General features: G+C 36.1%; 6 protein-coding genes across 6 annotated transcripts; 3 read left to right on the top strand and 3 right to left on the bottom strand.

Moving 5' to 3' along the window:
* The first annotated feature begins 27858 nt into the window (after window positions 1-27858).
* On the top strand, window positions 27859-28173 carry LOC132010647 (keratin-associated protein 6-5-like). Its single transcript, XM_059388390.1, has one exon. It carries the CDS (start codon window positions 27859-27861, stop codon window positions 28171-28173), a length of 315 nt encoding a protein of 104 aa, XP_059244373.1.
* A 9754-nt stretch (window positions 28174-37927) lies between these two features.
* On the bottom strand, window positions 37928-38074 carry LOC132010309 (keratin-associated protein 20-2-like). Its single transcript, XM_059388207.1, has one exon. The coding sequence runs from the start codon at window positions 38072-38074 to the stop codon at window positions 37928-37930; it is 147 nt and encodes a 48-aa protein (XP_059244190.1).
* A 934-nt stretch (window positions 38075-39008) lies between these two features.
* Window positions 39009-43766, top strand: LOC132010646 (keratin-associated protein 6-1-like). Its single transcript, XM_059388389.1, has 2 exons — window positions 39009-39064; window positions 43478-43766. Exons 1-2 carry the CDS (start codon window positions 39009-39011, stop codon window positions 43764-43766), a joined length of 345 nt encoding a protein of 114 aa, XP_059244372.1.
* Window positions 43767-50827: 7061 nt separating this feature from the next.
* On the bottom strand, window positions 50828-51268 carry LOC132010645 (keratin-associated protein 6-1-like). Its single transcript, XM_059388388.1, has one exon. It carries the CDS (start codon window positions 51266-51268, stop codon window positions 50828-50830), a length of 441 nt encoding a protein of 146 aa, XP_059244371.1.
* A 23418-nt stretch (window positions 51269-74686) lies between these two features.
* LOC132010643 (keratin-associated protein 6-3-like) lies at window positions 74687-87908 on the bottom strand. The gene is made up of 2 exons (XM_059388387.1): window positions 87718-87908; window positions 74687-74981 (listed from the first exon to the last, which is right to left on the bottom strand). Exons 1-2 carry the CDS (start codon window positions 87906-87908, stop codon window positions 74687-74689), a joined length of 486 nt encoding a protein of 161 aa, XP_059244370.1.
* Window positions 87909-138702: 50794 nt separating this feature from the next.
* Window positions 138703-138894, top strand: LOC132010308 (keratin-associated protein 19-6-like). The gene has a single exon (XM_059388206.1). It carries the CDS (start codon window positions 138703-138705, stop codon window positions 138892-138894), a length of 192 nt encoding a protein of 63 aa, XP_059244189.1.
* The last annotated feature ends 5285 nt before the right edge of the window (window positions 138895-144179 follow it).

The following is a 144179-nucleotide window of genomic DNA, read 5'->3' as shown; positions in this document are numbered from 1 at the left end:
AATGATGATGAGTAATTGACTAACTGCAAGTACATTTCCATTCTATTATAAAGACACCTCTTATTTCATTGATATTTACATTAATTTTTAATGTTTGTGTTTGAGTGTATATGTGAAGTTGACCATTTACCTACACAACTTGGCATTTGTCTTGTATTCTTTTCCATTAAAGCATGATGGCTCCATATTCAGAGAGTCTATTTCCTATGGCATTTTATGCATTCATCTGTCACAGTGTGATCAAATGTCACTGATGTAGTTAAGAGAAATGAGGAGGCTTAGTCCACTGGTTCTGGTGGAGCTGTGTTCTGTTTTGTCTTTCTTCCTTCCCAATGCTAGGTCCCTAGGGCTTCTTTTATTTATTATATATTGGTGGAGAGCTTCAGAAAGCTAACACAGGTTAGCTGAATAGTGGTGGGGGATACATGCATTATGGAATAGGTGCTGTTATGCTTGGGAATCAACTGGGTGTAGTTCTTGATGCATAAAGAAAAAGAATTCCTTGTCTATAGGAGACCATGTTCTATGTTTTCATTTTTAAATGCACATTTGATTTTCATAACTGAGCTGGGTTTTTTTAAACCAACATTAACTGGATCCAAGTATGAACCATAAAGGGAACTGGTATGTATCCAACTGGCTGAAAACTACTGAAACATTGTATGCATACAGTATCACTTGAGAAAGGTAAAATATATGAACATATAAGTGAATTAGTGATGTTTTTCCAATTATGTATAAAAAAGTAATTTTCTCTATTTTAGTAGGCAATTTTAAGCACACAGTTGTCTAATTATTTCATCAGAAACACCAGAGGATTTGATATCGTACACTTGTCTTCCAGGTACTTCTGAACATAGGTTAAGGATGGTGAAGTACAAACCCACTACTTTGTATTCTTATGAAATTCATATTCCCCTCTGACCTTAACATGAGAAGAGTGTGAATTGGGTAAAATAGAATCATTGAGGACCTGGAGAGAATAAATGTGTACCCATCTGAACAGCCATGCATTTTCACATGCTATTAATTTTTAAAGTAAGCTCTTAATTTGATAGCATTTTAAAGGCAGCATAAAAAATTGACAGAAGATTGTCAGCCTTATTTATTCAATAATTTATTTTCCATTTATTCATTAAAAAAAAAAAACCTTAGAGACAAAAACAAAACTCAAATCTGTCAAACTTCTGGGCTTTGTCTTGGGTGCTGGAACCACATGGATTCTATAAATGGCTTTGTTTTCTTAGGGTTACTTGATTTTTCTCTCAAAACATAGGCTGTGGTATTTTTAATTTAATTTTTGGTTAATTTATTTTTTTAAAAGATTTTATTTATTTGACACAGAGAGAAAGATCACAAGTAGGCAGAACAGCAGGCAGAGAGAGAGAGGGGAAAGCAGGCTCCCTGCTGAGCAGAGAGCCAGATGCGGGGCTCAATCCCAGGACCTTGAGACCATGACCTGAGCCAAAGGCAGAGGCTTAACCCACTGACACACCCAGGCGACTCAAGGCTGTGGTATTTTTAGAAAGCCAAGAAAATTCCATTATATGAGATGGATACATAGATTAAAATATTTTATCTACTGAGAAAAATGAGAAAAGACTTTAAATTATCTATAATAAACCATAAATGTCATTTAATCTTATGATCCAGTTTTAAAAATTAATCATTACCTATTTGAAATTTCTAAAGAGTTGCTTGTCCATGTATATTATTCTTAAGGAATAATATTTGTGACACATAACATGTTGATATTTCATATTGATAAAATGACTATGCTTTTTTCAATCATTTGGGGAAAAGTTTATAGTTTCAAACAAAGATCAAAATCATACAAATTGTTAGGTCCACATAAGTCTTCAATACAGTGATGTTGAAATTCCATTCTACTAATTTTTTTTTTTCTGATAAGGTCTAGTGGAAAGTTGTATTTAATCTAAAAATAAATTTTAATATCTTCAAAACAGAAATTAGAAATATGAAATTCAAAATCACCATTCCATGAAAGCACTGATTTAATTTCTTTTGCCTGATGTGCTGATGTGGTAATGGGGTGGCACTTTCTAGAAATTCTTGAAAACAAATATGATATACACATCTGCTCTGTGGGCTACTATGAGATGTGGGATATGGAGGATCACTTAAAGGACATGAAATGGAAAATCCAAGTACAACCACCAGGAACCACAGGGTGGTGTGTAGTATGAGGTATAAGGAAATAATCAAAGACAGAAGTGTGTAGAATATGATGATTGGAAATAGGAGTGTCATTTGGAGAGGGATTTTTATCCGTTAATTAAAAACCACATACAGGCTTATGTTTAAATATAATAAGGTGGTTGCAGTGATTACAGCTTTATCAAAAACAAATTTCATTTCGAAATAATTTATTCTTAGGCTTTAATTTTTTAGCATATTCAGATAGGTGATAGATGATGTTGCTATCACAAAAATACACACTCATGTGCATGCAACAGATGTAACAAAAGTAATGTAAAAAAGGCATTATTTTCAATACAGGAGTTTTTACTGAAAATTGAAATAAATGTTTCACAGGAAGAATGTTGAACTAAATGTATGCAGAGAAGTAATTGTAATGCAGTAACAGGAGAAGAAGTTTCTTTTGTAAAGCAAGACATGCCAGATTATTTTATTCAACTGAACTGATGGAGGTAGAATTGCAACTATCTCTCCTTCCCAAGTATTCTAGAATGAGAGAATCACTACTTCTAAAAGAAAAGGACTCAGAAAGTGGATTCAGGAAATGCAAGAAGAGAGTCCTGGAGTACCTCCTGAGGTTTTTCAGTAACATCCCTAGGACCAGTATCTGCTACAGGATGATGGGCAGCAGCAGTCGTAACCATGTGTGCCAGAGCCTCAGCCAGAGCTACCGCCTAGGACACCAGGATAGTTGCCGGAGTAGCTCCTGGTGGCAGGAATGAAAGGTTCCATTGATAATCAGAGTAGGCGCCCCTAGTGGAAATGTCTACCATTTTCCCAGGGCTTTAATTTAACTTCAGTGGTGGGTAAGGACAAACCACAGAAAGTGTGGAACTCAAAATTCACACTATTTCAAGCCATAAAAATTCCTTAAGCTCATGCCTTTTCTTTTAGGCAAAGAGAATCTCAAGGGCTAGATTTTTTTTTTTTTCTTTCAGGTCAGAATTCTCACAATTAAACCATATGAGTCTAATAATTAATAATAGCTATATTTTCAAATCTTTATCAAACTAGTGAAATTTCTTTGACCAGATTTTATGGACTTTCTAAAGAATGATGATTTCTCACGTGAGTTTAGAGTTTCATAGGCATATATTTTAACTAAAGTAAAAATTCTGTCAGTTGCCTGTGTATTTTTTTGTATGATTCCTCTCCCCTGGGAGAATATTCCTTCAACTGAATAGATGGACAAAATGTATGTTCAAACACCCTTGTAAAAGCACCAGTATTTTAATATGTAATTATGTTACTTTTTATTGTTTCTGGAAAATTTTACAATTTTGTTATGAAGTGAAACACTGAAAAAAAGTGAAACATTGATATATATACATACATATATATACATATATATACTTTTTTCTATCAAGTATTAAAAGGATGTGGAGCAATTGGAATCTCTGTAAACTCTTGATAGGAATGAAAAGCAGTACAGTCACTATGGAAAAAAAGAATGGTAATTCTTTGGTAATTTAAAAACAGAGCTATTATATAATCCAGCAGTTTGACTTCTGGGCATACATCCAGGTATATATCCAAAATGATTGAAATCAGGGTCTCAAGAGATATCTTCACTTACTTTCAATGCAACATTATTCCAATAGTTGAGATATGGAAACAACCTGAATGTTCTTTTGATGGATGAATAGATTAAAAAATGTGGTAGTACATATAATGGAATATTATTTAGCCTTAAAAAGAAGGTAATTCTGTCATTGTGACAACATAGATGACCTGGAAGACATTTTGATAAGTCAAATATGTCAGTCACAGAAGGATATAGTGCATGGTTCTTCTTATGTGAGACATTTATAATAGTCAAATTCATAGGAACAAGAGTAGAATGGTGGTAGACAAAGATTATGGGGAGGAGGAAATGGGGTATAAAGTTTCAATTATGCAAGATAAGTTCTGGAGAACTCTACAGAAATGTGGTTAGTCACACTGTATTGTGCACTCAAAATTTTGCTAAGAGTGTAGTTCTTATGTTAAGTGCTCTCACCTCAATCACAACAACAACAAAAAAAACAAAACCTAAAAGAGCAGGAAGAAGCTTTTGGAGGTGATAGATATGTCTTTGACCTTGATTGTGATGATGGTTTTATGGGTGTAATAATACTCCAAAAATGATTACTATGTATACTTCAATATGTGCAAGTTTTGTGTGTGTATAAATTACACCTCAGTCAAACTGTTACAGAGACTGGGAAGAATGGGGGGATTTTTTGCTTTTCTCCGTTACAGTGTCAAATTTGTTTCAATATAGTGCTCCTCCCATCTGTCCAAGTAGAGGTCCGGAGACTTCTCTACCCATTCACCTCTGACTTCCATTCATCTTAACAGTTGCCCTGGGATGGTGGGGGGGGGGGCTCTGGAGTAAAGTGTCCTCCCAAAACAACCGCGTGTCAGCATAGGGGACACATGACGACTTGCAGGACTTCTGGATTCTATTCTGAAGGCAACTGGAAGGGTATGTATGATGCAGACAGAGAACATGTCTTAGTCATGAAAGAGCTAAATTCTCTCTTAGGAGAGGCTCTGAACCAGGTAAGGCTTTAAGATGAATGTTTGAATTTAGTATTTGAGGTGCTTGTTACTGACACTGGCCAGAAGAAAGAAACAAAAGAGTTTGGTTTGAAAAAAGCTAACCCCGGAAGACACAGTGATGTTGACTGAAATCTAGCTCTATGCAATGATATTCAAATAGAATCTCTCTTGACAAGTAGTGTAGATAAACATGGCTGAAAATAAATTTAAATCATTACATATTAATCAGTTACCTTACTCTTATTTTAAGAGTTGGTTTTGGTCTTCCCTACCTAAGTATTGAGAGTGATTTGTAATATTCATTGTCCTCAGTCTCTTAGTCATAATATAGCTGAGTGAGGGACAGAGAATGTCCCTGTTTTCTTATGATAAAACTATGTTCCATTCTGAGTACTCCACTGAGAACCCATAAAGAGACAATCGATACTTTCTGGGAAAAATAGCATTATCAGTGCATCAAGACCCTGGAGATAGTTTATATCCCTACTTTCTCATTTTCTGCTAAAATAGAATGTAAAATTCCAGGGAAACATTTTTCAACATTATTCATTATTTTTAATTTATTTATTAAAAATATTTATTAGGGACATAATATGTGCCAGCAACTCTCCTCTCCACAAGGCTAGGATTCTTTATTAGTGATATTGTGTGAAATATCTTTTTATTATTCATTACTTGAGTATGTATCAGTTTTACGGGGCCATTGAGAAATGTCCACCATCCCAGAAGGAAAATTGGAAGAGAATACCTTGAGTGGCTCAGTTGCTAAGAAAATGAACTAGAACTTCTTAAAATATAACGTAATATAATATAAAGTATACACATTGCCTAAAAGTCCTTCGAATAATAATACATTTTTGAAATATCTAGAGTGCCTTCAGCCGTGTGTGTCGATATCTGAGAGTACTGTCTGGATGTTCAGAAACATTGTTCTTCATTGGAGTCTTGGGAGATTCCTTTTCCCCATTTGCTTGGGGAAGAAAGCTAGAATAATTGAGAAAAGTTTTGTCTTCTTCAAATTAGAAGTTGGAAGAACAAGGTTAATATCCCTAATGCAAATGCAAGGTGATCTAGTTTGCTGAAATGTTGTTTACCAAGAAGGGAGGCAGATGGCTTTTTGTGATAGATCTCTAAAATGAGAACAGAACCACCAGGTATGCAGATCTGTCTTTTATTCTTTTGCTGTTGAACTCAGAGGAATAGGAAGAAGTAGCAGGGGCAGAATAAAGCACTAACACATATCCAAAGACACCTATCTGAGTGATATGACCTAACTGGTGTTTTAGAAAAACAGCCAAAGACATCATGATACCTCTAGCACATGTTAATAGAAAATGGTGCTATTATTGTATGAAATGGCATTTAACTTGTTTATGTATGAACAGTAGTGCTGCCTATAGATATATATGAAAGCAAAGTTTTTATAGGATGTTGTTATAAAGGACTGATGGCCAAATCCTTATTTTTCAAAAAATGATTATTTCAGAATAAAGACAAAGTCAGGGTCCAAAGGTGGTTCCCCATAGAGTTATACAAATCAATATAAATAAAGTGCAATAATACTGAATATGGAAAAAAATTTTTAATGAACTCAACATCTTGCATTATGAAATATATAGATCAAAAATAGAAAAGATAGAGGTTCCTGGGTGGCTAAGTTGTTTAAGCGTCTGCCTTCCAGCTCAGGTCATGATCCGGGGTGCTGGGACCAAGCCTACACTGTGGTTCCTGCTTAGCAGGGAGTCTGCTTCTCCCTCTGCCTCTGACCCTCTCCCTCTCATGCTCATGCTCTCTCTCTCTCTCTCTCAAATAAATAAATAAATAAAATCTTTACAAAAATAGAAAAGTTTTTAACACAATATCAAAAATAAAACTTCTCTGTAGTATTTGACACATTCCTAGCTATTTTCATCACTTGAGAGGTACATCAGATCTGAACTTTGTGCTTTCCAGGTTTTCACGGATGGGCTTGTCACAGTTTGTATAGAATGTAATAATAGAATTACTCTTGTGGAAAACCATGGAAGCAGGGTCAGGAAATCACAGGTGAAGGAGTCCAGTAGACTGAACTGCTCTGTATGTACCTCAGTAGAATCCATAGGCCCCTGTGTGCCCCAGCAAGATGGGCAGCCTCAGTCATGCCCACATCCACTCTCCCCACAGCCAGAGCCAGAGCCACAGGGCAAGCAGCCATACTGGTTGCTATAATAGTGCATGGAGAAGAGGTTTCCATAGTGGAGCAGGAAACTATTTTCCTCCATTTGAATGTCAGCATCTGCATATGGAATTTTACACAACTTCTGTGGTGTATGAGGCAGTATGACCTCATATTTCAGGTGAAGTTTAATAAGAAAGCTTCATAAAAAAATTTGTGTCAACAATGACAAGGAGATGTCCTTATAGCAAATATTATTAACTATTTTTCTTGGAATCCAATACACATCAGGTATTTTAGAGATCTTCTCACTCTGGTTTTATTATTAAAGCCTATACTCAGATTCCTTGAAATGTTGATATCCAAGCCCTTGGAGCCAGTTTTCCTCCTTTTTTTTTTTTCCTCTCTCAAAATAGTAATTTCTATGGCATATTTAGACATACAATTAAGGGACAGGTTATGTCTATTTGAGTGAGGAAGTGATTCCTTTCTGTCAGGCAAATAACTCCTCACACCAAATGTTTTCTACTACTACTAATGACGAACCAGCTATATTTACATGAAAGTGCTAATGTAAAGCTGCATTTTTGTTCATCCTGAGAGTTTTATCTCTTTGTGAACCATGACTTTCTATGGGAATACACCATTATATTATGCAATGAAGCATTTATTTAGAAATTCAAATATTCTTTCTGAGTGTCCTCGCTCCTCCACCTTTTGGGTTCTCATATATTCAAATTAGCTTTAAAGTCATCATTTCATTTCTCAAGGAATGTTTTCTTGAAATAGTGGCAGAAGAAACATGGGATATGGATTTCTCATATCTGCTTCTACGTTCAGTCTGTTGTGGTGTATATTCATGGGCTTATTAGGTTGGAATAGGCAAATATATATATATATATTTATATTTATATTATGAAAATAGTTTGGGGCTTATGAATCTCTTGAGAAGGTCTTTGTGGGATCGGGGAGGGAGACAAACCATAGGAGACTCTTAATTTCAGGAAATAAACTGAGGGTTGCTGGTGGGTGCGGGTTAGGGAAAGGGTGGCTGGGTGATGGACATTGGGGAGGGTATGTGTTATGGTGTATGCTATGAATTGCATAGATTGATGATTCAGATACCTGTACCCCTGAAGAAAATAATACATTATATGTTAATAAAATTTAAAAAAAAAAGAAAAAGAAAAGTGTCTTTGGATCCTGCTGGTGTCAACAGACCACAATTTGATAAGCCCTAGTCTAGACCAGTGTTCTTCAAACTTTCAAGAAAGAAAGCTAGACCAGTAACTATTTGGAACCTGATTCCAAAATTTAAATATGACTATTTAATTATTATCTATTTTATGCATCAATTACTGACAAGTAATAATTGATTATAAAATAAATTATTTATACCAATAAGAACTCACATTATGATAGATTATGCTTTCACATGCTGAAAAATTTTTAGGATTTTTTTTCATATAGAGATTTGAAGTTTTGGTTCTTTATCCAATATATTATAATTATTAGAAAAAATGTATTTATTATATTCACCAAATCTTTTTTTTTAAATTTTTGAATCAATCTGAATCCCACTATCTTGTTATATAATTTATTTTTGAAATTTAATTAATAAACATATATCCTCTTTAATTTCAACAGTTTGTTTTGACAAATTATTTTGAGAGGCCTTGTTTTTATATAAATAGGGGCAAAACCCACTTAAACTCTTCATTTGGGAAAAGTTTAAAAACATTAGAATATTCTATTTTCACATTTTAATGTTACATAGATATCAGTGCCTTACAGATGGTACATCTATATAAAACTCAGTAATGTGGGGTGCCCGGGTGGCTCAGTCTGTTAAATGTCTGCCTTCAGCTCAGGTCATGATCTTGGGGTCCTGTATCAGCCTCACATGGGGCTCCCAGCTCAGCAGGGAGCCTGCTTCTCCCTTCCTCTCTGCCCCTTCCACCCCAACTGTGCCCTCTCTCTCTCAAATAAATAAATAAAATCTTTAAAAACAATAACTCATAGCATGACCATGGAAACAATCTCAAATAATCATTTACAAAATGCTCTCTTCCCAACACAGCAGCATGCCTGGCATTCTTTATACACTGAGTGTTGAAGGAATGAAAGGCTGAATGAACATTTGAAATGGACTTCATAATCAAAATGATTTCATGTGAAGAGATTTCCTAAAGACAACTAGGTTCTCAGGGCTGGTACAGGATTCCCTATTTCCTATTCCAGGCTGGATATGAATTCTATGGGAATGACATCAGGCATCTGAGAAGCTTTCTTGTGAAGCTACCAGAAAGCAGACGCCTGGAAAACTCACAGAAGCATCACTTAAAATGTGGGTGTGTTCATCTGTGTTCTGGGAAACCAAGGGCAGACAGCCAGCCCCGTACAGCTATCAGAATTCAGGTGTGTTTTGAACTATCTGGCCTGCGAATTAAAGAGAAGCCAAATTTACTGAGGAAAAAACAATTAGCTGTGTCACATAGACACTCAGCTTTAAATAGTATGGAGAATATGTAGAGGGACATAAAAAAGAAAAAGGAAAAAGAAAAAACAAATGGAGGAAAGTAGCATCACTCCCTTGGGAGAGTAGCTACACACACATTTTTATCTTTTAATCATCCGTAGGCAAAAATGACAGTGACAATAAATAAATGTGGAAGCACATCATCTTTGCAAAAAGATTAAATTTATTGAAAGAAGTAGTTATAGACCAAGGAGAAATTTCTGTTGCATTTTATTTTTTTTATTATTTTTTTTAATATAATTTTTTATTTTTTATAAACATATATTTTTATCCCCAGGGGTACAGGTCTGTGAATCACCAGGTTTACACACTTCACAGCACTCACCAAAGCACATACCCTCCCCAATGTCCATAATCCCACCCCCTTCTCCCAAACCCCCTCCCCCCAGCAACCCTCAGTTTTTTTTGTGAGATTAAGAGTCACTTATGGTTTGTCTCCCTCCCAATCCCATCTTGTTTCATTGATTCTTCTCCTACCCACTTAAGCCCCCATGTTGCATCACCACTTCCTCATATCAGGGAGATCATATGATAGTTGTCTTTCTCTGCTTGACTTATTTCGCTAAGCATGATATGTTCTAGTTCCATCCATGTTGTCGCAAATGGCAAGATTTCATTTCTTTTGATGGCTGCATAGTATTCCATTGTGTATATATACCACATCTTCTTGATCCATTCATCTGTTGATGGACATCTAGGTTCTTTCCATAGTTTGGCTATTGTGGACATTGCTGCTATAAACATTCGGGTGCACGTGTCCCTTTGGATCACTACGTTTGTATCTTTAGGGTAAATACCCAATAGTGCAATTGCTGGGTCATAGGGCAGTTCTATTTTCAACATTTTGAGGAACCTCCATGCTGTTTTCCAGAGAGGTTGCACCAGCTTGCATTCCCACCAACAGTGTAGGAGGGTTCCCCTTTCTCCGCATCCTTGCCAGCATCTGTCATTTCCTGACTTGTTGATTTTAGCCATTCTGACTGGTGGGAGGTGATATCGCATTGTGGTTTTGATTTGTATTTCCCTGATGCCGAGTGATATGGAGCACTTTTTCATGTGTCTGTTGGCCATCTGGATGTCTTCTTTGCAGAAATGTCTGCTCATGTCCTCTGCCCATTTCTTGATTGGATTATTTGTTCTTTGGGTGTTGAGTTTGCTAAGTTCTTTATAGATTCTGGACACTAGTCCTTTATCTGATATGTCGTTTGCAAATATCTTCTCCCATTCTGTCAGTTGTCTTTTGATTTTGTTAACTGTTTCCTTTGCTGTGCAAAAGCTTTTGATCTTGATGAAATCCCAATAGTTCATTTTTGCCCTTGCTTCCCTTGCCTTTTGCGTTGTTCCTAGGAAGATGTTGCTGTGGCAGAGGTCGAAGAGGTTGCTGCCTGTGTTCTCCTCAAGGATTTTGATGGATTCCTTTCGCACATTGAGGTCCTTCATCCATTTGGAGTCTATTTTTGTGTGTGGTGTAAGGAAATGGTCCAATTTCATTTTTCTGCATGTGGCTGTCCAATTTTCCCAGCACCATTTATTGAAGAGGCTGTCTTTTTTCCATTGGACATTCTTTCTTGCTTTGTCTAAGATTAGTTGACCATAGAGTTGAGCCTGAACAGACCCATAACCAGTAAGGAGATTGAAACAGTCATTAAAAATCTCCAAACAAACAAAAGCCCAGGGCCAGACGGCTTCCCGGGGGAATTCTGTTGCATTTTAAAAGATATTCTTTATGATCTTGCGCAAAGGAACCAGAGAAAAACGACATGTGAACTTCTTTCATACTAGCCTAGATTTAGATTTTTGCTATTTTGCAGAGATGGGATGAAATAAACAAGACCAGCAGCAGAATCCATATTTTGTGGGAGGACAAATCTGGTGGGTCTAGTCATTCTAGAATTTTCCAGTAGAATCCATATGACCCATATCTTCCCTAGCAAGATGGGTGGCAGCAGCCATATCTGTAGCCTCCATACCCATGGTAGCCAGAGTCATAGGCATAGCTGTAGCCACGGCCAAGCCCACCATAGCCTTAGCCCCCATAGCAGTTGCTGTACTAGGTCGTGGTGTGAGGAAGGATGGTGCAGAAGAGGAAGATACTTACCTGAGTTTGAATATCACTATCTTCATAAGGTCTTTTATATAGCCTTAGTAGTAGGTGTGGGAAGTCATGGGCAATGCTGCCCCTTATTACAAATTATTTTGCATTACCTATGAACAACACCAACAGCAAAACTCTCATAGATCTCTCATTTCATTAATGATAGAGAGGGCTTAATAGCCACAACTACTCTGCTGTTGTGTCAAGATTTTCATGGTCAGATCATGTGCATTGAATGACAGAGCTCTGATTGGATTTTCTCACTGGGGTCTCAAATTTAAAGTTTGTAATGAAATTCTATGAAATCACAGAAATTGATTCTAATTGTTTTGGGCGTATTAGTAATGTCAAATTCATCTGCCCATTGAAGTTAAAAAAGTTACTCTTGTTTAGCTTTGAAAGATAGAAGTGCTAAGGGGTAAGTTTTATTTAAGTTATGAGATATACAACATTGTCCAATATTTCTTTTAAAGATAAAACAATTTATTTTATTTTAAATACATAATTCAGATAACATTTTATTTTATTTTATTTTATTTGAGAAAGAGAGAACAGAGAGAGAGAGAAAGAGCATGAGTGGGGGAGGGGCAAAAGGGAGAGAGAAAGAGACTCCCACCTGAGCTGGGAGCCCAATGCAGGGCTCCATCCCAGGATCCCAAGATCATGATCTGAGCTGAAGGCAGATGCTTAACCACCTGAGCCTCCCAGGCACCCTTCAGGTAACACTTTATCAGAAAAAAACTTTACAAGTGTACAAATATGCTTTCTTTTCATATTTTACCAAATTCTATCTTGAGTCACCATTTCCACTAGATGGCAAAACATTTATTCTTGTCCCTTCCAGGTAAATAACAAAGTCCAATGACATACTAGTCTTCAGAATGAAAGCTCAATTGACTTAAAGGATTCACCACTCCTCCTTCTCCTGAGGTGGACTCCAGTGTGTAGGCGGATGCTATTGATTGGAAGGGAGTACTTTCATCTCTCCTGCCAGACATGTGTGGCTGCCAGTCCCATTGCCATTAGCCAAAAAACTCCTCTGGTCAATGTATTCCCCGTCATTCAGTGCATGGCTCTACAGCCATCAAGGTTTTTCCTTGTGCTTGGGAAAATAATGAGTCTGAGCTCAAAGCCATCTGGGCAGGCACCAATTGTTATATTCTCTACCCACATGTGTTATGTTGTTGGGTCACTCATGGGGCTTGTTCCTTTTCAGGAAAATTAGAGTGTGATGTTCTCTACTTTCAGATGCCTAGCCATAAACTAGGGTTTCTTTTTCCTTCAGCTGCAGTGATCCAGGACCCCTAAATGAGAACTTAACCATGTCTGAGTTCTCCTGTTCAACACATCCCCTCTCCACTAAAGCTTATATCCAGGGAAACGGGATGAAATAAGTAATAATAATAGCGAAGATTATTCTATTACCTACTATGTGCCAGACACTGTTGAGACACGCAAGCTAATTTGATCTTTGAAATTGTCTTGTGGGATAGGTGTTATTATTACTCTCTCATTTGCAGACAGAGCAACTGAGGCACACTGTTACAGTGGTTAGTAATCTACAAGTGATGGAAGGAATATTTGAACTTGGAGAGCTGATTTTAGAAATTCTATTCATATCTATTGTGCTCTACTGACTCCTATCAAGTCATCTCATTGAAAACATAAGTTTAGAGGACTGTTTTGTTTAATTATTGAGTTAAGCTTTGAGCTGTATTGCATTAAAAAAAAGAAAAACCAACAACCAGCCATTAGTATGTTTCTCATAGTCCAAGCTATTTTTACCAAGACTTCATTGTTAGTTGGTGAAAATCTATTAGTGTCATGAAAGACAACTCTGCTGGTATTATTATTTTAAATGAAGAAATGCCTACATTCAACTATGAGTCAAAACACAAATATTACAAATATGTTGAATTTTAAAGAAAGCTCTTTCATGAAAACACAATTGTATAAAGGAAATAAAAGCTCATGTCCATCTTCAGGCTATAGATTCAGAATATGAATTTAAAACCATAGAAAAAACCAATGGTTAAAAATAGAGTCATAAAAGGAAATGTTAATGTAAATGAAAAAGAAAAGCCCAGTTTTCTCAGGCTTGGTGTTCCAGAATTTGAAACTACTGGTTTTTTTGTCAACAGTCTCATGAAATTGAGTGATACCTTTTGGCTTTTCCTAGTTAGCCACTAAATCTCTGAAGGAAAAAAATGAGTTTGGAACAGAAAAGAAGAAATGGAGAATCTCAAGTGAAGGCTGATTATTATGACTTATTGAATGCTGGCCAAAAGAAGGCTGGTTGTTTGGTTGTTTGGAGGTCAGAATGTCTACCACAAATGCTATTTCTTGTCATGAAGACGGGTTACAAATTGCCAACTTGAAGATCTTACATAAACAGAGTTTTGAAGCTGGGACAACTGATTCTTACTAATGACTCACAAATGATTCAATGTAGTAAAACAATAGCAAATGTTATTGCCCCCAAAGCCATACCCTAAAACCAGGAGTCAACAAGTTACTCACAGAGGTCTCGCAACCAATGGGTTGACTTTTGTGGTGGATCCCACCCACATCAAGGGTATATAAAAGGTCTCTGCAGGGGAATTGTCCACACTGAAGTGACACTTCTTCTCTCCTCCTCTACCCAAGGACAACCTCAATAACCAACACCATGTGTGGCAGCTACTACGGAGGCTGTGGCTATGGACGCTGTGGCTATGGAGGCTGTGGCTACGGAGGCTGTGGCTACGGAGGCTGTGGCTATGGAGGCTGTGGCTACGGAGGCTGTGGTTACAGAGGTTATGGCTATGGAGGCTGTGGCTATGGAGGTCTGGGCTGTGGCTATGGCTCCAGTTATGGCTGTGGCTTCCGCACCCTGGGCTGTGGCTCTGGCTGTGGCTACGGATATCGCTCCAACTCTCTCTGTGGTTATGGATGTGGCTCTGGCTCCGGCTCCGGCTTTGGCTGCTACTAATTGAGGTCACCATGGGAGACTCTCACCCTCCACACCTGGACATGGGATTCATCAGTTCTGAGCCCCACAGCTTCTGAGCCTTTTCCCTTGGGTGATGATATCCTGCATGATGAAAGTCTATCATGGTCTGTTGTTGCCTACAACCCAACCTACAGATACCCTGACTTTATGCAGGAAGTGGGAGATGGTGAAATTCACCTGTGACACCCACAGTTCTGCTTTCGTCAGGATGATGGTGTCAGAGCAACTGCCTTGATGATATTCATGCTGGAGCCTGTTTCTGTGTTGACCCAATAAACTTGTTCAATCCAAACAGCAACCCTGGTTTTATATCAGTCATTTGATGCCTAGGATTAACATTTTTTTGTTTGTTTCTGTTTTCAAGAAAGCTAATGATTGCTACATTTGGGAGATATTTTTCTCTCATTATTTTTAGGTCAGTTGTCTTGGAAAAGTACTTTTTTTCTTATAAACTTCAGTTTCTTCCTCCTCTGATACTGAGGGAATAATGTCTTATGCTTGGTGACTATTAATACTAAATCAAGAATTACTTATATGTTAGGTTAAGCATTGCCTGACATATAATACATGATAAAGAAAAAATGAATTTCCCTAAACTTCCTTATTCATGTTCCTTAAAATAAATGAACATTGTTGCTATATAATTCTCTTCTCTTGTTTTTCCTTTTTTTTTTTTTTTTAAATATTTATTTATTTATTTGATAGAGAGCAGGAGAGAGAGAGAAAGAGAGCATGAGCAGGGGGGAGGGCTGGATGGAGAAGCAGGCTCCCACTGAGGAGAAAACCCGATAAGGGACTTGATCCTGGGACCCTAGGATCATGACCTGAGCTGAAGGCAGATGCTTAACTGAACAACCACTCAGACATCTTATCCTTCTCTTCTTTTAATCTTCCATTTTAAAGGTATCATTTGAAAATAGACATGCAGGGTGCCTGGATGGCTCAGTGGTTTAAACCTCTGCCTTCGGCTCAGGTCATGATCTCTGGGTCCTGGGATCGAGCCCCACATCGGGCTTTCTGCTCAGCAGGGAGCCTGCTTCCCCCGTCTCTCTGCCTGCCTCTCTGCCTACTTGTGATTTCTCTCTCTGTCAAATAAATAAATAAAATCTTAAAAAAAAAATAGACATGCACTTCAAAGGTATGAAATACATAACCTAATGAATAGTTCAATTATCTTTTACATCCCAAGCTGGTGATAAATTATAAAACTGTTTGGCATGCATGGTGGGCCATAATATTTAGATAACTGTATTTCAGATATAGTCTGAGAAGTTTCAGGGTCTCATGAGATTTCAGTTCAAGATATTGGATGGGGCTGTGGTCATGCCTGAGGCTTACTGGGGAAGGATTCACTTTCAGACTCAAGTTGTTGTTGGCAGATCTCAGTTCACTGCATTTGAGGGAATGTAAGGCCCATTTTCTTTCTGATTTCTGGCAAGAGGCCCTGGCAGGCTTTCTGCTGAAGTGACCCTTAGCTGCAAAATCTCGCCCACAGTTCTTGGCTAAGTAAATTCCCAACATGGTTGCTTGTTTTCTCAGAGCCAGCAAGGAAGAAGAAGGACTCCAGAAAGATGAATGCTATGATCTTATGTGACATAATCACACACAACCATTTCCATTTGCCATATGTTATTGGTTATAAAGCAAATCACAGATTTCCTTCACACTCACAAGAGCATTTGCATCAGGAGGTAGGAGTCAAGGGGGCATGTGGAGAGTTTGCCTACCACAGACTCAATGTTATTCATCCATCATAGGAATTAGCAAATTGTCTTTCATTTTCACAGCTCTTCAACAGCTTAGGTAATATTAGCACCATCTTGTCCTCTAATTTGGTAGCATTCTGAGAGATGACGTGGATCTTAATTTTTAGGTGAATTATTTTGTTAATGATTTTATTACTTCCAAGGAAATAGAACTGTTTTTGATTTCTGAATCTAATGGTATTCATTTTAGTAATACATATTTTCCAAGGAAATTATCTATTTCTTACGGGTTTTCAAATTTATATGCATAGAGATCTGAAAAGTTGTCTCATATGATAGTTTAAAATTTCTTCTATTTTAATGTTCCCTCTTATTTATTTTTTTATATGGTTTCTGTCTCTTTTTTTTTCCTCGTCAGTTAGCAAGTTCTGTTAATTATTTCATTTGGTTCATTATTTAAATAATCTCTTTTTTTCTGATTCTCTGCTGCATTAACATCTGATTTACTATTTATTATTTCTCTCTTTGTGTTTTCTTTATTTTTTCTCAAAGTTTGTGTGATAAAATACAATATTATGAAATATTAATTTATTCCCTTTCATTTTTACTAATTAAATTGTTTGTGCTATGAATTTTTCTCTAAGAACTGCTTTAAATATTTCTCATAGATGCTATTATGGTCCATTTTTATTATTATTAATTATTTAAAAAACTGCAAATTCATTTGTCTGACCTCTCTCACACAAGAACTTTTTAGTGGAATGTTTTTTATTTTCCAAGTTTTTTTTAAATTTTTAAAAATTTTTTCAGCATAACAGTATTCATTATTTTTGCACCACACCCAGTGCTCCATGCAATCCGTGCCCTCTCCAATACCCACCACCTGGTTCCCCCAACCTCCCACCCCCCACCCCTTCAAAACCTTTTATTTATTTTCCGAGTTAAAGGGTGTTTTTGATTTTGTTTTTTATCACTGTTTAATTTTGTTTTTAAAGGGATTTTTGTTCTTTGTTTTTGTTATCAGTTATTAGTTTTGAAGTCTGACATCAGAGAGTATTTTTTTTACTAGTTTCTACTTTACAAAACTTACACTTTCTGTGTGACAAAACATATGGTCAATTTTTGTGGATGTTCTGTGGGAGCTGAGAAGAAGGTTCATTTTCTATTATTAGAGAAAAAGTTAACATATAACGATAAAAGCTACCTTATTCATAATATTGTTATATTGATAATATTGAAAATATTTTACCTTTTCCACTTCATTTGTCTTGTTCTGAAAGTGCTATTTTAAAGTCCCCCATTATTAGTGTGTTTCTATGTATGTTTTGGTCTCATATAACTGTGTCCTCACAAAGGAGGTGTGCATGCTATTTGGTGTATACATGTCATAGCTAAAGGTTTTTGGCCTGAATTCTATTTGGTTGATGTCAGGTTTATATATTTTCTTGTGACATTTTGCACAGATACCTTTGTATATGTTTTTATTTTATTTCATTTATTTTTTTGTTATTCTGAATCAATTTTGTTTAGGTATATATACAGCATATACTGATGTTTTCCTTCAGGAGTCAAATTCAGAATGTTTTATTTACTAGATAAATGAAGTCAATTTATATGTATTGATGAGACTGATATGTTTCAAAACTCAATACTCTTAAATAAATTTAAAAAATGGCATTGGAGGGCACCTGGGTGGCTCATTGGCTTAAGCCTCTGCCTTCGGCTCAGGTCATGATCTTAGGGTCCTTGGATCGAGCTTCACATCAGGCTCTCTGCTCAGCAAGAAGCCTGCTTCCCCCTCTCTCTCTGCCTGCCTCTCTGCCTACTTGTGACCTCTCTCTGTCAAATAAATAAATAAAAATCTTTTAAAAAATGGTATTGTAATGGTTTGTAGTTTTCCTAGTGGTTACTTGGGTATCTATAACAAATTTAATGTGCTAAGTTTTCTCTTTTCTTATTCCACATTTTATTATGTGATATACTAGCTATTTCATATTCTTAACTTCCACTGTTGCCTATGGAACAGCAGCTTAAGTTATTTTTATCTCTCCATCTCCTCCTACTCCCTTGTCTTTTACCTTGTTTATTACTACTTTGTCATCACAACATATTTATATATTATTAATCCTCAAATAAAATCCCTGTGTTTGATTTGGTTATATATTACACTAAATATGTATCACACACACACACACACACACACACACACAGTCACCTATATGTATATAGACACACTTATCTCTAAATCTATATGTCTCCAACATTTTGCTGCTCAGTATAGCCTTTTGGGTGCAGAATTTCCTAATTTAGTCTATGCTGAAAACTGTTGTTCTAATACATTGTTACATGAAAGACAGCTTTATTAGATATAAAGTCTTTACTTAATACTAGCTTTTATTAGTTAGTCTTTAAATGTTCTCTCTTTCACCCGTCTTTGAATGTAGTTTTTGAAAAGTCTGATTAACAGCTTAATACTTTATCCTTTGTAAATTATTTGATTGCTGAAAAGCCTTGAGTAAGCCTTCTTTATCATTGAAATATAATATTTTAATAACATATATCTTATAATTAATAATTTTAAATTCATATTTTGTTATCATTAGGCCCTGTCACTGAGTATTTTTTGATCATATAAAATAAACACTAGAATATATCATAATTAAATATTTGAAAAGCAAAGGCAATGAACAAATTCTTGAAAGTAGCCAGAGAGACACAACAGATTATCTATGGAATAACAGCAATTTGAATGACAGTTGCTTTGTCATCTGAATGGAGTAATAAAATATGGCATAGCAGTTTTCAAATGGTGAAAGAGAAGAACTGTCATCCATGTATTTTACATCTTGCAAAACTATCTTTCAAGAATGAAGGGGAAATAAAAATATCCTCAGAAGGAAAAAAATAATTTACCATTAGCAAATTTACATTTAAAGATTGACTCGAAAAAGTTCTCTGAACAGAAAAGAAATGCTAAAGTAAGAGATCTTGAAACATCACAAAGGCACAATAAAAAAAAAAAACAGGAATATAAATACCTACAATACATTAACTTCCTCCTCATGAGTTTTAGAAATCATATTTAGTATTTGAAATAAATATTATAACACTATAATCAGGGCAATAATAGTAAAAGCAGACATGATAAGGGGATCTAAATCAAAGTAAATGCCCAAGACTTCACTTGTGGCCATAAATATTGATGCCAGTACACTGTTATAAATTGCATATGCATATTATATTACCCAGAGGAAACATTATAAAAGCTATGCAAATATATGCACTCAAAAATACCATAAATAAATTAAGAAGCAATGCTATAAAATGTTCAAAAAACATAGAAAGGCAAGAAAAATAAGCAGAGTAACAGGAACTAGAAGAAACAAATAGAAAACAAATAATAAAATGACAGACTTAAATGCTAGCATATCAGTAATTACATTGAATGTGCATGGTCTAAATACATCAGTTAAAGACAGAGATTGGAAAAGTGGATTGCAAAATCCAACATAACCTACCTATTTTGTTTACAAGAAACTCACTTCAAATTCATTGACATAAATAGGCTGCAAGTAAATGGATGGAAAAAGTTATGTCATGTAATCATTAATAAATTAAAGCAGGAGGTGGCCATATTAACACCAGATAAAATAGACCTGGGACCAAAGAAAATTACTAGAGACAAAGAGACATATTACATATGGTATAAGGATTAATCCACCAGGAATAAATAACAATTCTAAGTGAGTACCAAACAATAGAGTTTCAAAATATATGAATTAAAAGAAATAGAATTGAAAATAGAAGTAGAAAAATTTACAATTATACTTGGGTATTTTCAACTTACCTTCTGAGAAACTAATAGATCTAGTATGCAGAAAACAACTTGGAGACAGATGATCTGAGCAACATAATCAGCCAAAAGAGTTTTTCATATTATAGAATTCTTTACCCAGCAATGAGAATATATATATTTTTAATAAAAGTATGTATATACTTTGAGGCCAGTCTTTAAGGTTTTCCCTACACCTAGGAGGGTTCCTTTTACCTGTCTTTCCCCTGGTTCTCTGAGAAAACCAGCTGGCTTATGGTTTAGCTTATTGCTATCACAGAGCAACAAAGTTCCTCTTAATTACTTATCCTCAAAATCTCTGCTGTTTTCAAGCATATGCTTAAGTTTGAATTTCCTACACACTATTCTAAACAAACTAGTTCATTTGAGAAAAGGTTCAGAACTCTCTGTTTTTATGGCTTGCCTCTTGCTTTGTGCAAAATATCTGAGCAACAACTCCAGAACTGGGGATAGGAACAGTTGCTTGCTTACTATCTCATAAAGACACATCTGCATTACTAGCAATCACTGGGCTTGGGCAGTAGCCTCTTGTTTTTTAGGCTTGATGCCCTTGTGATGAAATCTCCTTCTTATGAGTGACATGGGGTGATGGAAAGTCAGATAGGGCCTCAAGATTATTAGCCTGTTGGGTGATGGGTAGAGTTTGGCACTACAAATGGGAACTGGGTAGACGAAGGGAAACACATAACTCTTGGCCATTTTCACTTGGAATTTAGCCACTGCAACATACGACAAGAGAGCATGAGATATTCTAATGGCCGACCCAGATAGGAGAGATAATGTAGCCTTTGACAAAGGGAGGGGGTACTGTTTTTGTGGCTTCCTCTGTCCAGAGTTGAGCTTCTGCCACATTAACTGGGAGGAAAGAGGATAGAAGAAGCAGATTGTGGCCTAAGTAGATCAAGACTCTCACTAAATCTTGATTAAGCTTATTTTCCTGAATGAATGTTTCTACATTCATTTGTTTCTACATTTGTTTTGTTTCCTTAGGGCAATTTCCAAAGACTTGAATTTTTTTAAGTATGTAATATATTTGGAAAAGGCCTGATATCTGATGGACACTTTTTTAAGTATGGTCACAGTTTCTACATGGCTTCCACTCTGATCTTTTTGACCACTCTAACACAGGGCCCTCTGTTGACCTGCCTTTTAACACTCTTATCCACTATGGCAGGACCAAAGCCAAAGTTCCATTCTATTAGAAAAGGAACTTACTTAGTGTCTCTCCTTCCAGTTTTGCTGCCTATCAATGTTTGGAGATGTTAGGGTGACACAGCACCATATGTTGCCTGTTTTCATTTGATGGAGGATAAACAGATAAACTTATACTCTTTCTTCCTTTGGATACCTTAAAAAAAATCCATTTTGTTGCTGGTTAAGAGTTTAGCCAACTTCATATTTTAATAGCCATTCAGAAGGTAATTTGGTATGGATCTTAAATTAATTGTAGAAGCCCCTAATTCTAACAGTAGTCACTTAAAGTTTAGAAGATAATGTTGCCTTATACTTTATCATTATTGATGTCATTATTAACACTTAATAAGTAGAATTAATAAGGAAACGTTATTATGAACATCTTTACTGAACATGAACCAAGCTGGAAGGATCAAGGTTACTTTCTCCAGCTTATAGTTTGGATCAGACTTGTGTTTTGTGGATTTGGTCTACCTCAGCCTCTGCTTTGCTATGAATGTTAGAAGGTCATGGGCTTGAAGGCAGGCAAATATCAACCTCTGTGATAAATTTAGTGAAGCAGACTTAAATTCAGTCATCTCTCTGTGCCAACATAGAATCACATGCAGAATCACATAAAATCAACATGGGAATCACAGGCAGAATAGCTACCTATGTGGCCACCATACATTGATGGAGTTTGATGATATATTTTGTCAGTGAGTAAAAAGAAACAGCTATAATATATGATTTAGGGGAAAACACTTACAGCTGCCTGGAGCCACACATTCAACAGCTGAGTATCAGGGAAAAAATGAAATTGGATGAAGTGTTAAGAAAGGGGGTACTGTTCCTACAAATGATTTTAGTCAAACACTGGCTGTACTGAAGATGAGGCTTTGATAAGACCAAGTTATATTACAGTAGCTTTTGGGTCTGCTCATGAAAACACATTTTGCAAAAGTGCTGTTGAATATAGCTGTCAGTCAGACCTAACACCTCCATATCATCAACTGTAGATAGCTGAAGGGTGACCAAACTCTTCCTCTGTCTTTTACGCATACACAGACACATACACATTTTTGCAACAGACATTATATACAGATATATATCCATGTATAATGTATATAATATGTATGCTGTGCTATATAATATAGTATGTATAATACATATGATGTGCATTTGTATTATAAAATGACTTTCAATGAAAAGTGAATTTAGGGGCACCTGGGTGGCTCAGTGGGTTAAGCTGCTGCCTTAGGCTCAGGGATCCGTGTCCTGGGATCAAGTCCCGCATCTGGCTCTCTGCTCAGCGGGGATCCTGCTTCCTCCTCTCTCTCTGCCTGCCTCTCTGCCTGCTTGTAATCTCTGTCTGTCAAATAAATAGATAAAATCTTTAAAAAAAATGAATTTAGACATTTTCCCAAATGGAAATGGTTAAGGTTGCTTATATTTAATCATGTACTAATAAAACAATGTTGAAGCTTTTGTTTTCAATTGTTGGAAACTCCAGATAATTGATCAAGGAAGTTCTGATGTGGTATTGTAGGCTAAGATTTGGTTGTCATTGTTTGAACAGCCCATAATATTGTTACTATAAATAATGGAGTAGATATATGTGGTGTCTCACAGGATAATGATCTAAAGAGATCAACAATCTAGAATTTCTTAGAAGAAACCAGAAGACCAGAATCTTCCATGCCAGCATGGATGGTAAGAGGTATATCCATAGCCACCATAGCCACATCTCAGGCTTCCACGGCCATACCTCAGGCCACCATAGTAGTTGTCATAGAAGCTCATGGGTGAGAAGAAGGCTCAGAAGAACAGAGTCAGTTTTTAAAGTTTAAAGTTTATAATCTACACAGGACCTTATAAACCAACTGAGTGGAATGTGGGGCAAACCACAGGCACTGCTGGATTCATCTTTCAAGCTAATTGGCATTAAAACCATCTCAAGAATTTCTCATAACTAATATATCCAAGACAACTTTGGTATGTGTCAGGAGGCCTGTAATGAAATCATGTGCCTTTGATGAGAGATTCTTCTACTTTGGTGACTTGTTTATTCCAGATTCCCAATTTAGTCTGTGTTACTGCTACCATAACATCATGTAACTCATGCAAATTCTACCTGTTGAAAATTCTAGTTTTATTTAATACTATTCTTCTTGCACCTGCATATTTGCTGCCTTGAGGAAAAAAGGGCAGTTTCAAAGGAAAGAGAAAGATGGAAAGAATGTGGGACAGGAGATATGGTGCCAGGATTCACCTGTAAACACTGAATGACTACGTGTTTTATCTTTTTTGGGGGGAGCAATGTTATTAACTTTGGTTTATACTTCACAGTTACATGTGTCCATAATTTTATAAATGACCCCCAAACCATGGCAGAGACCTTGAAGTTTGACCCCATTAACCCTAAATATATAGAAAAGGAGGGACTTACTTCACTAGAAATTTGAGTTTTAACGGATTCCAGAAACTCTCAAATGATTTATTGACGTCATGTTCCACTGGATATGTTGCACCGAAAAAGACACATCTCTTTTGGTATTCTTGCTCCAAATGTAAAACCTCAATCTAGATGTGATAAAATTTCAGACAAACTCAAACTGGGGAATATTCTACAAAACACACAACCCTTTCGAATTGTTAAGGCCACGAAGGCCAAGGAAAGACAGAGACTAAAAAGGTCTTACAACTAAATGCAGTGTGAATTAGATTATGGAACAGAAAAAAGACATGAATGGAAAAAATGATGAAATAAAATCTATAGTTAAGAATATCATATAAAGGTAATTTCTTTGACTTGATAAATATACTATGGTTATGAAAGATATTAACATTAGGGAACATTAAGTGTATATAAAAATGTTCTGTACTATTTTGGAACTTTCTATAGGTCTAAAGTTATTAAAAATATGATGTTTAAAGAAAATATAAAAATACTCTTTCATTTCATTGATTTGATCATTTTCTAATTCACTTATCAAACTTTATTCACTCCACGCCTAGTGTGGTGCCTCATGAGGGGCTTGATACAATGACCCTGACCTGAGACTCTGACCTGAGCAGAAATCAAGAGTTGGATGACTACCAAACTGAGCTACCCAGGCACCCCAATACCAGGCACTTTTATGAGCACTGGGACAGAGCAATGGGTAGGACAGACAAGGACACTATTGTGATGGAGCTTATGTTCTAAATTAAGCAGAGAAAGGAAAATTCAAGACAGACAAAGATTGAGTGAATTAGATAATTTCTAATTGCAATGGGCCTGTGTAAATAATAAATCACAATGAGCAAAGGAAAACTTGGAGAGTTATTGGTGAAGGATTACTTCAGACCGAGTGATCAGGGAAAGCCTCACTAAGAGAACAAAGAGAGAAGGATGAGCCATTCTCGCTATTACCTCAGGAGCTCAAGGCAGAGCCTTTCAGTTGGAAACAAGCAGGCCCATCTGAAGAGCTGAGAAGCCACTGTGATCTATATATTGTAATGTAGAGAAACAGGGTTACCAGATGAGCTCATAGATGTAGTCAGGGCTGTGACATGCAGGGTCATATCAGCTGTGTTTTCTAAGCTTCGGGTTGCCAGATGCAGCAAACAAATACTGAAATTCAAATTTAATTGCATGTCTGGTACATACCCCCATCCTAATGTGGGCAGACATTGAAGGATTACAGTCAGGGAGGGTCATGATCTGATCTGTGCCAGGCATGCTTTGAGACCTAGAAGAAAAAAATGAAAAAGTTTGAGTAATTTAAAGAAACATCAACTTAATTTTGTTTTGTTAAATTTGATGATTAATCTATGGAGATACACATATATATATAACATTTATATATTAAGATTGGAAGTATATGAAATATTATATATGAGATATATATCATATATATAATAAGACTGGAAATATAAATTGAAATGGAGAGGAGAATGTATCCAAAGTGATTCATCTAACAGGAGTCCAGGTGGAGACTAGAGACCATAGGTGGGGTAAACAGCTGGTGAGGCATTCTCACAGTTGAGGGTAAAATCTGAGGAGAAAAGAGAAAGGACACTTAGAAGGAGAAGCCACTGAGGTTGGAATTCAACCAACTGTGCATGGAAGGATGAAGGTAAAAGTTGGAGAGATTTTCAGGAATGAGAGAGAAACTGGTGAATCTGAATGCTGCTGAGAGGCTGACTAAAATACTTGACCTCTAGATTTGGTGGGAGTGAGGTCCTGATGATCTCTGTCAGAGGGGTCTCAGGAGAGTAGTGGAGATGAAAGACCAAAACACAGGAACAGAGAGATAAAGGATTCTTAGAATACTGCTGTGGAAATACACTTGTGAAGTTCTGTTGTGAAGCAGAATACAGAAATGGCGATTATGCCGAAGAGTGTGAAGAATGAAAGAAAACTTGTTTAATTTTTGGTTATGGAATATATTTGAGAATTGAGTATACTTAGAACAGCACACCTACCAGAAAAGATAGGGGAAAAAAGAATGGCATGCCGTGCGAAGCTCTCATTTTTTTTTTTATTGTTATTTATTTATTTATTTATTTATTGAATTTTTTATTTTTTATAAACATATATTTTTATCCCCAGGGGTACAGGTCTGTGAATCACCAGGTTTACACACTTCACAGCACTCACCAAAGCACATACCCTCCCCAATGTCCATAATCCCACCCCCTTCTCCCAAACCCCCTCCCCCCAGCAACCCTCAGTTTTTTTTGTGAAATTAAGAGTCACTTATGGTTTGTCTCCCTCCCAATCCCATCTTGTTTCATTGATTCTTCTCCTACCCCTTTTTTTATGATCAAGGAGAACAACTTAATTCTTCAGAAGAAACAGATTAAGAATCTAGGGAGAAAAAAACTCTAACAAACGTTATTAGATACATCGTTTGCACAAAATACAATGTATTAGATATTCTTTTAAATAAAATACAGAAGACCCCAGATTAATTATAGTTCTTTTAATTACCTGATATAATTCAGGTTTACCAAATTTAGGCAATGATCTAAGAAAATAAATATTGTTGTAGAAGAATAAAAATCATGCTATTTCAACTAGTGTTGGCTAAAAACTTATTGTTTACTAGGCTCTGAACTGTGAGAATTGAGTCTATTGTGATTTTTCTGTATGGAAAATTTGAACATGACGTCAAATCATGGTGAGGATGTCCTCTGCCTTTAATATCTCGATCCAACAGGTAGTGACTAAATTTTTGCAATAGTGTGGTACTTTACAAAACATATCTACCATGAAACACACATGGAAAGCACATTCAAAGACATATGACCACTGAGTAGGAGAATGTGTTGATGGAACCATTAAATGAAATTCTCTTCTGTTTCATTAAGATGCTATTTTCTTTTGACTTATTTGAAATAGTTACCATGTAAGATGAATTGCATTATTTGAAAAACCTGTGTCCTTATTCTGAACATCTCCAGAGAGAGTAGATTAAAATGCAGAGGGTGTCTAACTTCTTAACCCATCTTCCCTGGGATATAAACAGCATCAATTCCTTTCTATAAACCCTGCTAAGGTTACTTGAAGAAATACATATCTTGCCTGAGAACTGTAATTAAATATCAGAAATCTGTGTGGCTGTATAGATAATGCTGTCTTCCCACATGCATTTTCTTAAAGACACAGAAGTCTATTTTTAAACTGTAACATAAAACTACTCCCGCTTTTCTTGGGCTATCCTGTTGGGTGAGCTATCACACTGATTGGAGTAATTCAAGGGTTATGCAAGAGAGCTTAGCTTGTCGGGTCACAAAGCATACTGATTTGAAGTTTAGAGAAATAAAATAATTCTCTTATTGTTAACAAAAATATGTGAGGCTAAGTTACTTCGAATATTGACTAATCACTGCATATACAATTAGGACAAAAAATATAAAAATTGGATTCCACAGAATAATTTGTATTCGCTTGTCCTTCAGTAGAAGTTGGACATAAGTGAGAATAAAACTCATTCGTATAAACAGGAAAGTAGAAGATACTTTGTTCAGGCCTGTTTCCCTTGATTTTAGTGAGTTAAAATATTATCAACATCATAAGCCTGAAAGATACATTATGCTTTCAATAGAGAAAAAGGAATTAATTCCTTGAAGAAATTAATTATTTGGATCAAGAGAGAAGAAAGACTCACGAATAGAAAGAAATGTTATTTTTTGTGAAATGCTATGCAATAATATTATTATTTGGGGACCAAGACCCTCACAAATGAATTCTTTTTTGAAATAAGGATGATTATAGGTAGTTAAAATGAAGGTCTAATTTGGGGCAGGACTGTGTAGAGTGTATGAGTGTCTCCCCTCATTCAAGCCCTAAACTGGATAAAAAGTCCAAACAAAGTAAATCACCTTAATACCTCTGAAGCTTTATCTTATGGTTGAGGAACAACAAATTAATGCAATTAATTGTGAAATTAGCCAATGACATGACACGTGTTATGGTGACACCCACTCTGGGAACATATAAAAGATCTCTGCAGAGAGAAATGTCCATACCACAGTGAAGTAACACTTCTCCTCTCCTCATCTACCCAACAACAACCTCAGCAACCAACACGATGTGTGGCAGCTACTATGGAGGCTGTGGCTATGGACGCTGTGGCTATGGAGCCTGTGGCTACGGAGGCTGTGGCTATGGAGGCTGTGGCTACGGAGGCCTGGGCTGTGGCTATGGCTCCAGCTATGGCTGTGGCTTCCGCAGACTGGGCTGTGGCTATGGCTGTGGCTCTGGCTGTGGCTATGGCTATGGGTCCCGCTCCCTCTGTGGCTGTGGCTATGGCTGTGGCTCTGGCTGTGGCTGTGGCTATGGCTCCCGCTCCCTCTGTGGCTATGGATGTGGCTCTGGCTGCAGCTCTGGTTTTGGCTGCTACTAACTGAGGTCACCGTGGGAGACTCTCACCTTCCACACCTGGACATGGGATTCAACAGTTCTGACACTTTATGAGCCTCATGGTTGGGGGCTGATTATCCTGTATCACTGTTGTTAGACATGACTTTTTCTGAAGACTTGAACTCTGGTGCTTTCTTCGTCTGAACTATATTTCCTTCCTCTCCTCGTTATAACTCATGAAAAGTACAAGAATGTGAAAATTATCCTGTGAGCTCCTGTCAGGTGTCTCATCTGGGTGATGTTGTCATGGATCCTGTCTTTTGATTTTCATACAGATTATTTTTCTCCATTTTTCTAATAAACTTCTTCAATCTGACATAAAAATATTGGTTCTCTTTTCATTTAATATTCATAGCTAGGCTTTAAGCTTTTAAAAAATTATTTGTATAAAAGGAAACAATTGCCTTCTTTAGGGGTTATCTTCTTTTTATATTTCTTTTTTTTCTTTTTTTTTTGGTAAGATTTTATTTATTTATTTGACAGAGAGAGAGAGATATCACAAGTAGGCAGAGAGGTAGGGGGAAGCAGGCTCCCTGCTGAGCAGAGAGCTCAATGTGGGCTCAATCCCAGGACCCTGAGATCATAACCTGAGCTGAAGGCAGAGGCTTAACCCACTGAGCCACCCAGATGCCCCTTTTTATTATATTTCTAATTCAGTTGCTCCACCAAATCCTTGATTTGTGGCATCAAGAAAGTACCCATCTTTGCAGCTATCATTTTCTACTCTCTTTAAGCTGTAATAATGTGTGATGCTGGGTTATTGTTAAGATAAACGAGATAGCATTTGCCAATTTAGTTAAGCATTGCCTGGAAACACTATATATTCCAAGTGCTTTTGCATCAAAATCTCTATCTATTGAAATTTCTTATAAGATATGAGTGTTAGAAGGAAAAATAAAACAAGATAAAAACAGGGAGGCAGGCAAACCATAAGAGACTCTTTACTATAGGAAATAAACTGGCGGTTGCTGGAGGGAAGGTAAGTGGGATCGGATCGATTAAATGGGTGATGGGCATTAAGGAGGGACTGGTGATGAGCTCAGGGTGTTATATGCAAATGATGAATCATTAAATTCTACCCCTGAAGCTAATGCTACACTATATATTAAGTAATTTGAATCTAAATAAAATCAGTTTTCAGGGGCGCCTGGGTGGCTCAGTGGGTTAAAGCCTCTGTCTTCGGCTCAGGTCGTGCTCCCAGGGTCCTGGGATGGAGCCCTGCATCAGGCTCTCTGCTCAGCTGGGAGCCTGCTTCCTCCTCTCTCTCTGCCTGTTTCTCTGTCTGTCAAATAAATAAATAAAATCTTAAAAATAGAACAAAATAAAATCATGTTAAAAAAATAAATAAAATCATTTTTTTTCAAGTATTCTATTTATTCATTTGAAAGAGAGAGAGAAGGAGAGCATGAGTTGGGAAGAGGGAGAGGGAAAAGCAGGCTCCCTGCCGAGCAGGGAACCTGATGTGAGATTCTGCCCAGGACCCTGGGATAGTACACTACCTGAGCCAAAGGCAGATGTTTAACCTACTGAGCCACCCAGGTTCCCCTAAATAAAATCTTGAAAGAAAAAACAACAGATAGGAGTGTTGATGCATGATTCTGGTTTTCTCATCTTTGGTTTGGGCATATGTAAGCAAGAAGTGTTTCTTACATTTGTTCGGCTCATGAGGTAAAGTGGATCAAACCACACCCAACCTCTTTCCACCTAACAAGTCTTGCTATGATTTAATAAATGATTTTTAAAAGATGATGCCAACTCTAACACCCATTACTTGTTTATGTTTAAAGCTGTTTGGTGGCATCCTCCATACTTGTTTGTCCTGAATCATTTCTTCCCTGTCCAGCGTGTGGTTTCACAGTTGTAGCTGCAGTTGCTTGCTTCTTCCACTTGTGACCGTGTGTGCACATGCACATGTATGTGTGAGATTCATGCCTGTAAACTTATCAATTATTTTTTTCTCAAAATGTGATTTTTTTCGATCTTGGACATGAATGAGTCCAAGTGTTGTATTTAAGGTGATGGATAGTCCCCAATTCACAGGGCAGGTTGTCAGGTTCAATTTCAAAATTGTTTCCCTCTTGAGAAGGAATTAAGATCCCTGGAAATATCAAACCCCCAAAGAGAGCATATTTTCCTCCATGTACACCTGTGGGAGGACTTGTCTTTCCTCTTTACTTTATTTGAAGCTTAGAATTTTTCTTTAATATTAAGTAGAAGTTAGATGATCTATGCTTGTACATCTAAAGAAATAGTGGGTTTTACAACTATTTTGGCTTGCTTGGTAAGTCATAACAGTTGGACACAAGTGATGCCTTAGATGTAGGGTCACAAGCCAAGACTCTTTTTGGTTATGGTTTTCCATGATTTCCCCCCAATATATCCTTTAATGTCACCCAGAATTGATTAATATTCTTACCAGCTCTACCACATTGAAATTGACATTAAATGTTACCATTATCATCCCCAAATAAACATCCATTTTTTGTACTCACATTGGATGGTCCACTTCTTAAAGTCTTCAAATTATGTAGATCTCTAATTGCAGTTGAAATACATAGACATCTTTTACATTCTACCCTATTCCTTATTTGTGTCTCTCTTTTTTACAGTGGCAAACCTCTACCTCAACATCATTGTGTTCACCCTATCCAATATCAAACACAAAATACTTCCTAAATTACCACCCTAAATCTTAAAACATAGGTCTTCCTTTCACTGGCTCATGACATTTGACAAATTGTGGACTCTCTTGGAAATTGGTGTTCTTATAAAAATGTTAGGTATAATGATAGAAGCAGCCTTCTTGAGAAGGCTGAGAATATTCATATCAAGTAAATGTAACTTTTTACTATTTCATTTATGGTTTATTTTCTGATTCTTTGCATATTAAAGAGTTATTTTTTGTCATACTTGTTCTATGCTGCTTATGTAATTCATATTCCAAAGCTCTGTGTAATAATATGTATTTATAATCTAAATAATAATAAGTAACATTTTTTGGCTGTTTATCATAGGGCAATCACTTGCCAAGTCCTTTATGCACATTATCCTACATAAGCCCCAGCACAACTTTACAATGTATTAAAATTACCCTGTTTTATAGCTGAATAAAAAAGGAATGAGTTAATTTTCTCTCTGGCAGTTTTAATGTGGTAAAGAGATGTCTCATAATTACCTCTTTGTTGTCTCTGTGCATGAGAATATAAAACATTGTTGGTTTTTCCTGCCTAGATAATTACAAGGACTTTATTCCCCCCACTAAATGCAAAAGAATCTCCTGGTATAAATTTAGTTACTAGTACCATTTATTATTGACTAATATAAAATTAATATATTGATGATCAAGTTTATTTTTAACTCCTTTTCCCCATGACTTTCTTCCTTCATCCTTTACTTTCTACCTGCCAGTTAAATTATGACATTATAATGCTCCTTTGTGAGACATCTAGAATCTTTGGCGTACGTGACTTTCTCTACTCGGCACAATTGTTGTCTTGGCCTAAGTGCTTTTGCTCCAAATTTTAGGGAAGCCTGTCAGTCCCTCTCCCTATCTCAGCTTATGTTAGATTTTCTATCTTCAGTATAGGCTGCACATTTCTCATGAAATATATATATTTCTCCTTTTTAGATTTGCTATTTGCTTGTATGGTTGTAATAGCATTATCCATCCCATCTCTCTTAAACATTATGAATTTTAGAATTTTAAAAAATCTGTTAAAGTGTTCTCCCTTCTTTTGCAATAGTGCTATTTTGATGGATGAGCTCATTCTGAAACCTTAGATAAATTCTTTGATTTTTGATAACATGTTTTTTTTTTCCCCCAAATGGTTTTATCCTTTAGAAGAATAATCTACATACCCAGTACTTAGGCTTAGTACATGTTCCATCAGAATTTATGTGTGTTCATATACAAATCTTTCATACACAGACAACTATAAAGGAAGATGTTTAGATTTTTAATTTTATTTAGCTTATTTACAATAGTTACTATTCTTTTTTAAAAAAAAGATTTATTTATTTTAGAGAGAGTGAGAAAGAGCATGGGGAGAAGTAAAGAGGGAGGAAGAGAGACTCTCAAGCTGGCTCAACATGGAGCCCCAAGAGGGGCTTGATCCCATGACCCTGTAACCATGACCTGACCCCAAATCAAGGTCAGATTCCTAACCAACCGAGCTGCCCAGGCACCCCAGCAATATCTATTACCTTTAAGGAAGACCTTATGGTGCAGGCAAGTGGAGGTAATCATTTCTAACACTGTACATTCTATTGCTATGTTTATTGTGAGGCTGTGTTACTGATCTATGCTAGACGCTGGTGATGTTCTACTTCAGATTCTTTCTATTTTCTCCCTAGGTGGGTTTTTCTCTTCCTTTCTAATATATAGAATTTTAATCTATTTACTTTTTCTCTCATTCAGTTTTGCCAAATAGCATGAAGAAATACTCTCAACATTCTTGCAAATAGATGACAATACTTGCATATTTACAGTAACTTCTATTAGTTTCTTGCAGCATTACAGATATTTTACAGCATTATTATCATAGTCCCTTCTTTTCCGAAGATATTTAGAACTTGGTGAATTGAAGTTATTTATGATCATATTTTTGATCCTAAAGTCAACATAAATGCTATATTCTTTTTTGATTGCATATTTAGTATATACACTTTATAGCAATGTTGAATCAGTCAAGGTTGCTTTTTGTCAACAGCAGAACAAATATCAGATATTGAATAAATAAAGGAGTTAGCAGTCTCAGATTTTCTGGAAAGGTTATGCTAGCCCAGGAAAAATGAAATAGCAATTTTTAACATCCCATTATGGGTGTTCTAGGAATACATCACTGTGCCACTTCTTGAGTAAAGGCATTGCAGGTTTTAAGAGTGAAGTTTGGAAATAATTATCAGAAATTCTATGCCTTCCCCTCCTTATATGTTATATATTTGCCACTGTTCTAAATATATGATGATTCCTTCCATCACCTACAGTTCTCCCTCCTTAATTTGGGCTCCACTGAGAAAATGTGCTACAGTGTTACAGGACATATCTATCTATCTGTCCATTGATCCATCTATCATCTACCTATCCAACTAATTTCTTTCTAAAGGAATATCATTCCAATATCTTTTTGAGGGACTTTAATAATTTATCAGAGTAGCTAAATACTAGGAAAAGAGAATATCTAAATTTTTAGAGTGCTATTGTCATAGGATCTGAGCTCATGTTTGTATAGAGACCCTGAATACAGGAATTACCTCTTATTAGGTCAAAGGTCCACAAAGACTAAATGACAGTCAGAGTTTTGGCCCAAATATGTCTCAAAATGGGATTAATGGTCCCATAAACCCAGTGTGTAGTAATTTCTGCAGTCTTGTGGTCATGAATAGTATAGGTATACATAGAAGCTAATTAAATCTTTACAAGGTTCCCTCACCAGTAAAAAAAAAAAAGTAGAAATGTTCAAATGGAAGACCTTGAAGAAATATTTAGAAATAGAGAAAGGAGCACTTATTATAGGAATTGTCTCACACAATTATGGATGTTGAAATGTCCTACAGTCTTCTATCTACAAGCTGGAGAACCAAGAAAGCCAGTGGTATAATTCAGTCTGAGTCTGGAGGCCTTGAGAACCAGTAGCACCAATGTCTGGGGTCAGAAGAGGGGTGTACTGATTCAGGAAGAAAAAAAAATTGCCCCTTTTCTGCTCTTTTTTGGTTCTATTTATGTCCTCAACAGATTGAAAGGTGCCCATTCAGATTGGTGAGGGTGACCTTCTCTATTTAGTTTATGAACTCAAATGCTCAGTTCATCCAGAAACATTCTCACAGACACATCCAGAAATAATGTTTTACTAGCTATCTGGGCATCCATTAGCCCAGTCAAGTTAACACATAAAATGAACCATCACAGCATAGAATAGCAGATTATTGCCACCCCTAAAGACTTAAAGGATGTAGGAATTGTGATACCCATCATATACACATTTGACTCATTGTTGTTCCTCTTACAGAATTCAGTTTTTGGCAAACCTTCATGTGCAAGTTGCAGCACAGATTGCTAGGTTTCTGGAGCAAAGCCATATTGTGGCAGAATATATTCACAGCTCAAAAAGAAGCTCCTGGCATACTAATGGACCCAAGCAGAGACTGAACATCTGTCACTATGTAACATCAAATGACGATCGTGCTGACCTTCATGACTGGTTACTCTTAGATCCACCACACTGTAAATTCTGGTAGACTTAGCAGCAGGAATCTAATGTTAAGTAACAATATAGATTCAGAGTCAGTTGGAGCAGGTGCAAAGGTCATGAATGATTTGAATTTGTTACCTCTCTAAAAATTTATCTAGCCCAAAGCCTACCTCTAGCCCTAAAGCCTTTTGGTAAGCTCACTGTTATATCCCAATCGGGCTGTTCCAATGACTAAAGGGCAGAGCAAGAATATACCAGGCATGGTTCATGGATGGGTCTTCTCAATATGTTGGAATTCGCCTGAATGTAAACTTTTGTTGCTCTAAGAATTGCTCTGAGAAAGAATAGTAGGGGGGGAAATATTCCCAGTAGGCAGAACTTTCATGCAGTATACAATCACTAATTTTATGTGGAGGGAGATGTGGTCTGAAGTAAAAAGATACAAAGACATCTGTAAAGTTATTAATAGTTTGGCTAGTTTGTCAGGGGTCAAAAAGACTAGGATTAAACAAAGAATTGTCTAGATGGACATATCAGAGTGGGTACAATCATGTAGATATTTGAGTCTGATGTCAGTTTCCCCACAGGGCAAGTACATCAGAGAAGATTGTACTAAACAACCAGGAGGACAGTGACTCAGCTAGGAAATGTCTAACAGCTTCTGTTATCTACAGTACCAGCACATGTTCAAGGGGGCTCAAAAATAGAATTACTATATTGCCAGATGAGTTTCCTTTTACAAAATGAATTGGAGTTGGAATATCTAATCGGCAAGCCCCAGAGTATTTCACTGAGCCCTTAATGGAGCACCACACTTAGAGGATTCCAACCAGGTCTTGATGGCAAATTGATTTTATCAGACTCCTTCTATATAGATGGAAGTTGCTATTTAATAGGAATGATAGATATTCAGGTATGGGTTTGCCTTTACTGTCCACAGGGTCATGACTATCACCAGTCTCTGAGATATGTGGTGGCTTATTTATCATCACAGGGTCCCACATAACATTGCTATGGACTGAGAAGAAGATGAAATAATCTTGTTCTGAGAAGAAAATGAAATAATGCACTCATGGTTAGGAGATATGTTCTTTTTTTTTTTTTTTGCTTTTTACATTTTATTTTGCATAATGGACATTTAAGACAGCTTTTAAAAAACATCATTTATAAATATAAAAAAATGTGAAGTTTTTTTTTTTAATTTTAAATTTTTTATTTTTTATAAACATATGTTTTTATCCCCAGGGGGTACAGGTCTGTGAATCGCCAGGTTTACACACTTCACAGCACTCACCATAGCACATACCCTCCCCAATGTCCATAATCCCACTCCCTTTCTCCCAATCCCCCTGCCCCCATCAAACCTCAGTTTGTTTTGTGAGATTAAGAGTCACTTATGGTTTGTCTCCCTCCCAATCCCATCTTGTTTCATTTATTCTTCTCCTACCCCCTTAAGCTCCCATGTTGCATCACCACTTCCTCATATCAGGGAGATCATATGATAATTGTCTTTCCACTTGGCTTATTTTGCTAAGCATGATATGCTCTAGTTCCATCCACGTCGTCGCAAATGACAAGATTTCATTTCTTTTGATGGTTGCATAGTATTCCATTGTGTATATTTACCACATCTTCTTGATCCATTCATCTTGATGGACATCTAGGTTCTTTCCATAGTTTGGCTATTGTGGACATTGCTGCTATAAACATTCGGGTGCACGTGCCCCTTTGGATCACTACGTTTGTATCTTTAGGGTAAATACCCAGTAGTGCAATTTCTGGGTCATAGGGCAGTTCTATTTTCAACATTTTGAGGAACCTCCATGTTGTTTTCCAGAATGGTTGCACCAGCTTGCATTCCCACCAACAGTGTAGGAGGGTTCCCCTTTCTCCGCATCCTCGCCAGCATCTGTCATTTCCTGACTTGTTAATTTTAGCCATTCTGACTGGTGTGAGGTGATATCTCATTGTGGTTTTGATTTGTATTTCTCTGATGCCAAGTGATACGGAGCACTTTTTCATGTGTGAGATCTGTTCATCTTAACACACATCACAGCAACCAGTTGAAATGGCTTCTTCTTCTTTTTTTTTAAATGGGTAACTGTATTTTTTTAAAAATTTCTTTTCAGCGTAACAGAATTCATTGTTTTTGCACCACAGCCAGTGCTTCATGCAATGTGTGCCCTCCATAACACCCACCACCTGGATCCCCCAACCTCCCACCTCCTGCCCCTTCAAAACCCTCAGGTTGTTTTTCAGAGTCCATAGTCTCTCATGGTTCATCTCCCCCTCCAATTTCCCTCAAATGGCTTCTTAAAATGCAGCTAATGAAGGAGCAAAGGATTATACTCTGTGAGATCTGGTATTGTTTCTACCAATGTCACCCTGTCCCTCATATGTGGAATATAGAGATCTGAGGAAAAACAAAACAAAACAAATAAACAAACCTGTTGAAGAAAACTTCTCTCTCACCATCGCTCCCTGGGACCCAGTTAATAAATCACTATAGCGTTTTTGCCTACCTGATAAAAGTGAGCTCCACAGAATGGTAGATCAGCAGAGAAATTAATTACAGTATTGATTACTGTGAAGAGATATAGTTCTGCTGTATAGTGGGAGTCTGAAGAGAAATGTCAGAAATTCATAGGATTTGTTGGGGTTGCTTCTGTTCCCAAAGGACTGTTGTATAAAGGCACAAGAACTGAGAGGAAGGCTCAGACTTCTCAGGGATACAGTTTTAGCTACCTAGACCAGCAGCAGAGGCAACAAACTATGAGGGCAATGTAGAATGGGTAACACAGGACAGAGATGATCAATGTCAATTACTGCTTAGAAACCAATTTGTAGCTGAAAAGATACATTAGCTTGTCCAACTAATCTTTTCTGCTATTTAATTTGGTTTTGTTTTTGAGAATTCAGGACCAGCTATTGTCTTTAAGAAGTGGTGACAGAAGAGATTGAACATAACATGAGTTGTGCCTGCACCTGAATGGGACAAAGAGTAAACTCTAGAAGATACTTGTTGGTGCCTCATCAGTAAACGCTCTGCATCCATTTCAGTCATGCTCATGCTTTCCTCTTGCAAGCTGTTCAAGTTCTCAGAACGATGCCTTTGTCCTTTCAAGTGCCAATGAGTTCATGTCTTTAGAGCAGACTTCAGCAGATAGAAAAAGAGCAGCTATGCAGACACACACACACAAATGCACTCACACATACTTATACTCAGAAGTGATGAAGGTAAATGAATATATGTAAAAAAAATACTATACACTTGCAAATGAACTTAAATTTAATGAAAAATAAACAAATAATTAATAAAATCAGAATTTTCCCAAGATTGTATTTGTGCACACATACAAAAAGGAATGCATATTTTTACCCCGTGGAATCATTGGATATTCTAGGTAATTCATGAGTTGGTGACTCTTTTATCATGGGTGGTCTAGGGTTTTAGATATTAGTGTTAGAATAGAAAATAGTACTAATAGAGAATCTTTATATAAATAACAACAGGAACTATCCCAGGGATCAGCACACTAGAACAGCTCAGTAGAAGCCAGAATACCAGTATCTTCCGAAGCAGCGTGGATGGTAGCAGGCATAACCATAGCCACCCCAGCCGCAGCCATAGCCGCGACCCAGACCACTGTAGCTGTAGCCCAGGCCACCATAATAGTTGCCATCGTAGCACATGGTGTCAGGAGTGCAAGCTTCAGTTGAGGAGCAGAATCAGTTCCTTGAGTTTGAATTTCATAATCTGCACAGGGCCTTTTATACAACCTGAGTGGTATGTGGGACGACCACCAGCAGGATTGACTCATTTCCAAACAGAGGGACATTTTTTAAAAACAATCTGAAGAGTTCTTTATAACCAATGTATTCAGGATTCTGTTGCTGTAGTGTCGTGGGGCACTAAAACAAATCCCATTTCCTAATTACAGTGTTTGGTTACTTAAGAGCCCAGCTTCCATGAGAGCTTATGAGCAATGCAAACCTCACCTCTATTTGTTATTTTTATTATGATTGTTGTTGATTTGATTTGAATTTTTTGAAATTTTTATTTAAATTCCAGTTACTTAACATACAGGGTAGTATGAGTTTTAGGTATACAATATGGCGATTCGACTCTTGCATACATCACCAGGTGCTCATCACAACTGTGCTCCTTAATTTCCATCACTTGTTTCCTCCACTTCCCCTCTGGCAATCACTGATTTGTTTTCTTAAAGATATGATAGGAAATTCCTTTTTTTAAAAAAAAATTTATTGAATATTAATGGAAAAATATGATGATATACATTTAAAGTGTACAGCATGATGATTTGATGCACATACTCATTGTGGAATGATTATGAAGATCAAGATAGCTAGTAGAACGTCCATCCTCTAACATCGTTAACTCTTTTTAAGTGTGTGTGGTAATGACACTGCTATGGGAACATAAAGATGAATGGACACACTAGTAGTTTAAGCAAAGCTTGATTTTAAGCTGAACAAATTTTTATTTTTCTTATTCTTGAAGCCCCCCCCCCTTTCATTTGTTTTTCTGAGACTCCTTTGTTCCAGAAACTTCCTGTTGATACTGACATTTCAGTGACCCTGATGTATACTTAGTAAGGTGACTAAGATGGCCAGCACCAGTGGAGTCAGGAAACCACCTCGAAGTCATGATGTGCACAGCTGGTACGGTACCTACCAGATTCCTATGGACACCACCCAGGTCCTGTGTTTTCCTACAAAACCCCTCAGACCCCAGTGGGTCTGCAGTTTTGAAGGCATTAGTCTGCTACAGCCTCTTTTGCCTGGCAAAGTAATAAAACTATTGTTCTTCTTATTTTTTAAAGATTTTCTTTATTTACTTGAGAGAGAGAGCATGGATGGGGCAGGAGTGGGGCGAGCAGAGGGAGATGGAAGAGCAGATTCCCGGCTGAGCAGGGGGCTCAAGGCGGGGTTTCATCTCAGGACCCTGAAATCAGGACCTAAGCCAAAGGCAGATGCTTAACCAATGGAGACACCCAGGTGTCCCTGTTGTTCCTCTTAATCCCTAAACTCTGTCTTCATGTTATATTTCAGCTCTGGAACACAGAGATTAGTTTTCAAAAACAGTAAGAGTGTATAAGATCTTCTCTCCACAACTTTAAAGCATACAACTGTTATTAACTATAGTCTCCATGTTGTACAATAGTTCCTCAGAACTTATAAATAAAACTTGTAACCTTGAAAATCACCCCATTTCCCTCTTTTTGCAGCCCCTAGCCAATGCCATTCTATTGTCTGTTTCTATGAAATTGCCTTTTGTTTTTGTTTTAGCTTCCACACATGAGTGATACCCTACAGTATTTATTTTTCTCTGTCTGGCTTATCTCACTTAGCATAATGCCCTCCAGGCTGATCTATGTTTCTGCAAATGGCAGAGTTGCCTTCTTTTTTTATGGTGAGTTTGTGCCATTTATCTACATGGGCCTTTGACATTGAGAGGAAATATGTATTCTACCAGAAATCTTAGTTTAGAAAGCTATTCTACTTTGTTGATATCTTTAAAATTTTTTTCACTTATTATTTTTTTGTGTGTGACAGACACACAATAGCAATTAAATTCTGAAATAAATATATTAAATTCTGATAATACTTGAAAAACAATAAATGTCAAAGAGTTGAATTAGCTTATTTGTTACTTGGGGGAGTAAATTTTGTTTATTTATTTTTAATTACTTTGTTTTTAAAAAGATTTATTTATTTATTTATTTATTTATTTATTTATATGCAAGAGAGAGAGAGAAAGAGAGAAAGAGAAAAAGCATGTGGGAGGAGGGACCTGAAAAAGCATGTGAGTGGGGGATCCCAGGACCCTGAGATCATGACCCGAGCTGAAGACAGACGCTTAACCAACTTACTACCAAGGTGCCCCCGGGGGAGTTATTTTTAATTTGAGTGGTCAGAAAAGAATTTGAGGAGATGGCACTTTCACTGAAACCTGAATAAAGAGAAGGATTCAACCATTCCCACTGCTGTAATTTCCAGATAAAGGGGTCAGCTGTACAGTGGCAAAGGTCTTAAGGAGAGATATAACTTGGTCTGAGATGCTGAAGAGTCACTGTGTTTGGAATATGGAAAATGAGAAAGAAAATGGTAGGAGATGATGTCAAAGAGGATAGTTTATTCCTGGATGTTCTAAATGTAATGGGAAGCTTATGCAGTCATGCTCTAGGGAAAGGGTGTAATTTAATTTTTCTTGAGCCATGAGATTGAGATATTGGAAGAGAATACATTTGGTGTTATGAGACGGTCATGGACTGTTTGTGGGTAATATTACATTTCTGATGACTATTTAAGATAACAATTGAATTATCAGGTAGACAGTTGACTAGACATCTGTAAAGGGGTGAAGATAAAGAACATAGGAAGGTCAAACACAATGCTGTGAGATTGGAATCAAATTATGGAGAAGATAATATAAAAATTCCTGGAAAGATGAAGTTGGAGGCAAAGTAAGCAAGTACAGTGTATTGCATTCAGTGAGAGAGAATCTGTCAAGAAAGAAGAATTCAACTGACCTGAATTTTCAGGGCTCTGATGAAATGAATACAAAGAAACAAACCATATTTGGATTTGTCAAGACATGAAAGGTGCACCTTAGTGGAGTGGTGGGTCAACAGTCTAAATGTTTGAGGGAACAGAACATGAGACAATGGAAGCAGTAATCTTATAAATACATTTTTGAAATTTCTATGAAGAGGAATAGTGAATTAAGTAGTTACCTTGGGAAACTCGAGGGAATTATCTTGGGGAAATATTTGTTTAATGTTTGCTTTGTTTTCCATGAGAGATAGTTAGCATTATTAATCATATTTCAGAGAATTAGGGGAGCAATACTTAAAAAAAGAAAAAGAAAAAAAGAATGCTATGGTATATACATAGGCAGAGTACAGAAGATTTTTAGGGCCATGAGGCTATTCTATATGATACCACAATGGTGGCTACATGTCATTACACATTTGTCAAACACCACAGAATGTATAATAACAAGAGTGAACCCTAATTTAAACTATGGACTTAGGGTGATAATAATATGTCAGTGTAGGTCCGTCAGTTGTAATAAATGTACGATTCTGGTTCCAGATGTTGATAGTTATGGGATAGATGGGACCTTCCATAATCATCTTAACTATTTGCAAAACTTGCTAAATAATTATTTTGTTAATTAATAGATTTCAGTCATACACCTTTCTTGTCCATGAATTTATTCAATGTATAAGACTTAAGTCTAAAAAAAAATGATAATCACATTATTTCAACTAGTGTTCATTAAAAAATTATTCTCAGTTGAATGATAAGTGATTGACAAAATCTAAAGTATGATAATTTGGAACAAGTATCTGATGTAGTTGAGATTTTCTAATAGTTATTATCTCAGTGAATGAGGGACTGAAATGATCTGCAACCATTATAATGTCTCTTGTTTGTGGAAATATACTTATCAATAAAAATAAAAAGAAAATACATTAAAATGCATTATAAATGGATAAGTGATTGTGTTTAACCCGATTATTCATATAAAAACGTTGCTCTGTTCTATTTAGAGGCTATTTTCATTTGACTAATTTGAATTACTTATCAAAGCAGATGAACAGAATGAATTACAAAGACCTTGGGTACTGAATTCCATGGGAAGGTAAACTGAAGTTTAAATGGTTTCCAGTCTTGAACTCTCTTCACTATTGGATAACCCAACCTTAACACTCTTTGCTTGTACTTTAAGGTTAATGAAGAGATATTTGCTAAAAGTCTTAAAACACAGAACATCATTGTATTGTAACCACCTTGGTCATTGATTATGGATTTATAAGCATAATCATACCTTCTTCCTGACTCTTCCCAAAGACATAAAATCTATCTGTTTTCAGACGATAACAAGATTCTCTTGGCTTTTCTGTACCCCCTAGTAGCCTGGATTACCATCCAGTGAAAAGAATGAAGCAAAAAAAAAAAAAAAAAAATCAATGATTATTTAGGAGAATTCTTTGTGCCTGATTAAAAATAGACTACTTATTTAACATTGTATGCCTTTATAAATGAACTTTTCTTCTTATCATGGGAAAAATAACTATCTTGAAGTTAAAAAAAAAATCAGTCAGAGTATCAGCTGATAATTATATATCCCCAAATGTGAACAGATATCGCTCTTGACCAGTGAGCCATTACAAAAAAAAAAAAAAATTGGGAAGCACTGACATTTCAGATACAGTAAAGCCCATAAGCATGTAACCGGGAAAATTATTAAATTTTCAAAGTTAAAAATGGTATCAATTGAAAATGGCAATTGATAGACATATCAATAAAATTGGATCCATTATTATCACTCTCTCTGGTGGTAGGGTCTGATCAGAAATTGCAATCCATAGGATAAACTATTTTTAGTGTTCTGAAGAAGAATTAGGCATAAAAAATTTAAAAACAAAAAAAAAACACAACAATTTGTATAGGTAAAAAACCAGAAATGCAGTTGGTTCAGGGTAGTTCTTCAAGACATGTGAATAAGTTGGCTCTTTCTGAATTGTATTACAGAGATGAATTGACTTTGTGATTTTCTGTGACGCATCCTTTTGAAGGTGGGGAGACAGCTGAAACACTGAAGAGGAAAAAGTGTTTTGAAACAAAGTAGAGGCAAGACTCATTGGTCAAAAATGTGCGCTATTGGTTTTTGGAAAGACATGGAGAAGACTATAGGTTTCATTTTGTGCCAAGAGCAAGTCAAAATTGGCCTGCTGCAAATGCCATTTCTTGAAATGATGCATGTTTATTGAGATTAAAATGAGATTTGGTGTAATGCAGGGATTTGGGTGTATGACTGTCTCCTGTCATTACTGACACTGAATTGTTTTGGGGGAGTCCCGAGTCACCAAATAAAACAAATTTCTTTAATTCCTCTGAGGCTTTATCTTATGGTTAAGAAACAACAAACTAATTAGATTAGTCATAAGATTAGCCAGTGGCATGACTCCTGTGGTGGATCCCACCCACATCGAGGGTATATAAAAGGTCTCTGCAGGGGAACTGTCCACACTGAAGTGACACTTCTCTCCTCCTCTACTCAAGGACAACCTCAACAACCAACACCATGTGTGGCAGCTACTACGGAGGCTGTGGCTATGGACGCTGTGGCTATGGAGGCTGTGGCTACGGAGGCTGTGGCTACGGAGGCCTGGGCTGTGGCTATGGCTCCAGCTATGGCTGTGGCTTCCGCAGACTTGGCTGTGGCTATGGCTGTAGCTCTGGCTGTGGCTACGGCTGTGGCTACGGCTATGGGTCCCGCTCCCTCTGTGGCTGTGGCTATGGCTATGGCTGTGGCTCTGGCTACCGCTCTGGCTTTGGCTGCTACTATTGAGGTTGCCCTGGGAGACTTTTCTCTCCCACACATGTAACATCATGATTTACCTGCCCTGAATCCCACGCCCTGTGTTCCCACACGAGGTTGAGATAATTCTGATTTGTGGAATGGGGTGGTCCCTGTCTGGATCTAAAACCCATAATTATTTATTCCCAACCTTTGCTTCATGAAAAGACAGAATGTGATATTCATCCTGTGAACTCACTTACCTACTTTTACCAGTCACTGATCCTGCCTTGATAATTTTCATGCATCATTCTGTTTCCCAGTGTTCCTTAATAAATTTGGCTATCCTGAAATAAAAATCTTGGTTTCCTTTCTATTTATTACAAGTAATAGAGTTTATTTTATTTACTTATTTTAAAGATTTATTTATTTGAGAGAGAGAGAAAGAGTGTGTGCTTATAAGCAAAATAGTTGGGGGGAGGAACAGAAGGAGAAGGAATCCTCAAGTAGATTTCCTGCTAAGCCCAGATTAGACTATATATACTAGGGAATAGATTCCCAGCTCTATTCCAGGACCCTGAGATCATGACATGAGTTGAAATAAACAACTGGAGTCTTAACCAACTGAGCCACCCAGGCTTCCCAGAATTTATTTTATTTTATTAAAAAAAAAAAAAGTTGTATTTGCTTGATACCAAGAAAGGTTGCGATTATCTGTTTTTGACATATATTCTTTTGCTGTTTCTACTTCAGTTGCCCTAACAGTTCTATTATGTCTCTGTTGATGGGAGTTTTTAGACTAAATGGTACAGCATTTGTCAATTAGTTTATTGTTGCTTAGGTCATGGTAAATATTCTGCATATCTTTTGCCTTCACAAACCACCATCTGCAAAGTTCCATGCCTCCCCGAATCTTTTTTTTTTAATGTTTTATTTTTAAATTTTTAAAATTACAGACAGAAAAATTCACTCCCTTGGTTATAACTCTGTGACTTTGAAAAATGCATAGTGTTGTGGTACAACCATCAAAATCAAAATGCAAAACAGTGCCATCATTCTCCCCACAAAACCCCTCGTGCTTTTTTTTTTTTTTTTTTGTAGTTTCAAGTTTTGATTTAAATTCCAGTTAGCTAACAAATAGTATAATATTAGTTTCAGGAGTAGAATTTTGTGATTCATCACTTACATATAACACCCAGTGCTCATCACCGAAAATGCCCTCTTTAATAGCCCTCACACATTTAACCCATCTAGCAACACTCAGTTTATTCTCTGTAGTCAAGAGTATGTTTTACGGTTTGCCTCTCACTTTCCCTCCCCACCGTTCATCTGTTTCATTTCTTGAATTCCACGTATGAGTGACATTATAAGGTTTTGTCTTTCTCTGACTGACTTATTTTGCTTAGCATAATACACCCAACTCCCTCCATACCATTCCAAATGGCAAGAAAAGATGCTCAACTTGCTCACATCAGGGAAATACAAATAAAAACTACAAGGAGGTATCACCTCACACCTGTCAGAATGGCTAAAATTAACAACACAGGAAATAACAGATATTGATGAGGATGTGAAGAAAGGGGAACACTCTTACATAGTTGGTGGGAAACACTATGGAAATTCCCCATGCTTTTCCCAAATCCCTTCCCAATCAAGACTTCCTCTTACTCCTAAAACTTATAAATAACTGATTCTTCAATCAACCTATACTTTTGCCTTTTCCAAAAGGCCATATTGTGTTGGAGACTGTTCACAGTTTTGGAAATTTGCTAGAAGTCCCCATTAGGGACTCAGCATATACTTATGCTTTTGGCTAAGATTTATTTTAGCAAGGTAGTAATGATATATAGCTAGATAAGGGAAAAAGAAACAGACAGATTCTGGAGGTATCCATGTGAAGATGTGATGTTCTCTCCCTCCAGGAGGGGCTACACAGAGCTCTCTCTTCCCCCAGCAACAGAAATAATGTTTTCTATGGGTGATATTTCTGCTCAAGGAAACCGATTAGAGACTCAATGCCCAAAATTTTAACTGGGGACAGGTGAAAAAAGGCACCAGCAAAACCTCATTCTTCCAGAATGGAAACATGTGTCTGGCTAAAAATACATTGTTTATACAATCTAGGTACTGTGAGTCCTGCTTATCAGTTAGAGAATGGTGGGAACGCTTCTGACATCCAAATTCCTAGATCTGGGATAAGGGTAATGTTGATTTCATAAAATAGATGGAGATACATTCCCTCCTCTTTTTCTTACTCTCTTTTCTGGAGAGATTCCATATAACTAGTATTACTTCTTCCTTTCATGTTTGGTGGAATTAATCAGTGAAATTATATGAACTTGGAGCTTTCTTTCTTTTTTTTTTTTTGGAAAGATTTTAATCACAAAATGTATTTTCCAATGAGTTATGTGGCTATTCAGATGATATATTTCCTTTTGATCAAGTTTCTGGCAATGTCCTGCCCTTTAAGGAACAGGTCTATTTCATCTCAGTGGTCAAATTTATGAACATATTGTTCCCTATGTTCCCTTATTGACTATAAGGTCTGTAGTGATGTCCCTATTTTATAATTACTGTTGGTAAATGTGTCTTCTTTTGTTTCTTTGTGAGTCTTCTTACAGATTTATCGATTTAATTGAAATTTTCATAGAATCAGTTTTTGGCTTCACTTTTTCCCCCTCTACCCTCTGTTTTAAATTATATTGATTCTAGCTATTAGCTGTATTATTTTCCCTTTCCTCTTTTTGTACTTCTCTGTTAATTATTTTGTAGAAATCTAGGAATACTGATTTGAGAACTTTCTGACACTACCTATTCAATTTCCCTTCAAGCACTGTTTGATTTACATCTCACAAATTTTGGCAACTTCTCTTTTAATTTTCATTCAATTCAAAATATTTCTAGTATCCCTTTAGTTTTTCTCATAGACACAAACACATACACACTTATATTTGATATTATTCTCTTATAAACAATATATAGATGGGTCTAATTTTAGCAAATTTGATAATCTCTTTTTTCATTGATTATTTGAATAGTCACATACTATTTAATTATTGATATGGTTGGAATTAATTCTAACATTTTATTATTTGTTTTTGTTCTTCATTTCTCAGTTCCATTTCACTGTCTACTTTGTATTATTTGAGTGTCTTTTAAAATTAGATTTTTAATTTATCTAGTGACTTTTGTTATATCTCTATATTTTTTAGTGGTTAATCTTGGGATTGAAGTATACACAACTAACATTTCACAGTGTTCTCAGAGCTCATATTTTGCTACTTTAAGTAAAAGGCATAAGCCTTACAAGCCTAAATATCTCTTTACCATTGCCTACTTATAATACATTTATTGTGTGTGTGTGTGTATAATGTATACATACCTTGAAACCCCCTCATTCAATATTTTAACACTTGCTTTTAATAGTTGCATATATTTTGAAGAATTTAAGAGGGAAAGAATAATCTAATAATCTATTTACCCAAATGTATAAAGATTTCTATTGCTTTTCCTTTATTTCTGAAGTTCCAACTATTATTATTTTCCTTTAGAGTGAAAAATTTCTTTTAACATAGCTTTTAGAAAAAATCTCCTGGACACAAATTCTCTTAGTTTTCCTTTAACAGAGAAAGTGCTTAGTTCACTTTCACTCCTAAAGCATACTGTTAAGAATAGACTGTGGGATTCTTTTCTATCAGCACATTAGGAATATTTTCCATTGTCTTTTGGACTCTGTTTCTGACCAAAAAATCCATCATTTCCTATATTTAACGTATTATTTATCTCTAGCTGCTTTCAAGAATTTCTCTTTTTTTTTTTTTTTTTTTTTTTTTTTGTTTATGATGTCTGTGTGTCACCAGCTAGAGGCCCTAAGACCTGGCCTTTATTGCCCACCTTCTTGTACTCACTAACATTTGTCTTAAACATTTTTCACTAAACTCTTCTTTCAGGGTTTCTCCTTTACTCAGACAAATGAGACCCCAAACCACCCCAGGTGAAGGCAACTGCCCTGACAAAATCTCCCATCTGTCCAGAACATCCAGACTCTTTGAGCTAAACCTGATTTGTACCTGTGCAGATGAACCAAGGATGACCTCTGGAATGACCTACAATCACCTTTATCTCATTATAATACTTATATCTCTGCCCAGTGAGAAGACTCGGGCTAATTTACATAGCATATGATGTATGTTTAGGCATGTTTCCTTAAGGTGTATGAGCAATCTTGTGCCTGCCTTTACATACACAACAAGTCTTCACTATCTAAATATTCATCATAACCCTAAACAAAAAGAATCCGTTCACCTTCTCTTGGGGCATCATGGCTTTGGAAGCCATTCCCTATGATTCCCTTATTTACTGCAAATAAATTTCTTTGTGTGACAACTCGACCTCGTGCAGTTTCTGACTCATCAAGGAGCAAACTCACTTTGGTTCATTTACATATGGACATAATTTTTTCAGTTTATTCTAATTGGGATTTACAACTTTTTGACTGTCTAAATGTGTGAATTTTACCAAATTTGAGAAAATTTCAAGCATTATTTCTTTAAATATGATTTCTGTGTCAATCTGTATTCCCCTGCATTTGAGATTCTAGTGCTATGAATGTTAGAAATTTTGGTATGTCCTACAAATTCCTGAGACTTTTTATTCATAGTTTATGGTTGGATTCCCTTGGTTTTTGTTTTTGTTTTTGCATTCTGTAATTTCTCTTGATTTATCATCAGATTTTCTGGCTCTTTCCTCTGAGATCTCAGTTCTGGTAGTGAACCCATCCAAAGGATCTTTTTTTTAAACATTTCAGATATTGTATTTTTTAAGTTATAAACTTTTCATTTGGCACTTTTTACATTCTATTTCTCTGTTGAAGATCTCTTCTTTTTTTCCTTTTCTTTTCATTCAGTGTTTATCTGTACCCTATGGATCATACTTACAAAGTTGCTTAGGAGCACCTGGGTGGTTTAGATGCTTAAATGTCCAACTCTTGATTTCAGTTCAGGTCATGATCTCAGGGTTGTGAGATTGAGCCCTGCATCTATAGTAGTCTACCTATTGTTGTTACCACAAACTTAACAACTTAAAAATCACACGTTTATTATTTCACATTTTTTGTTAGTCTCTGCTCAAGATAACATAGCTGGCTCTGCTGCTGAAGGATTTCTCAAAAGGCTATAGTCAAGATGTCAGCTAGGTCTGAAACCCAGGATTGACTCAAAGATTGACTTGGGAGGGATCCCATTTCTAAGTCCTCGTGGTTGTTGGCACAGTTCAGTGAGTCCTGGATTGTGGGTCTGAGGGCCTCAGTTTCTTTCCTTTTTTTTGACAGAGAGTGAACATGAAGAGGGGAGGGACAGAAGAAGAAGGAGAGAGAAAATCTTAAGCAGGCTCCATACTCAGTGCAGAGCCTGATACGAGGCTTGATCTCACAACCCTGAAATACGACCTCAGCCGAAGTCAAGAGTTGGATGCTTAAATGGCTGAGTCACCCATAGGGTCTAGGGTCTCAGTTTCTTGCCAGCTATTGGCCAGAGGCCACTTTTAATTCCTTCCCAAATGAACCTCCATTAGGCAGCACACAACATAGCTATATTCTTAATCATAACCTGCAAAGAAGAAAATATGTAAGAAGGATGGACATTATGGTCTTAGGCAACATAATCATGAAAGTAATATCATATTACCCATTCACACTTTATTGATTAGAAGATGCCACAGGTGCTGTCATACAGAAGTGAGAGGGGTAACACAAAGATGTGAATATCAGTAGGTGGGGAAAATGTGGGCCATTTTAGTATATTTTCGAGAGTGGGGTATGTCTCAGTTTTCTTCCCCTTTAAGAACTGATCACAATTACTAGGCCTTTGTACATCATATGATTTTATATTTTATCCTGGACATTTTGAATGTTGTGGTATGTTAAAAATCTTGAGATACTGTTATTTGTTGTTATTGTTGTTTTCTGTTAGCAGCAGATTAGCCTGGTAAGCTTCAACCCACTACAACTTCTCTCTCAAAGTCATGAGTGAATATGTTATATATAAAAGTTAAAAAAGAAACCTGAAGGCAGAAGGTAAGATTTTATACGTTCAGCTATGTTCATGTAATATGTTCTCAGGCTGCAATATCTCCTGTCTATTATGAACCTATAAAAATTAGTGTCAAATAACTTGATGAAATACTGATACTAACCCATATCTATGGCAGATTCTATTTTGAACAGAGCAATGGGGCAACATGAACCATATTATTTTCCCCTCCATTCCTAAATACAATTTTCTTTGCCTGATCTGAATGGTTGATAGGGCTGTGAGCAACTAGGAATAAGTCAAGCTAGGGCTCTGTGTGGATTCCAGTGGAGAGAATTGATCTAGGGCTTTCTGCATTGTAGGTTTGGCACGCACCTGGCAAAATCCCATATGTCTTATCTAAGCAGTATAAATGAAAATTATTGATAATATCAGCATTCACAGATCCCTGGCCACCTAAGGGAAGTCAACTTCTCCCCAGCATGCCAGGTCCCTATTGAGATTGGAAGGAGCCTGAAGTACTAATTAAGAAACTGTAGAAATCTATAGGCAAGAAATATAGAACTAAAATCATTATAAGAAAAAAATGTGTTCCCCTCTCTTTACCAGACAAGAAACTAAGATTTACAAAGGTCAGGGATTTTTCTGTAATCACAAATATTAGAATCAGTACAGCAAAGATGAGATGAATACCGAGGAAAATTATTTCCAGAAGAAAATTGTTATTCTATTAATAACCCAGAAAATCAAACTCTACATAATAAATTAATTAAACAAGTTTTCTTTTTCAAATTTATAAGGAAATTCAAATTTATTAGGAAAACAGATAAGCAAATTTAGCATAAAATTACAAAAATAAGAGCTATACCAGTATCATCTTGTTGGAACATGAGTTCACAAGTTGAGTCTTTCAGGTATCAAGTGGTATCAGTTCCAGATATCAGACATTTACCAAATCTTATCAGAAGTTTGCAGTGCAAGATAGATTAAACATCACTCGGGGGTAAGACAAAAATTTGTGTGGTTCAGAACTGCTGAGTCCTTAAGTGAAGGTGTGGAGAGTGAGAGTCTCCCATGGTGACCTCAATAGTAGCCCCCAAAGCCAGAGCTGTAGCCAGAGCCGCAGCCATAGCCACAGCCACAGAGGGAACGTGAGCCATAGCCGTAGCCACAACCAGAGCCACAGCCATAGCCACAGCCCAGTCTGCAGAAGCCACAGCCATAGCTGGAGCCATAGCCACAGCCCAGGCCTCCGTAGCCACAGCCTCCGTAGCCACAGCCTCCATAGCCACAGCCTCCGTAGCCACAGCCTCCATAGCCACAGCCTCCATAGCCACAGCCTCCATAGCCACAGCGTCTGTAGCCACAGCCTCCATAGTAGCTGCCACACATGGTGTTGGTTGTTGGTTGTTGAGGTTGTCCTTGGGTAGAGAAGGTGAGAAGTGTCACTTCACTGTGGACATTTTCCCCCTGTGGAGGTCTTTTATATGCTCTCAGAGTGGGTGTCACCACAACACGTGTCATGTCATTGGCTAATTTGCAGGACCACTGTGAGTAATTTGTTGACTTCTGGTTTTAAACATGGCTTCAGAGGCAATGAAGAGATCTGCTTTGTTTCACCACATCTGAACCATTCTTTGGGACATTAAGGAGAATCAGTTGTACTCATGAAATCTTTAATTACCCTTTGTAATCAATCTCTATGGAAAGAAATAACATTTTTATTGACAAACTCTGACCTGCTCCAGATAAATAATTTTGCTTTCTTTGTATTGACATTCAGCAGATCATAGTATTCTCTCTTGACCTTGAATTCTCCATTATTACCTCCTGCTGCAAACCTATTATTTTCCATGAGAGAGTCTTCTCATTTTCATGCAAGAGATGCTTTACCACTAAAAGCCAAGAATTGATTACTTAGTTTCATGATGTTTTTGATAAAAAGCAAATAGTTTAAAATTCTGAAATACCAGGTCTAAGAAAACCAGACTTTCTCATTTACACTAATATTTCTTAAACTTTTAACACTCTATTTTAAGCACGAACTATTTCCCCCATGGTTTCAAATTTATACCCTGAATTCAGAGTCAGAAAAAAAAGAAGAAATGATGAGGTTTTACTGGATTCATGAAATGACATTTTTATGAAATTTTTTAAAAATTTGAACTCTGTGATCTGACTGGAGTATGGTGTTTTTAATTTAAAACAATAATACTTCCAGAGATAACTTTTTGTGGAATCTACTAGATTTTCCCTAAAACACTGGCTTTTGATAAAATATTTCATACTCTGAAAAATATGAGAAATACATTACTATCATCATTATTATTATTATGTTATAACTTTTACTACAATGAAGTTCACTGTTGAATTCAATGATAAAGTCAAATAACCACTCTGAACCTCTATGTTCCTAGAAAAATCGACTCCTGAGTCAGTGGAACACATCTGATAAGCATAAAATGTATGTTACTCTCTGTTTGCACATATTCTCCCAATTTTTCTTCAGGAAAAAATTCTCATTTGTTTTTTTTGTTTTTTTGTGTTTTTTTTAGATTTTATTTATTTATTTGACAGAGAGAAATCACAAGTAGATGGAGAGGCAGGCAGAGAGAGAGAGAGAGGGAAGCAGGCTCCCTGCCAAGCAGAGAGCCCGATACGGGACTCGATCCCAGGACCCTGAGATCATGACCTGAGCCGAAGGCAGCAGCTTAACCCACTGAGCCACCCAGGCGCCCCTCTCATTTGTTTTTGTGTTAAATATAAGCTCCTTTGGAAGCATATTTTGAAATGTATATTCATTCATCTCCAACATTTCTTTGTGTGGACGTATTGATTAATGCAAAGGGATAGGGTTGAAGTATCTCCAACAAGAATCTGAAGAGTGTTGTTTGCTGACCTATCTACAAAAAGTTAGGATGAAAGAACATTGCAGTAGCTTAGAATTCTTTGTATAAGAAAGAAAATCCCACTTAAGAGGATGACAGAGGAACCTGAAGTACAATGTCAGTAACCATGTGCATTACATGGTATTAGAAATAACCAGCTTTGCCTATTGCATTGTCTCCCTTGATAGTAATGGATATTTCTAATTGGGCAAACTAAAATGAGGGAAATCTCAATATTTTTTTTTAAGTTATCGGTGTTTGAGAGGCTTATATATGAACACATGTAAGTTCTGATAGAATAAATCTCTAGTCTCAGTACTGAGTAGGTATAAATAAATCTTTTTAAGGATAGAACTATATGAAAAGAACTAGCTATTCCAAATCAGAACGTCAATCTGAGGACTCAGAATGACTCCAGATTTTGAAATAGTTCTATTATAAGACAAGAACAACACTCTCAGACATTTTTTTAAAAACTTAGTAATGTTTAAAAGCCACATAATTTAGAAAACTAGAATAAGCATACAAGCAAATGGCGAAATCTGGAAAGAGAAAATATATAATTTGTCATGAAAGAGTTGACTTCCAAATGTAAAGATTCATTAAAGGCAGACAAATACTAATATGAGGTAAGACAGGGGACAAATTCAGAAATTCTTCTAAAATTTAGAGTAAAAGCATAATAAGAAAAAAAAGTACAAAAATAGAAGAAATGTGTAGAACATATTCCAGGTATCTAATATTGTAGAGTAAGGATCACACATATAAAAAGTGACAAGGGCACCTGGGTGGCTCAGAGGGTTAACGCCTCTGCCTTCAGCTCAGGTCATGATCTCAGGGTCCTGGGATTGAGCCCTGCATTGGGCTCTTGCTCAGCAGGGAGCTTGCTTCCCCCTCCTTTCTCTGTCTGCCTCTCTGCCTACTTGTGATCTCTCTCTGTCAAATAAATAAAGAAATCTTAAAAAAAAAAGTGACAGAAAAAAGGATCAGAGAAACATTTAGAGAAAGACGTTTTTAGATAGAAGATTCCTAAAACATAAACATATATTTAGTGTCATATCAGACATTAACAATTAAAGGATACTAATATTTAAATGTCCAGAGAGTTTCTTTGCCTTCTCTGGGAAAAATATTACCTAGAAAGATTAAAATATTTTACATTTATACACAAAGAGAAAAAAATCCTGTAGTTATGAGAACTGCCACTTGAGTACATTTCTTCGTCACTACTTATTTGCAGTTGTAAAATGTTCATAGTTTTAGCACATACCAGACTTGTTCTGAGAATGATGTGAGGTAATGCACATATGGGATTTCACACAGTAACTGCTCTGTGGTAAACAGCTTGTAAATGCTATCTAATTGTTATTATTATTAAAATAATAATTATAAATTGTTACAGAGTTCTAACACAAGAATTCCACGAAGAGCACGAGGCAAGAGAAACAGAGAATATTCTTATATATAGGAAGAAGCAGAAAAAAACCCCCATGTGTATAATAGTGTCTGATAACACATACATAGCATTTATTAAATTCCAGGCATGGTTTAAATGCTTTACATATCTTGACACATTTAATTCTCATAAAAACACCAAACTGTAGGTGGTGATTTTTATGTAAGAATAACAAGGCCTAAGAATTTACATAATTTAATCAATGTTATAGGCAGCTCAGTGGAAGAATCTAAATCTCACACAATGCAATATATTTATTCATACATTTTGCCTCATGAGAAAGCCTAGGAGTTGCTATCCCTGTTATAATAATGGATTATTTATAATAGAAATCCATGAATTTAGACTGATGTAAATAACTGAACAATGAAGTGGAAAAACTTCCTTGAAGAATGCCAACTAATATATTTGAAAAAACAAAAGATGAAAATGAGAAAAATCAACATTCGCAATCCATCATCATAATAAATAATTCAGGCAAGAAAGAAAAATAAGTGCTAAGACTAATGATAAATTTGGGAATTTGAATGGAATATTCATGTAGTCACAAAATATCTCTGCCAAAATATTTCTTATTGGCTAAAAGAATAATAAAAGTAACTTTCAGGTAGAGGAATCTGGTACTCATCATATTGATGAAGTGTAAAATTATCCCCATCGGTAATGGAACTCATCAACCTCAAGTGCCACTCAATGGAGTCCAACAAAAAGCAAACACCAACCCTTTCTTTATTCGCTTGACAAAATGCATAACCTTGTTCTAATCACAAGAAACATTAGGAAAATCAGAACTGGGGAATATTCTAAAAGAAAATATCTCCTATAATCTGTAGAGACATTAAAGTCAGGGAAGAAACTTTAAGACAGTGTGACAACTGGGCACATTTGTGACCCTAGATTAGATTATTTTTCTATCAGAGCATTATTATGACAATTAAATTCTTGGAAAGAATATTGTAGAAAGGAAGAGGAGGAGGCAGCTTGGGGTAGGGAGGAAAGCTGAGTTGGCAGTCAGCTCATTGGAAGGCTCAGGAAACAATATGGAAGATTCGAAAGCTGGAATTTCCCAGAAGAATTGTTGGAGGTTGGGGCAAGAAGGTGTGTCCTTATACCCTCCAAGTGATCAATCATGGGAGTCTGGCTACAGGAAGTGGGTGCTGTCTTGTGTTGACAGTGCTCTTCACCTGAAGGTATTCTGTAACACCACCAGCAACCGCACAGTCATTTCTTCATTGCTGAAGAGGAATAGAGTGTTGTTGTACCAAGTGATCCCAGAAGATTTGGACTAAAGGTGATAACACGACACTTAAACTTACATATGTTAGGGGTGATCCAGTTATAAATATAAAAAAAATTAATATAAAGTTCTTAAGTAATTCACCTATTACCCAGGATGCTCACTGATATAATTTTGACACTTAATACTTGGATTTTGTTCTCAGAATTTATCATAGAATACCAAGTTGCCCCCCCCCCCAAAAAGAACACAAAACTGTCTTATATTCACTCAATGCTTGATTGACCTAATTTTGGCACAAATTTCCTTATTTTTAGCATACCCAATGATCTTAATCTCTGTCTTAAAAATATTGGTTTTGGAAATATATGATTATTTTAATTGCTAGAGTCAGAAAAAATAGATCGTGATGTATTTTAGTAAATGATTATCTTGCAATGTTAAAAATGTACTAATGTGTTAATCTCATGAAATAATAAGAGGTTGGGAAGTGCTCTAGATTATGACAGGCAACAAATTGCAAAGTATGGCAGTTTTCACTCATTGGATTCTCTATCAAAAATAAAAGCTATGAAGAGACAGACAGAGAGACAGAGAGAGAGAGCAGACAGGGAGAAAGGGGAAACCAATTGCCAAATCTAGATGAAGAGTACTTAGCTGTTCATTATACCGCTTGCCCAACTTAACTGAAGGTTTGAAAATTTTCAAAAGTAAATGCTGGGAGAAATGAATCGATATAGAGAAAAACATTATTTTTTGCAGTACTGAAATCTGCAGTGAAGCATTTTTTGAATGCCTAAATGTAAGTGACTTCTGTTTGAAAGCTTGAATATGAGTATAAAAAAAGTAAAAGGGAAAAAAACATAAAAAATAAAAATGAAAGAGTGCCACCTCTAGGAAAAAGCATACGACCTCTAGGTAACACAGAGGGAAAGTAAGGACACATAATTATGAGATGTATGCTTGCTTCTGTACTAAGAAAGCAGAAGAAAATGAAAATACAAATTGGGTGAGCAGGAATGGGTAGAAGGAATAAATACAGGAGTGAGACTATTTATTACTGAGTGTATCTTTATATATAGTTTTGATCTCTGAACCATGGAAACACTCCTTATATTTTAAAAACAGAATAAATACACTTGAAACCAAATATAAATGGAAACAAAAGAACTCTTTCCTTAATATAAATAGCATAACTACTCGGGAAGAAAATTAATTCATATCAATGTTGAGCACAATATTCTGTCCATTCTTAGTGGGATCCCTTCTAACGCTAAGAACGCTGCAATGAAATTTTAGCAGGGTGCTCAGGGTATTGCTTTCAGTATGCAATTGAGAGTGAATATTGCACACAGGTTTGAATAGAGTTAATACAGTGATTCTGTTGGGATCTGGAGTTTTCAGTGTAAGAAAGAAGCAACTGTGGCATGGGGTAAAATGTAAAAGAATCTTATGTTTTTCAGTTTTAGTTGGAATTATTCATCATTTGAAGCTTTTAAAGAAGTGAACCAGCCAATATGAATACAAAGCAGATGCTTGTTTGGGGCTGTTAGTGGTGGCATTTCACTTGATGCGAAATACTTAGAGAAGCTAACATGTCAACCAAATATGTTCATGCTAAGACAGGCTAAGTGGCATATCTTGGAAAGCTATAATCAGTAACAGTCTCATCTCATGAGTCTCTAATTTAGAATCTGTTCTCTAACTTAAGTCAATATCTGATTTCTTTGTGTTTCATCGTATGACCTACCAGGTAGGCCAAAGGAGTTTTTAAAAATCTGCCATTGCTTGAGATGGACAAGCATAAATCATCTAAATTCTGCATAGTATTAAAAGAAAATTCTAAGCTTCCAGAATAAATAGGAAAGACAAGTCTTCATAAATAATGGTTTTAAAGGAAAAAAGGACTCTCTTCTGGGTAACGATTTTTCCAGAGATCTTGATTCCATGGCTTCAACATTTTTTACTATCTTGGACCAGTCAAAATGAATTGGGACAGATCCATTATCTTACACTAAAACGCTACTTAAACTCATTCATGTCTAACACAAAAGCTTGAAATACTCTATCAAGAGAAGATAATTGCCAAGTTTACAGATGCATTAGTCACAGAAAATTAGTGGACAAAGAAATGATTATAGCTACAACCATGAAATCACATGTATCACAGGAACAAGAAATCTCAAGAAAACCACCAAGTGGCTCTATGCTTAAATACATACTAGTTGGTAGAAAAGGTGTCACTTAAAAAAAGCTATATGTTTCCAGACACATAGAAGTTAGGTACAACAGTAGGTTTAAACTTCTCTACCTTTTGCATTGAGCAAGCATAGGAAATACTACTACTTCTTCTTCTTCTTCTTCTTCTTTTTTTTTTTTAAAGATTCTATTTATTTATTTGGTAGAGAGAGAGAGATCACATGCAAGCAGAGAGGCAGGCGGGGGGTTGGGGGAGAGAAGGCTCCCCGCTGAGGAGAGAGCTCTATGCAAGACTCAATCCCAGGATCCTGAGATCATGATGTGGGCCGAGGACGGAGGCTTAACCTACTGAGCCACCTAGGCACCCTGGAAATGCTTCTTCTTTGAATATTCCCCAAAACATTGAGGTGCCTGGGTGGCACCCCAGGGTTGGTTAAATCTCTGACCTTTGATTTCAGTTCAGTCATGATCTTAGTGTCCTGAGATCAGCACAGACGCTGCTTGGGGTTTTCTCTTTGCCTGTCTCTGCCCCTCTCCTGCTCCTGGTCTCTCTCCCTAATAGATAAATAAGTAAATAAGCCTCCAAACAGACTAGAATTGGAGAATTCTGGGCCAACTTCTGCATCTTCTAAAGGATTTCGCTATTAAGGTTTGGTATAAAAGTACTTTGAATATATAGTGTTTCCAGGCAATGCTTAACTAAATTGACAAATTACCTGTTTTCATCCTCACAACACACCTGAGTAGCACATGGTTATCAATACCTTACCAAAGCAGAAAAATGAAGGCTTCAAGTTTGATACTTCTTTAGTGTTGCAAATCAAGGATTTGGTAAAATAACTGAAGTAGAAACATTAAAACAAGATGTCTCCCCAATAAGGCAGTTGTTTCCTTTAATTTTTTTTTAAGATTTTATTTATTTATTTGACAGACAGAGATAATAAGTAGTCAGAGAGGCAGACAGAGAGGAGGAAGCAGGCTCCCTGCTGAGCAGAGAGCCTGATGTGGGGCTCGATCCAAGGACCCTGGGATCATGACCTGAGCCGAAGGCAGAGGCTTTAACCCACTGAGCCACCCAGGTACCCCTGTTTCCTTTAATTTATCCAGGAAAAAAAAAAAAAAAAGCTAAAATGACAAACACTGGACTTTAAATGACAAGAAAGCCAGGTTTATTATTCCACACTGAAAGGGTTTATTAGGAAATTAGAGAAATGGTTCCTGCATGAACATCAAAAGGGAGGACCTATGGCAGCACATTCCATTGAGAGACCATAGAGTTCTCAGGATGAGTTTCACAAGCTCCCACTTCTCATGAGGTAAGTAAAGGAAGGAAAAAGATTGCTGTATTTGACCCAAAGGGCTCCTGAAGGCAGCTCTTCAGCAAAGTTCAGAAGCTGTGGGGCTCAGAACTGGTGAATCCCATGTCCAGGTGTGGAAGGTGAGAGTCTCCCATGGTGACCTCAATAGTAGCAGCCAAAGCCAGAGCCATAGCCAGAGCCGTATCCATAGCCACAGCCACAGCCACAGAGGGAGCGGGAGCCATAGCCGTAGCCACAACCAGAGCCACAGCCATAGCCACAGCCCAGTCTGCGGAAGCCACAGCCATAGCTGGAGCCATAGCCACAGCCCAGGCCTCCATAGCCACAGCCTCCGTAGCCACAGCCTCCATAGCCACAGCCTCCATAGCCACAGCCTCCATAGCCACAGCCTCCATAGCCACAGCGTCCATAGCCACAGCCTCCATAGTAGCTGCCACACATGGTGTTGGTTGTTGAGGTTGTCCTTGAGTAGAGGAGGAGAGGAGAAGTGTCACTTCAGTGTGGACAGTTCCCCTGCAGAGACCTTTTATATACCCTCGATGTGGGTGGGATCCACCACAGAAGTCATGCCACTGGCTAATCTTATGACTAATCTAATTAGTTTGTTGTTTCTCAACCATAAAATAAGTCTTAGAGGTATTTGGGAGACTCACTGTGTTTGGCTCTCCATTTGGACTCTCGTCCAATCAAGGGCTTCAAAGAAAGAAGATACACACTCACACCTATGCAGCCCAGCCTCAAATTAGAATTTCATTTTAGCCTCCTATAACCATACTTTTTATCAGGAAAGATACATTTATCAGTCTCAACCTTATTTGCTCCTGGCACTAGTTAGTTTCACTAACGTTTTTAACATTTCATAACAATACTACTACTTTTGACTCTCTTCTTTTGAGCTGAGTCCATTGTTTTCTGCAGAGATTCAGTTCCTTTTCGTACTAAAACCATCATGTATCTTTCATCCCCATGATGTTGATAATAATTCAATTAAATTTTCCAAAATACCAAGTCTGAGCAAGATGCATTATCTTTTTCTATGTGTACCAATGAGTTTAATTCCCATTTATATTCAATTTCTACTGAAGAACTACAACATAAGTTATTTCTTGGAATCCAATTGTTCTGCTTTTCTCTTTCTACATTGAGCATACAATTATACAAATAAGTATTCTCATTAATATTAGAATAATAATCTAAGGAACTGTCCAATAGGTTTAACATTGCATATTTGCATTTACAATGTATTACACAGAGGTCAGTTCCTTTATCGAAATGCCTAGTCATTATTCTCTACATAACTGATCATACTGCATTCTCTTGCATAGCCCTACCATTATTAGTCTTTATTTAAATTAATGTGGTAATTCTTTCCATTGGAAGGCACTGGAAAAGTGAGAATAGTTTCATGTAACAGTTAAAAAAAATGTACCTTTGTGTCTTTACAAGAATGTGTGTGGGGAGCTGTCATCCTCACATCATGTGGAATCTATTAGTGTTTTTGTTTTTCTAGTGATATTTCTGAGTCAAACTATTTTTATGTATCCCCTCATAACCATATGTGGAGACAGGGAGTAAAAGATGATGGACACTCCCTGTATTTTAGTTAACTTTTCTCCATAGATTATAAGAATGAAGGTGCAAAATTTTAAAAATTTTCCAATTCATCTTTTAAGTATATCTAAGGAGTCAACAATGCCTCTTAATAAAATAAATGTTTTCATACTGAGGATCTGATCAAACACATTCAACCTTTCATCTAGTGTGTGTTTTTGAATGTTCTTTCCATGTGTGTCTTTTGGTAGCTTCATTTTTGTTAAATGGGCATCTTATTGTATCATTTTATTCACCATTTAGTGGATTGATATCTTAGAAGGAGAGGACATCTTCACTATATCATTTTCAGATTTTCCATACAGAAATTAAAAGTAGTCTCAAATATCAGGGTCAATTAAGTAATAAGTTAGAATAAGTTTTCAGTAAAAACTAATTTGAATAACATGCTGATCAGTCTTCTTCTAGGTCAAGTTCTTAGAACGTCACCTGAAATTGATATTAGTCAGTTAAAGAAAAAAACACAAAACTATAGTTAACTTTTTTTTTGTTGGTATTTGATTAATATAGCTATAAAAGACATTATTATTCTGTGTAATACAATACCCCTAATAATATTATTAAAGGGGTTATATCTCTATAGAATTTACTTCCTGGGGCTAATTTGTTTCTTTTGAGCAACAAAGTTTCTCTCTGATCATAACCGAGAGCTTGCACCCGAGAAGTTTCCATTAACAATTTGTTTTCTGCTGTGATTTTCTGAACCACATCTAGTTCTGAAGTACATTCCATGATCAAAAGCAGAACAAAACAACCCTCCTTGTGTCCTTGGTCCTTTCCAGCTGCTCTCACATTTTCTTCTGTTTCATTGCAAAATTTCGCGTCTTTTTCCATGGTATCTTTCTCTTTACATCTTTCCTCACACCTTTGGTCTTTTGTCTTCACCACTCCACCAAAAGCGCTCCTGCAGGGATCACCAAACCCCAATCTTGTCAAAACTAGAGAGTCAGTCTTCATTTCACTAAGACTCTGAGTAGCATACAGATTCACCAGCTCCTCTTCTCATTCCTGGAAAACTCCCTGATGCTTATCTATATCCTACTGCACACATTGGATTTAATTGTAGTATCACCAGGTGCTTCTGGTCTAGTATCCCTTTTCTTTACTCCTCATCAGATCTTATTTTCAAATGTGAAGGTGCCCAGCTAGGTGCTTGCCCTGCCTATAGTTTACATTTAAACACTTTTTTTAAATTTTTTTTTCTTTTTACTTTGGTGTAGATAACACACAGTCTGTGTTATATTAGTTTTGTAATATTCAATATAACATTTAAACTTTCTTTCAGGATTACTCTGGATACATTATTTTATCCAATTAATTTCCATTCACATTTCCAATTCTGATATATATCCAAATGTTCACTTGACATCTCCTTAGAGTGTTAAATGTCATAAAAAAATTAATAAAATGAAGCTAAGTTCTAGATTCTTCATAGACTGTTTCCTTCCTTCCTCTTTTCCTTCCTTCCTACTTCCCTTCCTTCCTCCTCTCTTTCCCTCCCTCCTTCCTTCTGCCTCTTAAAGGGTACAAGACATAAATCACTTGGGGTTCCTCCCCCTGGTTTATTCTTTACTGCATTTCCACATTAAGGTTGCTAGATTATATATGACACCCAGTTAAATTTGAATTTCAAATTCAAAATTCAGAATATTGAATTTCCCAAATATTACATGGGATATGCTTATATATATAAATTATTTATCTGAAAATCAAATTCTTATTTCCTATACCTAGTAACTGGAAGCTTAGAAACATAGCCTTTATGGGCTGCCCTGTTATAGCCTTGACTAGATCTATGAGCATCTCTTGGAACACTCTTCCTCTCTTTATAATATACAGAAATCAGTAGTTTTATTGTTCTTCAGATGTAGCAAACCTATTTCCAACTTAAAACTTCTGCTTGGGGGTTGCTGAACCCTTGAAAGTAATAGCAAAAACAGCTAAGACCTTTTCTTCCTTTCCCCTGACCATCTAGTCTGAAGTAATCTCTCACTAGTGCTCTTTTAAAATTTATCTTACCTTGCCTTGATTTGTAATGTAAATAGATTTATCCCTACAGAAATGATCTCCTTCACTTGTCATTTGCTTTCAAATATCTACCTGCATTTCCTGCCCTTGCTCAATCTAGAATTTAAATTCCATAACAATAGGGATCTTGTCTGTCCTGTTCATTCCTCCATTTCCAATGCTCATAGTAGTGCCTGACAGATGATTGATTATTAAAATTTTGACGCATGAAAAGGTTAATAAATGACCAAATCAATGCAATCAAGTATAATTTTAATATTCTTTTATTTTGAAATAATTTGAGTTACCAAAAGTTGCAAAATATATAGAATTTTCCCATTTATTCTTTATCCAGTTACACAACTATGTTACTACTTTCATAATCAAGTACAATTATCAAAACTAAGAAATTAACGTTGCACCATATTCATTTTTTTTATTTTTTTATTTTTTATTTTTTAAAATTTTTTATTTTTTTATAAACATATATTTTTATCCCCAGGTTGCACCATATTCTTAACTAACTTCAACATTTTATTTGGGTTTTGCCTTTTTTTTTTCTTTAGTGTCCTTTTTCTGGTCCAGGACCCAATTCAAGGTCCTACATGGCAGTTGATTGTTTTATGTCTTTAGTCTCCCCCAAACTGGTGACATTTTCTGTATTTTTTTTAACTTTTATGGCATTAACAATTTAAAAAAGTCAAATGTTCTATAGTATGTTATAAAATTTGAGTTTGTTTTCTTATAACGAAGTTGAGGTTATACATTTTGGGCAGGAATGTCAAAGGAGGCATACCTATCTCTTGTATCATAGCAGGGAGTACATGTTGTTAGTAAATCTTTAAAATTTTCTGGAGTAGATTTTTAAGCTCAAATTACTAATACAGTAAATCCTTCCATTTCTATATAGCCATAGTCCATGGATTGATTGGTTGATTGATTGGTTTAAAGATTTTATTTATTCATTTGAGAGAGATAGAGAGAGCAGGACCAATGCAGGGCCAGAAGAAGAGGGAGAAACAGACTCCCCACTGAGCAGGGAGCCCTATGTGAACTTGGCTTGATCCCAGGACTCTGAGAACCTGACCTGAGCCAAAGGCAGACACTTAACTGACTGAGCCACCCAGATGGCCCTGGTCCATGGATTTAAACTTTAGAGATTCTACTGTGGTTTTTGATTATATACAAAATGATAGAAGCATACACATGTGAAGTATAAACCGAAGTGGAAAATACTGCTTCACACACATACAAAAACCACCAGAAACACAATAAAACACATTAATTATTCAGATATTTACAACTGAACCTTGCCATGTTTTCTCTATGTAGTCTACGTGACTTCTGCCCTACCTTCTCCACAAATTTTCCCACCTTTCCTACATCTTTGAAACCATACTTTTACTCCCAAGGGTGCATATATGCAGCTAGGAAGGAGGGTGTTATTAAAGGAAAAAAGGATTTTGAAGAAGTGGAACACGTATGGGTTATGTAATCTCATGGTAGCCAGTAATAGAGTTTAGATCTCACATCTGGAATAAACAAGTCACCAAAGTAGGAGAAAACCCTTTCATTAAAGGCACATGATTTCATTACAGGCATCCTGACACACAGCAAAATTGTCTTGGATATTTTGGTAATGAGGAATTCTTGAGATGGTTATAATGCCAATTAGTTTGAAGCACGAATCCAATAGAGCTTGTGGTTTGCCCTATATACCACTCAGTTGGTGTAGAAAGCCTTGTGTTGATTATAAACTTAAAACTCTAGAAGCTGATCCTGCTTTTCAACTTAGACTTCTTCTTACACTATGAGCTTCTGCAACAATTACTCTGGTGGCCTGGGCTATGGCTATCATGGCTATGGATGTGGCTATGGTGGCTACGAATATGCTTCTTACCGTCCATGCTGCTATGGAGGATATTGGTCTTCTAGCTTCTTCTGAGAAGTTCTAAAGTATGGATTTGTTTAGGAAAATTTTCTATGAGATCCTATATGTATTCCATGTATTATTTATAATAAACTATGTTATAGTCTGTTCAAATAATGACTGTCAAATCTTAGACTACCATGTAACATCAGAAAGCTTTTGATTGATATCACCTGAGTTTTCAACAATTGAGAAAAATATCCATTTGATCTTTACTGTTACATGATTGAACACAAACAATATCCACCATTTCCATTTGAGAAAAATGTCTAAATTCATTTTTCATTAAAAGTAGTGCTTGCAGGGCACGTGGGTGGCTCAGTTGGTTAAGCCTCTGCTTCCGGCTCAGGTCATAATCTCAGGGTCCTGGAATCAAGCCCCACATTGGGCTCTCTGCTCAGTGGGGAGCCTGCTTCCCCCTCTCTCTCAGCCTGCCTCTCTGCGTATTTGTGACATCTCTCTGTCAAATAAGTAAATAAAATCTTAAAAAAAAAAATAGTAGTGCTTGCAGGGCACCTGGGTGGCTCAGTCAGTTAAGCATCTGCCTTTAGCTCAGGTAGTGATCCCAGTGTCCTGGGATGGAGTCCCACATTGGGGCCCTGCTCAGTGGAGACTTTGCTTCTCTCTCTCCCTCTGCCTGCCCCCACTCTGCTCATTTTCTCTCTCATGCATACGCTTTCTCTCTCAAACAAATAACTATCTTTTAATTAAAAAAATAAGTAGTGTTTGCATACCTACAACATTTGGTGTATATTTATTTATCCAGGTTTCACGTGTGTATGTGGCCATGTGTGTGTGTGTATGCATGTGTGTGTGTGTGTGTTTGTGTGTGTGTGGTTTTGACCTTTTTGGTTACCCATAGTTCATAAGTTAGATGGCTGGCTGAATATGGTCAATCTTACAGTGCTTTATTTTTTTTTTAATTTTATTTCAATTCCAGTATAGTTAACATACAGTGTCATATTAGTTTTAGGTGAACAATACAGTGAATTAACAATTTCATACCATTCAGCGCTCATCACAAGTGCACTCCTTAATTCCCTACACGTATTTCATCCGTCCCCCTCCCCCCCTCCATTGTGGTAACCATCAGTTTGTTCTCAATAATTAAAAGTCTGTTTCTTGGTTTATGGCTCTCTTTTTTTTCTTTATTTGTTTCTTAAATTCCATGTATGAGTGAAATCATATGGTATTTGTCTTTGACTGACTTAAATCACTTATCATTATACTCTCTAGCTCCATCCATGTCTTTGTAAATGGAAAGATTCCATTCTTTTTTAATGACTGAGTAATATCCCACTGTATATTTGTACCACACCTCTTTTATCCATTCATCTATCCATGAACACTTGAGGTGCTTCCATGATTTGGCTAATGTAAGTAATGAGGCAATAAACACAGGGGTGCTTTTATCTTTTTGAATTTGTGTTTTCATATTCTTTGGATGAATGTTCAGTAAAATTACTGGATCATATGGTAGTTCAATTGTTGACTTTTTCAGGAACCTCAATACTATATTCTAGAGTGGCTGCATTGGTTTAAATTCCCACCAACAGTGCATAAGTGTTCCTTTTTCTCCGCATTTTTATACAATACTTGTGGTTTCTTCTGTTTTGGATTTTTTTTAATTTATTTATTTTCAGAATAACTGTATTCATTATTTTTTCATCACACCCAGTGCTCCATGCAATCCATGCCCTCTATAATACCCACCACCTGGTACCCCAACCTCCCACACCCCCGCCACTTCAAACCCCTCAGATTGTTTTTCAGAGTCCATAGTCTCTCTTGGTTCACCTCCCCTTCCAATTTCCCCAAACTCACTTCTCCTCTCTAACTCCCCATGTCCTCCATGCTATTTGTTATGCTCCACAAATAAGTGAAACCATATGATAATTGATTCTCTTTGCTTGACTTATTTCACTCAGCATAATCTCTTCCAGTCCCGTCCATGTTGCTACAAAAGTTGGGTATTCATCCTTTCTGATGGAGGCATAATACTCCATAGTGTATATGGACCACATCTTCCTTATCCATTCGTCTGTTGAAGGGCATCTTGGTTCTTTCCATAGTTTGGCTACCGTGGCCATTGCTGCTATAAACATTGGGTTACAGATGGCCCTTCTTTTCACTATATCTGTATCTTTGGGGTAAATACCCAGGAGTGCAATGGCAGAGTCATCGATTCCATTTACTATAGCACCAAGAACCATAAGATACCAGAGAATAAACCTAACCAAAGAGGTAAAGGATCTGTACGTGAGGAACTACAGAACACTCATGAAGGAAATTGAAGAAGACACAAAAAGATGGAAGACCATTCCATGCTCTTGGATCAGAAGAATAAACATTGTTAAAATGTCTATACTTCCTAGAGCAATCTATACTTTTAATGCCATTCCAATCAAAATTCCATCAGTATTCTTCAAAGAGCTGGAGCAAATAATCCAGAAATTTGTATGGAATCAGAAGAGACCCCGAATCGCTAAGGAAATGTTGAAAAACAAAAATAAAACTGAGGGCATCACGTTACCTGATTTCAAGCTTTATTACAAAGCTGTGGTCCCCAAGACAGCATGATACTGGCATAAAAACAGACACATAGACCAGTGGAACAGAGTAGAGAGCCCAGATATGGACCCTCAACTCTATGGTCAAATAATCTTCAACAAAACATGAAAAAATATACAGTGGAAAAAAGACAGTCTCTTCAATAAATGGTGCTGGGAAAACTGGGCAGCTGTATGTAGAAGAATGAAACTCGACCACTCTCTTACACTGTACACAAAGATAAACTCAAAATGGATAAAAGACCTCAATGTGAGAGAGGAATACATCAGAATCCTAGAGGAGAGCATAGGCAGTAATCTCTTCGATATCAGCCACAGCAACTTCTTTCAAGATATGTCTCCAAAGGCAAAGGAAACAAAAGCGAAGATGAACTTTTGGAACTTCATCAAAATCAAAAGCTTCTGCACAGCCAAGGAAACAGTCAAAAAAACAAAGAGGCAACCCACAGAATGGGAGAAGATATTTTCAAATGACAGTTTGATATCCAGGATCTATAATGAACTCCTCAAACTCAACACACACAAAACAATCATATAAAAAAAAATGGGCAGAAGATATGAACAGACACTTCTCCAGTGAAGACATACAAATGGCTGTCAGACACATGAAAAAATGTTCATCATCACTAGCCCTCAAGGAGATTCAAATTAAAACCACATTGAGATATCACCTTACACCAGTTAGAATGGCCAATATTAACAAGACAGGAAACAACATGTGTTGAAGGGGATGTGGAAAAAGGGGAACCTTCTTCCACTGTTGGTAGGAATGCAAATTGGTGCAGCCTCTTTGGAGAACAGTGTGGAGATTCCTCAAGAAATTAAAAATAGAACTTCCCTATGACCCTGCCATTGCACTCTTCTGTTTTGGATTTTAGCCATTCTGTTAGGTGTGAGGTGATACCTCATTGTGGTATGGATTTTCATTTTTCTGATGATAGGTGATGTTGAGCATCTTTTCATGTGTCTTTTGGCCATTTCTCTTTGGAGAAATGTCTGTTCATGTCTTCTGCCCATTTTTAAACTGAATTATTTGTTCTTTTGGTTGATTTGTATAAATTTTTGACTTATTTTTGTTCACTAGTCTTTTATTGGAAATATCATTTGAAAATATCTTCTCCCATTCAGTAGGGTTTTTTTTTTTTAACTTTTTTGATTGTTTCCCTTGCTGTGCAAAAAAGATTTTTTTAAAATGTAGTCCTATTTTTGCTTCTATTTCCTTTGCTTCAAAAGACGTATCTAGAAAAATGTTTGTATGACTAATGTCAAAGGCATTACTGCCTCTGCTCTGCTCCCTTCTAGGATTTTCATCATTTCAGGTCTCATATTTAGGCCCTTAATCCATTTTGAGTTTATTTTTGTGTATGATGTAAGGAAGTGGTCCAGTTTCATTCTTTGGAATGTGGCTAATCAGTTTTCCTAAGACCTTTTGTTAGAGAGACTTTTTCTCATTGCATATTCTTTCCTCTTTTGTCAAATATTAATTGACCATATAACTATGGGTTTATTTCTGGGCTTTTCATTCTGTTCCATTGATTTAGGTGCCTACTTCTGTGCCATTACCATACTGTTTTGATTATTATAGCTTCGTATATAACTTGAAGTCAGGAATTGTGATATCTCCAGTTTGTTTCTCTTTTTCAAGTTTGCTTTGGTTATTCGGGGTCTTTCATTGTTCATACAAATTTTAGGATTATTTGTTCTAGTCTTGTGAAAAATACTGAGAAGATAAAGAATTTGAAGTTTATTTCAGTGAAATTTTCAAAGGGTCAATTTCTGCTTGCATCTTGGATAGAGACTTGTTTTATAATAAGGCAGTGGCTTGTACAGACAAAAATTATGTAAATTTTAGTCTGATCCAAAATAGAGGCAGTGAATGTAACCTTGATTTTGGTAGTCTATTCATTAAAGCTGTTTATAATAGCCTCTCTTAATTCACCTGATTTATTTCTACTAAATAACAATAATCTTAGCAATTATAAAATATAAATCAATTGTATCTATTAGTATTTTAGATTTAGTATTTTAGAAAGTAATGTTGGAATTTGGCAAAATTAAGACTGACAATGTATCCATCAAAATTACTTTCTGAATAGAGATCAAATTATGAGGCTGGTCAAAATCAGCCAAAATTTGAACAGAGATCAAATTATCAGGCTGCCCCCAAGTGCATGTTCCAAAAGCATATAGAGGAGAGAATTAGGTAGATGAGCTTTCTTCTATAAGCTGAAGATAGCACATAAGACTATATGCAATTTCAATTATTATAGATTCACTGACTCTTGTTTTTGTCCTAATATATGATCTATCTTGGAGAACATTCTATATGTGAACTTGAAATAAATTTGTGTTTTCTTGCATTTGGACAAAATGCTGTCTAGAAGAGTGTTAGTTCTAGTTGGCTTATAGTGTTTTGTTTTTTTCTCAAATTTATGTATATTATAATCTTTTATGTAGTTGCTATATCCATTAATCAAAGTGAGATTTTGACATCTTCAATTATTATTATTCCAGTCCTTTTTTTCTTTCAATTCTGTCATTTTTTTTTAAATTTGTTTACTTTGGTGGTCTGTTGTTTGCACCAAGTGTATTTAACACCAGTACATACCTTATATCTTCCTGAAAGATTACCCTACTTATCATCACAAAATGTTCACCTTTATTTCTATTAAGTGTTTTTGTTTTTAAAGTATATTTATTCTGATACTGTTATAGCTACTCCAGCTTTCTTAATAGTTGCTATTTGCATAATATGTATATATATTTCCAGTCTTTTACTTCCAAGTCATTTGTTTCAAGAGAATTTGATTGTTGAAACATTTTTTAAAATTTTTAACATTTTATTACATTGTATTAACATACAATGTATTATTAGCCCCAGGGGTACAAGTCCATGAATTGCCAGGTTTACACACTTGATCGCAGAAACATTTTTATGACAGTTACTTTAAAATTTGTATCATGAGAATGGAAAACGTGATTAGGGTTAGGGTCAGCTAATTATCTTTTCTCATTCAGTTATAATTTTCTTGTTTTTTGGTATGATGGCTATGATAGTAATTTTGTGTATTTGAAGCATCTTGATCTCATTAAAAATTTTTTTTTCAAAAGCATGTAGTCACCCTGCTTGGCCTTATCACATGGGTCTTATGGATTATGATTCATAATTTTCAGAGTTATTGTATTATTTTGGTCTGTTTGGTTTAACCTGCACCACTCACTGTCCCACTGTTCCCTGCCATTGCTACCTGAATTGCGGGAGGAGTTTGGCCAGCCCATTTGCTGTGTATCTTCTGGTGTAATAGTGCATGGTGGGATTCCCCACCTACCTCCTTCACTGCCAAGAGGTCTCTTATTGGAGATGGGAGAGTCTCAGATATGAGGACATGGACTTCCTGGATCAGGAAACAACTCCAATTAAAAAACATATAGATGAAAAAAGAAACCACATGGGAAGTTAGAAGATACTTTGAATTGATTAAAAAAGAAATACAACATTGCAAATGTATGACTTACCACTGAAGAAGTGATCAGAAGGAAATTTATAGCTTTAACTATTTATGTTAGAAAAAAGAACACGTTAAAGATCAGTGCGCTAAGCTACCTTAAAAAGCTAGAAATGAAGGAAAGATTAAATATATAGTAAGAAGGATGATAGAAAAATAAAGACAGGAATGTAATCAATTTAATGGAAAATGAACAAACTATAATGAAAATTAATAATATGGTATTTTTCCTCCTTTGACTTACTTTGCTTAGCATTATCAATCCTCTCTAGCTCCATCCATGTCACTGCAAAGGGCAAGATTTCATTCTTTTTTATGGTTGAGTAACATTTCATTATATATATATATATCTTCTTTATTCATTCATCTTCTTTATCCTATTCATCAGTCAATGTATACTTGGGTTGTTTCCATAATTTGGTTATTAGAAGTAATGTTGCTATAAACATAAAGGTGCATGTAACCCTCTGAATTAATATTTTTGTATTCTTTGGATAAATACCTAATAACACAATTGCTGAAAGTGGGTGAAGAGATGGGTGAAATAAGAGATGGAGATTAGGGAGTACACTTGTTGTGATGAATTCTGCGTGTTGTATGGAAGAGTTGAATCACTATATTGTACACCTGAAACTAATGATACACTCTATATTAACTAACTGGAATTTAAATAAAAACTTAAGAAGAAAGGAATATGGATAATATCCAAAGTTGGTACTTTGAACAAATCAACCAAATAGATAAATTCCAGAGAGATTGGTCAAGAATGTAAGAGAGGGAATACAAATTACCAATAAGAAGAATAAAAGAGTTAATGTCTTTTAAGACTCGACAGTCATCAAAAAGGATGCCATTATTACAAAGGTTGTTATGCCAATAAATTCCACAGTACAGATGAAATGGAAAATTTCCTCTAAATATACAAATTACTAAAATTGACTCCCATCTGAGTAGCACTATATCTAATAAAGTAAAGGTATTAAAAACACTTTTCCTAAAAGAAAATTCTGAGGCCAAGTGTCTTCACTGGAAAACTCTATTAAATATTTATATCACATTCTTTTATTTTTAATTTTTTAATTTTTTAAAAGATTTTACTTATTTATTTGACAGAGAGAGACACAGCGAGAGAGGGAACACAAGCAGGGTGAGTGGGAGAGGGAGAAGCAGGTTTCCCGCTGAGCTGGGAGTCCAACGTGGGGCTCAATGTGGCGCTCAATCCTAGGACCCTGGGGTCATGACCTGAGCTGAAGGCAGCCGCTTAACTGTCAGAGTCACCCAGGTCCCCTTATATCACATTCTTACATGTAACTTAAGAAAATGGCAGAAACTTTGGTACTTGAACCCTAATCTTTTTTCTGCCAGGAGTCATACGGAGCAGAGATATATTACATTTGTATTTTCTTTTCTCTTTTTCTTTCTTTCTTTTTTTTTTTTTTTTTTTTTTTTTTAGTATTTTATTTTCATACCCAGAACACAGAAACTGTTCTTATGAAGAATACATATGTCAATCTCTAACTTTATCTATATCATTTACCTATCAAGGAGATGTAGATGGAAGCACACTAAAAATGGAAGACTTCAAGATACCACTCTCACAAAACAGGATCAAGTAGAAAAATAAGTAAGCAGAGAAAACACTGAAGCAATATAATTAATAAAAGGTAGATATTATGGATATATATCTACCTCTACACTGATAGTAGAGGATAAACCTTCTCAAGCTTCTACTGAAAATACACAAAAAATAATCATATATTAAATCACAAAGAAAGAAATTAGCAAACTTCTGAAGTAAAAATACTGCACAAACACTCTCTGATTTCTATCCAATAAAGATAAAAATTGTTTATGAAAACAAAGAACAGAAAATTCCCTTCACCTGGAAAGTAAATCTTTGGTTAAACAACTCTCAAGTGAAAAAGAAAATATAATATGAAGTTGTAGTATTTCATTTTTAAAAAAAGATTTATTTATTTGAGACAGAGAGAGAGAGAGAACGCATGCACAGGGGGAGGGACAGAGGTAAAGGAAGAGAAAGAATCTCCAGCAGACACCCCACTGAGCATGGAGCCTGAGGCAGGCTTGATCTGCTGATGCTGAGATCATGACCTGAGGTGAAACCAAGAGTTGAATGTTCAACTGACTGAGCCACCTAGGAACCCCAGGCTATAACATTAAAAAATAAATAACAGTAACAAAAATAATAGTTAAGAGAATGAAAAAGTTTTAAGCAGTAATTAGAGAAAAAATCATAGTACTAAGCACTTCTGTCAGTGAAAATGAAAGAAATAGCATAAATAACTTGACATCCCAGTTAAGATAAATTTCATAAAGAATAAGTAAACCAAAGAAAGTACAAGGAAAAACTTTAAATAAGTAAGAGTAAAAGGTGTTAGATTAATATGATCTGAAGAGAAACCAGAGCATTAATAAGTAAGAGTAAGCAAATAAGCAGAAATTAATGAAGTGGAGAAAAAACAACAACAAAAAATTAAATAGCTCAAAATTCTATTATTTGAATATATTAACATTTCTAAATTACTTGCTAATTTCATCAAGGATCAAAGGGAGAAGGCATATACAAAATAAATAGCAACAAAGAAATAAATATTGAAACAAGAAGTTTTAAAATTGGGAAACTTTATTTGCTGATTTTTATGGACATAGATTTGAAAACTTACATTCTTAGGGAAATACAGATTACCAAAACCAATACCATTACATTTAGAAATTATGAAGAGATTAGTTTTTGTAGAACAAACAAAAAATTAAGCAAATGACCCACAAAAAATTCCAGGTCCAGATATTTTTCTCCATGAAATTCTACTTAGAGACAAAATATTATGGGTGTGCTATAAATGGTTCCAGAGCATCACAGGTGAAGGCAAACTTCCTACATCCTATTAGCAAGGATGTATAGAATTGGACAGACAATTATGATTTCTGCCTCTTGATGTCAATGCCTTGTATGATCTCCTCCTCTTGAGTGTGAGCAAAACTTGTAATTCACCTCTAATAAATAAAATATAACAAGGATAGTAAAATATATATCATCACATCTATGTGATTATATTGCATAAAATTGTATGGAATTGTAGCATCTTTCTTTTTGGAGTACCTCTCACCTTCTTGCCTGGCTTTGACAAAGCTAGCAACTGCATATGGGAATCCACATGTCAAGGGGCTATGAGCAGCTTTTGGAGCTGAGATAGTCTCCAGCAGATACCCTGCAAAGGCCTCTATGTGACAGTCAATGTTGAGCTTCTCACGTAAATATATGGAACTGAATTCTGCTAAGTATGTGAGCTTGAAGGCATCCCTTTCTCAGTTGAGACCAAGATGAGCCCAAACACCAGGCAAACACCTTGGTCACTGCATTGTGAGATCTGAAATTTTTTGTGAAATGCTATTTTTATCTAGTTATTATGGCCCACCATACATATCAAATGGTTTTACAGTCTACTACCTATATTCCTTCAGTTGTTTCTTTCATTAAAAATTTTTTTTTAAAGATTAGAAGTAGAGAAGAATATTACAACATCCATTTGTTTTAAGAGATACATGAGTATAAAATTGGGGAGTTTAATATTTTTCTTAATTATTTACTATAGACCTCACAAACCTTAATTTCTAATTCATAAAATAATATTGCATTTGGTTTTAAGAATTACCCAACATATCAAATATTGTTCCCTCAGTACCAGAGGAGAAAACTGAAGTTTACCAAAAATAAATTCCCTTCCTAAGACAACTGACAAAGGAATTGGTCAAGAAGCTGACCTAGAAATATTAAGGAACTAGCTCCCTAAGGAGATCATTGTTAACTTTCTTATAAACTGAAACCCCAAAATTTCAGTAAGACACTTGGGACATCAAACAACTGACATAGAACCAGGGTTGCTGTTTGGATTGAACAAGTTTATTGGGTCAACACAGAAACAGGCTCCAGCATAAATATCATTGAGGCAGTTGCTCTGACACCATCATCCTGACGAAAGCAGAACTGTGGGAGTCACAGGTGAATTTCACCATCTCCCACTTCCTGCATAAAGTCAGGGTATCTGTAGGTTGGGTTGTAGGCAACAACAGACCATGCTAGATTTCCGTCGTGCAGGATATCATCACCCAAGGGAAAAGGCTCAGAAGCTGTGGGTCTCAGAACTGGTGAATCCCATGTCCAGGTGTGGAGGGTGAGAGTCTCCCATGGTGACCTCAATTAGTAGCATCCAAAGCCAGAGCCGTAGCCAGAGCCACATCCATAGCCACAGAGAGAGTTGGAGCGATATCCATAGCCACAGCTAGAGCCACAGCCCAGGGTGCGGAAGCCACAGCCATAGCTGGAGCCATAGCCACAGCCCAGGCTTCCATAGCCATAGCCTCCATAGCCACAGCCTCCATAGCCACAGCCTCCGTAGCCACAGCCTCCATAGCCACAGCCTCCATAGCCACAGCGTCCGTAGCCACAGCCTCCATAGTAGCTGCCACACATGGTGTTGGTTGTTGAGGTTGTGCTTGGGTAAAGAAAGAGAGAAGTGTTACTTCACTGTGGACTTCTCCTTGCAGAGGGCCTTTTATATGCCTCAGAATGAGGGGGCCCCACCACATGTGCTCATGTTAGTGGCTATTTTTATGACTCATTTAATTAGCGTGTTGTTTTAAGGCCAGAGCCTAATGCCTGAAGGCATTAAGGAGGCTTGCATCAACCAACTGAAGACCTTTAATAAGATGGTGGAGTCACACAAAGCTATCTTTCATAACAAATCTTCACTTTAATATTCTATAACCAGATACCATATAATGCAGGGGACATTTTCAATGGTTTCAACTGACTTGCTTTTGATCATAATTCTTTTTTCTCTTTGACCTCCCCAAATTATACTGCCCTCCATAGTATAGTTTTAACTCTAGTTCCAGCCCACAGTCAAATAATGTTGTGTGCCTTGTGTAACAGTGATGAGATTAAAATATAGAATAAAGATTAAAATACAGTAGAAAGGTAATTTGGGAGACCCTCTGTATCTCATTTGGCTCTGTCCTAACCATCAGAGGGGTGAGGACACAAAATCTTTATGTTACTGATTTCATCTGCCTTGATAGGAAATTCAAATAAGGGAATTAGATTTTAATACAATCAAACTTATAAATGAAATAATTTTTTTATTCATTCAAAATGTTTCCTAAGTATGTGTCTTTGTGAGTATATTTTTGTAAGCAAAGTATATAAACAATTATTATGACAAAATGTTACTTAATGTCTTTCTTGGTAGAAACATTATTAGCAGACAGGTTTTGGTTATATCAGTATAATTTTTGCTCTACATAAAATAGAATTTTCCCTCTGGAAATGTTATACCAATATGGTTATTGTCTGCCCAAATTGGACCAAATCCAATCTTTAACTACAAGGGGTCATAATTGCACTGATTGGTGGAATTTCCTATCAACTGTGGGGAACTATTCTTTGATATTTTGTTACTCTCAATTGTTTACATATAATATTAAAAATTTTGTGTGGGAAAATTTCTAGTTTTGTTTTTCAATAAAGCTAATCACATTCACAATATGTAGTGCTTACCATAAATATTCATTTCTCTCCATCATTTGCATCTTCTTGTGAGTGTATGGGTACATATGTAGTGGAGGGGGGAGAGAGAGGGGAAAGAGAGAGAAACAGAGAGAGATACTTTTGCCCTTCTAATAATTGAACTGATGTGGCAAAGCAGGTAAATCATGGCTGATGATTTTTCCAATGCGTGTCTGTGTAAAAGTATTTCCATGTGCAACTCCAAGAGCTATTATGCTCTGCTCTGCGTTAATCTAATGTAAGTTTCATTTGAGAAAAATTCAGTGTTTGATCCAGGTCATTGGGTAAAAATAGTAGCACCACCATCAAATATTGTATTTTCTACTGCAGTTTCTTCTGTACTGGGAGTCTACATTTAAACACATGTCTCTGTACAGATATATTCCACCTCTGCTTCATGTGTCTATACTTCTTATTTTCATTCACAGATAAGACTGTATATGTAGCTACTTGATATGCCTGATAATCTGATATTGCCACAGCAAACATCACCTCATTGTGAGGTGTATCTCAGTGAGTCTTCTGAGTGTGTCAGACGCTGGTCATCTCCTGGCAGAGTTCCTGCTACCAGAAGGTGGTAGCTAGCATAGAATAACATCATACAAAACACATGTGTGGCCCAAGTGTATGTTGAATAATATGGCCTCAATCTTGGTAGTTTAACTGGCTTTCAGTGACACTCCTGGTGATGAATTCTTACTTTTATTTCCTTTACTTATTGATAGCTTTAATTAGTCACCAATAATATAAAGAACTGGCAATAACATATAAAGAAACAATAGTTACTATTTTTTTTTTTTTTCATTTACTACTCTTGAATGTAGCAGGTCTATCAATGATAAAGTGTCTATGTAGAGATTATCCTTAGTAGATCAACATGACCTACTGGTCTTCTTTTCCCTGGTCCCTAACTGTGGGCTTTCTAAAAGCAAACAGAGGCAAGAACTTCTTTGTCTTGTGTTGGTTTCTATTCTTCTTCCACAAAGTGAAAAAGTCCGTCTATTACGAAGTTCTAACTTTACTTTCCCGACCAGTGATTGGGTAAAGTTGGTGATCATTCCTTTGAGGAAATATGAAGACCAAAAGGAAATGGTTTCTTCTTACTAAAACGTATGTTGAGCCTCTGCTTGGTATTTGCATAAATTATCCCATCTAAGGGATCAACACATTTATAGGTTAATCATTTTAATTTCTATTTTAGCTATGTGAAATTAAACCAATTTTCAGAAAGGTAAGTTTGAAGGATTTTTTGTTTAAATTGTGCAGAACTGAACATCATATGTATTTATTCCTGCCCACTTATCTGGTTCCTGATACAAGTTGGTGATCTAGAATGTGATAGAAACCAGTGTAGTTTTATGTAATATTTCTTAATAACTTATTGAGCAAATGGGTGTCAAGGTATTTATTCTGACATAGGGACATAGGTATTTATTGGAACATAGGACTTTAAGTTAGTGAAAAAATATTTAGGATTAAAAATATTTAAGTTAGTGAAAAAAATATTTAGGATGATGATACCAAATATACAGACCTATATTATTTGTATCAAATTATAGGAAGTTAAAGAACAGGCAAAACTAATTATTGGTGATAGAAAAAAGAATAGTGATTATCTCTGGGGAACATGAGTATGGATTAATTTTTTTAAAGATTTAATTTATTTATTTGACAGAGAGAGAGCAAGTGAGAGAGTATCAACAGGGGGAGGGGTGGAGGGAGAGAGAGAAGCAGTCTCCTTACTGAATAGAGAGCCCAGCTGCACTCAGGCTTGATCCCAGGACCCCAGGATCATGACCTGAGACGAAGACAGATGCTCAGGTCATGAGCCAAAGGCAGATGCTTAACTGACTGAGCCACTCAGGAATCTTGAATTAATTTCTTTAAATGTGTTTTCTGCATCTGTTGGGATGATTGTTGATATCTTTTGCCTTGTTTACTCTGTATGGTGAACTAGATTGTCAAATGGTACCCAAATTTTGCTTTCGTAGTTTAACTTTAATTTGACAAAGATTTATTACACCAATATTTTTTACATCTCTGGTAATATTGGTCTCAGGATTTCTCATGGAAAAATGTTCCCCTTCCTTCAGTATGAAATATATATTTCTAAATTCAGTGTTTGATTATAATATATCATTTAAGCCATCTTGTTCTGAATATTTGGAGTATGTGTGTGTGTGTGTGTGTGTGTGTGTGTGTGTGTGTGAACACTCAAAAATAAATGTATATTTTAAAGATATAAGGCTATTCAGATATTGTATTTGTTTTGTACTCTTTTTGATGTGAGTCTTTCAAGAAATTTTTCTATTTCATCTAAGTTATTAAATTTATGGTTACAAAATTATTCACCCATCCCTGTATATGTTGATCATGTCTGTCAGAACTGTGGTGATGTCATCTCTTTTATTCCAGTTATTGATGATGTAAATTTTTAATCCTTTTAAATTGTCAATTTAGATTAAGACTTTTGGAAACAGCACATGTTAGTTTCACTGCTCATATTCTTTTTCTCTATTTCATTGATTTCTGATTTTATCTGTTTTATTGTTTTCTACATAGTTGGATAGTTTGTTCTTTTTTTCTAGCTTATAAGGTAAAAGCTTAATTGTTGATTTTAGAACTTTCTTTTCTTCTAACATAGGCATTTAAAGCCATCAATTACTCTGTAGTTGCTGCTGATATATAATCCCACAATTTATACTATCTTTTTTATTGTCATTTTAATTCTTTCAAAATTTTATTTTAATTTCCATTGTGTTTCATATTTGATCCATGAGATTTAGATTGTGTTGTTTTGCAGGTTTTCCAGAGATTTCTGTGTTCCTGATGTTTCATTTAATGTCAGTAGAATTTATTCCTTTTAATTTATTGAATTTAATTTATCAGATCTTATTTTATAGACCAGCTTATGATAGATCTTGGAGGATCCCAGAAGCATGTGGAAACTATGTACATTGTATCACTATTTGGTATAATACCCTGTCTGTGCCAGTTAAGTCAGTTGGGTTGATTTGTTCCTGTTTCCATAAATACAGTGATTTTCTGTCTATTTAGTTCTATCAACTGTCAAGATAATTGTTATAAAATCTCTAGTTAAAATTATGGATTTTTGCATTTTTCCTTTTGGCATTTTTTAGTTTATGCTTCACCTCATTTTGAAACTCTGTCATTAAATGCAGACACATTTAGAACTGTTATTAAGGAATTGATCTTTCTATCATTATGAAATATTGCTCTTCAGCTTTAGTATTATGCCATAATCCGAGGTTTGCTTGATTGATAATGATATATCCACTCCAACATTATTATTATTTAGTATTATTTAGTCTTTCTGTGTCTTTACCTTTAATGTAGATTTATTATGGATAAGCCACAATAAATAAATATTCTTATTTATAATTAATATATTTTGACTTTCATGTTCAATGTCCTTTTGACACAGTTTTATTTAATTCTATATCCTCTTATTATTTGTTTTCCATTTCCTAACCTGTTCTTTTCCCCATATTTTTATTTTTTTATTGGTTTATTTTATTTTTTAAAATTCCATTTTATCTTCTCTTTTGGCTTGTTAGATATAATGTTATTTATTGGTTGCTACAAATATTACAATCTTAATTTATCAGTTTTTTTCAAATAATATTATACCACTTCACATAATTTCAACTGAGAGCAGCATACATTTTTCTTTCATCCCATTCTTAATGCTATTGGCAGGCTTTTTAGAGATTTATGTTTAATTTAAGAATTTAGTTTTCATATTATTTCTTGTTATGAGGCTTACTTTGATACACCATTCTACCTTTCTTCAACTAATGTTTATTATATATTAATAATTTGTGTGCATAGTATATATTTATTTATTTTTAAGTCTTTTTAAGTCTTATTTTTAAGTCTTTTATTTTTAAGTCCTCTGCATTTTTACATTTGTTGTAGGTTTCTTTTACTTCATCAAATCTACCTAGGAAAGACCCACAGCAAGTATCATCCTCAATGGGAAAAAGCTTGCAGCCTTCCCATTGAGCTCAGGAACAAGACAAAGATGCCCACTTTCACCACTCTTGTTCAACATAGTATTAGAAGTGCTAGCAACAGCAATCAGACAACAAAGAGAAATAAAAGGTATCCAAATTGGCAATGAAGAAGTCAAACTCTCTCTCATCGCAGATGACATGATTCTTTATATGGAAAACCCAAAAGACTCCACCCCCAAACTACTAGAACTCATACAGCAATTCAGCAACGTGGCAGGATACAAAGTCAATGTGCAGAAATAAGTGGCTTTCTTATACACTAACAATGAAAATACAGAACGGGAAATTAGAGAATCGATTCCATTTACTATAGCCCCAAGAACCATAAGATACCTGAGAATAAACCTAACCAAAGAGGTAAAGGATCTGTACGTGAGGAACTACAGAACACTCATGAAGGAAATTGAAGAAGACACAAAAAGATGGAAGACATTTCCATGCTCTTGGATCAGAAAAATAAACATTGTTAAAATGTCTATACTGCCTAGAGCAATCTATACTTTTAATGCCATTCCAATCAAAATTCCACCAATATTCTTCAAAGAGCTGGAGCAAATAATCCAGAAATTTGTATGGAATCAGAAGAGACCCCGAATCACTAAGGAAATGTTGAAAAACAAAAATAAAACTGGGGGCATTACGTTACCTGATTTCAAGCTTTATTACAAAGCTGTGGTCCCCAAGACAGCATGGTACTGGCATAAAAACAGACACATAGACCAGCGGAACAGAGTAGAGAGCCCAGATATGGACCCTCAACTCTATGGTCAATTAATCTTTGACAAAACAGGAAAAAATATACAGTGGAAAAAAGACAGTCTCTTCAATAAATGGTGCTGGGAAAACTGGACAGCTATATGTAGAAGAATAAAACTTGACCATTCTCTTACACTGTACACAAAGATAAACTCAAAATGGATAAAAGACCTCAATGTGGGTCTTATTTTTAATGACAGTGTTCAGACCATTTCAATTAATGTAATTGCTATCACAGTTGTACAAGAGTCTATATCTTGTTATTTGTTTTCTGCTTGTGACAGCTGTTATTTCCTGTTCTTATCTTATTTTCTTGCCTTATTTTGCACTTTTTTAGTGTCCATTTTATTCCTTCATAGATTTACGTGATATATTTATGATTTTAATGGCTGTTCTAAGGATTACAGTATGTATCTTAATTTGCCACACTGTACCGGAAGTAATATATTTTTTAAAATATTTTATTTATTTTTTTGTGTGAGGAGGAGAGCGAGAGAAAGAGAGAGTGAGAGAGGGAGAGGATGACTACAAGTAGCAGGCGGAGGGGAAGAGGGAGATGCAGACTCTCTGCTAAGCAGGGAGCCCAGTGCTGGAATGGATCCCAGGACCCTGGGTTCATGACCTGAGCCAAATGTAGGTGCTTAACTGAGTCACCCAGGTGCCCTGTGCTAAAGTTATATTATACCATTTTATGCATATATACTGACCTTATAACAGTTTACTTCCTTCCTCCCACCTTTTGTTATAAATTTTAATTTTATATATGCCATAAACTCACTGATCATGTTTATTATGTTTACTTTAAGGTTAATCATCATTAAAAAAAAATGAAAAATATTTCAGTTTACCAAAATATTGATTATGATAATACCTGTCTTCATTTTCTTTTTTTCTTATTACTTGGTGCTTGTTGAGTTCTTCAGTCTTGGTTTAAATTGTCTTTTCTTAAAAATTAATTTTAGAAATATTTCTTTTTTTAAAAAATATTTTATTTATTTGACAGAGAGAGAGAGATCACAAGTAGGCAGAGAGGTAGGCAGATAGAGAGGGAGGAAGCAAGCTCCCTGCTGAGCAGAGAGCCCAATGCAGGGCTTGATCCCAGAACCCTGAGTTCATGACCTGTGCCGAAGGCAGAGGCTTAACCCACTGAGCCACCCAGGTGCCCCAATTTTAGAAATATTTTATCCATTCATTATTCAAATGCTTTTTCTGAGTCCTCTCTGGATATAGAAATTTCCAGACTGTGTGCATTTCTACATGTGTATGTATATGTATATCAGATCACTCAGTACTGTACCACAGATAACAAAGCATTTGTTCATCTTCTTCTTTTTTTTTTTTTTAGTAATTACCAATATTTTTATTTTGCTTATTGTGTTTCACATTTTAACTACACAATTTATGACTTTATAAACATATATTTTTATCCCCAGGGGTACAGGTCTGTGAATCACCAGGTTTACACACTTCATAGCACTCACCAAAACACATACCCTCCCCAATGTCCATAATACCACCCCCTTCTCCCAAACCCCCTCCCCCCAGCAACCCTCAGTTTGTTTTGTGAGATTAAGAGTCACTTATGGTTTGTCTCCCTCCCAATCCCATCTTCTTTCATTTATTCTTCTCGTACCCACTTAAGCCCCCATGTTGCATCACCACTTCCTCATATCAGGGAGATCATATGATAGTTGTCTTTCTCCGCTTGACTTATTTCGCTAAGCATGATACGCTCTAGTTCCATCCATGTTGTCGCAAATGGCAAGATTTCATTTCTTTTGATGGCTGCATAGTATTCCATTGTGTATATATACCACATCTTCTTGATCCATTCATCTGTTGATGGACATCTAGGTTCTTTCCATAGTTTGGCTATTGTGGACATTGCTGCTATAAACATTCGAGTGTTCATCTTCTTTTTTAAGTTTTTTTTTTCCTTTGTATTCAGGTTTTAGTAATTGCTGTTGTTCTATCTTCAAACTCACTGATCTTTTCTTGGAAATATTTAATTTTTTAAGACTTAATTTTTGGGAGAAGTTTTAAGTTCACAAAGAAGTGAATAAAGATTTCCCATATATTCTGTCCCCTGACATATATTGCCTCCCCCATTACCAATAGTCTCTACCATTTGTTACAATTAAGGAAGCTACATGGACATACCATAATCATCCAAAGCCCATAGTTTACATTGGGGTCACATTAGGGTGCACTCTTGCTATTGTCTACTCCATGGGTTTAGACAGATGTATAATGACATATAGCCTTCATTATACCATTATAAATTCCTCTGTGCTTTGCCTATTCATTCCTCCTCCATCCCTTGGCTATCACTAACTCCTGGCAGCCACTTATATTTTTACTGTGTTCAGCTTTGCCTTTTTCAGAACGTCACATATTTGGGATCATACAGAATGTGACTTTTTCAGATTGCTTTCTTTCACTTAGCAATGTCTGTTTAAGGTTCCTCCATGTCTTCTGGTGGTGTGGTAGCTCGTTTCATTTTATCATGGAATAATATTGCACTGTCTAGGTGCACCACAGTTTATTTACCCATTCTTTTACTAAAAAACATCTTGTTTGTTTCTAAGTTTTGGCAGTTATGAATAAAGCTGCTGCAAAAATCCCTGTGCAGCTTTTTGTGTGTACATAAGTGGATACATTAAATCATGTAAGAATATGTTTAGCTTTGTAAGAAACCACCAAAATGTCTTCCCAACTGGCTGTACCATTTTGTATTTCTACCAGCCATGATTGAGTGTTTGTACTGCCTTACATCCTTGTCAGCCATTGGTGTTGTCAGTGTTCCAGATTTTGGCCATTCTAATAGGTGTATAGTGGTGACACATTGTTATTTAATTTGTATTTCCCTGAGGACATACGTTGTGAAGCATCTTTCCTATGCCAATTTGTCATTTATATGTCATCTTAAGTGAGGCTTTTGATAAGATCTTTGGCCCATCTTTTATTGGGTTATTGTTTTTATCACTGAGTTTTAAGAATTCTTTGTATAGGGGAGCCTGGGTGGCTCAGTGGGTTAAAGCCTCTGCCTTCGGCTCAGGTCATGATCTCAGGGTCCTGGGATCGAGCCCCACATACGGCTCTCTGCTCAAGTGGGGAGACTGCTTCCTCCTTTCTCTCTATGCCTGCCTCTCTCTACTTGTGATCTCTCTCTGTCAAATAAATAAATAAAATCTTTATAAAAAAAAGAATTATTTGTATATTTTGAACAATTGTTCTTTATCAGTTATGTTGTTTACATATGTTTTCCCAGTTTGTAGCTTGTCATCTCATTCTCTTGACATTGTCTTTCATATACCAAAAATTTTTAATATTAATTTTAATATTAATGTAGTCCAGCTTATCAATTCTTTAATGGATTTTGTCTTTGGTGTTATATCTAAATCATGACCATACAAAGTTTATCTAGGTTTTCTCTTATGTTATCTTTTAGAAGTTTCATATTGCATTTTACGTTTAGTTTTATGATCATTTTAAGTTAGTTATTTTGAGTAGTACAAGGTCTGTTACTAGATTTTTGCGTGTGTATGTGTGTCTGATGGTTGTTCCACTATTGCTTGTTGAAAAGACCATCTTTTCTTCATTCTATTTCCTCTGTTCCTTTTCTTAAAGATCAGTTGACTATATTTATGTGAGCCTATTTATTGTCTCTCTATTCTGTTTCATTGATCTATTTCATTTGTCTATCATTTCACCAATACTGCACTGTTTTGATGAAGCTTTATAGTAAGCCTCAAAGTTAGAGGGTGTTCATCCTCTAACTTTGTTCTTTTCCTTCAGTAATGTGTTGGCTCTTCTGGGTCTTTTGCCTCTCCATATAAACTTTATAATCAGTTTGTTGATATCCACAAAAGAACATGCTAGGATCTTGGCTGAGGTTTCACTGAATCTGTAGATCAAGTTGGGAAGAACTGACATCTTGACAATAGCAACATTTTATCCATGAACATGGAATATCTCTTCTTTTAATGTGGTTGCGCCTTGATTTCTTTCATCAGAGTTTTGTACATATATATAAACTGCTAACGTCAGTGGTATTACATTTTTAATTTCAAATTTACCTTGTTCATTGTTGATCTGTAAAATATAATTGACTTTTGTATGTTAACCTTGTATACCTCAAGCTTACTATGTATTAGTTCCAGGAGGTTTTTTTGTATTTTGTTTTTAAAAATAATTTTATTTAGATTTTCTATATTATTTCTAAACAAACATGTCATCTGTGGAAAAGACACATTCATATTTTTCTTTCCTTATCAATGTAAATCTTCTTTTCTTGCTTATTGCATATACATATGTATTTTCAGACATTCTTTATCAAGTCAAGGAAGTTCTCCTCTATCCCTGGTTATTAAAAATGAATGGTTATTGGATTTTGTCACATGTTTTTTTCCTAAATCTTTTGATGTAATCATGTGATTTCACTTCTCTGGGCAGTTGATGTGATGGGTTATATTAATTCATTTTTGAGTACTGAACCATTGCATAATTGAGATAATCCAACTTGGTCATGGGGTATAATTTTTTTTATACAATACTAGATTCATAAACTAATATTTCATTAAAAATATTTGCATCTATGTTCAAGTGTTGATCTGTAGTTTTCTTTTCTTATAATGTATTTATTTGGTTTTGATATTAAGGTAATAATATTAGCCCCATAGAATGAGTTATCAACTATTCCCTCTGTGTCTTCTGGAAGTGATTGTAGAGAATTGGTATATATTATTCTTTAAATGTTTTGTAGAATTTTCCAGTGACCCATTTGGGTCTAGTGTTTCTCTTTTAGAAGACTGATAATTATTGATGCAATTTCTTTCATAAATATAGGCCTATTAAGATTGTCTATTTTTTCTTCTATGAGTTTTGGCAGGCCATATGATACTTTTTATAGCAAGTCACTATTTATTTTACTAATAGCTATAAAAACTGTTTATAATTCTACAATTTAATAATTTTATTCAGTCATTTAGATGGCTGGTTGTTCTTTAAATTTTTGTCTATCTTACTAGAATATGCCTTCTGTGAGTACAAAGGTAATCATTATTGATCAACATTACATTATCATTCACCACAAAAGAAATCAAACAAGACCTAAATATATGCAGTGATATACCATGTTCATGAATTGGAAGGCTCAGTATTGTTATGATTCCCATCCTCTCAAAATTGATGTATAGATCTAACTCAATCTCAATAAAAATATTAGCAGAATATATTTATAGATATTGACAAGCTTATTCCAACATTTAGATTTGTATTTTTTCAAGAACAGCAATCTATCCATTCATCATATTTTGCCTTTCTTCTGCTTAAGCCTGCAATTTCTTTTAGGCTTCAAGGGATACTAGGAACACTGAATTTAATTAACATGGGTGGTTGAATTTATTTAACATGAGCATCAAACTCCCATTCTGACAGCCTTTCTACATCCCAAATGAAGATAGGATTTGTAAAACCAGACTGTATTATAATTGGTTTCTCCTTTTATATATAGTGACATAAAAGGTTTCATTTTTATATTTTCCAGGTATCAGCATCACTATTTTTATAATCAGTCTTCAAAGTTCAAATTCACTCCTAACTTATGGTATCTTAGAATAGGATGAGGATAGAAAATGGATATGTAAGATCAGCTGATTCCTTCCCTCTTCCTAAGTTTATAATTTTCTCCTGAATTAACTGCCATAATGGCTGATCCTGCCTGGGCTTAGACCTGTCCAGTGATAGAGCTCCTAATGAGAATTCACTCTTGTTTCAGATGGTATCACATATTAGAAAAAACTCTTGTGTCAAGAAATTTGTATGTCATGATCATCATGATCATCACCTTAGCCAGTTTAGTGTCTCTAGAAAGACACAGAGCACATCTGTAACAATAGTTCTAATAATTTTGCAATACCCAGTCTTTCAGATATGTATCTGTGTACACCACCCACAGTTCTAAGTGCTAAGAATAAATATATGCTTTTTTAGTACTTAACTTTTCTAGATTTTTCTTCCTTCTCCTTCACTGTTGATGTCTGAAATCTTATAGGTTTCACTTTCAGAGAGTTCCTGAAGCTCATCTATTCCCTTTTATTATCTATGCCACCATCCAAATCCAGCCAATCTCTAGATCATTTATATACCAATTATTGAGCCTTTGTGTCTCCTCTTCCAACTTGCTTTTCATCATTAGAATTTTCCAAAATAGATTTTTCTGTGCCCTTTGTTCATGTGTGTGCATATGTGTGCATGTGCTAATGATGAGTGGCTAAGTGTTTATTAAAATTGAAAGAAAGAAATTGATAGACATAGGATCACAAAACAAACATTTTAGATGAACCCTTCAGCACAATGAATTAAGAACAGAAGACTCAGCCAATAAAAAGCTTTTTTTTTTTTTTCAGGGACAAAATTCAAGATATGTAACATTAATATGACATGAATATTGGTCTATTAGCATGAAAGCCAGACATACCCAATTAAAATAAATAGCTGAGCATTAGCCTTGTCTATTTCTGAAGTCAATAGCATGTCAGTGATAAAAGGCATGCAAGCTTGTTAGGGCCAATAAAACAATTATTAGGAAACTGTCACAACATAGAAAAACAGAATAAGAGGGTAAAGGGTTTATACTTGGAGTATGGTCAAAATCAGGTTTTCTGCCTGCCAGCCCCCATCAGTAATAGCAAATGGGACTTTTAAGAAGATGCTGGTTCTGACTACTATTTCTTCAGTGTGCTTTAATGTGATTATGAGACATTGAAACAGAAATGATCTTGGAATGATCACTTTAGAGGAAATGGTGCACTGAGGTCAAGTTATTTCACCCAGGAGTATAATATCTTCTGCAGAAAAATGGCTGACAGCCATGGCAGCCAGCCATAGCCAGACCTATAACCACAGCCAGACCATAGCCAGACCATAACCACAAAGACAGTGATATCCAGAACTGTATTCAGAGCCATATCCATAGCCATATCTAGAACCATATCCACAGTCATAGCCACAGCCATTGCAACAGCTACACATGAGTTTTTGTTGTAGTTGTAACACATGGTGTCTAGAAATTGGGGTTCATTATTTCAGTAGTGAAGCAGGTAGAGGTTTCTGGAGTCTGAATGTCATATCCCATCCTGAGACCTTTATATACTACCAATGTGGGTGAAACACACAACATAGACTCACTGGTCTCATTACCACAACAATTTTCATTAAAACAAAACAAAACAGAAAACCCTCAACATTCTAAGTACAACACCTTTTTTCAGGTGGCCGTGCCCAAGATTTCCCCTAGCTAGTCCAGAGAATTATAAGGAAACAGACGTAGCCTATACATTGAACATGTATTATAGGATGTAATTAAACCTAATTTAGGTTTTCATTCCAGGGAGCATTAATTTTCATGTACATCAGGTACACCTGTGTAGGCACCAGGAGTTGCAATATCAACAAGAAAGCACCTGGGCTGGGCGGGGGAAGCAAACAGCAGGGACATAAGGTGAAGCTTTCTTACATTATACATGCAAGATGGTGGACTGGATGAAGTCCAGGTAAAATAGCCACAGTAGTGGTGGCTGAAGCAAGAGTCAGGTGAGGCAAAGAAGATCTGATTTAGTGCATCAAGTGTACCTTTTGCAAAATCTTCTCCCAGTGGTGGCTTTCCCCCCTCATTCTCATGGTTAGATTTAATTTTTAAAAAATATTTTATTTATTTGTTTTATTCCAGAAAGAGTGAGAAAGGGAGCTATAGTGGAAGGAAGGGCAGAGAGAGAGAATTGCAAGCTGACTCCAAGCTGAGTATGGAGCCTGAGGCAGAGCTCAGTCTCATGACGCTAAGATCATGAATGCAGCTGAAATCAAGAGTTGGACACTTAACCAAGTGAGCCACCCAGGCGTCCCTTATATTTGATTTGAATACCATCCATTGAATTTTTTATTTCAGACATTGTATTTTGAGATGTATATTTTCAATTTTTTATCTGTCATTTACCTTCACATTTTTATTTTTTAAAAATATTCTTGAGCACATTTATAACACCTCTTTTAAGATCATGATGTGTGGTTTTCAGTACGTCTTTGATTCTTTGGTTTGTTGTAAACCAAACTGATTTTGTTTTCTTTTTTTTTTTTTTGGTTTTTTTTTTTTTAAAGATTTTATTTATTTATTTGACAGAGAGAAATCACAAGTAGATGGAGAGGCAGGCAGAGAGAGAGAGAGAGGGAAGCAGGCTCCCCGCTGAGCAGAGAGCCCGACGTGGGGCTCGATCCCAGGACCCTGAGATCATGACCTGAGCCGAAGGCAGCGGCTTAACCCACTGAGCCACCCAGGCGCCCCTGATTTTGTTTTCTAGTGACAATTTTTTACTGCTTCTTTGCTTGTCTAGTAATCTTTAAAACGATACCAGAGAATGTTAATAATATGTTGTTTACAATGTGGATATTGTTGTCTTTCTCTAAATAATCTGGGAGATGGTTTTGGCAGACAGCCAAGTTACTTGCACATCCCTTAAACTCTGCACAATTTGTTGGATCTAACGCAACCTCTAGTGCTAGTTTGTCCAAGTACTCAAGTATCTCTCTTTTGGATCTACTTTTTAGTAAAGTCTCTTTGCTCTGGCTGATGGATCTCAAGTCTTTCTTAGTTCTGCATGATCTCAGGATTAGTTAGCTAACAGGTGCAGTGTTTTTTTTTTTTTTTAATTTTTTACCTTTCTTATGGAATTAAGCCATACATTTGAGTGTCTTAGCATTCAGCAGAGCAGGCAGAAGAGGTCCCTATGTGAATATCTAGACTCCATTCTCTGTGTAGCTCTCATTTCTTTACAATGATTATTCAAAACTTACAATCACTCCTGAAATTTGATCTTTCTTCAATATTAACATCATACTTTTATTGGGTTCCCCTTCTTGAAATGTGGGCCTGAGAGAATTACAGGCAGAAAGCAAAAGTGATAGCAGGGTTTAAATAGTTTGTTTCCCTTTGGAAAAGCATTGTAGTTTTGAGGTCCCTGTTGGGCAATTTCTGAAAATAGTTATATATTTCATTTATTTTGTCCAGTTTAACATGAAGGGAGTACAAGTGCAGTATTAGTTACTCTGACCTCACTGAATGGAATTGTTTCTCTTCGATGCACATTTCAAAAGAGTGAGATAAACTTCTAATATTTTTGAAAAAAAAAATCACATTACACTTTAAGTGAAAAAGCAAATTGAGTAGTAATATATCTAATGATACCATTTTTATCAATTAAAAATATGTAAAATGTGGCATTTATTGAGACATAAATATGATATTAATGATTCCTTCAGCGGAAATGAGATGTGAGTCCTAAAACCAGAATGGGAAAGTCAAAAAAAAGTTTTTCTTTAATATGTAATTTCTTATCAATATTCAGCCTGTTAGTCTTTATATCCAGAGCTCTGCATGAAGATTGGCTTTTCCAAATGTGTCTAGAGCAGAAGCAGGATTTATCATCCACTTGTAGGCAAGTCTTTGCAAGTTAAGCGAGTGCATGTCCTGTAGAGGGGCATTTGTCAGACGATTTCAGTACAACTTCTCTCAGAACAGATGTAGTGTGCCCTTGTTGACATCCAATATCAACACTTTTGTTTCATGTGACATTCTAAAAACAAAAACAAAAACAAAAACAAAGCCCAACATTTAAATACTCTCTAATAGAAAAAATAGTTAATTGACAAGTGTTAACTTTGTCCTCTCTCCCAAAGTTTTCTGTCTTCTGGGAGAAGGACATACCCATCTTGGAGCAGCATGCTAATCAACAGAAAATAGTCACAGATTTTGTTTATTTAAATGAAGCTGAAAAACATGGTTCAATGTGATGACAGTAGGTCTTTGTTTCCAGAGGGATATTCCTTATGGTCTGAGACATAAAGATAGTCTACAATATAGAATTGTTCTGAAAATCATGAAATATTTTGGAAATCCTATACAGTCATTTAAAGGAACATTTGGATAATATTGATGCCAACAGAAAATATTACCTAAATAATACCAAGTAGAAAGCCAGCCTAAAAATGTGTGTAACATTTTCAAAACATATTTCAAAATATGTTAAATAACTTCCAAAAAATGTTAAAAATAGAAAACTATAGGAAGGATATATATGTCATAACGCCAGCATTGATTCTTGTAAGGTGATGTAAATGTGTAAAGGTTTTACTTCCTTTGTGTTTAGAATTTTTCTAAAAAACAAAAAAATCTAGTATTTTATTAATTTTAAACTTTATCTATTTAAAACAAGTTGTAAATCAACCTTAAATGTTTATTCGAACTAAAAATAAAACACAGTCTATATGAGAAAGGAGAACTATGGTCTTATTACCTCAATAAGGTAATATTGATCTTGCATCTGTTTCTAACCCTGTATAATCCAACCTGGGCAAAATGGATGTCAGATTTCACTTATTTATTTTTCTTAAAATCATGTTCCTTTGGAATTTTAAGTTCTATAATATTTAGATACTAATATATATATATATTTTATTCACTCCTTTTCCTTCCCTATTTCATAAGAAAATATTAGAGAAATAAGGAGTTTTATTTGATGAGCTAAAAATGAAATTATATGAAGTTTTAAAAAATTTAATTCTTAGGAATTCTTACTTATGGCACTTCTAGAAAGTCAGTTATAGCATATTTACCTCTCACACATTAAAAAGAAATTGATTAATTAAAAAAAAAAAAACAGAAACAAAACAAGGCACAATAATGCATTCTGTTTCACAACATCTTCATCTGAAGCCAAAGATTTATTTTCTGTTTTCCAAGTGATCACAAATAATAATTTTACCAACTATTTTGCACAACATAACAGGGGTTAGTTTTTCTATCGAATGTTGGGAGCTTTTCCATTTGTCCAATACCTAAACCTGAAACCACTGACATGTGGTTTCTTTTCTTATACATTAACATTTCCCTTCTTAGAACAAGTTCTGTTTTAGCCAGTGTTGTGGAGGTGACAATTTCTTCACAGCAGATTACCAAAACAGAATGTTTCTCATTGATACTACAAGTTTGGGTCAATTGCTACTGGTCTGATCCTCACACTTTCTTATTCTGGGTTCTATGCAGAAGGAACAGCTCTCTTAAGGACACTTCTGTTGCAAAGAGGAAAAGTGGGGTGATGGGCAAAACTTGTGATGTTTCTGAAAGGGTGTGTTCATGGGATTCAAACCATAGCGGCTCATAGTCCTCAACCAGACGTATCACTTGTCAAACCCAGTGTTAGTGGAATTAGGAGCATATAATCACTTCACCAAGAATAGGGAGATTTTTATGGGAACAGTAATACGGTTAACAACACTGCACCTTTATGTGCTGTTACAGATGTCTGGTTAAAGTTTTGTCCAAAAGCACCTGCAATGTGCTGAGCCTTTTATGTAGGTGCTCCTTCATCAGTGTCCGCTTAAACAAGAAACCTTCCAGTTGGGTGAGCCCCTCGTGCTCGTCAGTCTGTTCTCTGCTTCTTTCCCTCTAATGTGTATTCTCCATTGGCTGTCCTTTTCTTCTAGTCCTTTCTACATTGACTTTCAGTTTCCACAGCACATTTGAATACAATCCCCTAAGTGAGTAGCATACAGAATTTCAACGCAAAATTTTAGTTTAGTGAGAGGGAAAGGCTTTTAGACTCCACATTCAACTTCTAATGGCATGGTGATGATAATGATGACAGTGAATGTTAACCCCCACTAGTGCTATGCAAGTCAGTCTAAGTGTTTGAAATACATAAATTCATTTCATACTTTATATAACCTTATGAAGCAATTTCAAATGTCATTTTCATTTTATAGATAAGAAAAAACCAAGATGCAAGTGTACAAAACAATAGTCCAGTTGAAAAAGATGAGTAACCCATGGTAGGAAAAGGAGATGGAGCGTGATGGTTTTGTTCTCTATAGTATTTTAAGATGATCTCTTTAGTCCCTTACTACCTGCTGCCTTTTCACCCCTCATACTGAATCAAAGGGTAGGGAAGGAAGAGAGGAAGAGGATAGAGCGATTTTTATCTGGCTCGGTGCCTTTGCGTTCTCTGTGCTTAGCAGATGGTTATAGCCGACATCTCTGCCTGCATCTCCTGGAGGATAATAAAGACGAATTTTCTCCTGTTGGGTACCATCAAACTTCTCTTCTAGGTCCCCGACTCCTTACTTTTCTTGATCCAGCATCTTACCACACTTTCTGATATGTGCCATTCACCACCATCACAACCTCTAACTTAAAAGCTTGGAAGACTGTGGCACTTGGCACTGAATTCTTTTCTTACATTTAATGCATCAAATTACATGTTTATGCAGACACCCATTTAAGCACTCTTGCCTCAAAATTCCTTGATCCCCTCTCACATTTGCTCTACTAGCGAACCACTCCCAGGTCCCCTCTTGTCGATATCTAAAGGTAATCCTTTTCTAGAAGTGAGACCAATATTCCTGAATCTCTTATTTTCCCAATTCTTCACACCTGGCTTATGGCCATGCCATTGCATCTACACAATCAGTATCATTGTTTTCCTGCATCGCCTCTTTTTAATGTTATGTTTTTCACATAATGTGTTACATGTGCTATGGTTTACATCGATCATCCTGAGATTATTATTGATAATGCCATCTTTCATATTCAGGTGTACTAGTCTGGAGAATAAGTCATATGGTCTTCTACCTACAGTTTGTTTCATCAGTTACACTTCCTTCCGCAAGCTCTTTCCTCCTTCTGTTCCCCTGCCTTATAAACTTTCATCTGTGCACTAATGTAAGTCTTCTCTATTCCAAACTCGGGCTCCCATCTGCTGCTGGAGGTAACCCCAGTACCACACGGAGTGACACCATGTGCCTTCACAGCATTCTTGCTTTTGGCTGAGTCCGCAGTGCTGCTCGATCGTCTCTCCACCTTGTCTCAAGTCTCCTTCTTTCTTTCCTCCCCTGCAGCTACTCTGCCCTTCACCATTATCCCTAAAGCCTCTTGTTCAACGCTCACTTCTGCCTCCACCCTCCTCCATCTGTAACTCTCGGTTCATATTTCATGGAGAAAAGAGAATCTATCAGGGGAAACCTCTATCAACTCTCTTCCCACACACTTATCTACATTTGCACCTGTCTCTTAGCCTTTTATCTTAGTCTCAGAGGAAAGCATATCCTCCCTCCTGTCCAAAAAATCATTCTTCCACTTTGCTTTAAATGCCATCTCCTTCAGCGCATTGCTTGATAAATTATCCTCTCTGTCTACTATATTTCCAGCTCCCTTTTTCCCACTGACACCTTCCCTTTAGTCTATAAACATCCTCAAGACTTTTGATAGTAAAAAGCCCGTCTCAAAGCCAGATCACCCCTGGCTAGCTTTTCCTCAACTTCTTTTTTATCCAAGGTTTTTAACAGTTCCCTCCGATGCCTCTGTGTCCTCACTCTGCTCTCACCGGTCACCTGCCCTTTATAACCCAAGCATTGTTCTCCCTTGGGTCACCAACAGCCTATTAAGTACTCCATCTGCTTGACTCGTCTCATTGTTTGTCCTCTTTGTTTTCTGACATTTGGTGCTGATGGCCACTTCTTTCCTTGGCTTCTACTTTATGTTTTTTTTCTAATTGCATTCTCTTGCTTTTATAATATTTCTTACCAGTCTACTTACTTTACTTACTTGCTGTTCTTCCTCTGTTAGCTGGAGGTCTACTCTTGGGCCATGGTTCCATCACTAAATATACAAAATGCAATCTCATAAGCAGGACGTAAATTCCATTACGTTGCAGCCCCTGGTTTAGTATCTAATGCCATTTCCAGCTACTCCTTCATATGCCAATAGCTGTTTCATCCTGTTTTTCCTACTTAGAATTTGCTGATCATGACGGCATTCGTAGACCTTCCTGTCTATGGATAACATGCCATCTGGGGTAATGCCGCTTCCCATCTGTCTGCCAGCTGATATCGGAATCAACTGGTAAGTCTCAGCTTGAGCATCACATCATCTGAGGGAGTTTTTTTGGTCTGCCTCACCCATAATTGACTTAGTTAATTTCTTCAGTCATAATCCACAGAACCCTAAACATTTGTATTATAGTTGCTTATTTTAGGTCTACTTCAAAGGATTAATTAATTAATTAATTAATTCGCACACATAATGTAAACTGAATACCTATCATGAAAATAAGACATAATCCCTTAGGAGCTTATAGCCAAGTGAGTTAGACAGACAGGTGAATGCACTATAGGGATGTGCTCGGAGAGAGGTGGCCATGAGGGTTATCATGGGACATTAAAAAAGAGACATTAGACTGATAGGCTGGTGAACCATCTAATAAGTAGGAACACACAGACTGAGTTTTCTATGACAGTGATGGTCATCAGATAACAAGGCAGGAGGTTATTCCAGGTAGAGGGCATAGCATATAAAAAGGCACATATTTACTAAACAACAGTGTTTTTCAAGAGATGCGAAGTAATTACAAATTCTTTAATTTGTCTTGACTTCTTGATTTCTGTGTTCTCAGCACTCAGCTGAGTTTCTGTAACAGAAATTTGACTCCCAGATGAATAAGTGAATTAACAAGTTCATGAAAATTATATTTTACATATATATAGTTTATACATAATATTTTAAAATACAAAATATAATTTTTATTTTATATATGTAAATGATGATGATGATGATGCAGCTAAACATACCAATGAATGCGCCAAAGTTGTTTTCCACAGAGGATGCATTAAGAACCAGGTTCTGCATGGCACTGCAATAATTGACATTAATTATTTCTAATCATGATGAGCTTTCAATCTCATCTCATAGCAAATCCAATCTCATAGCAAAACCAATGCTACTGTCCAAAACAGAAGCTCCATTCTCCCTCACATACCTGGGTTCTTGGCCTTTGGATCTTTTCTGTGAGTCTGCAGCTCTGCTGTACATAATCTACATTTTCTACTTCGCTTCCTTTGGCTATTGTTCCTCAGCTCATTTGGAGAAGATTTGAAAAACCAAGCAATGGGTCTCATGGTTTTATGGCTGGTCAGCTTGCTTGTTTACTCATGCTTAGAGTGGTACTGACTTTTTTAAAGGTGACTTTCAGTGTGCCTTCACATGATGACTTTATTTTTATTTTTTTTAAGATTTATTTATTTATTTACTTGACAGAGAGAGAGAGAGAGACAGCGAGAAAGCAAACACAAGCAGGGGGAGTGAGAGAGGGAGAACCAGTATCCCCCCCTGAGCAGGGAGACTGATGTGGGGCTTGATCCCAGGACCCTGAGATCATAATCTGAGCTGAAGGCAGACGCTTAACGACTGAGCCACCCAGGCGCTCCCACATGATCACTTTAGAAAACAAGCTGGAAGTTGCTCCAATTTCAGTCTTCATACCTGGTGAGTGGGATACGTTTCCAGACGTGTTACGGTCATGTCTGGTCCAAAGAAGTGTGCTTCTTTGGGAAAAAAAAACCCAAATATTTCATCTCAGTCTTTCTGAGAAAGTGGAAGTGATATTGATGGTAGTAGGAATACAGAAGAGAACAAGAGAGAGCAAAGCCAGAATCATGGAGCTGGGCAGATTTGGGTTTGATCCATCACTCTTGTATTTGCCACTTGCATGATTTTGGGATAATTACTCCACCTTTTGGTGGTGCCTCAATTGTTGATATGCCAAATTAGGGATATGTCTATATGCCTATTTCTTAAGACTCTGTGACATTTAATGAGATAAGATGCAAAACAGTGCCCAACAAATGTTAGTTCTCTAATACTCTGGACATTGAGAAAGGATTTTTAATAGTTCAAAACCAGCAGAGGAGTGAGATTCACTGCACCTGACGTGTGAACTCTACTGCTGTCACTTCTGTGCCAACTGATAGATGAGTTTGGATTTGATACATCACCAGTGGGGGAATGTGATAGAACTATACTTTTGTGGGATGCATGAGAAACTATGATACAGATTTCATATTTGTAAACAATATAGTGCACATATGTGTCTGATGTCTCACACGTCCTACTTCTTAAATTAAAACATTTTTCTTTTTGCCAGAAGGAGCTGCCTTGTCAGTGAGACTGTCGAAGACAATGATAGTCTGTAACAGCTCTATGAATAAATTCCAGCAAAATGTAGTGTGAATGCCTCTGGAGGGGAAGTTTGCAAAAAAGAACTATTCTTAGCCAAATTTGGGGATGTAAATGTAGTAGCTAAGTAGGAAAGGAATCTGTGCTCTAATCAGAATTCAGAGTCTGAAGGAATATTTCTTTAAGAAATTAATAGAATGTAGACTAGAATAAAATGATTGAATGAAATGTGACAACAGTTCTATTTATCTTGATCCTAGGCACTTTTTTGGGGGAGGGTATCTGTTATTAGTCACATTAAGGTACTAAGCAGTATATATGTATATATATACATATATATATAAAATTTATATATATATATATAAATTTTTAAAGGAATGTCTTATTTTGTATAAAACTTTAAACTTTTAAACAATCTTTCTCTGATAATTACTTTAATGTAAATATATGTAAAGCTTACTGAGGTGCCTAAGCTGTTTAATTATAGCTTTTAAATACTTGCCTTTTGCTTTACTTCTGGTACTAAGATCCAGGAGCACAAGGTCATATTGTTGTCTAAATTTGCTATTATCCAGATAGAAAATTGCTGTAACACATTCATAACGATAGCATTGATGTCTTTGAGTGACATGGTGTTGTCAGTGTTCCTCGATTCCTAAATATAAAATATGTGTATATCCCTACCTCATGAAGGATGTTGGCTGCCTAAATTCTCAATCAATCCTTAAGTGTCTGGAAAGATTAAGGTCTCATAGGTGGTGTTCATGCCAGCTAATCAATATCTGCTAAAATACAAGAAGAGAGAATGGTCTTTTGGGTGTAAAAAAATTTTGGTCCTATGACAATAAAATGGTTTGACAGACTATGCCTTACATGCTTCTCCTCATACCTCCAATAAAATAGGTGTTGTAAGCTGTAAACTGATTCTGCAATCTCAGATGTTATTAAGAAACCACTCAAAACAGGGTGAGCAGGAGACAAGTGATGCTTTGAGAACTGGTGATGGATTTAACCGAGGGGGGAAAAAATCTCATTGTGGGCAAACAATTTAATTGGCAGAATTTTGCTATAAAAAGTAGTTAATATGAGTTACCTCACATAAAGAATTCTCTTTCTCTAACAATATTCAGAGCAACTAAAGCATTTCTCATGAAATTTCATCCATCCATCCATCCATTCATTAACTCATTCAACAAATATGCCAGACACTTTGTTTTTAGGGATGGGTAACTCAGGGTCTGTGTCCTGAAGAAGCTCATAGTTTCTTATGTGAGACAAAAATATAAGAAAGGAGTCATAATAAAGTTGTCATTTTAGGGTGTCAGCATGAGGCAGTGTGGACCTACTGAACTAGTTGAAGAAGGGAAACAGACAAATTTAGAAATGATGGGTCATTCAGGCCATACCATTAGGAAACCAGGAGCATTAGTGGATACTCTTTTATGTGAGCAGATAAAAGGTCATGTGTAGATAAGAACACTCAGACTCAGGAGACTAACTCTGTTCTTTGAATTAACCCTCTGCTTTTGATACCATGTGTTATTAAAGCAGCTACTTTAGGTTTGGCTGTGTCTGTCATAGCTAAGAGGGCTACTGATGAGTCTGGGGGGTATTTTTATAAATGCTGCCATCCTTCTTGTGGTGGCAGATGCTGGTGACACAGATTTTACTGGGGAGCCTCCAAAACTGCTCAGCCTATTGGATTCATCTTCCTGTGATGTGCTAGCTCTTTTTCTAGTGTTCCTCATTCCATTAATGTTATCAAAAGATAAATAACTAATCTAGACCTATACTTGAATTACCTTGGAACCAATTTGTAGAATATGGGTTCAGCAATAAATGTAAGTTTTTTCATTTCTTTTGAAATTGCATTATTTTGATAATTCCACACATTTCCAATCAAAATTATTTGTGTGATAAATTCTTCTTTTTCTTAATTAAATATTATATGATCTTACAAGGATGGTTCTATTTTTGTTTGTTGCAATAATCTTACATCAGTGATTTTTGTTTGTTTGGGGATTTTTTGTTTGTTTGTTTGTTTTTTAAAGATTTTATTTATTTATTTGACAGAGAGAGATCACAAGCAGGCAGAGAGGCAGGCAGAGAGAGAGGAGGAAGCAGGCTCCCCGCTGAGCAGAGAGCCCGATGCGGGGCTCGATCCCAGGACCCTGGGATCATGACCTGAGCCGAAGGCAGCGGCCCAACCCACTGAGCCACCCAGGCGCCCCTTTTTGTTTGTTTTTTAATATTTTATTTATTTGAGAGAGAGAGACAGAGAGAGACAGGGAGTGCGAGTTGGGAGGAGGGGCAGACGGAGAGGGAGAAGCAGATTCCTCACTGTGGGGCTTGATCCCAGGATGCTGGGATCATGACCTGAGCTGAAGGCAGATGTTTAATGTAATGAACCACCAAGGAGCTGCTTTTGTTTTTTTTTTTTTTATTAAGAACTTATTTACTTATTCTAGAGAGAAAATGAGAGAGAGTTGGGGGCGGGCCAGTGTGAGAAGGAGAGAAAATCCTTACTCCCTGAGCCTGATGCAGGGCTCTACCTCAGGATCCTAAGATCATGATCTGATCTGAAACACAGAGTTGGAAACTTAACTGACTGAGCCACACAGGCACCCTTTGGATCAGTTTTGCATTTTCATGACCAATAATACTATTGGTGCTTTCAAGTCAATTTGGCTTAATTATACAGGTATTTGTAGAATGGTTGCCTATTGTGTACAACTAATCATCCAGACCCCATAGATACAGAGATGTACAAGATGGATATGGTCTCTCTTCTCTTGGATGTACCTTCTACATGGGAAGGTACCGTTATCTATTAGGCAATGATATTATAACTTGATACTTGTAATTCTTAGAATAGCATAAAATATTCTGGGATCATAGATTGCAGGGAAGTTGCAGCCTTCCCGGAAGAAAGTTAAGTAGGTGAGTGGGAAGAGTAGTGTATAAAGAAGGTGGGTCTTCTGCATGTGTATGTATGCATATGCATGCAAAAGAAATGCTGGCAAGAGGACTGTGGGATCTAGAAGGAGGTAACAGGAGAGAAACAGAAAACATCACGAATTAAAATAACTGGAAGATATTCAATGTGAATGGACTCTAAAAGACTCAGAGAGAATGAGAGAAAGAGAACAAAATTAATATTGACATGACCATATTTTAAATCTTTGAATTACTGTGAAGCTAAACTGTAATATGTTCTCAGCCATTTTTTTTTTTCAAGAGTGTGAATACAAACATCACTCTTGTTGCAAACAGGGCTGCAACTATTAACCACAGGTGAATAGATTAAATCATTGACTTCCCAGACTCACCTTGGGGTGAATGATACTGCCACGGAATTAGAAATCTTTCCTTATTGTCATATTTAATTAGTTCTGCTTTAATTTGTCAAACTTTTATTGAATATGAGCTCTCTGTCAGGAATTGCATGGAACCTTGGGAAAACTGATAATGGACTGTCTCACAGTCTTGTAGGTCTTTTATATGTACCCCTTTTCCAAAGAGGATAGCTTCTTAAACTTACTAGAACCTAATCTTTCCACCATCACTTCTTACCTCACTATGAACTTTGCTATTCTTATGGCTTTAATGTTAAATTTCCAGTACCTTCTCATTCTCTACCTTCTGTTTCCTCCTGTAATTCAAGTGTTATCCGGATAATGTAATATGTGGAGTATGTAACATACAAACACACCAATAATAAATAAACACAAAATTATGACCTAACAAAATCCCAAAAGAAAAGAGTAAGTAATACCTACGGTAGATATTGCATTTCCTAGAGTCTCATTTCTTTATTTCTATCAGAGGCAAGTTTCTCAAAATAATCATGTGCACATATTATTGCCAATTCTATCTACCCAGATAATTCATTCTAGTCTTCCTTTTTCTTTGTCCCAACCACCACTGAAGCATCCCTAAATGATGCAAAATTTGATCCACCTATACAGTTCCCTTCAGTCATCTGTATTATTTACTGGGTCCCTATGGATATTTTCCTGCACAGTCTCTCCTTTGTACTTTCTTCATTGTTGTCTTAGAATAGGTTCTGCCAAAGTGGAACTTGAGAATGGGATTTGTAGACAAGGGCTTTATTGGGGTACTCTCTAAGGAGAATTCTCTGGGACAGACATTCTCTAAGACCCAAGGAAACAGGAGAGCACATGGAGGAAGCTAAGCAAATATGTTCTTGAAGCTGGAGGATAGCCTCTGCCTGAAACCACAGAAATTGATAAAATATGAGGGGGTAATGAAATTGTCTTCCTTAGAGGCATGAGGGCTGGGCTTTGTACTCCCATATCAATTAGCCACTGGCAATGGGCTACCCTTTATTGAGGAATGGATGCATCTCAAGGAGGAGTAGCTCTTATCAGCTGAGAGTAATTCTCTGAGGAAGAGGACAGCTATGGATCTTCAGTATCCAACACAGTGCTCATCGAAGGGTACCCCAACTGGTAAGGGGGGGGACTGGCTGATGCACCAGCAGCATCTTCTCCATTAAGTAATCTTGGCCACCCTCAGTACTTTACATATGGACTACATGGGACCCTTCCCTTGTTAGTTGCTGGTCCAGACCTCTCAACAGGACTTGCATATCTAATTACCACCTTATCAAAGCTACATTTATTCATTTCAAACATAATCCTTTTCTAATATTTTTAATCTTCTTTCAATATTTTAGATCTCAGAAAGTGGAACTATATCCTTCAAATTTATCATGCCCAACCCAGGAGTTTGTTAAAGACATGTTTTTCTGACCCCTAAATTGAATCCAAAGTCAATATTTATTGACTGTATTTTGAAAATATAACTTAAAAGTATCTCTATCTTCACTGTCATGCTCCTGGTCCAAAAGTGCATCATTTTAAAATTTCATTCAAAGATCTGAATAAAAGTTGTGTTCAGGTAGATACTCTTTTTGCTCCTTTTTTGTTCTGTATCTAGGGTAATCCAGACACAATCAATGAACTTTTCAGTGTGGACAAGAAAGATTTACTGGTAGGACATTGCTTAAATGCCCCCGCAGGGCATACAAACTCACCCATCCTTTTCCTTTTGCTTGATTTTTCCAGCCCTCATCTCCTCCTGTTTCTGTCATAGAATTTACTGATTTAATCATACACATATGAGTTTTAGTAGAATTAAATTCAGTCACAGGAGATTTACAAAATTAAAACTACTGGAATGTCAAGCAACACAGTTTAACAGGGTAAAGGTATAAAGATTATAATAATGGTATGTCATTGTTGGAGTCAGTGCCTCTTTATTGGATTTATTTCTCTCTGTCCTAGTAGGTGAGAGAGTGGAGTGACGGAGAGGCAATCCAGAACCAGGATGTTAAGCTTCATATGCTCTAATACAACTACTTGCGCACATTGGGGAAAATTACTATCAATATTATCTTCCATAAAAAAAGATACACATCCTGTGTTTTGTTTTGAGAATTAAATGCAATTATGTGTCTAAAAGACCTAGCAGTGCCTGGAATGCAGTAAGTGCTCAAGATATATTAGCATTTGTAGTTAATACTAGCTCCATATTCCAAGCTAATGGCCACATATTGTTTTTAGACACTTGTTTTCTGAAAACTATAAATGGAATGTATTTTTTTCTTTTATAACACTTCTATTTCATGAAGAGCTTGACCTCTTTTTAGATGTGTAGATCATTGTTGCTTGGGACCTTCTATGACATATGACTATGAGATTGGTTATAGAAAACATAGCCATAGAATATATCAAGTTCTTGGTAGCTTAGACAAAGAAAGTTGAAGTCATTTTAAGATTTTCTGGTGTTAAGGTATTTTATTACCTGGGAGCTTGTAAGAAAGCATTTTTGTTTCCTTGTATTTTCTCTGTAACAGATGTTGATTTTGTCTTTCATATTATTTATCTAGTTGTGTAATATCTCAGCTTCTGGAATGCAGGAGGAGTATAGGAGAGGATTTAGGTAGCAGTAATGTTAGAGGTCACCAATGACTGTTTCTTCTATGAAACTTCCAATGGTGCCATCAATGGTAAATGAGGTTGCTTTTGTTTTTTGACCTTGGATTATGCGCAGAAGCAAAAATGAAACATATTACCCTCATAACCAATCAACTAGTTATCAAAGCTCTACCTCATACTCAGTAAATTTGTCAGGAAGTAGGTTCCTTTGATTACAATGGTTTTAGCTATTTTGTAAAAAGTGATTGAAGTTTTCATGTTAATAGCCTTAAGTTTTGTTTTGCATAGGGTCAGATAATAAGCATTATATAATGTTTTATGCCTGCCACTCCAGCCACTGTACATTGTGTTGCCCTTGGGAATTATATAGGTGAAGGAGGAAAGAGAAGGTAATATGTGGAAGTGAGAAAAAGGGTAAAATAATCTGGGGTCACAAAGATTCACAGTTTCCCAGAGGATTAAAACTAGAAATAGTTTTACAGTTCTGTTTCAAAGACTGTCTGTGAAAGTCTAGATACAAGGGAGTCTCATAGCAAGCCCACGATAAAACAAGAACAATACGGCAAAAGATTTAAGAGGAACCAAGTTCAAACAAACATTTAAATACATCCAGACTATGTCACATGTAGTTATTTTGGGGGTCAAGTGATGGTAGTGATAAAAGAATGTTCTTAAAGTAACCTACACTGAAATAATTTGGGTGATCCAAGAGTTGACTCTGTTTTTGATGTTCTTCTGTCTTTGAATCTCCCAGTGAGATGCAAACTACTATTTTCAGGACATAGCTAGGCAGAGTACAGCTTTTATTATATACATGAGGTAACTGGATTTGAAGACAACTTGTCAGGAACTCTGTCTTGCATCTCCCTCGCCCTAATCCTTAGCACAGTGTCTGGCACATGAAAAAGGGTTATATATTTGGTATTGATGAATGAGAGGTGTCTTGTTATGAACTGGGATAGGGAGAAAGTGAAAGCTTTGCAACAACGTAATCACTTTTCAAATGAAAGTATCCAATATGAGAGCAAAGTAACCTTGATTCTAATGAGCATGCAAGCCTTATTTTGTCTGAAGAAATATATTAATGACATTTCCATCCCCCATAAAATTAGTCTCTAGACTGTGAAGAGTGCTTGCTTTATATCCCCTCTACTGAGTGACTAAGAGGACTTGTGTAGGTGGTTCTCAGGGGACACATATGCTTCTATGGTGGCGTGAGGTGTGGCTCTGGATGTACATGTGACTTCAGCTGTGGTGGGTATAGGAGCACCTGCTGACAGCCATGCTATTTAGACCATGCTGGTCCTGTGGATTCTACTTAAAATCTTTTGGCGTAGCTTAAACGTCTGGATTCATTTATCTCTGAACCTATGATTTTACTTCTACGTTGTTTTGTTCCTTCTGATTTATGTTCATTTTGGCAATAAATCCTCACCTAAACACAAAAAACTTCAGGATTTCAACCTCATCCCTCAGTTTGAGCAAATTACTTTTTGAAAATTAGAAAAACAGGTAGTTTCTACTTTATTTAGAATTTAACTTTTTACTCTTATGTATCTGTCATACATTGGAATAATTTTAATGCCTAATTTAGAAAAATTTTAGTCTTATATTTCATTAAGTGTCATCTGATTTGGGCATCAAGATAAGACTTTACTTTTGTTTATTAATCTCATTGATATTTATTTACATCTGTGGTTTTGTGATTATGTGAGTGAAAATTTTCTCTTAATAGTAAGAGGTATAGATGAAGAAGATGGTTTAGTTTTTTAAAAAGATTGATTTATTTATTTGAAAGAGGGATATAGAGCACATGTGAGGAGAGGGGCAACGGGAGAAAATCTTTTGATCAGATTGTCTGCTGAGCAGGGAGCCTGACAATGTAGGGTTAGATCTTACAACCCTGAGATCATGACATGAGCAGAAACCAGGAGTCCAGATCTTAACCAACTGAGACACTCAGGCATCCCAAAGAAGGTAGTTTAAATGATGTTGTTGTTGTCTTCTTTTGCAAAAATAAAACTTGATTTTTACTGTAAATACTTTAATTGTTCTTTACTAGGGATCTTGGGGCATATAATCAGCACTCACCTGAGAAAGTCAAATGTAAATTACGTATTGATTGATAAATAGACACAAGGAAACCAATGTAATAAGTCAAAAAGTTATTAGTGAGCAAGGTGGTTTTACATGACAAGTTAACTAGAAATTCCTCGCTCTCTTTCTTCACCAAATCCTGGAGACGTACAAGATTTATAATTCTTTACTAAGTTGAAGGAATTAAATTGGAAAGAATTCTTCTCTGTCATTACAGAGAAGTTATTAGGTAAGTGTGCCCAGGAGCCTGAGCAAAAGCAGGTCTGAGAGGAAAAGCAGGAGTTAGGACTGTTTTAATTTTCATAAACCTATCAGAACAACTTTTCCTTAATCTCATCAAACAGAATTCACTTCCTCTCCTTTGGGGAATTTATTAATCTGAATCATTTCCCTGATTTTTCAAAGCATCCTATTGCAGTGATCTCATTTACCGTAAGAGTGCTAAACATCATCTACACGGCCATGACACCTTTCTTTCTTTCTTTCTTTCTTTCCAGCCCAGATCCCTCACTTAAAAATCAGGCGTGTACAGCTATTTATATGAATTTTACATATCTCACAGTTATCCTAAGTTGAGCATGTCTAAAGAGAGAGTTTTCATCTTCCTTCACTCCAAAGAAAATTGGATGTAACTTTCCCATATATGTTAATGACATATTCATATTTTCAGACCAAAAGTTTTGGAGTTCCCTGATTGCTCTCTTTCTCTTGAAGTCGACATAGAATCTCTCAAAAAGTTATATCAATGCTACTATATAACCTTTCCAGAATCCAACCATTTCGGGCCACCGCTACAACCAGACTCATTGTCCAAGCTACACAGAGTGGATGTTTCTAGTGTTCTGCACATATCTCACTGGATCCCTTTGCTATTTGCTGTGTGCAATGCCTCCTTGATTGCTTCTACCTCTCCACAGTCTTTTTGTTCGAGGCTGCTGGAACCTACTGCCGCCTTCCCTCAGGGAGAGCTGGACCTGCCTAGAAAGTTATGCACTCTTCTTACCCCTACAGGTAGATTTGTGAAATGAAACATGGAGGAAGGGATATAAATCATGTAAGAATATGGTATTTCTTTCTAAATATTCCTTGGCTGCTCACCCCATTTGGAATAAAAGCCAGAATCCTCCAATGGCCTCTAAAGGCACCTCTCCCTGCCCTTCAAAAGCTTCCTCCACTGTGGGGCTCTCTGAGTATACCAGGCACACTCTCCCCATCAGTGCCCTAGTGCTCAAAGTTCCTTTGATCTAGTGCCTTTCTTCCAAACATCAGCACAGTGTCCTCCCCCATTTTCTCCAACAATTGTCTCAAAATGTCCTTCTCTGTGAGTCTTCTTGACCACTCTGCCGAAAATATCAACTCCTCTGTTGCACTTCCTAACTCCCTTCTGTATCCTGTTTTCCTCCACCTAATTGAACACCATCTGATATATTTATTCTCACCTAGATGAATGTGTACCTCATAAGGACTGGGGCTTTTGTCTTTTGATTTTTTTTTTTCCCATTAGAGTATCTCCAAAGCTTCAAAAAGGACCTTACAATATATGCACAACATATATTTTTTGAGTGAATAAACATGAGAATGAATGAATTTAAAGCTATCATGACTTACTAATTTTGTTTATTTCATGTTGGAGAGTTGACTTCAGGGTCTCCTCAGAAGAATTTTGACACCTTCATGTCTGCTGCAACTCCCTGGTCTGCTCAGTTATGTTTCCTGGTAACCCAGAATGCTGGTAGTTTCTGTCTTCAGTTATGTGCCCTCAATCTATTTTTGAATTCTTTTAAGTAAATGTTCTGTCTCAACTCCTCTTGCCAGCTGCTTAAGTAGCATCCTTTCACACTGTGTATGCATCCAGCCGAGAGGATTATCCTGGAGAACATTACCCTTACTCTGGTAAATGAGTGCTTTTCTTTTCCCCCTCTGTCGATTAACACTTTTAGGTAAATGTTCTCTATATGCACCTACCTTACTGATGATGCCTGTGTTCTATATGTTTTAAGAAGAGCATTTGTTTACATTTTGCACAAGAATAAAAGCCAACACTTAATGAGTGCTTATGTTGTAAGAACTACTATACAGATCTCTCTACTCTCATATTCTTTTTGTTTTCACAACAGTCTTGCAAGTTACATCATTAATTGCGTCCTCATATTCTTATCTGAGATTTTATGTAACTCAGATCATTAAAACCATGTAGTGATTTTTGTGTACAGTTTTTGTTAATTAGCATTATACCACTAGGGAATTCCCATGGTATTAAAATGCCTTATAAACCATGATTTTAATCATAACAAAGTATTCAATGTTGTCAATGTACTTTATTTTACTATTCTTCTATTTTTGTACATGTAGATTATTTCCCATTTTTGTTCTTTTTGTTGCTGTTGTTTAAAGATTTTATTTTATCTTTTCCAGTAGTCTCTACACCCAAGAGAGGGCTCAGTCTTACAGCCCCCAGTATCAAGGGTCACATTCTCTACTGACTGAACCAGCCAGGTGTCCCTGTTCTTTTAGCATAAACACTACTATTGTAAAAAACTGAAATGGACATCTTTGTGCATGTGCTTTTACCATTGTTTTGTGTCTTAACCTTAGGATGAATTATCGTGATCATGACGTGTATATTTTGAAGTCTTTTTTTTTTTTTTTTAAACTTTCTAGGAATGATCCTTGTCTTTGGCTCAGAAAATATGGGTAGGTATCACATAAATTAGTTACAGGATTTAGTGTCCACAGGATAAAAGTAAATCAGCTTCTCAGATGATACTAGGCCTGGTCCTGAGAGTTGAGAGAGCATACTTGCACAAGTGTTCATACTTTATATCACATAATGTTGAATGTGATATTTATACAGTGGGTAGAATGTCATGTGAGGAGCCACGCTCCTTGAAGTCGAGTCTTATTTTTCTTGTCATTACAGGAATAAACTTCAGAAAACTTGTTCTTATCAGAGCGCTCAACAATAACAGATGGCATAACTGCAAAGAACAAATCGATACATGTAATCCTATTGTGGCTGGAGAAAAATGTCATCGTCCAGATGTTTAATTCTGCTAATTTGAATTTATCGTAGGGTATATTTTAGAAAACTCTGCATAAGAAATTGTGAGCAAATATGTAAGAATCCTGTATAAATTTTGTTTGCCTCACTGAATTCAGACAACTATCTCATCCCACCAAATTCTAGGTTAAATTTCTGGAGAAGTACCAGGGATTCAGAAATTCTACATTGTGCTTAAGTGGGAAGTTTGTGCTTCAACAATTAACTATGTTAACCAGAATTTTATGAAGGTCACTCTGTCTGTCATTGGTTTTGTTTGTTTGTTTTAAGAATATGAGGATTATGTTTGTAATACTACAATACTGTGGAATTTGCATCAATGTGTTTTTTGGTCTCAGAGGACAGAGTTAAAGGAAGCTCAAAAATAACAACTGCCCCTTTCTCCATTGTTGATGTATTTTGTGTTTTACTTCTCATTATTGTTTATATGGGAACCATTTCTGTATTTGATGAACAGTTAGGTTTAGGCTGCTAAGATACAGACATAGGAGTAATGGTCTTACAGCGTAAAAGGCATCTGAGTAATACAAGGGAGAAATTGCAAACATATAAAACAAAAGGTCAGGTAGCCCTGATGGTTAGTTTATGGGGTTAAAAAATGGTAAAGGAAGATATAATGAACTCCTGAATTAAGCAAAGACATCTAATGTAAAGGGAATACAATATTTAACCTACTCCTATACCAAAGAAGAGACCTGTGACAACAGGAGAAAAAGCAATCTCTGGTTGCCATAGAAAGGCAAGTGATTGATCACATCACTGAGGCATGCACAAGGGCCATGGCAGGAACTGGTCATATCATGTCTTTGTGCTCGTCCATCTAGGGTATTCCAGAATATCACTCAATAAATGTTTTAAAGAAATGGGTTGGGTAAATATATACCATGGAATACAATGGGCACAGGGTTTAGCCCCAGTTACATGTTGACAAAAATAATTTCATTACATAATACCTACTTCTTAGTTCACAGAGGACAGGCAGAAGAACCCAGAATCTCCTGAGGAGAGGAGAAAAAAAATCAAATCTGCAGAAGTCCCTAGGAAAACATTAATTGCCCTGATAAGTTAATACCTTTCTAAAATCTTCAGCTTTTAGGCTCAGTTAGAGGGTTTGGTTCAGTTAGTACACTGAGAACAAATCCATTTCTCAGGGGCTGACTAACATTAACAAGTTCAAGTGAATCATCTATAAAACATAATGCCAACTCATTAATATACAATAAGAAATAATTGTTGCAGGAACTGTAATACTTTAGTTTCCTTGATTTGAGAATTCTCCTTATAGCAAACCTACATGGAAATCCAAATTATAATCAGATCATTTTCTTAATTTATGAGACAAATTACTGTTACAGGGAAATGGAAATACTCAAAGACCATTTTATCACCGTATCATCTCTATTTTATTTGGGGAATGAAATCATAATCAGAGGCCAATTTATTAATGTACCCTGAGAAATCGCTGTCAGAATGGCCAAAAGGCTTAAACCCAGTACAATCAGCTTACTTTCTTCCCGAAAGGAATGGCAGGACTGATAATAATCAAAAAGTTGTACTCTGGGCCAAGGATTAGGACATAGGGAGTTACATAAACTGAATTTTTAATGATATCAGACTAGGATAACTTAATAAAATCGTTACACAATGTATTTGATCATGCTAATGTAACTAGATGTACTTGAAGTCTTATATTGAGGTCACTTTTGCCCTGAAGAATACGTGTATTCTTCCCTCAACATAACCCCAGCATCCCAAAGTACCTCCCTAAAGCCTTGATAGCTCTTTTCTCAGTGAATACTTGGGCTCTGCTAGATGAACTGTTTCTAATCTATGCCTACTTTTCCTCATTGACTGTAGTTATTACCAGAATACGACTCTAGGACTAACTTCTTCAAAAAATGAGATAAATCTCCCTTCTAAAACCATAACTTTGGCTTTCAAGTGGATAATCTAGTTAGCCCTTTCTAAAAGTAATTACATAATTCAAAAATTTGTAACGAATATGTAGGAGAATGACTATTTTCCTAGGTCTATGAGTGAAGGGAAATTTGAAATAGCAAGATTAATGCTTTTTATCATTTAAAAAGAAATACTGCAGTATCTCAATACTTCAGTAATTTGAGTGCCCTGCACTAGGATTCAAGGTGCCTAGCTTATGAAATCCTCTAAATTCATGTGCCTTGAACTACTGACTGCCCATACATCTCTTCAGATCATATTTATTGGGAAAAGGAAAGGGTGCATGTGTCAGGAGGAAAGGTAGAGAAAGAGAGAGAGTGGGGAAGCAGACACCCCACTAAGTGCAGAACCCTATACAGGGCTCGATCTCAGAACCCTGACTGAGATCGTGACCTGAGCTGAAAGTAAGGGACAGATGCTTAACCAATGGAACCACCCAGATGCCCCTCTTTAAAGATTTATTTATTTATTTGACAGACAGAGATCATAAGTAGGCGGAGAGGCAGGTAAAGACAGAAAGGGGGAACCAGGCTCAAAAAAGTAAGATTAGAGTGAACATACCTCAACATAATAAGCACCATATACAAAAAACCTACAGCTAATACCACCTTCAATGGGGAAAAAGTGAGAGCTTTTCACCACAATCAAGAACAAGACAGGGATGTCCATTCTCACCACTGTTACTTAACACAATATTGGAAATCCTAGCTATCTCAAGTGGACAACAAAACGAAATAAAAGTCATCCAAATTGGCAAAGAAGAAGTCAAAATTTCACTATTCACCCATGGCACAATATTCATATGGAAAACCTAGAAGATGCACCCCAAATTGTTAGAACTTGTAGATGAATTCAGTAAATTTTCAGGATACAAAATCAATATACAGAAATCTGTTACATCTCTATACACCAATACTGAAGCAGCAGAAAGGGAAATTAAGGAATCAATCCAATTTACAATTGCACCCAAAAATCATAAGATACCTAGGAATGAACCTAACCAAAGAGGTGAAAGACATGCACTCTGAAAACTGATGAAAGAAATTGAAGAGGACACAAAGAAATGAGAAGACATTCCATACTCATGAATCAGAAGAACAAATACTGCTAAAATATCAATACTACCCACAGCAATCTACACTTTTAATGTAATCCTTACCATGGCACCATTTTTCACAGAACTAGAAAAAACAAACCTAAAATGTTTATGGAACCACAAAGACTCGAATAGACAAAGCAATCTTGAAAAAGAAAAGCAAAGCTGATGCATCACAGTTCTGCACTCCAAGTACTATTACAAGCTGTAGCGATCAAAACAGTATTGTACTGGCACAAAAAGAGACACACAAATCAATAGAACAGGGTAGAAAATCCAGAAATGAACCCACAACTGTGTGGTCAATTAATCTTTGACAAAGCAGGATAGAATATCCAATGGAAGAAAGACCGTCTCTTCAACAAATGGTGTTGGGAAAACTGGAAGGCGACATGCAAAACAATGAAACTGGACCACTATCTTACATCATGCACAACAATAAATTCAAAATGGATTAAATAAGAGGCAGGAAAACATCAAAATCAAAGAGGAGAACACAGTCAATAACCTTTTTGACATTGACTGTCATGACTTCTTACTAGATATGTCTCCTGAGTCAAGAGGAAGAATAGGAAAAAATAAGGTACTGGGACTTGATCAAGATAAAAGCTCCTTCACAGTGAAGGAAACAATCCCCAAAATTTAAAGTTAGCCTATGGAATGGAAGAAGACATATGCAAATGACATATCTGGTAAAGGGTTAATACCCAAAATATATAAAGAACTTATCAAACTCAACACCCCAGAAATGAACAATCCAATTTAAAAAATGGGCAGAAGACATGAATAGACATATTTCTCCCAAGAAGACATACAGATGGCCAACATACACATGAAAGGATGCTCAACATCATTCATCATCAGGGAAATACAAATCAAAGCCACAGTGAGATACCACCTCACACTAGTCAGAGTGGCTAAAATCAACAACACAGGAGACAACAGATGCTGGCGAGGATGTGGAGAAAGGGGAACCCTCTTGCTCTGTTGATGGGAATGCAAACAGGTGCAGTGGCTCTGGAAAACAGTATGGAGGTTCCTCAGAAAGTTATAAATAGAATCACCTTATGACCCAGCAATTGCGCTTCTGGTGTTTACCCAGTATACAGAAATACAGATTCAAAGGGATACATGTACCCCAATGTTTATAGAAGCATTATCAACAACAGCCAAATTATAGCAAGAGCCCAAATGTCCATTGAATGAATAAAGGAAGATGTGGTATATATGTACATATATGTGTATAAACATGTATATGTGTGTATATATGCATAATGGAATATTACTTAGCCATAAAACAAATGAAATCTTACCATATGTAATGATGTGGATGGAGCTAGAGAATATTATACTAAGCAAAGTAAGTCAGTCAGAGAAAGACAGATAGGATTTCAGACATATGTGGAATTTAAGAAACCAAACATTAACATCAGGAAAAAAAGAGAATGAGAGGCAAACCAAGGAACACACTGTTAACTCTAGACAGCAAACTGGTGGTTACCAGAGGAGACGTGGGGGGTGGGCAAGTAGCTGATGGGGATTAAGGAGCACACTTGTTATGATGTGCACAGGGTATTTTAAGTGTTGAATCACTATAATGTACACCTGAAACTAATATTACATTGTATGTTAACTAACTGGAATTTAAATAAAAGCTTAAACAAAAAATAAAAAATAAAAAGAGAGTCAAAAATATAAAAGGCCAAACAGAATGAAAGCAAGTATAGCAAAAGTTTTATGAAATAAAGTATAAATAAGAAGCATCACATAGTCCAAATATATTATTACACATTGATAAAATTGAATTGCTAATAAAGTTGTAGCAGCTGTTGTCAACTGTGAGCCAAACAACACAGCTTGAAATAAAAGGAAAATATTAAAAATAAGCAAATTAAAAAAAAAAACACAACTGGCATTAGATATCACACAACTATAAATTTAGGAGAGATTATGTTTAGAAAAAATAGACATAGGTGAAATGAAAAATAATTGGTTCTATAGAAAAATAGTACTGTTTTTAATCATAGACTTTTTCTTTTTAAGAGAGAGAGAGTGTGCATGGGCCAGAGTTGCGGGGAGAGGGACAGGGGAGGAGAGAGGGAGCGAGAGAGAGAGAATCATAAGCAGGTTCCATGCCCAGCATGGAGCTCAATGCAAGGTTTGATCTCCCAACTTGAATTTCCCAACTGAAATTAAGTCTGATGTTTAACTGACTGAGCCACCCAAGTGCCCCGATATGTCATGCTTAAGAAATGTTGATGCATATAAAACTGAACACCAAATAACCACATAAAAAATACAAACCAGTGAGAATGACAGTACTATGAATTAAGCTAAAAAATGATTTGTGATCAAATACCAAGATCAACCTTGTCAAAAAACTAAAACAAAACAAAACAAAACAAAACAAAAAACCCAAGTATTTCTCTGGACATTAGGACTCTCTCCCAAAACAAAAATCCAGATGATGTTGGTCTAAATCCTAATCATTGCTACCTAGGGATTATGTGCATTAATAAAACATTTGTGCTTTAAGACTGAGGGAGGATGATGCTATTATTTCATGGCAAGCTTCTTTGTTACGTGTGGTTTTCAAGATATGCAAACTCATGAAGCTTGATATAGAGAGTAAATAAGGCAGTAAATTTTTTTCATTCTTAAATGTATATTACATAGTTTAAAGAATTTGGAAGCAGCAGCAAAGGGATTCTGAAATTAATGGGTGTAAAGGCTTCTCCTCCAAATTAACACAATGTTAATGATATGGTTTCCATTCAAATTAGTAGATAAAGTGCACAGGATGATCACTTGTGGTTTGCCACACCCACTATGGAGGGCATATAAAAGGACTCCATGGAAACAGAGAAGTTCATATTCTGTAATCAGATGCTCTGCTCTTGCCTAAATCCTCAACTCTTGATGCCATGAGCTATTACTACAGCAACTACTATGGCGGCCCGGGCTGTGGCTATGGTTGTGGCTATGGTGCTAGTATAGAGGCTATGGATATGGCTACTACCACCCACATTGCTATGAAAGACGGTGTTTCTCTGGCTGCTACTGAGGAGTCTTGCACACAGTCTTACACATTACAAAGGACTTCCAGCTTGTTGTCCTCTTGCTGACTCTACCTTCTAGATATTTCATTCCATTCCATTGGTGCCTCTCTTCTGTAAAGTAATTGAGGAGCCAAACCTAGGTTAATGTGATAAAATTTCAAGTTCATCTTGCTAAGACCGACCTGCTAAGAATCATTGCATTTGCAATTCTAATTTGGGGGAGGAGGGAGAGACTTAGGTAATGAGTCTCCTTTTGTATACATTTTTTTGTGCAGAACTCTCATTCCAAACTGCATGGGTGATATGTGAAAATTCACTTTACATGAAACTTACCCTGCCTGCTATTTTAAATGGTCATAGTGTCTCTTCCATACATCATAGGGAAGTATTCTACACGTACAAGCACTGCGTGTATTTAAGCTCATGTCTGCTGTCTGTGTCCCTGTGCTTTGCAAAAGCTCCTGACCATGGTGTCTTACCTGTAATCCTGTGTAACCATGAGGGGAGAGAGACTGTCCAGCAGTTCTTTTCATACTTTGTACTCAATGCATATCAACACAGATGCTGCTGCTCTTACCTAGCCTCACAGCTTCACAGTGGGATTGTTACACAACATTATAACACCATTTTCCACAGTTATACTCAAACCCTGCTGTCTTTTACTGTTTCCAAGCAGGACATGACTCTGTTGTGTTATTGGAATCTGTGTTCTTTATGGATTTTGTCTCCTGCAGTGGCTTTTTTGGCCTCATTTAAACAACAATTGAAGAAGTTCAAACAGCCTTCAGAATTACATAGCAATTGGTTAGCTAAGGTGCTATACTAGTTTCCGAGTGCCCAAAGCTCTGCTTTATAGCTGGACAGGTAGCTCTGTAATTCCTACAGTTGGGAGTCCAAACAGGTATTTGTCTTGCTGTAGATGTTTGCTCCTTCAAATGTCCTACCTTGATGAATTTTACCTCCTTGTTAATCAGACCGATTATACTTACATAAAGTAGTAGGTGATTCTATCTGAAGGGCTGAAAGTCCCAGTCTGTGATCTGTGTGTGTTGGAGCCTCATTTCTATTTCTAGGCTTCCAGAAGTACCTGCATTGTCCTTGTTCTTCTGTGTACCTCTTGTTTGTACTTCCACTTGGCATCTTCAACTTCTATTCAACTCTTTTTTTCTTTTTTTTTAACAAGACTTGTTTCACTGAAGATAAAACCCTGCAAAATGGCAATTGTATGGAATTCTATTGTCTTTCCGAGCAACTTTTTTTTTCAGTTGTGAAGACCAAAGTTCTCTTAAAATGTCTCAAAATGACTGACAGCCTTTGAAAGACTACTGCATTCAGGCCACAAACACAAGAGAGGTCAACACTTAACCTACTTATCTTTTAATTTTTAACAGTGGCATCCTTTGCTCTGAATTCTATATACCAGAATAATATGAAACACATGAGATCTGGAAAAAAAGGGAAGGAATAAAGCTCTGAAAAATGTCATATTTAATTTCTTTTTAAGAAAATGAGGTGATCATGCCAAACAGAATAGTATCTCTGCCTGTATTATTGAAAATATTGATAATGAGTAACCCTAGATGTTGATCTATAAAACAGTAGGAACAAACATCAGTAACAAATAGTAGACATAAGTTACAGCAGGTCACATGCAACACAAGTTCAAGTTCAGTCCAATACCAATATTTTTATGAATTTTATAAAACGATTATACATTAATGCACATTTCAAAAAAAACATATTTTTCATTATGTTGGGCTTGGGCATCTATGACAAATACCTGTGCTCACTTGTCAACAGCATTAGTTTATTCTGTTTTGCTGTGGTTGGGGACATCATGGTGGCTGATGACTCCCATGATGGGCTCAGTCATCTGCCTAGGGGTAATGTACCATCACATTGTACCCAATCTGCACTAAGTACCAGTGGTAGAGAGACACAGAAAGTTTCCTGGGATCTTGATGAGCTCACAGGTCAGAAGGAAACTCAGATGACGAATACACCATTACAACTTTTAAAAAAGATTTATGTATTGGGAGCAATGGAATCTTATAGGAGAGGCATCTAATGAAGAAAAATTCTAAATTTTCACTTTAGTTTATTGATCTGTAAGGAGAAGAAAACTTTCTTTGGGCAAAGAACAGCATGCTTTCTTGAAGTTTGACAGGTGGAATGTGGCTTTAGAGTAGTATCCATCTCCTATCCATACAAAATAGTCACAAAGCAGTTTCTTAGGTTAACCTCTAATATATTTACTTTTGACATGTATAATAATATACATAATAGTCTAAATTTAACATGATACCATTTTACCAATTCTTGAACCCTTTCTGAATCTTAAATGTGCGACAAAACTTATATGATGAAGTTCAGGAATATTAGCAATGATTTTAGAAATTGAGTTAAAAACATTCGGGATTGAAAGGTTAAGAGATTGTTAGTTTTCTATAACTACTTAGCAAATCATGCATATTTGTCAGTTTATTTTTAAAAGATTTTATTATTTATTCACTTATTTTATTATATACATATTTTAAAATTTCTTTTTAAAGATTTTATTTATTTATTCAACAGAGAGAGAGACAGCGAGAGAGGTAACACAAACAAGGGGTGTGGGAGAGGGAGAAGCAGGCTCTCTGCCAAGCAGGCAGTCCGATGCAGGACTCAATCCCAAGATCCTGGGATCATGACCTGAGCCAAAAGCAGATGCTTAACGACTGAGCCACCTAAGGGTCCCTTCATTTATTTATTTATTTTAGAGAGAGAACTCACAAGTGGAATAATGGGCAGTGGGGGAGAGAGACCCCTGTAGGTCAGAAGTCTGGCAAGGTGTCATTGGGTTCTCTGTTCAGCATATCCTAAAGCTGGGCTGAAATCTTACCTGAAGGCTCTAAGGAAGAATCTGTTCTCAAGCTCCCACTACTTGTTGATAGAATCCAGTTCCTTGGTTGCTGGACTGAATTCCCATTTCTACACCAGCTGCCAGTAGAGGGCTACTGTCAGCATCTAAAGGCTACCCACCTCCTTGGCTCATGGACCCCTCCACCTTCAAGCCAGCAAAGACATGTCAAACCTTCCTCATTCTGAGTCTTCCACTAGCCGGAGAAAATTCCATTCTTCTAAGGCTCCTGTGATTAGGTCAGGCCCACCCAGATACTATTCCCTTTTTAAAGCCAGCTGTGCCATGTATGAAATAGCCTAATCACAGTACTCAAACCCTTTACATTCACAGGGCTGAAATAAGGTAGAGTCAGTATACCAGGAAGGAGTAGACTTGGGGGGGCCATCTTAATGTGTTGCCTAACCACGTGACATGTTCTCTGGCTACCCTGAACAACCACGTCCTACCTCGTTCAGAGTAAATGCAAAGCCTTTGTAGAAGTGTGAAATCCTTTTTAAAATGGTGCTGCTAAGAGTGTAACAGCACACACCTAATGATCTCACATCTCTCATGTAATTGTCCTCTCTTCTCTGTCTAGTTCCACTTCAGGCAATCTGCCCCTCAGGGAGCCTGGCATGACCCCATGTCAGAGCACCTGTGCACTGGGTTCCCTCTGTGGGGCGCATGCTATTCCCCAGACAGCTACATGACTCAAGAAAAGTCAATTAGTTGGGATGAGCCTTCCCTACCCATCAATAGTTTCAGTACCCCAAATGGTCATTGTATATCCACCTCTGCTTTATATTGTGTTCTTAGCAGTTCCTATTATGACTATGAAACATACTCTTTTGATGGATAAATTGATTGATTGTCTTCATCACCTGGAGGAATGCAATCTTCAGCAAGACAGGGCTTTTGTCTGCTTTGTGTACTGCCTCAAAATCTGCTTCCCAGTGCCCTGAAATATGTTGAACACAAAGTAGCCACTGAGTAAATATTTGTTGAAAGAATACATTAAGTATATTTTGTTTATGGTCTGCCTCCCCCACTAAAATGTTAGTCTCCTGAGGACAGGGGATTTGTTTTTCTTTCTACTACTTTAGCTTCAGGAGGAGTAGGTAAATGTTCTCATTTATTTGTTGAGTGAATGAATGGGAATTACTTTGGAGGAGGTGAAAGAAAGGAAGCTTGGTTCAGGCATGAATCCAGGTTCCTAGTTGGATAACTGGTAATTTCTGAAGCTCTTTGTCAAGATAGGAACCATGGGGAAGAGAAAAAAAAAAAAAAGTTGAGTGTATGGGGAGTAAAAGGTAAGATGGTCAACATTTTTTTAAAAATTCATTTTTCACATATTGAATCTGATTCAATTCAATTTCAAAGCAAGTAAGTGTATGGAGGAGACAGAAGTGGAAAGTTGAAAGAGTTGTTGCCTGATACAGACTGTCTGCTCAACCCTGTGCAGCTGGGTCAGAGAGCAAGAGAATGGGAAACAGGGAAAGTGTTTTGAAAGACATCAGATAGGCATTTGACATGACAAGGGAACCAGGGAAGAAATGAACTTGGGCACAAAGATGGATTTCCAGGCAATGGTGAGTGCTTAGTTGGGACAGGATGCAACAGATTTGTGTTATGTTCAGTTGTCAGTTTTATGCTTTTTTTTCTTCTTTTTCAGCTATGCAGAATAGATATGGTATAATTAACTTGCTAATATACTTTACCAGTTAGGTTCACTAGTATGACTTTTTTTTAGATGTAAAGCCTGTATGTAAGTGAATTTTTTTTTTTTTTTTGTTAGTGCTAAGACTTACTCTAATGTTAAATCTAGGCATTGGTAGGGGAAATGCATATAAATACTGTGTACTGTATGAAGGGAAAGAGAATCACCAGAGAGATAACATTTGGAAAGTTACACACCCGGATTCCTGGAGGCAGGGAGAGAGAGTGTATTTCATTCCCTGGTGTGTGTTCAGGACACAGCCACATGTGTGGACCATATTAGGCGACTCAGGAAAGTTTCCAGAGGGTCAACTTATAATTTGATCAGATATAATACAAGTGTGTTTTTTGACTGGCTTGAGCTGGCACATCTAAGCCTCACTGACATTTTGAAAAGAAAGAGCAATAAAGAAGGAAAAGGAAGGAAAATAATTAAAAGGGGAAATAAGGATAAACTAGTTTTCAAAAGCAGAAGGGAGTGAGAGATGTTTCTGATCTTTTAGACCAAATTATTTTGTTTGTGTCAGATCATTTGAAAGTATCAAGAAGGGACAGTGGAAAAGCCTTATGGTCTTAAGGGAAGAGAGAGAGGGAAACAGAAATCCAGAAGCACACAGTGCCCTATAGTTATTAAGCTAAAGGACAACTCAATCTCTGAGTCAATATTCAATATTCATGATTATGTTACAGACTATACCATAGGTAAGATAGCTGCCCAGACCTCTAAAGAGACCTCTTTGTTCATTTTCTTTTCAATTCATTTTTTTTTCATAATTCATTAGTTACATATCGCTTCTTTTTAAATTAGTGCTTTAAAATCTATCTCCTATACAAGAATGCAGTCTCCATAATGTTCATGGGCTGGCTTTTCTTTTTTATACTGAATTTATTATTACCTGAAATACAGTAACCATTAGATAAGTGTTTGTTGAATAGGTTAACTACCAAAAGGTTCTGTAGGCTGCCTTCAGCAATCTAACACCTCCCATAGACATTTCTTTCTTTTTTTTTTAAGATTTTATTTATTTATTTGACAGACAGACATCACAAGTAGGCAGAGAGGCAGGCAGAGGGAGGAGGAAGCAGGCTCCCTGCTGAGCAGAGAGCCCAACGTGGGACTCAATCCCAGGACCCCAAGACCATGACCTGAGCCGAAGGCGGAAGCTTAACCCACTGAGCCACCCAGGCGCTTCCTCCCATAGATATTTCTAAATGATAGTATTACACTGATCAATACTTCTCCTGGGGTTGCTCAAGAATTAAGAAAGATTCACTTAGGACTAGCTTGCTATGTTTTATTAAGTCAACTACAGTAAATTTAAAAAGATATTTAAAACATTTATTTTAATTTCCTTTAAAAAGTCAAGATATTTTTTTTTCCTTAAATAGTTAAAGCATTTCTGGTTTAAAAGTTAAATACTTTTATCTGAAGTCATATTCTTTCTGAAGGCCAAAAGACTTTATCCTTATCTAATAGTAATAGTAGAGACGGTATTGTATAGTGAGTAAAAGTAAAGGCTCGTTAACCAGAAAACTGGTTTTGAAACTCAGGTTAGCTACCCGTTAGCTGTGTGACCCTGACAATGGTGCCAGGTGGTAATAGTACGACACAGGATTATTATGAATCTCAGATAATTCATATAAGGGACTTCAAATCAGGCCTGGCCCATGCTAATCTCTTGGTAAATATATGTACTATCATTGTTTACTTTGAAATAAAACTTCGAGATGCCTGGGTAGCTTAATCGGCCAAGCATCCGACTCAGTTTTGGTGCAGGTTGTGATCTCAGAGTTGTGGGATGGAGCTCAGGGTCAGGCTCTGCATTCAGCGAGGAGTCTGCTAACGTTTGCTCTCCCTCTGCCCCTCCCCCTGTGTATGTGCAGGGGCATGCACTCTCTCTCTAAAATAGATAAATAAATCTTTAAAAAAATATTTTTAATAAAAATAAAAATTCTATACACGAGATCTGTAAGTTTTTTCTCTAGTTCTTTTCCAATCAATGTGTTGTTTACATCTGTACTCTCCACGGAAAAGCATCCAAAAAAATGTCTTCTTCTGGATTGCCAATGAAAACACCATGCTAATTTTTAAATCATGTATAAGTCCTTGCAGCTTTTGGAAGTAGAGTGAAGTAAGGCTTATAGATGATTATCTTAAAAAATTGGCTGATATCCAGAGTCTACTGAGTTGAAACACATTTTGAAGGAATTGGATTTTCACCTTTCCCCTTGCAGTTTTTGTTTGGGAGTTCGATTTTTCCACAGTTGATTGGAAACCACAGAATGAGGCTGACTTTTAAGTAAATACATTTTAAAAATATACCTTGATTAAAGAGAAAGTGAAGGATTCTTATAAGAAAGAAAAGAAGCCTGTAACACTGATATTTGGCCAAATCTTGAGATGAGAACACAGGGGTACCTTGGAAAGATAAAAGATGGGACAAGTTTCTTTTCTTCAACAACCAACAACCAGTCCTTTTCTTCAACAACCAACAACCTGACTGGGGGAATCTGGTCCTTTTTGTGCTTCGTGGGAGGCAGTATAGGCTGAATGAAAAGAAAAGCCAGATCACTTGGAATTTCATGCACAAATAAAGCTTAAGGCTGGAAGTTGGCTTCTCCTTTAGGTCTCAATAAAGCAGAACAGAGGAAGTAATTCCTAGGTCAAATCCTGTGATATCTTCTATTATTGATGTCCTTTATAAGGCAAAATACCTGACTTTATCTAGGTTATGACAGGATTCAAGATAATAGTTTTTAATAGTTTTTTTTTTAATTTACCTTAAATTTTATAGAACCAGTTCTTCTAGTGGAGCAGAATCTAAAACAGTAGTTCTTTACCATTAACAATTATTTTTAGTTGTTATATTGCAATGTTCCATCCATATGGAAATAATAAGCATTTAATCACATTGCACTATTAATAAACTAGTAGGGAAAACAAGCATAATAAGTGTAAATGAAGCTCAAAATCATCTATATGCTTTTTTTTTTTTTTTTTTTTTTTTTTTTAATAGTGAAGGAGGGTGAGAGAGAAAACCTGGGCTGGCAAAGGTAGTGGGAGAGGGAAAGAATCTTAAGCAGTCTCCACACCCAGCATGGAGCTGATGTGGGGCTCAATCCCACAACCCTGAGATTAAGACCTGAGCTAAAATCAAGAGTTAGACTCAACAAATTGAGCCACTCAGGCACCCCTCATATGCTTCCTGATATTCAACTGTATTGAGCATTCAATTGTTTAGAGCAGAACTAGCTAAATAAATGTGTTAATTGGTTTTGTGTCACTTGTACTTATTTCTAACAATAGCAGGAATAAACAATAAAACAAAAATAAAAGGCAGCAGCACACTCTTACCTGCAAGCTTAACCTCAATTTCACATGTATCTGTTGAATTAATGCTGAGTTGGAGCACTTAGGTTTTAGTTATTGTCTGTCATTAGAGAGGTGTGGTATATACATATAATGAATATTACTCAGTCATAAGAAATAATGAGAGCTTGCCACTTGCAACAGTATGGATGGACTTGGGAGGTATTATGTGAAAGAAGTCAGACAGAGAAAGACAAATACTCTAAGATTTCACTCATATGTGGACTCTGAAAAAGCAAAACAAATGAACAAACAAAAAAAAGCAGAAACTGACACATAAATACAGAGAACAAAGTGGTGGTTGCCATAGGGGAGGTGGTGGGGGATGGGAAAATGGGTGAAAGGGAGTGGGAGACACAGGTTTCCAGTTATAGAATGAATAAGGCATGGGGATGGAAGGTTCAACATTGAGAAATTATCAGTGTATTGTAACAGAGTTGTGTGGGGACAGACCTTACTCACACTTTTGATGAGCACAGCATAATGTAGAGTTGTAGAATCATAATGTACCCCTGAAACTAACGTCACACTAAGTGTCAGCTATGCTTCAGTTAATAAAAGAAAAAGCTCAGTATAATTCTTTTGTCTGAATTGTAGTTTTCTCACTGGTTAAAAAAAATAAATGGTGTCCTGAGTCTCTTTGAAGTCTGCAATCCTATGGTCCTATGATAATATGGAATTCAGACTCTGCAATAGGAATATATGCATGGACAGAGAGCTATTCATAATAGTCAGTAGGAACTCTTTTTCTGCAATCTTCAGTGGGCTCTACCAAGCGGGCTTACTCTAACATGAGACATGATGTCTGAGAAATTCCTTGACTTCAGTTGGTGGCTCTTTTAAAAATTAAATATCACCCTTGCACGAGCAAACACAGTTCTCAGCTGATGCCAAAACCACATTGTATGTAGATGGACATCACAGCTGGTGGCCATTGTCATAGAACTAGTATTTCAGGGAACAACTCTGATTCACTTTATGTGAATTCTTGGGAAAAAAAAAAGAGGACACCCTTGGCTTAGAAAAGAGTCCACAGGCATGGAATGGCAAAGGACAAGGTACAATTAGAATTAGAGAGCAATTTCAATCTTATGTGATGCATGAAAAATGCCTGAAGCTATAGAGATTTGCTTATGGAGCTGAAACTACGAAGCCCAAAAAAGTATGGGGTTTATAAACACAATGGCGTCTTATGAGCAGTAAAACATTTTTCTAGGCATTCAAATGAAGCAGAAAATCAGACCTGTTGCATAACTTTTAAATAACTAGTGACATAAACTAGCAGAGGACATGGTTTGGTGTCAGGGAACAAGATCGTTGACATAGTTTCCGAGTAATGTGTTCTATCAGAGGACACTTAGAGGTGTGGCGTTCTAAGCGCCTCAGTGGATATAAATGTCCTTGTGCAATCAGTCACAAAATAATTGGCCCACAATACCGAAACACACTCACCACCCTGACACCATGGGCTACTACACAGCTACTATGGAGACCTGGGCTGTGGCTGTGGCAGCTTCTGCATATGGGGCTGTGGCTGGGGCTGGGGAGGCCACAGATGTGGCTCCTATTGTCCCTGTTACTGTGGAGGATACTGATCTTCTGGCTTTTACTGAATACTTGAAAATTTACAGTTCATGGACTTGTCTTCTGTGAGGCTTTGTGATTAATCTACAAAATGTTATTCCATAACCTTCTGCTTTGTTTATCTTGTCTTGGTAGTTAAATTATTACTGGGATGACCTGGTTTCTGACAATAATGTGATGAAAACTTGATGAGCTAGATGTTGATGTTTCATTGGCAATGTTCTTTAGGGATTCCCCTTCTGTACAGGATGAAGCATCATGACACCCTAGCCAGACTTTGCCTTTTTATATTGGATATTTAAAATAAACTTTTTTTGACATAGTAAATGTATTTTGACTTCAACTTTCTAAATTTATAAACAATAAATTTAATTTAATAATTATAAACTTTATAAACAATAAATTACTATGATGCACTAACATAATTGCCATAAACTATGGCAACATTTTCTTCTTATATCTAATTTAATAATCAGATTAATTTATTATTAATTTATCAATAGCTAATATCAGTTTATTAGTAATAATCAATATTTATTAAGTGTAATAAAATGTATTTGTTGATATTTATTGATTTTTTGAATTTTTATTTACTTAGGTTTATTATGTTTCATTCATTATTTATTTTATTATTTATATATTTATATTATTTATATATTATTATTTATTATATAATTATTTATGTATTATTTATTTAATACTTAATTTATTTATCAGTGCATTTTGTTTCATGATTATCTCTTCTCCTTCATGTTATCTTCCTTCTCATCAGCAGCAGTATCTACTTATTCTTCCCCACCAGAACATAAGAATTCTATGTCTAAGGGTTAAAGAGTTTCTATAACGATAATCACACCTCAGTTTCATTTTTGAAATTCATTTTCCCTTGGTAATTACCTTGTTAATTCCAAAAGAAAATAATAAGGAAAAATTTCAGTTTGCATGTAAATTATTTAAGAATACTTGAGAAAATAAACATAAAGGAATTATATCAACATATTAATAATAGGTAAGTCTAGAAGATGGGTGTATGATATTTGTTGTAATATTTATTTGCTGTAATATTTCTTCTTTTGGTTGTGTTTAGAATATTTCATTAAATAAAAGCAAAAACCATTTATCACGGCCTCAAATATACATTATCATATTAAATTAAATTTAGGAAAAGTAACCCAAGGGGGAAAAAAATCTGAATAGTTCAATATCTTGTGTAGAAATTGAATTCATTGTTAAAAAATCTTATCAAAAATGCCACCTTAGGGCCAGATGGTTTTACTGGTGAATTCTAAATACTTTCTGTTCCAAGAATAAGAAAAAAGAACACTTCTATACTTTTCTTGAAGTCAGCAATATTTTGAAATAAAAATATAATATCATCAGGAGGGAGAATTACAGGCCAGTATTTCTTACTAACATATATGTAAAATTCTTAAGAACATATAAGCAAATTTAATACAGCACTATATGAAACAGACAATACGTCATGGCCAAATGAGTATTATTTGAAGAGTGTGAGAAAAGTTTATCATTTGAAAATTATAAATGTAAGCCAATATATAAACAAAGTAAATGGGAAAATATGTCATTCCATAGGTTATTTTAAATTCCCAGCCTGTTAATTGCAACATCCTTGTTATATCTGAGTCTAGTGCCAATGATTTATTTTCTCTTCAGAGCATGTTTTCCCTTGCCTTTTTTTTTTTTAATTTTAAAAAATATATTTTTTTAAAGATTTTATTTATTTGACAGACAGAGATCACAAGTAGGCAGAGAGGCAGGCAGAGAAGGAGAGGGGGAAATAGGCTCCCCGCTGAGCAGAGAGCCTGACACGGGGTTCGATCCCAGGACCCCAAGATCATGACCTGAGCCCAAGGCAAAGGCTTTAACCCACTGAGCCACCCAGGCGCTCCTCCCTTGCCTTTTGATGTGCCTTGTACATTTTTGTTGTTGTTGAAAGTCAGTTGTGTTTTATTAGGTCCTTGGAACGGAAGCAATGAAGCCTTTCATTTATGTTAATGCTGTTGGGAGTGGGGCCCTGTTAAAAGTTTGTTGTAGCTGTAGGAGCCAGAGGTTTGCTTTTTGACCTCAGGCTTTCCTAAATACTTTTCTTCAAGAGTCTGTGTCTTGCAGCTCTTTCTGCTATAATCCACTCTTCTACTGGAGCACCATTGGCGTCATGGTAAAGTTTAGGCAAAGGAGTCCTTATGTAATTTTACAATTAAATTTTAGTCTTTTTTTTATTTATTTACTGGTAACATTGTTCTTTATAAACATATATTTTTATCCCCAGGGGTACAAAAAAAAAGAATCTTGATTATAATAATGGATATATTTAATACACATGTAATAAAACAGCATAGCCCTACACACATGTACACAAACAAGTGAGATTAATGAGTGCTTATATTAACTGGTAAAATCTGAATAAGCACATTATACCAATATTATACTCTAGTTATACCAGATGTCCACATTAAGAGGCTGGTGAAAGGGTGCATGGGGTCTATCTACAGATTTCTTTGCATCTTCTTGTGAATCTATAATTATTTCAAAATAAAGGTTTAAATAACCAAAAAAAAAAAAAAATTTAGTCTCTTGTGGATTGTGTCTCAAGGCTGATAATTCACAATGTTTCTTCAGCTAGTATGGCCCTTACTGTCTTCTTGGCTGTAGGATAGGGCTCTCTGCATATTTAATGGAAGTCTTGAGCCCTGCAGACTATGGGTTTTTTTTTCCTCTGTTAGGTAAGACAGAGAGGCTGAAAAGGCCTGGAGTAGGATTCCCTTTTCCCAGGTGGGTCTTTTGCCTTGGTGAGTTGGTCTCTGTTATGGAGAAGTTTCTGGATGCATTTTACATTGATTACAGTCTTTCTTGGGTCTTCATCATGAGAACCTAATGAAATTACCAGAAGTAAAGCCCAGTAATGTAGCGATCCCCATAACAACTTGGTCCCTTGGCCCCTTGGCCCCTTGGCCCCAGGAATTTCTCATTCTCACATGACCAACAAGTTATCAAAATTATCATCCAAGTGCTTGTTTCAGTCTACTGTGCCAGTGGTTTCTGTTCCAGGTAAGCAGATGGAGGCAGTAACTCTAGAATCACTCACTGTCTGTCCAGACTCAAGGTGGCAATTTACTTTGAACTTCAGCTACCTTGTGGGTCCAATGGACGTCATTAATTTTCAGTGTTTTCACCCTTGCTTTTTTTGTTATAAGGACAGGAGTGATGACTTCCAGTGCTTTTTGTGTTGCAACAGAAACAGGAAATAGATAAAGGGCATCTAAAACACAAAACAAAGATAAAACTTGCAATTAATATGCTACTTCTTGGTTAAATAATAAATGCTTTCTTCTTGAGCTTGGGTGGACACACTTCTTCTTCCACCACTTCTGTTCATTATTGTACTGTGGTTCCTAACAGCTACCAATAGGCAAAAATAATAATGATAGTAGTAGTGATAATAATGGAAATAATTAATAATTGGAAAACTATCTGTTTAATTTTTCATACATTTACTGTTTCCTCAGTATATTTAATTTATAAAAATTCATTGCATTGCTACTTATGAAGAATTAGAAAACAAATTTAAAAATCAGTATAGTTTACAGCAGCATCAAAACATTTAATACATAGTGGGGAGAAAAGGATTAATGGGAAATCTCTCACATCTTCCTCTCCTAAGAGGTACTCATGGCATGAGCTCTAGTGACTAATGGAGTTTACTGGCTGAAAATGGAAATGAATGAAGGAAGGTTTTGGGAGGATTACTCTGTCCAACAGTTGACTGTTCTAGGAATGCTTTTAGCAGTATATATCTGGTTTACCTAGATAGTTTATTATAAATAAACCCTGAATGTACTACTGTTCTGTTAAAGATTGGAAGTTAGTTCTGTAGCCAAATGATGTCAGAGATCTGACATATCCTAAATCTTGTTTAGCTTGTGTTAACTGAATATTTATCCCATTAGTTTTCTTCATTCGGAATGAAAAATAGGAATGTTGTGGAAAAGAGCATTCTGAAAATTATATCAGTGGATTTTTGTTTTGTTTTTGTTTTTGTTTTTTAGGAGTTTTACTACTATTTTTATCCTTTGTTCTTCATTAGTAAGGCTGACTCTGAGTCAAACTTGTATATCATGATAATCTGACAATTCAAACCTTTGTGATTGCACATAATTAATAAATCTAACAAAAATGTCCAATTCGTGGTCACCTTTGAAACATTACCTAGCGATTAAAGAAGGTTTAAAAATATAAGGAACAATCTATCACAATTGTGGACTGGAAGAATCCTCAATATTGACAGTTCTGCCAAATTTGATTTATAGATTCAGTACAATTATAACAAAATATCTAAGCAGAAATTTTGTAGACATTAAAAGGTGATTCTAAAATTTATATAGATGTGCAGAATGCCTGAAATAACCAAGAAAATTCTTGAGAAAGAAAAATGTTAGAAACTCTTAAACTGTTCTTGAAAAGGCACCATAAAAAATTGAAAAGATCTGTTATAGACTGGGAAAAAATATTTGATGGCATTTATGTGGCATTGGCATACATTAGCCTAGAAATTTTAAGTATTTTACATTGAAATATTAAATTTTAAAAAATTTAATATTTTTGAATTTTTAAAAAAGCTGATAATTTTTTTAAAAAATTGTGGGAAGTCTTGAGAAATCATTTCACAAAAGATATCCCAATGTCTAATTGGCACACTAAAGGTTGTGGTCACTAATTCTGACATGTGGGCGTGTGTGTGGAGCGGACCTTCTCCACATCCATAAGCAGTTCTCCAACACCAGCTGGATACTTTACAGTGTAACTCGATTCTTACACCATCTATATGGACCTAATGTTATATCCCACCTATTAAGGGATCAGTCCCAAAAGGCTGCTTTCTAGCACTTCAGATACCCGTCATAAGTCCAGGTTAACATCTGTACTTCTGACAGACCAGCTATAGACTGGAGGCTCCAATGACTACCTCCTGTGTTCAATTAATTTGTTAGAACTCACAGAACTCAGAGAAACATTTTACTTACTAGATCATCAGTTTATTATTAAAGGATATAACTCAGGAAGTCAGATAAGAAGAGATGTATAGGGCAAGGTATGGGGAAAGGGAGCTCGACTCTCCCCAAATCTCCACGTTTACCAACAGGAAATGCTCCAACACCTGTGCTTTTTGATTTTTATGTAAGCTTCATTACATACTTATGATTAATTAGATCATTGCTTCTTGACAACTGAATCAACCTTCTGCTCCTCTTCCCTCCCTGGAGGTGGAACAAAATAATTGAAAGTTCCAACCCTCCTATCTAGGATTGGTTTCCCTGGTAATCAGATTCTTCTTAGGTGCCCTAGGGGCATCCCGAAAGTCACCTCATTAACATAAAAAAGATATATTTTCTCTTTCTCACCAGTTAGGAAATTCTAAGGGTTTGAAAGCTCTGTGCTAGATATGTATATTTCTTATTACGAACTACACACACATAAAAAAGTGTGCAAAATTGTTAGTTTTCAGATAAATACACTTCAAAACCAGAAAGAGAGATAGCACTATGTACACATCAGAAAGGCAAAAAATTGAAGGGTCTTTTTATATAGGTAGGAATGCAAAGCAAGGAGAACTTTTACACATTACCATGGAGAACATGAATTAGCACAAGCACTTTAGAAAACTGGCTGTATCTATTAAAGCTGAAATCACATATATTTATTCATTTTTTATATTTTTATTTTTAGTGTCTTAAATTTACCATGAAAACAATTTTAAAATGCACAATTTTCCCTTCTTAACAAACTCTCATAAAACATAAAAACCCCAAACATCATACTTGACACAATTCAAAATCTAATTAGAAGAGTATTAAACATTTACAAAATTCTATCTTTTAAAAATATTGCCGTTTTATAGAATTGACATAAAAGTGGCTTAAAAATGGGAGAATTTTCCTTCATTCCTAAACAGAAAATATGTCGGCTAGTAGGTATGGAGATTTTTGAGTATATGAGGTCTCAAATTTCAGTACGGAAACCTTCCTCTTTTTTGTGGGTATAAGAGCTCATGCATAGGAGGGTCTTGTAACACTATGGGCTACCAGCTCCTCTCCAGGTATTAACAGTGTAACAACGATGACTTTGGCCTCTACAAGTCCAGTCTGTGTTTCTGCCAGTGTTGCCTAAAGATACTCACTTTCATTAAAAACTTCTGAATTTTTCAGTAATTAAGCCTCTTCAACAGTTACATGTAAAAGAATGAAACTAGATGGCTTTCTAACACGAAAATAACTTAAAATGGATTAAAGGCTTAAATGTAAGACCTGAAACCATAAAATCCTTGATTTTTCTGACATTGGTCACAGCAACATTTTTCTAGTTAGGTCTTAAATAATGTGATAAATGTCTATTTTCTCACCTCTTTTTATATTTTTTACACAAAACATCCTGTAAATCCTGTATTGCACTTCCTTTTCTTCTCACTTAACAATGTTTCCTGGAAGTCGTTCTGTATCAGTTTCAAGATACGTTCTTTCTTTAAAGTTTTTAATGTTTCAAGTTGTGTAATACTCCATTTTGTGGATAGAATCAGTCATCCTCTCTCGTGGATACCTGGGTTTCATCATTACTTGTAATTACACACAACAGTGTAGTGAATAACCTTGTACACACTAAATTTGTATTGCTGGAGGTATATCTTCAGGCTAAATTGCTGCAGAGGAATTACGGAGTCACAAATTTATGCATTTGTAGTCATTGCCAATTTCTTCTATATATTAGTTTTCTATTGCTGCTGTAATAAATTACTACAAACTTGGTGGCTAAAACAATCCATATTCATTATCTTAAGAGTTCTAGAAGTCAGCCAGCCAGCACAGACTTGGTAGGGCTGCATTCCTTTCTGAGGGCTGTCCAGGAGAATAATAGATCCCCTAGCCTTCTCCAGCTTCTATAGACTGCCTGCACTTTGTGGTGCCCCTTGCTCCGTCTTCAAAACCCACAACAGAGCTTGGAGCCTTCCTCATGCTGCTATCCCTCTGGTTCTGTTTTTTGGAACTAATGTGATAAGATTGTACCCACCTGGATAACAAGGGTAATCTTGTCTCACATTCCATCATCGTAATAATGGCTGCATAATCTCTTTGGCTGCATAAAGTAATGTTTTATAGATTATGGGACGAGAATATGGACATTTGGGCAGTGGCATTAATCTCCTACCACATACTTCACCTAGATTTTAGAAATTATCATTATCATAAGCAATATACAAGAATGACTATTTCTCCATAGCCTCACTGAAAGAATGCATTGTCATATATTTTACATTTTTACTGACCTAATAAGTGATAAATAGCATAGCATTTATTTGTTCAACTGCTTTAGCTAATATCTCCAGAATAGGATTTAATAGTGAATATTAAGGGCATCTTTGCCTTTTTCCTGATCTTGGTGAAATGCCTCTCAGGTTCCACATTTAACAAAAATGCTGACTTTAAGACAATCTTATTAGGTTGAGAAATCATCCATCAATTCCTATTTTCTTAAGTACTTTTATTACAAATGAGTGTTGAAATTTGTCAGAAGTTAATCAGCATTTATGGAAATAGTAATGTGATTTTTCTTGAATTTGTTAACATGATGCATTATATTAACAAGTGTCCTTATATTGAGATCAGTTATATACTTAAATGCCTCCTCCTCAAGATGCATTATTTTTTTATTATGGTTTTAGATTTCATGGGCTAATATCTTACTTAGCATTTTTGCATACATCCTCGGGTTATACTTTTCTTTTGCGTGTGTGTGCTCTCTTTATTGAGTTTGGGTGTTTTTTGTTTTGTTTTGTTTTAGGATTGATTTTATTTATTTATCTGTCAGAGAGATAGAGAGAGAGACAGAGCCCAAGCAGGGGGTGCAGCAGAGGGAGAGGGAGAAGCAGGCTCCCTGCTGAGAGCAATGAGTCTGGTGTGGGACTCGATCCCAGGACCCTAGGATCATGACCTGAGCCAAAGGCAGGAGCTTAATGGACTGAGCCACCCAGGCATCCCTTTCTCTGCATTCCTTTAAACACTTCCTTACAGTTTGACTTCATCTACTTTTTTTTTTTTCAGTTTTTATTTAAATTCCATTTAGCTAACATACCGTGTTATTTTAGTTTCAGGTGTACAATTAGTAATTAGTAAGCTAATTAGTAAATTAGTAAGCCAATTAGTATATTAGTTTCAGATATACAATCTAGTGACTCCACACTTCTGTCCATCACCTGTGCTGATTATAACAGGTCCGCTCCTTAATCGCCATCACTTATTTCTCTCACCCCCTTACAGACCTCTCCTCTGGTAACCGTCAGTTTGTTTTCTACAACTAACAATCTGTTTCTTGGTTTGCCTCTCTCTCTTTTTTCCTCTTTGCTTATTTGTTTCTTAAATTTCATGTAAGAGTGAAATCATATAGTATTTGTATTTTTCTGACTGACTTATTTTGCTTAGTATAATTTTTGTTTTGTTTTTTTTTTAAACAGTATTTTCCCTTAGGGAGAAGATTTTCTCTTTCTTGAGGGATTTTTGTTGTTGTTCAGTCTTTGGCACTCTACTTCTCTGTTGATTTTTGTTTATTTATTTTGTTTTATTTTGTTTTGTTTTAGGGAGAGAGAGAGAGTGGAGTGAAGAGCAGAGGGAGAAGCAGACTCTCCACTGAGCAGGGAGCCCTATGTGGAGCTCCATCCTGGGACTCCAGGATGGTGACCTGAGCCAGAGACAGACCTCAGGACGTGTGGAGGGCTGTGATTGAAGGCTCTGCTGACTCCTCTGTTTAGGCCTTGGTTGAATAAAGCACTGAGCAAGCTGACTAACCATCATTGTGTCCTGTGGGTATTTGATAAGACCTTGGCAGACCCTGATGGTAGGATTGGGTGAGGGCAGGTCAGCAGCTGTGGTCCAGAAGACTCCTGTGGAGGTAGGCTCACATTCTCTACCCCAAGGCAGCCTCTTCTATCCTTCATGGAGCTACTCCAGCACCTCTGAGCTCAGGAAGGCCTTTAGGAAGGCCTAAACTGCACCAGGAAAGCCAAAGTGACCCTGTCACCACTCAGAAATCGTCAGTAGCTCCCCACTACCCTCAGGATAAACTTAAAAGACCGCTGGCATGGCCCTTTAGGACCTGGGCCCTCCCCAACCCCATTCCTCACCTCTTTTGACACAAATTCCCATACCTTGTTCTTCATATCTCCTTCCTTTGCATCAGTTGGATCATCAGGAAGGTTCCTCTCCCATTGGTAAAAATACAAAACAAAATAAACAAACAAACCAACCAACCCTCTTAACCAACCAAGCCAACCAGGCTCCCCAAGTTGTTTTGTTCTTACAAAGAATTAGGGGGAAATTTGAAGAAATACACCCACTAGAAGTGGGTGCTTCTTCTGCTACTTCTTTTTCTAATTTGTACTTTATAGAGCCTTCATTGTGTAGTTATGTTGAAAGGAAAACATTTGTGAGGTTTTGTAATTTTCTTTTAGTAGGTCTGTGTATTTGTCAGGAGGTGTATTGGGAGACTCAGACCTGTGGAACTTCCACTTTACCTACCCAGGAAATCTAAGACGCCAATGATAAACAGAAACAACATTTCTGGAATTATCTTTTAATTTCAATGTGTTTCATTTAATAGAGCAGAAGACTATTAACAAGTTGAAGTATACGTTTTGGTGTTCAGGGGTGTTGATCACCAAGGAAAGGAAAACCCATAAGATTCAAAAAAGCAGAGGTTGTACAGAATTTGTTTTCTGTGGATCTGCTCATTTAATAATTTATTCACTCAACTACCAATATATTACCTACTCTCTTCCATCCACAAAAGTTATAAGATGTGATTATAATAAATTTTCTTGCCCTGCGGGGGTAGATAGTATAATGAAAAAGACAGTGAGAAAATTAATTAGTATACTAAAATCTGATGAAATGCAAAGATAGAGTTTTGTTCAGGGCATCGGACAACACTCTGATGTATCTTTTAAATCAAAAAGAGTTAGAAATAACTCGTGACGTCTTTGAAGTGTTCTTGAAGAAGGTTTCACTTGACTTACGTTTTGAAGGATTCGTCGGGATCAGGCAGGGGAAGATGCACAAAGGAGAACTCCAGGATGAAGGAGCAGCTCCTGTAGTCTCCAAAGCGTGTAGTAGAATGATGCCTTTGTTACATATGGCGTAAAGGGAAATAAATAGTCAATTGTGAGTGAATGAGATGGAGAAAAGTAAGTTTGGTGATAAAAAACCTTGTTTGTGAATTTAAGAATTTAATCTTCCTTAGTGACTTAAAGATGTAATGGCTGACAAATGAAATGATTAGATTTGTTTTTTTGGAACATTCATTTGGATGCAATATGAAGAACAGATCAGATGAGGGTCCTTTCTCGGGGCGGTGTGACCATGGGGGAGGCTCTTCTATGAGTCCAGGAGGAAGTGATAGAGGACAAAATTAAATAATTATAAGCAATATGAATACTTACAAGTACTATTATAAGGGAAAAAAATTATGTAAGTTATTTGGTGACCAATCAAGCACATTGCAGGTTCCTGATGGTGCTAGTCATTCCTTTCTCTAGAAGAATCTGGAATCTTTCCGTTGGATCAGGATTTCACCCACCAGTGTTTAGTCACTAATATCTGTTGTGATCTCATGTAACCTGCATTTTTAAATATTTTAGATAAACATATTTAACCGGCATTGGGAGTGGGGCTTAAACAATTCATTTCTGTACATTTCTAATCGGCTAATGGGATTTCAATCAGAATGTTACTCTTTCTTCTGAATTGGTGTTTTGATTCAACCAAGTTTCGATTCAGTAATGGAGTTGATCCAACAAAGCTTCACTGCTTGTCACAATGCACTGGGTAATGTTTGAGGTCTTGAGGACATGGGAAGACAGGATGCACAAAACCTGTACGTGCTTTCATATATATACCTTTCATTTGATTTCAGTAGTTTTTCCACATGATTTCATTTTTAAAACATCATACTGTGAACTTCGCCTTATATGACTTAAAAGAAAATAAATTGCAGACTTTATTTCAATAACATGGTTTGTACTCTGAGACTTATTATGGGACCATAAATCTATAGTGAGTAAAGAAAGTATTTTTAAACATTGAGCTGATATAAAATAAAATGTATAATAACATGTAAGTAACAAAAAATACTATTTAAAAAAACCCTGTACCAAACACTGAATTTTGAAATTTCTAATGTTCTTTATATTTAATCAGGTCAGTTTTATTTCTTGAAATAAACATGTAAAAATAAAATGTATAAAAATATATAAAAATACATACATACGTGTGTGTGTGTGTGTGTGTGTGTACCTCTATATGAAAGTATATTCTGTTTCCTTGACAAATTTATTTACTTAATTGGGCTTTCTGTTTCTCACCTGTAGAATGAGGGTCTTGCTTCTCAAAATGTATTGTTTCTCAAAATAAGTGTGAATTAAAAATACTGGGAGTGCGTGACCAATTTAGTTTCTTGGGGTATGTTCTTAGATAATTTGTTTTTAATAGGTTATAGGTCACCAGCCTTTTCATTACTCAAAACTTTCCCTGGAGAACCATAGCTCTACATGGTACCCAACTGTGTTACAGCAATGTTTGATGGCCATTTCTACTGTCTTTCCAGAGAACAATGTTTTCGTGGTAGCTTTCAGACACTTTGCACTCTCCAGGCCACACTACCTGGAAATTAGTACAAGAATTCTGTAACTTGGAAGATCTTCTGATCTGGGCAAGATCTGACATGACAATCACATCAAAAGATGAAATAATAAACTGAAATTATACCATGTTTCTCTGGATAGTTCATGCTGCGTTTATATCAAACAAGTTCTTAATAATGATGGCAATAGTACTGTTTGGTTTATATGACATGGTTTATTGTTTAGCTGCTTTTTCCTACACAATGGTCATTTGATAACCTTCTTAGAGGCATCTGCCTGATATTTAATTTTCACATATTCACTCCTGCTGGGACACTGGGTTCCAGGAAACTTATAAATCATTTAGTCTTAAAAATTTTAGTTTATAGGATTGAAAATAAAACTGACAAAAATTTTATCATTCATCAAATAGATTTCATGTTACTGCTGGTTATTTTCTTTTAAGTCAAAGATAAGGAAATTACCTTAAATTAAAAAAAAAAAAAAAACAAGCACTCTTTCTAAAACTTCAGTTGTTGAAGAATGTAGGCTGTTTTGGTTTTGGTTTTGGTTTTTAAATTACAGGCATACCTCAGACATACTGTGGTTTGGTTCCAGACCACCACAATAGAGCAAATATGGCAACAAAGTAAGGCAAATGAATTTTTTGGTTTTCTAGTACATGTAAAAGTTACTTTTACATAATACAATTAAGTGTAAAATTGCATTGTATCTAAAAAAAGACACACCTTCATGAAAAAAAAAAAACTTTTTTGCTCAAAAATGTTAACCATCATCTGAGCTTTCAATGAGTCATAATCACTGATCACAGATCACCATAACAAATATAATAATAATGAAACAAATTTGAAATATTTCAAGGATTATGACACAGAGACATGAAGTGAGCAAATGCTGTTGGGAAAAAAAAAGCCTCTAATAGACTTGTTTGATATGGGGTTGCCACATACCTTCAATTTGAAAAAAAATGCAATATCTGCAAAAGTTCAAAAAAGTGAAGCACAATAAAATGAGTTGTGTTTGTAATAATGAAGTGTGTAAAATTGTTGTGAGATAAGATTGACACTTTTTTTACTGAGACAATTAATTTGGATCTAAAATGAGCCATCCGATGTTTATTTGCTGGAATGGAGAAATACGGAACAGACTTGTTAGCGCTCAACATACAGTGGTTGTGGATTGGCGGTATTTACAAATAGTGTCTCTCTCATTGTACATGCATTGAGGTCAGGCTCTCTTTGTTTTCCTTGTATTGATACATTGCCCAACACAGACAGATGCTCAGTGAATATTTGTTAAAAGAAAAAATGTCATTAATAATTAGAATTTTGTGACCCAAAGAGGATATTGATTAGGACTGATTAGGACCTCCAATGACAGAATTAAAGTATTAGCTAAAAATTGGACAAGGCATTAACAGTTGATTTCCAAATCCTCTTTAGAAATCAAATTGTATTTTAACTATTATATTTTGATTTTTAAAAGTTAATGTTTGATGCATTCCTTCCAACTAATCTAAAGTAGGAGTGAAGTGACATGAATCACACAATAAATTCTCATTTATTTGTTTATATAACTTAAAGAAAACCTCCTAGTCTCTCAAAAATGATCATGAAGGTGCATAATTCTATTTCCAAATGCAAATGAAGAAAATGAAAACATGAAGAGTTAAGAAAATAACATTTTCCTGCTCAAACTCAGCAAGTTGTGCATAGGACCAGAGAAAGCTATGTACATGAAAGTGTTTTCAAATTGCTAATTTCATGTAATTAAATTATTTTGCAAGTCTTTTTGGTGTAGCTTATTCAGAAAAAATACATAGCTGTTAAAAAACAACAACAACAATAACAAAATCCAAGCTTGTACTTAGTGTATCTTCCAAATGAAATTTTGTTACCTTTAACAACCCAAATTCTGATCTTTCTATTTCCTAGTAGGTCAAAGAGATAGGCTCTCTATCACACATGCATTTCACCTTGGGTCAATCCCGTGTCTGAGAGTTCCTGCAGGAAGTTATATAATTGGTGTCTTTTTAGGACATTTTACATTAGAGGCTCAAAAGGTCTATGTTGCTTGAGGACTTGCTCATGGATCTCTTAGATATATGGAGCTTTATAATACTGACACCTCTTTCATTTAATGAATAATGAATATTTATTTCATTTATGAAATAATCGGTGCATAATTTAAATTCACAGTTAGTGGTTTGAATGTAAAAATGTTTCCTGTTGACCCACTGACAATGTTGTTTTCTGTTATCTTTTTAGTGCTTATGATTAATATCCATTAAATAACTTAGCTTCTTGTCTTGTAGATGCTTTTATTATAAATGAATCTTGGAGATGTGATCCTATCTGGACACAACTAACAGAGGAAGTCTAACTATTCTTACTGACGTTTGATCTTTCTCATTTATCTTTTTTTTTTTTTTGTCTCAAATAAATCCAAAAGGTTCTAGACAAGTAGCACATAATGGCAAATGGACATAGCATTTCTATTATATTTTCCTAAAGAATGAAAACAAGAGTCCTGTGTTGGTGAGAGTATTTTATGATTTTTCTTTGCTGATGATTTTGGAAATTCAAGATCAAGTGCCAAAAGAAAAAGATATGCTGGATTTTCATGGCTCTGACCAGTCAGGTACAGTGAAATGAAATTCAATACCAAATTCACTGACAGTGGTTTGGGAATTATTTTTTGAGTGTATTGTGAAAAATAAATCCCACAATTTATATTACAAAAAAAATAGAAAACTGATGACAGCCAAACTTTTAAGCAATTCAATATTTGTAAGAAAAAAATAAATGGTTCGAGATCTTAATGGAATAGGAAAGTGACATATTTGACATATTAGAACTAGAAAAGTGACATAGTTGGGGATTTTGAACAAGGATCACCAACATTTTTTCAGCCTCACTGCAAAATTAGCTATAATTTCCCATGATACTGACTTCATTCAGTAAAGAATGTCTCCATCATTTAGAACAGAGATGAGATGCTATGATGTCTGGCTAGAGGAGTTTACAGATGGCCGTCATTGTACGTGTATTCTTTAGAGATACCGTGATCATCATTAACGCAGCCAGGGCATATTTCATTGGAATCTGTGTAAACTGTCCTAAAGTAGAAAACAAAGAAATTAATGAGTCTGTTTTTCATGTCATTGCGTCCATGGAATGAAGATTATGCAAGTCTGTTTTTATTGCCACACCCTTTTCGGAGATATATAAGAGTCCCAGGGCAGATGGCAACATTCACACTTGGGAAACACACATTCATATCGAACAAAATCCCCAGCTCCTGACGCTATGAGCTACTACTATGGCAACTACTATGGTGGCCTGGGCTGTCGATGTGGAAGCCTGGGCTGTGGCTATGGCCTAGGCTATGGCTGTGGTTACAGTGGCTTCAGAGGCCTAGGGTGGGGCTGGGGAGGCCACAGATATGGCTGCTGCCGCCCATCATGCTATGGAGGTTATGGATTTTCTGGCTTTTATTGAAAATGATAAAGACTGTTGCTTTGGGACTTCAGAACTCTAATACCACCCTACAGCTAATTCTTTCAAGTCTGTCTCTGTCCAATGAAATTCAGATGCTGCTCGGACCATCTGGCTCTATGTACAGTAAAAAGGACCAGAACTCACACGGAATCCCTGAAACTGACCACCTCCACCACCTTATTCCATGAATTCATTGGGAATTTTGCAGATTGTCTCCTGTGGCATTTCTGTGGCCAATTTTCAATAAAGCTATATCCTTTTACTTGATCTAGTGTCAATGTTTGCTAATTTTTAAAGTTACCACATGGACCGATTATTGTGCTTTAGGATTATTACTCTTTCAGGGATCACCTCTCCAGAGAACTTTGTGTTATATTTTTGTTAAAAGAATAGTCTCTTCTTTTGACCTCAGCTTTAAAAGTTAAGTTTTTCTCTGGTTTCTTTAAACACTTCTACCTATTTTCCAACAAAAAATCATCCTATAGGAAGCAAATGCATTTTTTTCTTCTTAGTGATTTTTGGAAGCTGGGTATTTCTTTACAGGGCCAACGAGAAAGCTTTTAATTACCAGACAAGGAAGGATAACAAGGGAAGTTGAAGTAATTTGGGGTTTGGCAAGAAAGAACACAGATTTGAAAGAGATTGTCCTAGACGGTTTACCATGTACGACTGTGTTTTTTTGTTTTTTTTTTTTCCTTTCTTTCTTTCTCTTAAGCTGTAGCAGAAGAACAATGAGAGAGACTGCCGGTCTTTTTTCCCTAGAGATTTATATGTAGTTCGCTGAAGGATGATTGAACTAAAGAAAAACCAAAGACGAAAGGAAGAGCCTTTGGAAGTGATTTGAGGCTAAGCTGCTCTAAACCTGGCATGAACAGGGTTCTAGAACTGTGCCTTGCACAAAACATGAGTTCAATAAATACTTATTACATAAATAGAATTAATTAAGAGAACCTATGGTGTGTCAGATATTTTGTAAGGTATATATATATATATATATATATATATATATATATAATCATTTAATTTTCTTAATACTCCAAAACACAGGAATTAAAGTATAAAAAAGCTTTTTAAGTTTTCAAACCACTCTAAAAGGTAGTTAGAAGAGTGGATAAATAGAGAATTTGGAGATGTCACCAACTGGGTATCTGGCATTGTGCTCTCTTCTCCCTACTAATTGTATGACATAAGACAAGTTGCTTAACTTCATTGATACACTTTTAATCAATTAAATCTGACCATAAATTTTACTATCAAGAACTGTCACAAAATAAACCTACCCTTCACTACATGCATATGTATGCAAACAAAAACTATATATCATGGTGTATAGAACAGTAGGTAATAGTATTAATTTCTTAGGGTTGTGGGGCGCCTGGGTGGCTCAGGGGGTTAAAGCCTCTGCCTTCAGCTCAGGTCATGATCTCAGGGTCCTGGGATCAAGCCCCGCATTGGGCTCTCTGCTCAGCAGGGAGCCTGCTTCCTCCTCTCTCTCTCTCTCTGCCTGCCTCGCTGCCTACTTGTGATCTCTGTCTGCCAAATAAATAAATAAAATCTTAAAAAAAAAAAATTCCTAGGGTTGTTGTAACAAGATGTCACCAACTGGGTATCTTAAAATAAGAGAAATTTATTATCTCACAGTTCTGGAAGCTAGAAGTCCAAGCTCAAGGTGTTTGCAAGGCTGTACTCCCTCCCTGGCCTCTTCCTAACTTCTGGTGGTATGCTGGCAATCTGGTATTCCTTGGCTTGCGGCCCAGAAGTAACAACTCCAATCTCTGCAGTCATTGTTACACTGTAGGCTCCCCGTGTGTGGCTATGACTCTCTGTCTCTGTGTCCAAATTTCCCCTTCTTATATGGACACCAGCCAAACTGAATAATCATCTTGACGTAGAGCCCACCCTAATGAACGTATCTTGACCTCATCTCAACTTGCTTCAACTGCAAAGACCCGATTTCACATCCACAGGTATGGGGTGGGCAGGTGAGGTCTTCAATATATCTTTTGTGGAGGCATAGGTCAACCCGTAAAGGTGACCAATATTTTCTGCTTAATATTACTTTATTTAGATTACGTAAGTTAGCAGAGGATCGACTAGGAGCAATGATTCAACCATTAGAGTTTTGACTTAGTGTTAAAATTCTTTTCACAATTCTAAGTATTTCTTTCTGTAACTGAGAGATTCGAGGAGAGAAGATGATGACTGATTTAGAATGGATTGTGTTTCAGCTGACAATTAGAAGGTCATTTATAACTGCCCATTAGAGAGCTTGTGGTTTTAATTTATATCCTCTCATAAATATGTACAGCCAAGCAACCTCATAAACAAAAGTAGAGACATTAGCCCAAGGCAGCTCATAATTGATTTCAGAGAACTGGTTTGTGATTTTTTACTATCTGCTCAAATTAACTATGCAAATCAAGATCTTTCCTTAAATTTACATTGTCAAAGAGATGTCACCTTTATAAGATGATGCATACTTTTCTCCGCGTCTTTCAGCTCACCTCTTAGGCAAACCTAGTCACCCCCAAAGCCTACTTTAGACTTTTTTCAATTGTCTATTCTTGGAAATAACAACATAAATATTATGTCCCACCAAAATTATACTTCCCTCATTTCTAGAATTTCTCAACTTATTCTTTGATTTTTCAATAGGAGATAATTGGCTAAAGCCATGTCTTGGGCCTTGGAGCAATTTCTTTTACAGCTCTCTTACATAAATTCCATTACAAGATTTGTAAAATTGAAAAACTGGAAGGAATAATTAACTCACAATGCTTCTTTTTAGTAGTAATAGCCTATGATCCTTTAGAAGAACCCAGGTAATTTAAAATATAAGTTAGTCTTTTCAGGGTTTGGGGTGAAGCAGGGGAGCTGGTAAGCCTTCTGGCATAATAGCTTTTTTTCCATATCCTGAGCAATTCTATTGTTCCAACAAATTCCTGCTGGGTATATGTTTGGCTAATTGAAGAATTATTTCAGAACCAGCCTGCCCTAATACTTGATTAAAGCAATCTCCTACATCCACTTCCCATGAACAAGGCCCTTGGTGCCCTTAATTGTTAATATTTCCAACAATTTTTTCGGTCTAACAATTACAAGAACTCCCTCCACAGATTTTTTTTTTTTTTTAACAATAAGCTCTTAGATTTTCTTAATGTTAATAAAACTAGATCTTAAGAACTTTAGGGAAGAACAAAACTTTCTAATTCTTTTATTGTTTGCCTGAGAAAGTTAGAGGCAAAGGGATAAAGACTTTTGCAAATGTTCCAGCTATTAAGAGCATTTGATTTTGTCTAATAAATGTTAATGTATGTATTCATTCATGGATCCTTTATTTTGCAAACTTATTTTTAAACCATTTATTATTATTATTATTATTTTACTTAAGATGTATTGGTTTGCATGTATTGGTTTGTATTTATTTATTCGTTTATTTTTTTATATTTGGAAAAATTTTTTTTAATTTTTTATTTTTTCAGCATAACAGTATTCATTATTTTTGCACCACACGCAATGCTCCAATACCCACCACCTGGATCCCCCAACCTCCTACCCCCTGCCCCTTCAAAACCCTCAGATTGTTTTTCAGAGTTCGTAGTCTCTCATGGTTCACTTCCCCTTTCAATTTCCCTCAATTCCCTTCTCCTCTCCATCTCCCCTTGTCCTCCATGCTATTTGTTATGCTCCACACATTTGGAAAAATTTAAGATGATATAAAAATTATGCCTTAAAACTGGTGGCTGACTATAAAAGGAAATTAGGAGACTGATATATTTTCACCACTTTTATAAAAAAGGATCATGGTTTTTTATCGTTTTCCTGAGTAAACTCTGTGCTTTTTATTTAATGATAAAAGAAAAGTGATGTGGCTAACAGGTGATATTTAAGAAGTACTTTAGAAAGATAATATAATTAATGGTTGGAAAGTATTGTTATTTTATAAGAGAACTACCTGGTGTTATGAAACCTGTTTTTAAAACTGAAATGTAGAAAAGGAGTACTTTGAAGATAGAAATATCGTTTCATCATAGCCACAGATTTGTTTTGAAAAATGCAAGCTAAACAAAAAGAAAATGAACAGAGTGCTTTACAAGCAAGTTCAGACCTTCTCTCAAATATGAAAGGAATGGTTTTATAAACTTGTCTGTGCAGTTTTTACCAGAAGAATTTGATGTATCTTCAAGGATTCTTAGTCCCATTCTTACTTTTTAAAAATATTTTATTTATATTTGAGAAAGAGAGAGAGCACAGGTAAGCAGAAGAGCAGGCAGAGGGGCAGGAGAAGCAGGCTCCCAAGTGGGCAGAGAGCCTGTCGCAGGGGTCAATTCCAGAACCCTGGGATCATGACTTAAGCTGAAGGCAGATGCATAACTGACTGAGCGACCCAGGTGCCCCTTAATCTCACTCTTAAAGGGATATGGAAGTTCCCAGGTAGATGGTTGCAATGCAGGCTGCCCTGTCCACCCAGTGAAATCCTTCGCTCCTGACACCATGAGCAACAACAGAAATCCCTAAAGAGAAGCCTGGGCTGTGAGTTTGGATGTGGATGGGGTGGTTTCCATGGACGGGTCTATAGATGTGGATCTGGGTATGGGTATGGAGGTATCGCCCATTTAATAGTTGGTTCTCTGGCTTCTACTGAATTACTGTCTTGATTAACTGATGACTGGGTACAAGAGGCAGACTTGACAAAGTAGACTGCAGACTGAAAATTAGCCTAATAGGTCCAAATACTCAACAGCTACATCTCAAAACAGCTTACTCTGTTGTACTTATGTCTTCAGACAACTTTTACTTGTTCTTCAAAGCTGAGGAAAAATAGACTCACACTTAATCATCAAGGTTTGGTGTTAAAGAGGCTTGAGATTTGAAGTTTGGCTCCATTACTCCCTAACTCTTGTAAGCTTGAACGAGTTAATCTCTAGATGCTTTCATCTCCCCTCAGCAAATTGTGTGGAGTGCCCTTCTCATGTGGTTTTGATAGTTAACTGGAGTTGATTCCTCATCATAGAATTGGGATGTTCAAATGCTATTTACTTATTTATTTTAATTAATTGAGTAATTAATTAAAATTGTGATGTTTATACAACTTAGGAATGAATGATCATTGTAAGTTTCATTTCTTTAATGACCTTTGATTTAAAAAAAAATGAAAACAAAAGCAAACATGGATTTTGCCTCCATGCACTTATTTCAACAAATTATCTTCTCATTTTATTCCTGATAGAATGAGCTACTAAGAGCAATTATTGTGGTCTCTTGGGCTATGGCTGTGGACATGC

The sequence above is a fragment of the Mustela nigripes genome, chromosome 2 (assembly GCF_022355385.1).
Source record: "Mustela nigripes isolate SB6536 chromosome 2, MUSNIG.SB6536, whole genome shotgun sequence".
In the NCBI taxonomy this organism is placed as follows: domain Eukaryota; kingdom Metazoa; phylum Chordata; class Mammalia; order Carnivora; family Mustelidae; genus Mustela; species Mustela nigripes.
The sequence above is the reverse complement of the archived record's forward strand: the minus strand, read 5'-3'. Positions and strand labels throughout refer to the sequence as shown.

What these genes read in the sequence shown, in the direction of transcription:
- LOC132010647 (XM_059388390.1), top strand. Translation starts at nt 27,859, where the DNA reads ATGTGTGGCAGCTACTATGGAGGCTGTGGCTATGGACGCTGTGGCTAT.
- LOC132010309 (XM_059388207.1), bottom strand. Translation starts at nt 38,074, where the DNA reads ATGTGCTACGATGGCAACTATTATGGTGGCCTGGGCTACAGCTACAGT.
- LOC132010646 (XM_059388389.1), top strand. Translation starts at nt 39,009, where the DNA reads ATGGCCAGCACCAGTGGAGTCAGGAAACCACCTCGAAGTCATGATGTG. An exon ending in AGTCATGATGTGCACAGCTG is followed by an intron (nt 39,065 to 43,477) that starts GTACGGTACCTA and finishes CCTCTACTCAAG; the next exon opens with GACAACCTCAACAACCAACA.
- LOC132010645 (XM_059388388.1), bottom strand. Translation starts at nt 51,268, where the DNA reads ATGACACGTGTTGTGGTGACACCCACTCTGAGAGCATATAAAAGACCT.
- LOC132010643 (XM_059388387.1), bottom strand. Translation starts at nt 87,908, where the DNA reads ATGTGTTACAACTACAACAAAAACTCATGTGTAGCTGTTGCAATGGCT. An exon ending in TATGGCTGGCTGCCATGGCT is followed by an intron (nt 74,982 to 87,717) that starts GTCAGCCATTTT and finishes TCTTTACCCAAG; the next exon opens with CACAACCTCAACAACCAACA.
- LOC132010308 (XM_059388206.1), top strand. Translation starts at nt 138,703, where the DNA reads ATGAGCTACTACTATGGCAACTACTATGGTGGCCTGGGCTGTCGATGT.